At 45.6% G+C, this 144,179-nt stretch overlaps 1 protein-coding gene across 4 annotated transcripts; it reads right to left on the reverse strand.

Annotated features, from left to right (window-relative positions):
* Positions 1 to 59,231: 59,231 nt before the first annotated feature.
* On the reverse strand, positions 59,232 to 102,001 carry PATZ1 (POZ/BTB and AT hook containing zinc finger 1). 4 transcript variants are annotated; one of them, XM_078667715.1, is made up of 5 exons: positions 99,156 to 101,663; positions 88,066 to 88,129; positions 79,966 to 80,137; positions 65,794 to 65,931; positions 59,232 to 60,433 (listed from the first exon to the last, which is right to left on the reverse strand). In XM_078667715.1, the coding sequence occupies exons 1-5, from the start codon at positions 100,385 to 100,387 to the stop codon at positions 59,904 to 59,906; spliced, it is 2,136 nt and encodes a 711-aa protein (XP_078523841.1). In that variant the 5' UTR covers positions 100,388 to 101,663; the 3' UTR covers positions 59,232 to 59,903. The 4 variants fall into 4 exon arrangements, with proteins under 4 accessions (XP_078523841.1, XP_078523844.1, XP_078523843.1 ...); XM_078667716.1 differs by having other exon boundaries at positions 59,759 to 60,433; positions 88,099 to 88,129; positions 99,156 to 100,520; XM_078667718.1 differs by lacking the exon at positions 65,794 to 65,931 and having other exon boundaries at positions 88,099 to 88,129; positions 99,156 to 102,001.
* Between the last annotated feature and the right edge of the window lie 42,178 nt (positions 102,002 to 144,179).

The raw sequence follows: 144,179 nt of genomic DNA on the forward strand, positions 1-144,179 counted from the left end.
TAATGGGGTATAGAGTAGCTATTCATGGTATACAGTGTATTCATTTATTTCTATGTTTTAATTTGTTTTCGCTTACTTTTCATGTACCGCGATATTGAGGGTCTGATGGGGACACTCGAGAATCCATATTGAAATGCTTTTCTGCGCGTGACAGTCTTCGGCCGGTGACATTGAATGGCTGCCAACCAGAGGTCGCGGCCAAAACGTGCCTGGGAAGATGCACCTTCACCCAGCCGAAGAAGCTGAAATGTTCTGCATTTCCAACATTTGTAATGTTTTCCATTGTATTCTGTAGAATAGGTCATGGGAACCCCAAAATCACTAGGCGGTCCCAGAGTATTCAAAACTAGGCTTGTAGAAATCAAATGTGATTGGTGTGTTGACCTATCCTACTTGGGGACCAATCAAAATTTGGGGATTCTGACACTTGCAACATTTGGGGGTGGTACACTGACCCGAAAACAGTATAACTAGCCTAGGTTTAGCTAGAGAAATTGTCCGACTTGTCCGAATAGCTGACCTGTCACTGACCCAACGCACTCAATAGGTGACTGATACAGAGCGCTGCGGAGCACTCTGTCCGAAATATACCATAGACTCAAGAGGTTTTACTAAACCTTAAGTGCTGGCGGAGCACTTTGCCGGAGAATTCGCTAACCAAATCGGGGTTCTGACTGATAGCTGCAGAGAGGGTGGAGCGCAGGCGTTGCTTCCGAACTGCGGGTGCTGGTCGGTCCTTGGTGGTCCTGTCCTGATCCTAATCTGGGTTTCCTGTCCTGTCCTGGGGTGTCCATTCTGCACCTGCTGTCCTGTCGATGTCTGTCCTTTCTTGGGGTTTATCCTGTCCTTAACTGACCCGTGGCCAGGGTTGGTCTTCACACCAGTCTAGGTAATTATAGTGCTGAAATGTCTATTCTGCACCTTCTAATTTTCTGTCTTTGCTTCAATAAAGACATATCTTTGCATATGTTAATTTTCCATGCTTTTCGCAATCTACTATATAAAAGTCATACATTATTTCTCTTAGCATGTTCCTATGTTACCCGTCCTTTATGCATCTTTCTCCATACTGTTTATGACATATAGATGTGGGTTATAAATTTCTCCTGCAAGTTGATTTGAAGAAATGTTGCTATAACTATAGCGTGTTCCCTTTTTCCCCTTCCTGTAGATGTATAGGATTTCCAAACTTTCATCCAACCTTTGAAGTATTTTCCCAGTAGTGAAACTCTAGTTTGTGTCTAAGATTGCCCCATCTATAGTTATTCACTCTCAAGTTCCATCCCTGCAAAGTATGATTAGCAGGTTCACTGTTCTTATCTCCCTTTAGACTCATAAATGATTGCCCTGATTTATTTTATATATGGTTATGTGCTCTTCGTTATCTTGATCATTGATTGCCTATTAGTTATAAACTGTATGCTTGCTGAATCTGAATTCTAGATAAAATCTTTAAAACTTCCCAGTAGTCTGTGGTCTTTATAAAAATACAGAAGAATATAAAGTTGGTATTTGTATTTTGTCTGCCTTTCTTTTACAGCTAGCTCCCTGATCCATTGTGATCATAGGTACCCGTAACGGTGGATTGGTAAGTCGGGTACAGTAGAAATAAATAGGAAGGAACCAGGGTTACTGGTAGTAGAGTGTAAGGTCACCTGATCAATGTGTATGATAAATTGAAGTTTATGGGCCCGATACGTATATGGTAAAATTGTTGGTTGGGTGACCTGCGCGCTCTATCAGTAATTTTCTGGTAGCAGAGCTATGGTTAGGGACTAGTTAAAAGTTAGGTAGGACTAGTTAAGAAAGCTAGGTAGGTCGGATGCTGCTATAAAGATTTGCTGCTAAAACTGTGAATATTATATTGATGAAAATTTGATCGATCACGTGAAATTTTTTTTTTTTTTTTTTTTGCTTTGAAAAATTATGAAATGTTTTAAATTGTTTTTCTTATTGTTATATTGATATATGTACTAATCCACTCATTAGTAATTGTTTAATGTTTGTCTGGAATCCCCGGGGAATTGAATAGCGGGTGGTGAAGAGAATCCACGCCGTAGTGAGGTCACTTACTCTAGGAAAATTGGTGCAGGTTAGGCAGAACTGGAAGCACTAATTAGGGTTTTCTGAATATATGCTTGAATAAATGATAGCAACGAGTTCGCTGGCAAAACTTCTATTGTGACATAACCTAGTAAGGGTCACACACGGAAGGAATAGCAGGTTCATCGGAGCTAGGGTGACAGCAAAGGGGTTCGCTGGTGAAACTTTAGACTTAGTATATATCCCGGAAAGAAGTGGATGAGTCAAAGAAGTAGCAGGTTCCCTAATGCTTGAGTGAAGGGTAGGCAGAAGAGAGCTATCCGTAGTGTGTGAAAAGTAGACAGAAGAGGTTTACTTGCAGTAAAACGTATCTTTCCTTTCTAGACACTCGAGTACAGTGGCGAATGTGTTTACGTTGTTAAATAACTAAAGCACTTGCACTTTAAAAGAGAAATCAAGTTTCCGTTACCTTGTAAAGGAGGGAGTCAGTTGCGAAGCTGCTCTGACGTCACTCCGTGCCGCGCTGGTATTGGTTGAAACAGCGGGTGTGTAGCGGAGCTGGAATTGTAAAGGAGGGGTGAGTGCCGAAGCGTGAGAACTGTCTCGCGAAAAGGCCGCGCACCCATTGGTCGAGATTATTTGAAACCGTGCACTTCATTGGTCGCACGAAAATAAAAGACGCACTTGGATTGGAAGTGATTTTGTAAACAAAGTCGCTCGCAGAAATCGTATGTGACACACGTATAGACCGAATACTAGACCTGATCCACGACATTTAGGGTTTGAAAACGATCAGTGGAAAGGACATAACACCAGCATTATGTACGGAAATAAGAGAAAATTGTCCCTTGTAAACAAAGTGAAGAATTATTTCAAAAAGGACAAACCTATTAAAACTAGAGAAGGGGTTGTCATACCGCCACCTAATACTCCCGCCTCTTTCATGATGTTCGATAAAGGGTACCATTCATGTGTATGGTTGGAAAATTGGGCGGAATACACAAAGGATGACGGAATTTTGGCTTTTCCGTTAGAGGGTACATTTAATGGCAGGATTTTATTTAATTTGAGAACCCGAATGAATGATTTACATCCCAGACCCAGATTGACACAGTACGAAGCATTAGAGGAGTGGGAGATAGAGGCTTTTGAAAGAGATTAGCCCCGCATGGATAAAGGTTTAACCAAACGGTATCCAAAATTGAAGCAAGAAACCCGAGATAAAAAAATGAAACAGTGGAGACAGAATATGATTGTAGAAGGACTGTACCCCATGATGGCAATGGGCGGTCCTGCGGGAGAGAAAAAGACAGAAAAGACCAAGCATTGGGTGTCCAGTGGGGATTCAGATGACGATTTATTGGATGATATGTTTATGAAAAATCCAACTCCTTATAATGAAGGACTCAGATCCTCTAGTGTAGGGGATACTTCCCAATGACCTCCGTGTCAGGAAGGGAATAGATCTGTAAACACAAGAGACAGTTGTCAAATGCCTTCCTATAATGAGGGCCTAGGACCCATAGGTGCCAGAGACACCTGTCTAAGACCACCATTTAGTGGAGAATCAAGATATTCAGGTGAAAGAGATTTTTGTCCAAGACCTCCTTATGAGGAAGAACCGAAATCCTTTAACACAGGAAGCCTGTTCCCAAAACCTAATTATGGTGAAGGACCAATTATAACACATCCAACTGCCCCAACATTGTCTCTTCAAATAGTACCTGAAATAAACCTGGAAAGAATACTGCAGGAAAGAGAGCGAGAGGCCTTAGCCAAACAAAGAACCGAAATAATTCAGAAAATCTCCCAGTTAAATACAAGCCCCGAAGCCCTGACAATCCCAGTAACTATTGGACCAGTTGTTCCTTTGTATGGGGATAGACAGGGGAGTCCAAAGACTCCGATCATTACCCCAACTGTAGTGCAGACAAGAAAAGAACCCTTAATTGTGGATGATCAGACGAGTGAATGCGAATCGGAAGTTTCTTTAATGGATTTACGAATTAGGGACCCAGGAAGGAGCTTGCAGACAAGACATAATCCTTTCAATACTAGAGAGATTCAAATGGAATCGACTTCAGGTACCAAAAGTGTCACATTGGTGACTCCTGAAGAAATTGAGAGATGGAGTTGAGAACTAGAAAGGCAAACTCCTCAGACAAAACCATTAGATATTTACAAATTGAGAATAGAAATGGAAGAACTGAGGGCTGGAAATGTGGGGTTAGACAGATTAAATACTTATTCTGAAGAAGAGCTGCTGTTCATCTGCAAGAGTCTTACCCGTAATGCCAGAGTGCTCCATGAGAAATTAACAGACACTGCAGCTAGTATGGGAATAGATATTTCAAAATCAAAGCCATTACAAAAACCCTATAGAGCTGAGTTCTCAGACAAAGATCTGGAAAACATGAATGTGTCAGGGAAAAAGGCGCAGATCAAAGAATTGTTGACTGTGTTGCAGAAATGGGGAGACGTAGACAAATGGAAAGCCAGGTGGACAAAGAAAAAGGAAGAGGTTAGGTCCAAACAAACGACTTCTGAGTTTGTATTAAAAGAAGCAGACAAGCCAGAACAGTTATACCCCATGCGAGAAGTGCCAGGTGGGAAGTATGTGCACGTTCCATGGTCCAGACAGGATATTGTGTCCTTTACCAATGACTTTCCAAAATTGCGAGAAAAGCCTGTGGACTGGTACAGGCAGGTGGAGAGGTTTGTAAAGGTGCAAAAATGCGTATGGAAAGACCTGGATGGGTTTTTCGACATAGTGGTTCCCGTAGATTTATGGACTGATTGTAAGATTGCCGTTGATTGGCCTAATAAGGAATACACGAGGGACCCTGCTACAGGAGCTCCTTCTGATGAGGTAATGAGAAAATACGATCAGGTAATGTTACACCTGAAGAAAAAGGTGCCAGCAAAGGAAACTGATTGGACCAAAATAGATAGAACTACACAGGAAAGAGATGAGACTGTGCATTCCTTCTATGAAAGACTGTTACAGGTGTTTAAAACATACAGCGGTATAGATAACATCGAGATGAAGGATATGACCCACTTCATTTACAGGTTTGTAAACGGTTTAAGACCCGAAATTTGCCAATGGATCAAAGACAATAAAATCTGTTGGCAGTCTAAGAAAATGGATGAGGTCTTACGGTACGCAAAGTACTGTGAAGACGAGATGGCTGATAAGCGAAAGGCTCTGAAGGAAAAGGTTATGTGGGCACAAGTAAAACTAGCGGAACAGCAGGAAAAGCAATTAGGTAAATTGAATAAGAATTCCCAAAATCAAGGTTCAGGGGGTGGAGGTAAGCCCAGAGTGAAAATGAGTCGAGAGGAAGCCAAAAAGAAATTTCCCTGTCACCAGTGCGGAGAAATAGGGCACTGGAGAGACGAGTGTCCATACGCACAGCATAATAACCCTCAAACCCCTGATTTAAATCCACAGACGCAGAATGAAAGGCCAAGAAAGACCCAGCAACAGGTAAAGGCAAGTCAGTTGCCCCATGCACCTAAACCGAATTATAAAGGAAAAACACCGCAGGGTGATGACATAGAGATCTGGGGAGGAAACGGGGCTAGAAATGCAGCAACTTCGCAATTTTTGTTGAATGATACTTTTCTCTGTGACGATCAATACTGACGGGGCCTGAGAGGGGAGGACGAGGAGTGCGTGCTTGGCGCCTCCTTGCCGGTAGACCAGTCAGGGCCATACATTGAAGGAAAGGTTGAAGGCAATGATGTCACCTTTCTGTTGGACACTGGTGCTACCCGTTCTACTGTGAGAACAGCAGACGTTCCAAACCTACCCCTCTCGAGAGAAGCAATCCAAGTAGTGGGTGTATCTAATCAATTGATTAGTACCCCAGTTACTGAGCCCATGGAGATCACAATAGGGAATTTCAAAGAAATGCATAGATTTGTAGTTTGTGATACCAGTCCAGTAAACTTACTGGGACGTGATTTGTTGTGCAAAATGAACTGTACCATCTTTTGCACACCAAAAGGCGTCGAAATTCAGACCCCCGACGAAGATGGCATATACAAATTAATGTTAATCAGACCTGACTCAGAAATTAAACCATTGACTATACAAGACTTACCTGAAGAACTCCAACAGGCAGTGAAACCAGAAGTATGGGACTTTACTGGAAAGGATGTAGGCTTGATAGCAAACGTAGACCCAATTAAAATAGCTATGAAAGAAAATGCTGTTTATCCCAATACCAAGCCTTACAAAATGAGTGCAGAAGTGAGAGCAGGAGTTGCCATTGAAATAAAAAGATTGCTAGAAGCGAACATCATACAAGAAGTAATGAGTAGCCCATGTAACTCACCCATAATTGGAATCAAGAAACCTAGTGGCAAGTACAGGGTAGTGCAGGACCTGAGAAAGGTAAACAAAATTGTTGTCCCTTGCTGTCCTATTGTTCCGAACCCAGCAGTGATCCTGTATCAGATCCCCTGGGATGCTGAATGGTTCACTGTGATTGACTTATGTCACGCATTTTTTTCGATCCCATTGCATCCAGACAGCAAATTTCTTTTCTCATTTGCATTCGACAGTCACGTGTTCGTTTGGAATCGCGTCCCTCAAGGGTATACAGAAAGCCCCTCTATCTTTAATCAGATTCTGAAAAAGTGCCTTGAATCTTTAGTCTTACCTGGAAAATCAGTTTTAGTGCAATATATAGACGACCTCTTGGTGGCGTCTAAGAGTCAGAAAGACTGTGTTGTTGACACCATTGCCTTACTGAACCATCTAGGTGAAGGAGGGCACAAGGTATCGCCTGACAAACTGCAATTCTGTACTAAGTCAGTAAAATATCTGGCGCACCAGATAGAAAAAGGTATCAGAAAAGTTACTTCAGAGAGAATCAGGATAATTCGAAACATGCAGTTACCCAATACTCAGAAAGAAGTCAGAATGTTCCTTGGAGTCGTAGGTTACTGCAGGCAATGGATTGTGGGATTTGCAGTCCTAGCAAAGCCTTTGATAAAGATGACCAAGAAAGGAGCAAAGGACCCAGTGGAATGGGATGAGGAAAGCTTGACAGCATTCACGAAATTACGAGAATGCCTGTGTACAGCCCCTGCTTTGGGAATGCCTGATTATTCTACGGAATTTTCACTGTTTTGTGACACACGAGACAATTGTGCATTGTCAGTCCTAACCCAAGCCCATGGTTTGACTAGACGTCCAGTGGCATATTTCTCTGCTACTCTGGATCCAGTGGCTGCTGGATTACCCGGATGTCTGAAAGCAGTAGCTGCAACTTGCATGAGCCTAGAACAGAGTGAATCCATTGTTATGGGACATCCTGTAACTGTGTATGTTCCACATGCAGTTGTAATCTTGCTGACAAGAACTAAAACTCAGTAACTCACACCTAGTCGGCTGACTAAGTATGAGAGGATTCTCATAGGTGCTGCAAATGTAGTCATTACTCGGTGTAACATACTGAACCCAGCTACCCTATTACCAGACTCAATAATTGCAGAAGCAAAAGGAGAGGTCGAGCATGACTGCATTGACCTGACAGAATTCAGTACTAAACCACGCCCAGATATCAAGGAAATGCCCCTGCCTGTAGAAGATAGCGAGCTGTTTGTGGATGGCTCATGTCTGAGACACGAACTTGTAGGCCTAAGTGCTGCTTATGCTGTAGTCACGGTAAAATGCACTGTAGAAGCATCCTGTCTATTTGGAGTGAAGTCTGCACAAGTAGCCGAATTAGTTGCATTGACAAGAGCCTGTAAAATTGGAAAAAATAAAAGAATAACAGTATATACTGACAGTCAATACTGTTATGGGGTTGTGCATGACTTCGGCCAATTGTGGCTACAAAGAGAGTTTCTGACTTCTTCAGGTACTCCTATCAGAAATGGAAAAGTTGTACAAGAATTACTGGATGCAATCCAGTTACCAAAAGAATTGGCAGTGGTCAAGTGTGCTGCTCACAAATCTGGCACTGATCATGTGACAGTAGGAAATCGATATGCTGACGAAGTGGCCCAACATTGTGCCAGACATCGAATGTCTGTAAATATCAAATTGGGGGGATATGGAAACAGCTACCAACTTATGGTGTTTGAGGATGTGCCTACATGGGAGGAATTGAGAGATTGGCAGCATGCTGCGACACCAAAGGAAAAAGAAAAATGGAGGAAACTTGGTTGTCGACAGAGAAGTGAGGATGGTATCATTGTCAGGGCCGGACTGGGAACCGAAACCGGCCCTGGCAAAGTGCTCGGCCGGCCCCCCCTTCCCCTGGAGGGGTTAGGGGGTGCGACCGCGCTCTTTGCTAGGGCCGGTTTTCGGCCGATTTTGTTACAGTGCCGTTTTTGCAGCTATGCTGCAAAAAACGACCCTGTAACAAAACCGGCCCCCACCCTCGCAGCCGACCGGGGAATTGCCCGGTGCCTGCCAAGGCAAGTCCGGGCCTGATCATTGTGGGCCCTGATGGTATGCCTGTGTTGCCTAGACGCCTGCTTGCTTCTATGGCCAGACTTATACATGGAGATGCACATGTTGGTAGGGATGTCATGATCCGTGTCTTTCAGCAGACATGGTACAACCCGAAGTTCAGGAAGGTAGCAGAGTCACTCTGCCAGAGGTGCTTAACATGTCAGCAGTTCAACGCTGGAAAGAGAACAGTAGTTGAAATGGGTAAAATCGGGTAGTCAGGAGGCCCTTTTGTAAGATTGCAGATTGACTTCATTCAGTTGCCCCTTTGTAAAGGAATGAGATACGTCCTTGTCATTGTCTGCCTGTTTTCAAAATGGGTGGAAGCTTACCCAGCCAAAAAGAATGACGCCATCACTGTAGCCAAGTTGTTACTGCGAGAACTAATACCTAGGTACGGGGTTCCAGTCACAATTGAATCAGATAGAGGTGGGCATTTCCAGAATGAGGTAATCGATCAGCTCTGTAAAGCATTTAAGATCACACAAAAGCTGCACTGTGCATATCGTCCAGAGGCTTTTGGAGTAGTGGAACAAGTAAATGGCACTATAAAGTAAAGATTAGGGAAAATGTGTGAATCTACTGGCATGAACTGGATAGAGGCTTTACCTCTTGTTCTGATGGCAATCCGAAGTATTCCAGACCGAAAAACAGGCCTGAGCCCCCATGAAATCCTGATGGGAAGAGTGATGAGACAAGCATGGGTACCAGGATACAAACTGATAAGCATTTCTGATGATTTGGTACTTGAGTACTGCAAGCAACTGGGTGACCAAGTGCGTTCTATCTCTCGCCAGATTGGGGAAGACGCCGTCGCCAGCCCAACAACTCCAGTCCATAAATTGGTTCCAGGCGATTGGGTTGTACTCAAGAAGCATACTCGTTCAAATTGCCTTGCACCGAAGTGGGGAAAACAACGCCAAGTGATACTGGTGACCACGACAGCGGTGAAGTGTGCCGGCGTTCCAAAGTGGATTCATGCCAGCCATACCAAGAAGGTGATCAGAGACGAGAAAACTGACGCTGAAGGTTGTCCAGCTGAGGGGTCTCCAGACGATGGTCCTGAAGTAGCTGATGACGAACAACCGAGCACCAGTCAAGATGAGTGGATACCCATAATCGACCTAACTGATGACCCAATCAGAACAAGAAGTCCAACCTACGCAGACAGAGAGTGGAATAGTGAGGAAGAGACAGGAATAGGAGAAGACAATCAGATTATCGAAATCCATGTCAAATCTGAAGGAGAAGAAGATCAGATAGGGAGAGAACAGGTGATTGACACACCTCCAAGAACTCCTGAGATTGAAAAAGGACAGACAGAAATTAGGGCGAAAGTTCAAGCGGAAGAAAATCAAAGGTTCGAAGTGCTTGAACAGGATCAGATAGAAATAGACGAACGTGTTCAGGACACAGAAATTGAAACGCCCAAAAGTCAAATCCAGTATACACCTGAACAAGGCCAGCTTAGCGACCAGGCAGAAGAAACTGAAGTAAGACCTGGGACTAGTCAGACAGGAAGGGAAGAAGTGGAAACAGAAGTGCCACAAACAAACGTGCCAGCTAAAACACTCAAGAAAAAGAAAAATATCGAACCAAGATATATTAAGAGACTGAGACTGAGACTAAAAACAGTAGAAGAAAAACTTGAGCAAAGAAGGAAAAGTTCCCGTATAGCAGAACAAGCTGGAGAAAGCTCCAAAAGAAGGAGTGATCGAATAAAAAGACTGAACGAAAAATATCAGGATCCTGAATGGACTTATTTGATATTGGAGGAATTTGAGGATCTTGATATAACTGACGAAAGTGACAAAGAACAGACAGCTGATCAGTCTGCTGAAGAAGACGAACCAACCTGAAGATTTCTCAGTGTAAGCTACCTGTGCATAGTTACAAAGAGGGATTGAGAACTTCTTCTAAGCGAAAATGTCTGATTCAAATGTGAATGGAAGGCCTAGACGTTATTGCTGTAAAACATGCTGCAAAGTATGTATATGTAGTGTAGCCTTAGTGTTAATATTATGGATAGGACTAACTTTTACCATTCCTTAGATGATGAGCAAAAGTACTAATATTGACCCTACACAGGCTGTGACAAAAGACACTGAAGAACTGACAACACAAAGTGTAGAAAGACGTGAGAGAGCCCTTAGCATTAAACAAACTAAATCAAACTTAGAAGCATCAGATGAGGAAGGACTACATTACCACGGACTCAAGAACAGAACTCATTTAAATGTATTCGCTAATCTTTTAGTGCATTATGTAGAAACCATGGAAATAGAAGACTGTTACGTATGCATGAAACTACCTACTTCTGTAGCTGAGGGAGTGACATACCATCACTTACCACTAACATATGGAATTTCCTGTAGTATTTTAGCTAGCTTATTCTACAAAAGAGGACCGTTACAGTACTATTACTCGAACTCAGACGTGATATTTTCTGAACTTCCCATTCGTGGAAATCTGAATCCTGTACATACTAAAAGTGACGTTACACGTTATATGGGAGAATACTTTCTGACTATAGGTACCATAGATTTAGGTGAAGCACACAGAGATAATTTGACCTGTTCATTACATGAACAAGAGAAAATGTTTCTAAACATGGCAGAGAAAAGAAGAGAAAGTTTCCAAAGAAAGGCAAATGATAAAAGGCAGAGAACTCCTAAATGGGCTGAGAACATGGAAAGCACCTCAAATGGTGAGGCGGGTCCTGCTTTGTTGCTGGATTTCGAGAGAAAAGGGACACTTTGTCTTCACCGTGAAAAGACTAGTTATTATAATAACATTTTCATTGGTTCCAGTCAATGTGAACACAATTACAAGGTAATTGGAGGTTGGGGTTTCAAAAATGGGTCAGAACCTGTGTTTCCCAGAATTTATTATATATGTGGAAACAAGGCTTATTTCAAATTGCCGGATCACTGGTATGGAAGCTGCTACTTTGGCATTGTCTTCCCGAAAATATACCATGTGAATGAAATTGCTGGAAGCAGTAAAAACACTAATGGCTTAGTGCGTAGTAAAAGAGAAAGCATAGGTGAAATAGTAGGTAGTATTTTTAGTGCATTGATACCTGCAGTGGGAGTGGTTCTGAACACACACAGAATTTGAAAATTGTCAACAATAGTGGATCTGTTGTCTACTGACACAGCTCATGGATTTCTGTTGGTCAATACCGAAATGGTTGCGATCAGATCTATGGTTTTACAGAACAGACCTGCTCTTGACACCTTATTAGCAAAAGAGGGCGGAGTCTGCCGGATGTTGAAGGCGCAACATTGTTGCACTTACATACCGGACAAAAGTGTGCAGATCAAAAAGTATGTAAGGAACATTACAAATTTGGAAAAGGAACTCAAACCACTGGAGGTTGATAGTGCCTGGAAGAGACTCACTGATGGTCTCTCCGCTGTAGGTCATTGGTTTTCTAATTTACGTAAAGGGTTTTTGTTAAAGGTACTGATGCCAATTGCAGTAATAGGTCTCATCATATTCCTCATATTTGTCTGTTGCAAATGTCGCAAACACCAAAAGAAGTATACTGTGAATAAGGGAGGTGTGAAACGGAATGTGGATGAACTTGAATTAGAGGAACTGAATAATCGGATTTATAAAAGGGTGAAGAATTGTCACCCTAATAAAGAAACGAAATAAAAGCTGAATAGAATGTTGGAAGAGATTGAATTGGGAAAAGTCTGAAAGTTGGCATCTGATTCCATTGGTTTAGTGATGATAGTAAATATCATCAAAGAGGGGATTGATGGAGCAAGGATTCGCATATTACGCGACTTGCTTGGATTCATGAACCTCGAATAACTTGTAACAATGTAATTCAACCTGTTTGTCTTACTAATTTCCCTTTATTCTGACATTTGGGGTGTCCTAGAGACGCTTGCCTATGTGTTTACTAACTCAATAACGTTTGTATCTAAAATGGCCGCTGCTTGGCGGGTTTTCTTTCTGCGCATGCGTTAGTCACACTCACGTGACGTGACGTACTTGCAGTCCTGGTGGGAATCTTTGCGCTTGCACATTGGCTTTTAAAATGGCTGTTTGTGTCCTCACATGGTGAAGCTTGCGCTGATGTTTTCATGTTATTGTCTGTTGCACTAATCTCTCACGCCGTAGTATATTTCAAGTAAAGGGGTATAGAGTAGCTATTCATGGTATACAGTGTATTCATTTATTTCTATGTTTTAATTTGTTTTCGCTTACTTTTCATGTACCGCGATATTGAGGGTCTGATGGGGACACTCGAGAATCCATATTGAAATGCTTTTCTGCGCATGACAGTCTTCGGCCGGTGACATTGAATGGCTGCCAACCAGAGGTCGCGGCCAAAACGTGCCTGGGAAGATGCACCTTCACCCAGCCGAAGAAGCTGAAATGTTCTGCATTTGCAACATTTGTAATGTTTTCCATTGTATTTTGTAGAATAGGTCATGGGAACCCCAAAATCACTAGGCGGTCCCAGAGTATGCAAAACTAGGCTTGTAGAAATCAAATGTGATTGGTGTGTTGACCTATCCTACTTGGGGACCAATCAAAATTTGGGGATTCTGACACTTGCAACATTTGGGGGTGGTACACTGACCCGAAAACAGTATAACTAGCCTAGGTTTAGCTAGAGAAATTGTCCGACTTGTCCGAATAGCTGACCTGTCACTGACCCAACGCACTCAATAGGTGACTGATACAGAGCGCTGCGGAGCACTCTGTCGGAAATATACCATAGACTCAAGAGGTTTTACTAAACCTTAAGTGCTGGCGGAGCACTTTGCCGGAGAATTCGCTTACCCAATCGGGGTTCTGACTGATAGCTGCAGAGAGGGTGGAGCGCAGGCGTTGCTTCCGAACTGCGGGTGCTGGTCGGTCCTTGGTGGTCCTGTCCTGATCCTAATCTGGGTTTCCTGTCCTGTCCTGGGGTGTCCATTCTGCACCTGCTGTCCTGTCGATGTCTGTCCTTTCTTGGGGTTTATCCTGTCCTTAACTGACCCGTGGCCAGGGTTGGTCTTCACACCAGTCTAGGTAATTATAGTGCTGAAAAGTCTATTCTGCACCGTCTATTTTTCTGTCTTTGCTTCAATAAAGACATATCTTTGCATATGTTAATTTTCCATGCTTTTCGCAATCTACTATATAAAAGTCATACATTATTTCTCTTAGCATGTTCCTATGTTACCCGTCCTTTATGCACCTTTCTCCATACTGTTTATGACATATACATGTGGGTTATACATTTCTCCTGCAAGTTGATTTGAAGAAATGTTGCTATAACTATAGCGTGTTCCCTTTTTCCCCTTCCTGTAGATGTATAGGATTTCCAAACTTTCATCCAACCTTTGAAGTATTTTCCCAGTAGTGAAATTCTAGTTTGTGTCTAAGATTGCCCCATCTATAGTAATTCACTCTCAAGTCCCATCCCTGCAAAGTATGATTAGCAGGTTCACTGTTCTTATCTCCCTTTAGACTCATAAATGATTGCCCTGATTTATTTTATATATGGTTATGTGCTCTTCGTTATCTTGATCATTGATTGCCTATTAGTTATAAACTGTATGCTTGCTGAATCTGAATTCTAGATAAAATCTTTAAAACTTCCCAGTAGTCTGTGGTCTTTATACAAATACAGAAGAATATAAAGTTGGTATTTGTATTTTGTCTGCCTTTATTTTACAGCTAGCTCCCTGATCCATTGTGATCATAGGTACCCGTAACAGTGGATTGGTAAGTCGAGTACAGTAGAAATAAATAGGAAGGAACCAGGGTTACTGGTAGTAGAGTGTAAGGTCACCTGATTAATGTGTATGATAAATTGAAGTTTATGGGCCCGATACGTATATGGTAAAATTGTTGGTTGGGTGACCTGCGCGCTCTATCACTCGCACTATAACGTTGACTCATTAAGGGGCTTTTCAAAGTTACGTCAAAAAGTTCCACTACTTAATGTGTTGAAAAAGACTGAAGCGCCTTCTTCCAAGGGTCAAACATTAAGTAGCTAACTGAGGCGGATTCTTATCATTTTTATATGCAGTCTGGCTTTATTGGCCACATCTCATGTAAAGCCTCTGGGCCACCCATTCAGACCATTTTATTCTCTTCAAAGTCAACCTAATTCAACCCTTGTCAACCCAACTTGAGTCAAATCAATGTTCACGGAAGCTGTTGCAAAGAATGTCTCCCAAGTTTAATACAAAGGGCCATAACATGTTATCGCTCTCTGTACTGTGATGATTCTAATCTCCATAAATATACAAAAACATGCTCCTGTAATAAACAAATAATCTAAGATGATTGAACATGCCATAGAGTGATGAGTAAAACAGACGTGTACGTCTGTTGGAGTCCATCCATTCAAACACGTATGCATTCCTTGAAGAAGATTTATGTGTCCTTAAAGTGAGTCCGCTGCAACTGAGCTGTTGGTTTTACGTTAAACAAAGCCCAATAGATTTAGGCAAATGTACCAATGTTTGACTTAAGATTTAATTTAAAGTCACCAGTTATCACTGTGTCACAGACTGTTTGGTTCAACATAATACTCTGTGGTTCACTGAAAAATATGTTGATTCCTTGTTGCGATCTCACAGTAGAAGGAGGATAAACATTGATTAGATAATATGGCGATAGGAATGTGAAGGTTATTGCTAATCCAAGACAAACGTCTCCCTTTCTAGGGTGGATTTTTTGACATACAATTCAAAACCTGATAGCGCTACATTTAACACCAACCAAGTCTCCTGTGGACATATTAATTCCGCGTTTTTAAACCTTGACAAATATTCAATTACCCAATTCCAGTCCCTCAAGAGAGTCATCAATGGGAAGGGAAAATTGATGATCAAATTAAGGTGGGTTAGAATCAGGCAAACCCGTTAAGGTGAAAATTATGTGAATAAGAAGCAGTAGACGTGAATTCTTCTTTTTCTGTGTTTATTAGCCACAGCCTGAACAGTCCACAGGTAACTGACAAATTTCGAATGCTGTACAACCAATACACATATTAACATTCTACATTCCAGAGAAGTAATACTGGAATGCAGGAGAAAGGAGATCACATCAATATCTCCCTTTTTACACCATAAACAAAAAGCAGAAACATGTTAAAAGTGCAGCGAGAAATACAAAACATACCCAGCATAAAAACATTAAAGAAAAGAAATAGAGAGAGAAAAAGTAGGACCAGTCACAACTAGTATACTAAAGGAAAAATAAAGAACATAGCAAGACTAACAAGGTTATATGAAAAATCGTAATCATGAAACCTTAGAAGCTTAACGATATTTCTACCACTGCTCCTTCATTCAGAAACAGGAACAGGATAAGAAGTAGAACTTGACTCAGAAACGTCAAGAGAAGTTGATGGTGCCTGAAACACGTGAGGATGCATACAAGAATTAAATGGAGTAGGAAAATCGCAAGGATGCACCTCGCGAGGAGGCACCGTCACAACTCTTCCCTTGTTCCACCATTCATTCCTGCTTCGTCGCACTGCATTCCTGGTCACAACTTCAATTCTGGCTGGAGGTTTGAATTTCGACATGCCTTTGGCAACATAATTAGGATCTTTAACACGGACCCAATCACCCACATGGAAAACTCTTTCTGTAGATTTGACTCTATGTACTGTATCATAGTGACGTTTTATTTTAGCTTGGAATCTTTCAACACTAGGCCTTACAATTTTATCCACACTTAACATGCGATCACTCTTGGTCTGACACTCCGGCAACCAAGCGGGACATAACCTGGAAGCAGGATCTACTACACTGTACACCCTTGCTCTACACTCACCAAACAACCAAGGAAATGGGAGAACACTAGCACAGCAGGTAGGCCTGAGACCCATTTATGTGGCTACTCAGTAGAACAGGCCTTCCAGTCGACCGCATTCGAGCATCTTGTCCTGACTTTAATCTGTTGCTTTTTAGCTAGTCAGGATTGCTGTTGACTCAATGGGTGCGACAATGACTCCGGGCGAAGGGCAGCTGAAGGGAAAAAAGTACAAAAAACACCTGTTATCAAGATCATATTGTGATCAGGAAAATGCCTATTGAGATAAATGCACAAAGTAATGCTGGTGGCAGGTTTAAAGCCATGATAAAATACCATCATGTGGCTTGGGCATTCGTAATTGATAAACTGGTTACTGCCCTGTAGGAGTAGTTTTGCAGCTTCACATGCTGTGCCTTATTCTGCCATCTAGTGGTTAGGTCTGGATTGTCCCATCGCAATCTCTTCTCTTTTATTTTTATTTCTCGCCTAGGCAGCGCTTGCGCTGGCTCTTCAAGACACGCTGTATCTAGGATATGGGCTTGAAAAAAAGTCCATCTTTTTCATTGGTTTCTGTCCTTTCGAAATGCTGGCTTTTTATTGGTGAATACCCTTAGTAGTTCCTCCTTTCGGAATTGTGTATCCTCCCATGAGGACTGCCCCTCTTACATATGTTCTTTCTGTTCAGGTCATTTATACTTAGAGAAAACTCTTTTTTTATTTGGCCTGCCTCTTTGCTCGATAACTGTGACCCTCCCTCATCTCTCCCATAAAACTGTTGCTTCATATCCCTTAATCTCCCTGTGCCGCCTCCTCCTCACCACTCCCATAACACTGCTCAAAAGGCCCCCACCACCCCTTGTAGGCCACTTCTGTTTTACTCTTTTTTTTAGTTATATTACAAACGCTTTTATTTATATAGCACACATAGCCATGGGCTTCGGGAAATTAAACAATCAGCCCATTATCACAGGATGTTGAGCCTGGCAGCAGACTCAAACCGGGATCCCCAGCTCACCATTTGGCAGCTCTCACCACTGTGCAATATCCTTTGCCTAGTTTTTACTAGGATTGACGAACAGTTAGGAAAAGTCACCCAGCGTCTGAATTCATACTGTGGTGTCTGCATTCCACACATGCTTATCACCAACAATACATGGTTTCGACCTCGACTCCTCCTCGTTTTGAGATGGCTCATCATATGTAATTTTAACATGCCTCCTGAATAGAGCTACAGGCGACAGAGCCCACGTTGTGTCTGTGACCACCCCGCGTGATAATGTGTCTGTCTGGAGTGTTTCTTAAAATTGCTCCATCAAGTGCCTCTTCCGTAATTGGGACCCCCCTTGAGTTTTATTTTAGAGAGTATGGCTGCAGCAGGTTTGTTTTTCTTTCTGTAAAGCACGACTCAAGAGTAGTGCCACGCCTGAGCAGCGTGGTTTAAAATAAACAAATGGCCGCTGATTGTCCCTCAGGCTACCTTCATAGCACACCACAAGAAGTAAACAGAGTTTATAGTACTGCCATGGCCAACGTTGGATTGGTAAAGCGGGCACTCGGTCAATGCCCGAGGGGCCGTTATCCGAATTCCTGCTGTGGGCTGCTTTTTTTTAGCAGCCTGGGGGACCAATATGGGCGGTTTCTGTATTGTTCGATGCTGCCAGCGGCCCAGTGGGTGCCTGAGTGGCCTTTCTGGAGGTAGATGATCATCCATTACCTCCCTTTTATCAACAGCAGAGGCATCACTCCCTTTTTCTCGCTGGGCCGGCCCATTAATGTATGCATATGGAGTGGGGCATATTGAGCGGGGCAGAGGGGCCTGAGCAGAAGTGGTCTCACTTCAGGACGGGGCATGTTTATTGGAGCCAACACCCGAGCTAATATGTGAGTACTAGAACCCCACTGATGACGAAGGAGAACCTTGTTAGAAGTAAGTTTATGCAACCCGAACACTGTGCCTTATATGTTGCTCAACTGCGCTTCCCTGCATTGTCCCATTACTCTCTCAACAGCCCGGTAAGGTGCGGGTACCCTATGCCACTAGCCTATGGGGCACTTCCCTCCCACTAATTTGGTAAGGACTCCAGCAAATAATAGCCGCATACACCTCCGTATGCAATACCCTCTTAACCTATGGTTGCTCGAATGCACTCGATGGGCTAATCTAAGTCATCACCACTCATACCTCCCGTGCAGCGTTTGGTGTCAGCTTTTACTTTAGCAGGCCATCTTTGTCTCCTGACCAGTACCATCACGGGACACCAGTCGGGGGACCGCTGTTGCTTGCGGGCACCCTTGCCAACGCTGACACTCTAGTCTAGGGGTATACTGGATGGGGAGCCACCCAGGCCGCTGCTGAATATTGGGCGGCCAGTTCTCGGCACCCCGTCTTCAGCACTTGGCTGTGTCATTACACAGGGTGCCTGTAGCAGGAGGGCTTGTGTCTAATTGGTCATGTCTTGCTCTGCAATCATTTACGTAATATGCGTCTCCGGGATATGTTGTCCACGGAGGCATATCTGAGAGCCTCCCTTACTTACTTGAGGCTTGTCTCTCTCCGTCTTTTTTCTTTTATTCTCTTTTTTCTAGGTTATGGTCAAGAGTGGAATCGACCACTGAGTCGCAGCCTCTACTAAAATAGCCTTAGTTTATGGCCCCCACCGATCGTCTAGAGGGCTAATGATACCCCTCACTTAGTAAAATTTTCTTTGTGCACCACAACATTTTCTCAGTTCTTTTTTGGTCTTGATGAAACGCCAGGGATCGTTACAACCATGGAGGCATGAAACATGTCGACCTAATAGTTACCTGGGCACATTACGCCTACTGTGGTAACTCTCAACCTACAGGTTTTTTACTCTGCCAAGGGTACCGCTCCATTAAAACCTCTCTTTTGGTAACCCTTAGACAGTTTTAATGTTTTTCACGCACTTTATCACCCTCCACTTAGGACTCTCTTCACATACCCACATGCACCAAATGGCAGTTCTCAAATTAGAGTTTGTGGTCGTGCACAGCCTCTGTATGTTTTCCTGAATGTAATACGTCTTTACCGTGCATACCAAGGTATCGCTCCTCGCCTGGAGCGTAATCAATGATTGGTTGGTAGCAGTTATATACCAATATACAACTGTCCCCCTGGGCACAGGTATTATGCTGACAAAAAATCCAGCTCTTTTAAAAAATAATATGATTATTCACAATCGTTGGTAGATATTCAATTTTATTTCATTGAATTTCCGAATCAATTATTTGTTCATTTCATCAAAGTTCGAGTTTCTTTCAAAAAATGATATACATCCAATGCATTTCGGTGATAAATCCACCTTCATCAGGAATCCATCTGCAAGTAACAAACGACAAGTGCTAAGCATACTGTTTACTCACCGTTCTACTAACAACTGAATTAAAGTAAAGAATACTTATGTGAAATACAACCCATGCCTATACTTTAGGAAACCAAACACAGTTCATTATCCAACATCTATGACAATTATAATTACTCTATGTATGATGCCATTTCACTCATAATGCCGAAATTCACCTAAAAAGCTATGTTTCTGTACTCTCTTTCTACGAGATGTAACCTAACTCTCTGACCAACAAGTAATACCCAGCTTTTACCGGCATGGTAATGTGAACTACACTATCTGCCGTCAACTTTTCCATGGATTTAATTCGCTATGGGGTGTATCTTAACGGTTCTTAATCACCGTTATACAAAACGTTTGTACGTTAGCGCTATGATCTTACCTGTTCTCGCTTTACTCTTATCTTCTAGATGCTGCTGCGGTTACGCGCTGCTGACGGTACCAGATTTGAGTTGAAGTGAAAAGTTCCACGCATGCGTGTTCTTACGTATGACGTATCAAGGGTACGCGCTGGTGTGTTTTTTTGCACTGTCTGCCGATAACTTTATGAACTGCTTCGCTGGTGTTCTAGTGTGTGTTAATAACAGGGTTGCTCTGTGTGTCATAAAATAAATAATAAAAAATAAATGTCTCAATCCTCACTGACTATTCGTCCTCGATCTGGAAAATTAAGAGCAACAATATAAACCTTCTGGTGCTACATGACGTGTCCACGGAATTAACCGCCCTTAAGGCTTCTATTGGCGTTATATTGTAATTTCACAATAAACATGTACAATGCACAGATATTATGTTACATTTATAAATAGCACAAAAATTCAGTCCTGTCGTTTAACCCATGAGGTTTCAGGCTGTTCAAATGAAAAATCCAATGATTCTCCCGTTTTAACAAGTTGTTTTTGTTGGTGACTCCTTCTTTTCTGTCCACTTGCTCTAAAATGCAGGCCCTTTGTTGACTGATGTGGTGTTTTTTCTCCAAAAAATGTGTTGCTACTGTGGATTTCAATGAGCCTGTCCTTATATTACTCTTGTGCTCAGTCAATCTTGTTTTAAGTTTCCTTTCTGTGTGGCCCACATACACTTTGCCACATGGGCATTTCAGCAAATATATTATGTTCGTTGAATCACATGTTGCATTGACCTTGAGGTATATATTGTTCCCTTTCATGGGATGGGTGATGACATTTCCCTTCATTACATTATGGCGATTGCTGCAATTTAGGCACGGGACTGTGCCGCGATAAATTGTTACTCCCGCGGGTGTGGCTGGATTTTTCAAAAAATCTGACACGTATTTCGCTCTTGTGTACGCAAACATTGGTTCACTAGAAAATATTCCTTTAAAATCTGGTTCAACCGTTAACATTGGCTAATGTCTTTTAATGATGGCTTTGTACTGTTGACTTACATTGGAATATTTGCTCACACATGTTAGCCGTTGCTGTTCTATTTTTGGATTGCTTGACAAGAGCTCCTCTCGGGTTTTAGACAGTGTCCTTTGTTGTGCTTGTTGCATGATTGTTTCCGGATATCCCCTATCCAAAAATCTTTTGTTCCTGATGGATAACTGTTGTTTCTGTTGTTCTTCATCAGAGACCACTCTCTTCACCCTGAGAAATTGAGAATAAGGTAAATGCCTCTTAAGTGCTGGGGGGTGGTGGCTGTCAAATCTAACTAAGTTATTCCTATCTGTTTCCTTCTTGTACAGATTTGTGGTGAAGTGACCTTCTACTTGGGTGATTTCTACGTCCAAATACTGAATGCTCCTTTCGTTTATTTTCCATGTGAATTTTATCCTGTCATCTTTGTCGTCCAACGTTTCTATATGTTGTTGTAAATTTTGGTTAGTGTCCTTCCATACTAGAAATATGTCGTCTATGAAACGTACGTATAAGTTTATATGTTCCATCCAAATCTCATTCTTGTACACATGCTCATCTTCAAATGCTGCCATATAAAGATTAGCATATGCCGGAGCGGCACAGTTACCCATGGAAGTTCCACTCTTCTGGATAAACCATCTGTTGTCGTAATGGAAATATCTATGCATCAAGGTAAATTCCATGAGTTCCATCAGGAATACTTGTAGTTCTTGTGGGTAATCACTGTTAACTAATGCTCTTTCAACCGCTTCCAGGCCTTGTTGGTGGGGAATAGACGTATATAAGGCTCTTACATCTATGGTTGCCATGGTTAGTTGACCTTCACATTTCATAGCTTTTAACTTCACCAAAAAGTCTGTGGTGTCCTTTATGTAGGATGGAGTTTTTACTACCAGTGGTTGAAGATGTTTGTCTATAAACGTCCCAATGGGCTCATGCAGGCTGTTTTTAGTGGATACTATAGGACGGCAAGGTGGTTTCACAGGATCCTTATGGACTTTGGGAACCATGTATAAAACAGGGCTGTTTGGATTATCCTGTGTTAAAAAAAAATTTGTACGTTCATTGATCACTCCTTTTTCCTGGGCTTTACATAAAATAGTATGTAGTGTTCTTTTTATGTCTTCTGTTGGGTCAAAATCAATCTCAATGTAGGTTTGTTCATCAGCTAGATGTTCCTCTACCACTTCTTGATAGTATGACTTATTCAAAATCACCAAAGCTCCCCCTTTATCCACTTTTTGACAAATTATATCTTTATTATCTGATATAGATTTCAATGTCCCAAATTCTTTGTTGGTCATGTTTATCCGTTTGGTTTTCTTTTTTGTGTTCAGTTTGCTTATATCCTGCTTGCATAATTGTTCAAAAAGGTCAATAGTCTTGTGGCTTATAGGAGCCATGTATGTACTACGTGTTTTTAAACCTCTTAGTTCATCCGGTTCTGAAGGTCTAGTATCCGTGACTACATTCTCAAAAAAATTTCGTAATCTCATTTTTCTGGTTAACTTAAATAGACTAACTTCCAGCTCTAACTGGTTGGTATGTGCCGTAGGAACGAATGATAATCCCTTTTGTAATGTGTTAGTTTGTGATTGACTCAGTCTGTAATCTGAAATGTTTAACACCAAGTTGTTATCATTCATTAGTGCTTCTTCGTTTTCTTTGTTGTGTTCCTGGTTTGGGGTTGACCCTTTTCTTTTTCTTTGGCCGTGGCCCCTCCGTGGTCTCCGTTGTCTCCTGTACCCCTGTCTAAAAAAGGCGCCGTTGTAGATGTGCTTGCTAATACTGGACGACTAGAGTCCTTTGATACATTGGGTCTTCCTGTGGCTGTTCTTTCACTGTCAGTAGAAGAAGTGTCTGTTTGAGATGTTTACTGTTTAGTTTGTCTTTTACGTGCATAGACTTCAGCCCACATATAAACTTCTTGTAATTTGTAATCTAGCGTGTCACGCTTGTATTTTCTTAATTTGCGTTCATTGACCTCTTATGTGTGTTTTGTCAGCTGCTCATTGATATTTTCTAAGATCTTAGCCAATTCTTCCTCCGTGATCAGCTTGCTTAGTTCTTCTTTGGTTTTATCGATGTCTGTTTTTAACTCTTCTAGGATTTTCGATAATTCTTCTATTATAAGAAGAATCAGATCTAGACTGCATTTATTTAAAATTGCAAACCCCTTATCAACAAACGGTTTAGAATTTTTACATAGCGATGGTCTCAGGGATATGCGAAGGCCTCTGGGGATCCTCTGCGCCTTATGATTTTTAACCATGGTGCTGGCATGTAGCCGTTGGTTTATTTCTTTCCGGGTGAGGTATAGGAGATGTTTAATGTGTTGTTCCTTGTTTTTCATGAAGGTATGCTCAGTAGTTTCACAAACAAACAAACGGAAACTACTGAGCATACCTTCATGAAAAACAAGGAACAACACATTAAACATCTCCTATACCTCATCCGGAAAGAAATAAACCAACGGCTACATGCCAGCACCATGGTTAAACATCATAAGGCGCAGAGGATCCCCAGTGGCCTTCGCATATCCCTGAGACCATCGCTATGTAAAAATTCTAAACCGTTTGTTGATAAGTGGTTTGCAATTTTAAATAAATGCAGTCTAGATCTGATTCTTCTTATAATAGAAGAATTATCGAAAATCCTAAAAGAGTTAAAAACAGACATCGATAAAGCCAAAGAAGAACTAAGCAAGCTGATCACGGAGGAAGAATTGGCTAAGATCTTAGAAAATATCAATGAGCAGCTGACAAAACACCCACAAGAGGTCAATGAACGCAAATTAAGAAAATACAAGCGTGACACGCTAGATTACAAATTACAAGAAGTTTATACCAGAAAAATGATATTACGACATTTTTTTGAGAATGTAGTCACGGATACTAGACCTTCAGAACCGGATGAACTAAGAGGTTTAAAAACACGTAGTACATACATGGCTCCTATAAGCCACAAGACTATTGACCTTTTTGAACAATTATGCAAGCAGGATAAAAGCAAACTGAACACAAAAAAGAAAACCAAACGGATGAACATGACCAACAAAGAATTTGGGACATTGAAATCTATATCAGATAATAAAGATATAATTTGTCAAAAAGTGGATAAAGGGGGAGCTTTGGTGATTTTGAATAAGTCATACTATCAAGAAGTGGTAGAGGAACATCTAGCTGATGAACAAACCTACATTGAGATTGATTTTGACCCAACAGAAGACATAAAAAGAACACTACATACTATTTTATGTAAAGCCCAGGAAAAAGGAGTGATCAATGAACGTACAAATTTTTTTTTAACACAGGATAATCCAAACAGCCCTGTTTTATACATGGTTCCCAAAGTCCATAAGGATCCTGTGAAACCACCTTGCCGTCCTATAGTATCCACTAAAAACAGCCTGCATGAGCCCATTGGGAAGTTTATAGACAAACATCTTCAATCACTGGTAGTAAAAACTCCATCCTACATAAAGGACACCACAGACTTTTTGGTGAAGTTAAAAGCTATGAAATGTGAAGGTCAACTAACCATGGCAACCATAGATGTAAGAGCCTTATATACGTCTATTCCCCACCAACAAGGCCTGGAAGCGGTTGAAAGAGCATTAGTTAACAGTGATTACCCACAACAACTACAAGTATTCCTGATGGAACTCATGGAATTTACCTTGATGCATAGCTATTTCCATTACGACAACAGATGGTTTATCCAGAGGAGTGGAACTTCCATGGGTAACTGTGCCGCTCCGGCATATGCTAATCTTTATATGGCAGCATTTGAAGATGAGCATGTGTACAAGAATGAGATTTGGATGGAACATATAAACTTATACGTACGTTTCATAGACGACATATTTGTAGTATGGAAGGACACTAACCAAAGTTTACAACAACAAATAGAAACGTTGGACGACAAAGATGACAGGATAAAATTCACATGGAAAATAAACGAAAGGAGCATTCAGTATTTGGACGTAGAAATCACCCAAGTAAAAGGTCACTTCACCACAAATCTGTACAGGAAGGAAACAGATAGGAATAACTTACTTAGATTTGACAGCCACCACCCCCCAGCACTTAAGAGGCATTTACCTTATTCTCAATTTCTCATGGTGAAGAGAGTGGTCTCTGATGAAGAACAACAGAAACAACAGTTATCCATCATGAACAAAAGATTTTTGGATAGGGGATATCCGGAAACAGTCATGCAACAAGCACAACAAAGGACACTGTCTAAAACCCAAGAGGAGCTCTTATCAAGCAATCCAAAAATAGAACAGCAACGGCTAACATGTGCGAGCAAATATTCCAATGTAAGTCAACAGTACAAAGCCATCATTAAAAGACATTGGCCAATGTTAACGGTTGAACCAGATTTTAAAGGAATATTTTCTAGTGAACCAATGTTTGCGTACACAAGAGCGAAAAACGTGTCAGATTTTTTGAAAAATCCAACCACACCCGAGGGAGTAACAATTTATCGCGGCACAGTCCCGTGCCTATATTGCAGCAATCGCCATAATGTAATGAAGGGAAATGTCATCACCCATCCCATGAAAGGGAACAATAAATACCTCAAGGTCAATGCAACATGTGATTCAACGAACATAATATATTTGCTGAAATGCCCATGTGGCAAAGTGTATGTGGGCCACACAGAAAGGAAACTTAAAACAAGATTGACTGAGCACAAGAGTAATATAAGGACAGGCTCATTGAAATCCACAGTGGCAACACATTTTTTGGAGAAAAAACACCACATCAGTCAACTAAGGGCATGCATTTTAGAGCAAGTGGACAGAAAAGAAGGAGTCACCAACAAAAACAACTTGTTAAAACGGGAGAATCATTGGATTTTTCATTTGAACAGCCTGAAACCTCATGGGTTAAACAACAGGACAGAATTTTTGTGCTATTTATAAATGTGACATAATATCTGTGCATTGTACATGTTTATTGTGAAATTACAATATAACGCCAATAGAAGCCTTAAGGGTGGTTAATTCCGTGGACACGTCATGTAGCACCAGAAGGTTTATATTGTTCCTCTTAATTTTCCAGATCGAGGACGAATAGTCAGTGAGGATTGAGACATTTATTTTTTATTATTTATTTATTATGACACACAGAGCAACCCTGTTATTAACACACACTAGAACACCAGCGAAGCAGTTCATAAAGTTATCGGCAGACAGTGCAAAAAAACACACCAGCGCGTACCCTTGATACGTCATACGTAAGAACAGGCATGCGTTGAACTTTTCACTTCAACTCAAATCTGGTACCGTCAGCAGCGCGTAACCGCAGCAGCATCTAGAAGATAAGAGTAAAGCGAGAACAGGTAAGAGCATAGTGCTAACGTACAAACGTTTTGTATAACGGTGATTGAGAACCGTTAAGATACACCCCATAGCGAATTAAAACCATGGAAAAGTTGACGACAGATAGTGTAGTTCACATTACCATGCCGGTAAAAGCTGGGTATTACTTGTTGGTCAGAGAGTTAGGTAACATCTCGTAGAAAGAGAGTTCCGAAACATAGCTTTTTAGGTGAATTTCGGCATTATGAGTGAAATGGCATCATACATAGAGTAATTATAATTGTCATAGACGCTGGATAATGAACTGTGTTTGGTTTCCTAAAGTATAGGCATGGGTTGTATTTCACATAAGTATTCTTTACTTTAATTCAGTTGTTAGTAGAACGGTCAGTAAACAGTATGCTTAGCACTTGTCGTTTGTTACTTGCAGATTAGTCCCTGATGAAGGAGGATTTATCACCGACATGCATTGGATGTATATCATTTTTTGAAAGAAACTCGAACTTTGATGAAATGAACAAATAATTGATTCGGAAATTCAATGAAATAAAATTGAATATCTACCAACGATTGTGAATAATCATATTATTTTTGAAAAGAGCTGGATTTTTTGTCAGCATAATACCTGTGCCCAGGGGGACAGTTTTATATTGGTATATAACTGCTACCAACCAGTTCTCAAAAGATCTCCGCTAAAGTGACACTTCCGGGGACCCGTACGGCACTGCAGCGCTGGCCCGACGAGGAGCAACTGCCCGATTATGAAGCAAGACATCCTTCGGGGTGTGTGAGGGCTGCAAGAGACAAGACTTGTTCTTCCTCACTGAGTCCTAAACCTAGAGAGTTTTCCTTTGGAATTTTCCCTTTGTATTCTGTTTCCTATCGCTTCCTCCTTGCAGTGAGCGAGTGACTGTTTGCACCACTCACCCTGGAAAAGTAACAGTGCCCCCCCCTCCTTGTTGTCTTCATGGTTAGTTTGGAGCACAGGCACTGGACCATCAACTAGCTCCAGGTCCCCCCTATTCTTTGACATTGCACAAGATGAACCATTCATAGCCCAAATTCAACTAATTTAAAATGTCCTTTGAGGGCAACAACGTCTGTGTCATAATGGGACTCATTCTCTGTGTTTGGCAGGTTCTACGTTAGCCTAAATATTTTTGGGATAGTGTGTGATTGATTTCTCTCATGAGGTATTTGGTTCGCTGTTGCAGGAGAAGATAGTTTGCTGAATGGTGGTAGCTGGCATGCCATGGAAACCATGTAAATGCTTGGAAGGTCAGAACAGTTCCTCTCTCAGGGCAGACATGAGCTCACGAGGCTGTGGATTGTTGTCTTCTTGTAGCCCACCATCCATTTTGCCAGCTTTCCAGTTGTGTATTTAAATACGACCACTATCACCCACCTCCCTGTATTATTTATGAGTAGCCTTTGGTTGCATGGTCTATTTCAACTTCAAAGGGGCCTCTGCGAGAGCAGACAGAATACAGATTCCAATCATATTGTCAACCTCTACTGTCCTGCAGGTGGTGATTTCCACCTGGTACACATGTCTCTGTAGAACATGGTCACCTCACTTTTAGAGTTAGATTTACGAAATGCAGTTTTAGACGTGTGACATCACGCCCGTGCCACTCTTGCAAATAGTCACATTGGCCACCAGGTGCTGAGTGTAGCACGAGGAGGAGCAAGGCAGTTATAAATGACTGGGCATCTTTCTAGGCTGTGGAATGAGCAGTGCACACTCTTGCATTGATAATGGAGCACTCCGGGTTCTTAGCCTCATCCACGCTGTGGGGATTGAGGAGCCGCTCTGCAAACAGCTGACACAGTCATAGGACTTTCATGTTAGGCACTGAGCTGAGCTGGTGCACACAGAGTCCCTTTTTTGGTCTTACCTAAGCAGCGCACGCGCTGTCTCAGAGACATGTGGTATTCAGTCTATGGGCTTTAAACACGGCCAGCACTTTTCATTGGTTCTTTCTTCTGCCTTTACAAATTCCTTTCTTTTCGTTGGTCAATAGCATACATTTGTCCTGCCTTTGGGCTGGTTTGTTCCGCCCTGGAGACAGCCCCTGCTACATGAATCCTTTCACTATGGGCAATATATTTTTCTTCAGTGCACTTTCTTTCTGCTCCTTCCTTTCTGCTGCTCCCAGTTGACTTAATCTCCTGTGCCGTTCCCACAACACCACCTCCCACCCCTCGCAGCTTGTTTTTACTCAGAACAGCTGCTCTTCACTCCCTCTCTTAGGCTGCAGCTGCCTCCTCCTCCCTGCCCCACCATTGATGCTTTAATATGTGACGAGAAAGCTACTAATTTATTTGTATCAACTCCATTCCCGTTGCTTATGGTCAGCACGGTGCCTGCCTCATTACGTGGTAATTTTTTGCTCATGCTCGACTTTTTATGCAATACGCTTTTTTACATGTTGAAACATTTTTAACTGCATAAAGGAAAAATCTAATCATCAGAGATTGCTGTTGAAAATTGTACATGCTTTTCTTTTTTTTATGTCTGAGTCATTTCTCATGAGATGTCCCTCTCAAATGTGTTTTTCCCTTTGCACTATGTGCCCTCCCCCCCACAAATGCTGTGTTTCCCTTAAGCAGACGGCAAGGCTTCCTCCCAGCTAGAGACCAAGCCATGCCACTGCGAGTGCCAGGAGCTCATCGCCAAGGCTGCTGCCAGTGCAAGCCAATTGAGTTGCAAGTTTGAGGGGCCAAAGTACAATCATTTACATGTCATCCTACCGCCATCTCGTCGTTGAGCATACCAGTTTTTTTATTTCTTTTGCCCAACCCCTTGTTCATTGAAGCATCTGTATCAAATTTGAGTATATCATTAGGGTTTAAGGTGCTTTCCGAACCCTCTGTTAAGATGGCTGCGTCCTTATTTGTAATGTTTATCCTGGGGCGAAGAGGGCATGACCTCTGATCCTTGATTAGCTGACTCTACTTCAGGGCACACAATTTTCACGTCATCTGTTAGCATCTGCTGTTGTATCAGCTGATTTTGACAGAGAGATCAGTCAGAAGGGAGGATCAGGCATTGTTTTCTTATTTGTTTTTGTTGCCTAGCATTTACACAGGGGGTTTACTGTCGATTGCATAGTATGGCGGTCTGTTTTTAAATTGTTTTTTCAATACTGGTACCTCCGTAATGCTACACTAGAACACCCCTATCCATCCCTCACACACACCCTGCTGAAATTTGGTTCAAGCCCTAGCAGAAATACATGTAAATGTCTCCAAGAAATGCGTTTGTGATTCCACACAGGCACAGAGGTCCCCAAGCACACAGTATCCTTCTGTTACTGGGCCCTTCCATCACCCAGGACTTTGCAAGGATCAAGCAGGCGAGCACTATCAATGAACTAGTCATGCCCTCCACTCCCCCAGGCACAGTCGCTGCTGGCACAAGAGAGCGCTGCCGTATATTCTTCATGCCAACGCTCATTGAGGCAGGCAAGAGTCCCAAGAGCACCTGCGTGTCCTTTGGGTTACTCATTCTGTGCCCTCACACAGACAACCACATACATCTTATGCATACATGCTGTACAGCTTCAGTACCATTTATATATCTCTTGTCATTCGCCACTGTGTGCCCCCTGCGCACTCTTCCCACAGTCATTGGCACAGATCGTCCTCCAACTGGCACCGTTCACCATCCTCCTGCAAACACTGGTTCAGGTTCAGCGGCACAACTATGCTCCTGTATTCACAGTGCCACAATTGACCACGCTCATGCAGACACGTTGGCAGGCGCGCTACGGTCATTGGGCTCAAAGGGCTTCAGCCCCCTGTCGTGTGTGTCAGCCCGGGCTGAGACAGCTTCCCGGGCACACACACACAGTTTTTGAGCTGCTGTAGGCTGGCTGGTCTGGCGTCCGTCTTATTGCAGCCGGGTCACAGGTCTATAAAAGACCATTTACCTGTTAACGAGGCTTTGTTGTTTTTCACCCCTTCTTAGAGCCCCTGCATCTCCACTCTGCCTATTGCTGGAAGTATTAGCCCCCCCCCCCCCAAAAAATGTGTAGTAGTGCCCCCCCACACCACTGAAATATGGCTCTAGTTGCACCTCTGCTCATTGGCAAATCTTACCTTCCTCACGCAAAGTGGTACAGCTCACCACGCCCTCGCGGACACAGTGACATGTCTAACACTCCTGCCTAGACCCCGCTAAAGAAAGGCCTGATCCTATGCCCAAGAGGTGGTCCCAGCCAGCTTGATGTTACAACAACTCCTACTTTTTAGCAGTTAGGTTGCTCTGCTCTTCCGTGTACACAAGGAGATTTTCACCCAATCCTCACATATAAACACAGCAGCCCATGTGTTACAGATATGAAGATTTTTGGAGCATACCTACAATCCCAAATCAAATGCAGTATGGGTAGACACATCTGACTTTTAACGAAGCATAAAGATGGCTGTACCACCTGACTCACAACAAGAGACTAGCCAAAAAGACGAACTCCCGATGCACCCTGGCACAGCCTCGCATACCTACCCTCTACATCAATATTGGTCTTATGCCTTCGCTTTTCACTGCTTATTCTCTTGCAAGCATGTGAACCTTTGGGGGGTTTTCTCAGCTTCTCTTAGCTTGTCACAGCCAATAAGCTGGATGCCGGAACAAAATCCTTTAGTAGGCTGCATTAAGGGTGGTAACAGAGTTCCCTTTAGAACTTCAGAGGGACACCTCGTAACAGCCTATGGTACGGTCCCCTTTCCTTGCTTTGTGGATTTTCTTTTATTGTTTATGCATCGTCTTTACTCCTTCTTTGAAAAGCACTACTCGCACCACCTCTATTTTCTACTATTTCTTCTCCATTCTTTCCTTCCTATCTCTTTAGATAGGTCAAATGATCACTCCACTGCAAACAAAAAAAACATTACCAAGAAACGTTGTCATTCGCAACGCCAATGGCTCTAACTTTCACTACTGCGAGACTGATTGCATTGCAAATGCTTGTTATTGATTGCGTGGGCATCATAGACCATTTGAACTTATGCCCCTTCTAGTATGACATCAGACTTGTGCCCTGGAAATCCTTACACGTAGTCACCATCTTGAGATTCTTTTGTAGTAATTATCTTTATAAATCCAGTATGTAAAGGAGCTTCTCTGCCTGTGTCTTCAGATGGTCACAAAAGGGTGGTAAGTGGGTGGCCCGATTGACATGGAATTTTGGTATCACCTTTGGTATGAACCTTGGCTTTGCTCTCATCAATACATTGTCCTTGTGTATTTGAATACACAAGGTGTGTGGTGAAGGTATGGATCTCACTAACCCTTCTTAAAGGTAATGGTGATTAAAAAGGCTCTTTTTAGAGTTAAGAACTTGAGCTGTGCATTTGCATTGGTTCAAAAGGTGATGCCACTGGTTGTGTAAGCACCACATTCAGGTTTCTGGATTGCATGGGCATTCTTCTTGGGGGCGATACCTCTCTTGTTCCCTCGTTTGATCACTGGTATGGTGAAGAATTATCTCCCCAGTAACCCTCTTGTGTATGTTTCAAAGGCTGCTAGGTGGACCTTGAGTGAGGCATGGAGCAAGAGCAAAAGCACTCCTAGCTGGTGCTCTATGCTCTTCAGCTGGAGTGCTTACCTTCTTGTGGTTTATGATTGCATTTTATGGGCTGAAAATGTTAAAGTGAAAGACTCGGAGAGCCAAAACCATCTTTAAAAGAAATCAAGCAAGAGGACTTAATTTGCAATCACCCATCAGCACAGAAAGTGACATCACTGGATCTCCCATCATCCACCTGCACAGGATGCGACATCACTGAATTTCCCATCATCCATCTGGTCAGGAAGTGAGATTACTGGTTTCCTGCCAAAACCGATTCGAAAAGAAGAAGCAAAGCACAACCACTTAATTTTCCATCTGCAGAGAAAATAATATCCTAACATTCTGCACTCCCCTTCCACCCAGAACCTATCTAATGGCAGCTGCAACATAGATGCACATCAGGTGTGCCAAAAGCTAGCCCATCTGTGCCCAGCACCAGGAACCCTGGTCCGATAACCACCCAGCGATACTCCGTAGCATTCCTTAAATCGCTAGACCCAGGCGCCATTGCTCCAACTGTAGCCACGCCGCTCCTCACACTACAGTAGGAGTTTTCACATGCAACCACTGCCGGTTCTGCAGCAGTCACCCACCCACACCCCCCACATAAATACTAACAATGACCTCAACACCCCTTCCCAACACATATACCACACACGCACCAACACCCCACCCTACACCACAGCAAACTCATACATCAACACCCACTTTCATGCATGCTTCTCAACACACAATCACTCACCAAAACACGCAACCAAAATATGGGACCTGCGGAGCAGCAACGCACCCAGCATTCTCTTCACCACATAGAATTGGCTCGACCCCTCATCAGCTCCAACATCGCCACAGCAATCCTAGCGGACTACAAAATCGCTCGACAGGATTGCCTTCACAAGCCAAAAGGGGGGGGCTCACTGTTATCTACAAGGGATCTATCAAATGCACAACATCCACAGAGAACACCACCCCATTCATGGAACACCTGCAGTTCAAGCTGCAAATCTCCAAAAACTTCACCTTGAATGGAACCATTGCCTACCAACCACCCGGACCACGAGCCACCTTTATCAACCTCATCATCGACTCCAGAGCCTACATTCTTCTCAGCTACCTCAACCTTCACCTGAAAGACAGAAACAAACCCTGTATTACAGAAACCTTGAGCAACAACTGACTCACCCAGCTCATCTTAGAACCAACACACACCACAGGGCACACACTGGACCCCAACTGCACCACAAGCAACAGCATCAAATACAACTCTACCATGCCACTCACATTGACCAACCACTCCTTCATCCACTTCCACATCAACACATTTCTAGTCAACAGCCCTACCAGGTTCAGCATTCCCTGCTTCCAAGCCACAACTGGGGTAAAGTCACGGAAACAGACTACCTCAGCACGCATCAACCTAGCCCCACAGACCTCAAGAAAGAACTGTGCAGTCACACTTGCACCCATCAAATCAAACAAGCATAGCAGCTCAAACAAGCTGGCCAGCTGGTACACAAAAGACCTCAGACACATGAAATGACATTGTAAACTGCTAGAAAGGAAATGGCGAGTCAGTCATGACACCACCGACAGAACTACCCACAAGACTGCACTCAAAAGCTATCACCAGCAAATAAGAGACACTAGGAAAAAAGCTCTAGCGGACCACACTGAAGGAAGCTCCAACAGCTGCAAGGAGATCTTCTCGATCATCAAGGATTTCATCTCGCCCTCAGCCACTGTCAACAACATCACTGCCTCCCAACAACTTGGTGACAACTTATCCAACCTCTCCCACAGCAAAATCACAAACTTATACAGCAAAATCACCCACCAGCCCAACCCTAGAGAACTCATCGCTAACGTACCCACCACCAATCAAGACGGCCACCTGACCGGATGCACAACACTTACCAGAAACAACACAGCGGCAATCGTGCTGACTATCCACTCAAGGGTCCAAACGCACCCATGCCCCCACCACATTTACAACCTGGAAACATCACAAATCAGTACCACGATGACCCACATCATCAACACCCCCATCACGTCCCCAACTTTCTTCAATGAATGAAAACTTGCAGAAATCAACACCCTCCTCAATCAAATCAATTGAGCAACTACCAACCCATCTCCCTGCTTCCGTATCCAGCCAAAGTTATTGAGAAGCCCATCAACAAGCAACTCACAATCCACCTCGAGCTGCACCATCTTCTAGACAACACTCAATCAGAATACAGAAAGGACCACAGCATTGAAACAGCACTCATCATGGCCATCGATAACCTTTAAACCATCCTGGACAGAGGAGAAAAAGCAGTCCTCATCCTGCTCGACATCTCGGCGCCCATTCGACACTGTCTCCCACAACACCCTCATTAGAAGACTACACAAGATTGGCATACAAGGATCTGGTCTCAAATTGATCTATACCTACCTCACAGGAAGAACCCCAAGGGTCAGGATGTCTCTCTTCACATCAAAGACCAAGAAACTAATATGTGGAGTCCCACAGGGATCGTCCCTCAGCCCCACCCTTTTCAACATATACAAGACACCACTAGCCAACATCATCCCATCACAAGACATCACCGTCATCTCCTACTCTGATGACACTCAACCCATCCTCTCCCTGACGTACAAGACAACCAGAACCAACTTCACCAACTGTATGACCATGGCAGCATACTGGATGCGAACCAACTGCCTGAAGCTCAACTACAACAAAACGGATGTACTGGTCTTCGGCAACAAGACCTCCCCATGGTACTCTACCTGGTGGTTGTCGGAGCTAGGACCAACACCCAAACCCACAGACCACGCAAGAAATCTAGGGATGACAAGCTCAACATGATGGCTCAAGTCAACGCAGCGTGCACCTCCTGCTTCCACATCCTATGCATGCTCCAAAAGATCTTCAAATGGTTCCAACAGAACATCAGACTGACTATCACACAAGCACTTATCACCACCAGGCTGGACTACAGCAACACTCTCCACTGGAATCTCCAAACAACTCTTACACAGACTCCAGACCATCCAGAACAACTCCAGAAGACGTATACTCGACCTTCCACACCGCACCCAGATCACACTGCACCTCAGGAAGCTTCACTAGCTCCTAATTCATAAGCGCAGCCGATTTAGACTTCTTATGCACATATACAACGCCCTAAACACAGGATCAGAACACCTGAACAGCCATATACACTTTCACCAACCCTCCAGACACCTACTCTCTGCCTCACTCTCACTTGCACACACTTGCCGTATCTGCAAAAGCAAAACAGAAAGCCTCTTGTTCTCCTACATCGCACCCAAGACATGGAACAACCTCCCTCAATGCATCAGAGCCTCCCCCTCACTTCTCACGTTCAGCAAAAAGCTGAAGACCTGGCTCTTCATATAAACACTATGGGGACCACACAAGTGCCCAAGAGCCTGGATACCCTTTCGAGTGATTAGTGTGCTCTACAAATCGACATACCGTGATATAACACATTTGATGATCAAGGTGACATCATGTGCCCAATCCCTGCAGTCTCCCTCATTGCACCAGTGTAAAAATCTCTTCCACTTGTTACTGTAACATCTTGTTGTCGGTCACCTTGCTTCTTCCAGGATTTGCATTGCTCTCTTTAATAGGTAAAGGTGACCTAACTCTCTGTCCTCAGGAGCCATGCTGTCAAAGTGAGGGTGTCTAGTTCTGGGTGCCATACTTGACCTTCCTATGATGCATTGGGAGTATTATGAATTGTTCCGGAGATATCTCTATTAGATCTGAGAACCATGTCTGTTGGGCCCCTTATGGTGCTATCAAGAATAAGGTGAAGAGTTGGGATTGGGAGGAGAGTGTCGGCAAATCACCCATACTATTTTTTTGACAGGGCACAACATACCAGTTTTGGATGGTAAAATCTGGATACGAAGCTTTGGCATTTCACGTTCTTATATGTTGTACATAGATCTACCTGTGTTGCTCCCCACCTCTGGAAGATTTTTAACAGTACTTCTGCTTTAGTTCCCACTCATGTCTGGTGTTTCTTTGCGTGCTTAGTCTTTCCACTTCTGTATTTAGTTTACCAGGTAGGTGTATAGCTACCAACGATATCGCCCTCTCCATATCTCTTGGCCTACTTTCGATAGTTGGTGTGACTTTGCTCCCCCCCGCTTGTTCAAATAGCAGATTGTTGTTGTATTGTCCATTTAACTAGTACTATCCTTCCCATTAGATGTTTCTGGGAAGCTTTCAGTGCTAGGAAGACAGTCTTCAGTCACAACACTTGTGTGTACGGCTTCTTCAGTGTTGCAGCGACCCATGTTTATTTTGTTCATGTGAACGCTGCACCTTATGTGGAAGGCACCCATTGTGATGTTCATTGAGGGATTGAATAATTTTCCTACTATGATGTCCTGTAAGTTCCACCATTACATTGCATTTCCCTCAAAACCTTTTCTGTAACATTCAATAGATCATCTCAAATCCTGCGTGACCCTTATTGTGGTAGACATTCTTCTATTGGTCTAATGTGTGCATGGTCCTTACATTGGCCTAGCATTAGCAGCAACTCGGCTCTATCATCACCATGACCCTCTTGTTGTCTGAATGTAGCACCACCCCTAGAAAAGTCTTCTTTCTTTCTGGTTTTAATGCCGAGTTTTTGTAGTTGACTGGTAATCACAGTTTTTGTGATGTCCTTCTGTCTTTGCTGATATTGTCCTTGCATTGGTTAAACGTACTTGCCTTCAGTAGCCAGTCATCGAGATATGGGTAGACATGCATTTCCCTTTGTCTGATGCGCACTGCTACAGCAGCTAGGCATTTTGTAAATACCGACGGTGCTAATTTTATCCCGAGAGGGGATATCTTGAATGGGTATTGTATCTTGCCCACTCTGAACCTTAGAAAGTGTCTGTGTCACATATATTGGTATGTGGAGGTAAGCCTCCTTGCGGTCTTTGGTTCCATTGTAGTCCTGTTTCCCTAGATGGGGAAAGGCTTCTTGAAGGGTTGTCATATTGAATTTTTGTTCTAACTAATGCTGTAGCTTGCTTGCTTAACAGGGCTTCAACTTTCTGTTGTAACTGATGTTGTTCCTTTTGGTTTTCGTCTTTTTCTATGGCACTGTTGGAGGTGAATTTGTTAACTCTATTATGAGCATGTTTTATAGTATTTAGTATCCATTTGTCGGAAGTGATCTTTCTCCGTCTAGAAATCCCCAGATCCTTCCACCTATCGTAGTGTACTTTGTGTGCAGTCACTTGTTTGTATGGGTTCCCATGAAGGATCCCTCCTCTTCCACGTGTACCCAAAAGGGCTGTCTTGTACTTGCATTGTACTGCCATTGTGGTGGGATTATTGTTGCATTGCTATGTTGTTGCTGTAGGCCATATTTGTGGTGTGCAGCTGAATGGTTCCACTTGTGGGTGCTCTTCTCTTTGTGCCATTCCTCCTCTGCATGGTCCCTAGTATTGTAGTGCTCATGTGGCCTTGGCAGCCTATTAATCCTCCTTCATGCACTGCAGAGCTTCTTCAACTGTGTCTCCAAAAAGGCTGCCCTCTGTGAAGGGCATATTTATAATAGCTTACTCAACCTCCTGCTTGAATCCTGTGATCCTTAGCCAAGCCTGTATGTGTGGAGTGGTAGAAATGCATAATTTCCTACTGGTTGAAAATGCTGCATCCAGTGCAGATTTGAGTCATTTGTTGGCGATCATCTTTACTTCCTGCAGCACATTAATTCTTGGACTTGCCTGACAAGTGTTTCATTATTTCTTCCATTCTCAATAGGTGGAGGTACCTATTACGCAGGGCATTTGAATTGGCTATACATCACTGAGCTGTAGTAGACCTCTCCATCTTTCTTCCTACCATGTCTACCTTCTTGCTTTTCTTGTCAGGAGGAAGGCCTGTTGTTGTTAGAGAGTTAGCTCTCTTGAATGCTGTAGCCACAATGAGAGTGTCATCCCACACATTTCCACTGATGTAGGGTGGATCCTTTGAGGAAAACTTTACTTTCTTTCCACCCTAGGTGGAATAACCTTTCCTGCTATGGGCTCCTTGAAAGCTTCACTGCCCTGGTCCAGACCAATGGGTAACATTGGGAGGAATTGGTTCCTCTTCTGGTCCATCAGCAGTGTCTCCAGAAGGAAGCATGCTTCAGTCTGTTTCTCTGCTAGTTGCACCTCATATGTAGTTGTAGGTCTCTCAATAACTGCATTGTATGCAGTGGTGTCACCTGGTGGTGATGGTTTAGATGGGTAAGAATCTGGAGAGTCAGCTTAGATGTCCTGACACTCGACTGTGGGTTCTCCCATCTAGGAGTATTCCTGCTCCTATGGATGCTGTTCTTCTTCAGATTTTAAGATGTTTTCTTCCATCTGCTCTGGGGTCATGTGATTTTCTGATTGCTCTAGTTCCTGCTGGCTTCTCAGGGGCATTTTTAGAGGAATTTGATTCCCGTTCAGAGTTGCCGAACTCTCTCTCTCCTTTCTCAACAGGCCTCTAGTTCTACCTCCTGGAATCTTCTCTCAACCTTAACTGATTTTGGTTTGCCATGGAGCTCTGCATCCTCATTGAGCTTTTTTGACGTAGAAGTCAAAACACTCTTTTGCTCCAATGCAGAGCTATTCAGTACCTGGGCCAGTCACCCTTTGGGGTCGGTGTCAGGCCGGCCGTAGGATTTGGAGTCAAGATACTTTTCCCCCCATAGAGCTGTTATCCCTCCCAAGCTCTTGATCCTCCCGTGGTTGAGGTAGATATTGATGGTTTGCCTCCAGTGGTGTCCCTTGTCTTGGACTCGTGTGGCTCTTTGGACCTGATCTTGCCCTCCGGTATTGAGGTTTTCGATGTTGCTTCTGGTTATTGGTATTTAGAGTATGACAATTTCAGTTTGATCGCCAATCAGTCCTGAGGGGTTGCCTTCTGTTTGATGTCCTCTCTTAGCGTCTTCTTGTGCCCTTTACCTGTTGGTGCCTCTACTACGTCGTCAACTCCGTTCCTCCCCTTGGGCCTCCACTGTATCCTCGAGAGTATCTTTCACCTCACTCAACAATCGGAGGTCTTTACAGACTACTGTTCTCCTTGTGGCGAGGCCATGGCGTAGTCTGCCCAAATTCTGCTTTTACCTCACCCTTATGAATTTTTGTCAAGAACTCTGCGCAAGCCATGCAGTCCTCCGAGCTGTGGTCCATCTGCAGGCAAAGGTTGCACATCTTGAGATTGTCCTTCTGTGCGTATTTGAGATGGCACTTCAGGCAACATTTAAATGGGGTATGCTCCATGCTCATTTTTCATTCTCCAACCACACAGTTTCATTGTGTGACTGTTTTCTCACCTCCTGTGTTCTTCAGTGATTTTCCTCTCTCGACCATCAACATCTCCCTTCCTTGACAGTGACTTTTGACAAAAAATGTACTTGCTTCATGCAGTTTCTTCTTCCTAAACTCAGGAGCTCTTTCATTAGCTTCCAGACCCAATGGCCGAAAAAACATTCTGAACATTGAGACTACGTTAAAGGGTTACCGGGGGGGCATGTCTAACGTCGCACAAGAAAGGCCATAAGCCCAAATGGTCGATGCCCACGAACAAAAAGAGAAGAAAGACTAGACGGGACAATTCCAGACTCAACCACATGATGGTGGATAATACACAGCATGATTACAGAAAAAATGTATGATGAAAAACATTTATTCCATGTGCATCACAATAGAAGACATGCGTGCTGTGTCCCGGAATGAATTAATGAAAAGTATATTGACAGTGCGGCGAGGGGTACAGCTGTAGGGTACGAGGAGGTTGGGGCTGGTAAGCTGTGATTAGATTTTACTACATACAAAATAACTATATCTCGCAGGCAAGTAATGTTCTCCGACGAGGCAAATCTTCAGTCAGATCCTTATCTGGATTACCACTGGCGTAACGAAAAGTGAGGGGGCCTCCCTGCACGGTACATAGGGGGGCCCCCTCCGGGCTCAATCAGGAGCTCTCCAGGCCAGAGTTTAGTGCCGAGGGGGCCCCTTGGAGCTCTAGTACACTGCAGAAGACAGATCCTAGAGCTTTGAGATTCCCTTTTGATTGAACAAGTTGGGAAGGGGTTGTTGAGGTCGGAGAAGCCCATGCACATTTCCAGCCGGTGGATCAATGCTTGGTGGTCAACTGTATAAATGGTTGCGAAAGAGTGAGTAGGATCAAGAGGAAGGATTATGTTACTTACCCTGCAAGCCTCTGTTCGTGGCATGTAGTGCTGTAGATTCATATGCTCTGCATTCTCATGCCATCTAGTGTTGGGTTCGGAGCTGTGCAAGTAGTTTTTCTTCGAAGAAGTCTTTCGAGTCACAAGGGAGAGACTCCTCTGTGATATTGTGGATGGGCATCAACTCCTTTGTTATATTGTTTTCCCACAGGTGGCTGAGAAAGGAGTGCAAGAATGTGTTAGAAATGGGATTTCCATGCTAAATGTAAATATAACTACAATGGCCACAGGCAACCGGGGAGGAGGGTGGACGCATGTGAATCTACAGCACTACATACCACCAACAGATGCTTACAGGTTAAGTTACATAATCCATTCCATGGCATGTGTGGCAGTGGATACACATGCACTGCATAGAAAGTAAAGCAGTCCCTCCTGAAAAGCAGTGGCTAGCCTGTGGGAGTTGCGGTAGTTTGAAAAAGGGTATGTAGCACTGTTTGACCAACATTGGCTTGTTGGCGTGCTGAAACATCCACACAGTAGTGCTTGGTGAATATATATAGTGTAGACCATGTAGCTGCCTTATACTTATAGATGTCAGCTAAATAAATTTTTCAGAGAAAGGCTATAGTGTCTCCCTTTTCATGAGTGGAGTGCTCTGGGAGTAACAGGTAAAGGTCTTTTGGCTTTAATGTAGCAAGCTTGAATACATTTGAGTATCCATCTGGCTGTGCCCGATTTTGATATTGGATTGCCTTTATGAGGTGGAGAAAAAGCTACTAAGAGTTGCTTTGTTTTCCTGAAAGCTTTAGTTCTATCGATGTAGAACATGAGTGCTCTTTTAACATCTAGGGAATGAAGATCCATTTCTGCAACTGAATCTGGGTGAGGGGAAAAACTGGGAACTTAAAGGATTGATTGGGGGTGAAAATGTGAAATTGCCTTAGGTAGGAATTTAAGACTGGTATGAAGAATCAGTTTGTCTCTATGTATTTGGAAAAATGGTTCTTCTAAGATTATAGCCTGGAGCTCACGAACACGCCTAAGTGAGGTATGGCAACTAAGAACGCCACTTTCCAGGAATGAAATTGAAGGGGGCATGAGTGAAGAGGCTTAAAAGGGGACCCATGAGGCTAGTAAGAACAATGTTAAAGTTCTAAGACGCTGCTGGAGGAACCCAAGGAGAAATGACTTCTTTAAGACCTTCCATGAACACCTTAATGACTGGGATTTTGAAAAGTGAGAGATGGTGTCCATTTTGAGGTAGGCAGCCATTGCAGTGAGGTGTAACCTAATTGCAGTGTAGGGCAAATTGGCCTTTTACAAAAGGCATAGGTAGCAGATAATGTCGTGCACGGTGGCTTTCATAGGATCAATTTGTTTAGGTTGGCAGAAGCAAACAACATGTTTCCATTTTGCAGCATAACAGGCTCTAGTTGTGGGCCTATGTGCTTGCTTGAGAATGTTCATACATTCTTGTGGCAAGTTAAGATAACCAAACTATGACTTCAGAAGTGAAAGTGCTAGGTTGGAAGTTTGGGGGTCTGATTTGTCCTTGATCCGGAGTGAAAAGGTCCAGCCTATTGGGGAGCTTCTCGTGTGGAACTACTGGGAGATCTAGTTGAGTTGTAAACCAAGGCTGAGTTGCCGAAGTGGAAGCTATAAGGATCATGGTGAGAGACGTTTGTCTGAGCTTCCAAACCTGAAATGGAATGAGAGGGAGAGGTGAAAAATATCCCTGACCAACTCATTGATAGTGCGTTGCCTTTGGATAGTGGGTGTGGATACCTGGAGGTGAAGTTTGTGCATTTTGTATCTTCGGTTGTGGCGAAAAGGTCGATTTCAGGAAGCCTCCACTTTTGAAAGTAGGGAACAAGGACTTGTGGGTGGAGTTCCCATTTGTGGGTCTGTTGCTGCATCCTGCTGAGCAGGTCTGAAAATAGTTAGCCATCCCCGGCAAATATTCCGCCACCAGATGACTGTGGTGGTGACAAGCCCAGTTCCATTATGTCTGATACAGGTTGACAGCTGCAAAGACCGTGTCCTCCCCTGTTTTTGTAAAAAAAAAAATTTAAGACCATGTCCTCCCCTGTTTTGTACATAATACATGGCTGTCATATTGTCTGGCTGGACTAGTACAACCTTGTGTGATAGGTGAGGAAGGAAAGCTTTTATTTTTATAGGGTTTTTTTGGAGAGTTTTATATAGCGAGAACTAGACCCAAGACATCAGGTATCAGAGCGCTTTACACGAGCACCAGTTACGTTACAGACGGACACATTCATTTTTGTAAGGCTCAGGAGATGAAGTGATTCGCGCAGAATCACAGGATGTTGAGCATCATTGCTGAGGCTCAAACCTGGTTCCCCGGATTTGAGATCGACCGTCCTAGCCGTAAGGCTACATCCTCTCCCAGTGCTAGGAAGATTGCCTGACGCTCTAAATAGTTTATATGTAGGGATTGAGGTCTGGCATCCCACAGTCCTTTTACTGTGAAGTCTTGTAGATGGCCCCACAAACTGTCTCTCAGGAGTCTGTGGTGAGAGTGAGGCGAAGAACAGGGTCCAGAAAAGGCCACCCCTTTAAATGGCTGTTGGTGTTCCACCACTGCAGAGAACAGTGAGTGCGGCAGTCTATCAACACTCGATCTGCTAGGTGACCCTATGATGGAGACCACTGGCAAGCTATACATTGCTGTAAAGGATGCATGTGTAACCTCACATGGGAACTATGACATTGCAAGAGGCCATTATTCCTAGCAGATGCATGACAGTTTGTACTGCAAGTGTTTTGTTGGGCTGGAACTGTGGTATAGTTATCTGAAAGTTCTGAACTCAAGCAGGATTGGGTTATACTAAACCTAATTGTGTGTTGAGGATTGCTCCTAGGTAAGGTTGAAGCTAGAGAGGTTGAAAGTGAGACTTGGGGAAATTTACAGTAAACCCTAGTCTGTGAAGTAGATCGAAAGGCAATTGAGTGTACTATTGGCACTGTAGGAGGTACTGGCTTTGATGAGCCGATCGTCCAGTTATGGGAATACCTGGGTAATTTTGTCTTCTCACTTGCGCTGTCCCCTCGAACGGGAGAACTTTGAATTGATAATGTTTGCCTGCTATGAAAAATCTGAGGTATTTGCGGTGAGCGGGGCATATTTGTCATAAAGTTGGCCTGTTAGAGAAGTGGAATAACATCCTGTAGAGTGACCATATGGATATTTTCTGATAGTATGTAGTGGCTGAGAGGTCTGAGATCATCTTTTTTAGGAATAAGAAAGTATAGAGAGGGGGCGCAAGAGAGCCCGGAGCAAGATGGCCGCAATTTAGTGCCGCTCTGCTGGTGGAGATCATCATCCGCCTAATATCCTGCCATATCGGCACCATCCGAGGCTCCACTGCATGAATCTGGACTCTCTAGTCCTTCAGGAACACTTTGATGCCGCTCATCTCTAGATCAAAGGCCTGCAGCTGCTGATTTACTCCGTGATGTTTGGGCGCAAAATGGCGGCTCCAATATGAAATTCCCAGCTGCCCGCTACCTGTATTGCCACTATGCCGGAGCCGCGTGGTAAGAAACTGAAGCTGAGAGGGTGCGGGTGATCCGGAGAGCTGCGGCTGTGTCACCTGGCCGCTGGGTTCGGCGCTGACTCCTGCCGTGCTGGTGAAATCTTCGGCAGCTGCGGGCCTGAGGCGCGGAGGTGGGACTCTAGATTTGCGGCCTCTCGCCCGGCCGGCTGCAGTGTAGAAGTGCGGCCCCTGGTGGGAAGCCGGATAGCCGCGGCGGAGATCGGAGGGCCTGTCCTGCTGACTGTGGTGACGCTGCGCGGCCCCGGCTGCAGAATTGAATCTCCTCGGCTGAGACTGCCTCCCATGCTCCTCCGGGCCTGCTGCATGGTGACGGGTGAGTGGCTGTCTCATCTCCGCATGGTGTGCTGCGCACTGCCATCTGCAACTCTACCGGTCCCTTGGCCTGGCGTCTGCTGCTTTGAAGTCCTAACTAACTGGCTTTCTTGATAGTGGGCCTGGAGGCTGTTAATCTGGGTGGCGCATACACGTCTGGATCCCATCACACCAGCCCCTGTACACCATGTTTGCTCTGACGGACTACGATCCCTGCGCCTGCACATTAATGGACTCCTGACCCAGGGCCTCAATCATATCTGCGCATATAAGCAGGCTCTGCGCTGGACGCCATACAATAGCTCAAATAACATTCTGCCTGATATTTAAATATAGTGGAGGTCTGTCAAGAAGCGGTGTGAGTAGTTCTTGAGTTTCGTGTGTACCCTCCATGACATTGCGTGTCACAGTATGGTGCATATGACTTTCTTAGGGGTGCCCCTGCACGCGTGAAGCCCCAACGCCCATAACGTGCTGCTATTCCTTTGACGTCATCGGAGCTATAGAGGCTATATGGGGCTCAGCTCTAAGCACTTCGCACTAGTATACCGGGAGCCCTGGGGCTGATATGCTGTGAGAGTGCAACGCATACGGTGACAGTGCATCAAACATCTCCAACCGCTACATCTCCCCAGTGTCGCTGGACTCTGCCTGAACAGCTATTCCCTCTGGTGCTCCCTTTGGTTGCTGCTTGGCTTCTTCCACCTTCACTGTGTGTACCCGCCTGACTATGGGGCGAACAGATAAACAGCAGGGTAAATTGAACTTTGAAGCTAAGAAGAACTCCAAGTCTCATACTCCGAATGCCTCCGATACTGAGACAGATCCTGAAGTTGGGTCAGGCTCAAAATTGGAGCGTTTGATGATGACTATGCAGCAGAGTCTTCACATCATCAACGCCAAGATCGACCACCTGAACCTGCGCATAGACAACATGGCGACGAAGCTAGAAAAGAATGGCACTCAGCTCGCTGAGGCTGAGCAGCGCATCTCTACCACCGAGGAGCGGGTTGAGGCAGTCAGCACATCCTGTGCAAGCATGGAGAAGCTATTGGAGGTTATAAAAGCCAAAAATGAGGATATTGAAGCCCGGTCCCGTAGAAACAACCTGCGAATAACTGTCATTGCGGAAACTACCAATACTGGGCCTATAGAACTGTATGTGGAGACGCTGCTCACAACTCTTTTGGGGGCTGATAATTTTTCGAAAGGGCTAATTGTTGAAAGAGCTTACCGATCATCGGCTGCTCAACCTGTTTCCTGGAGCACCGCCCGTCCCATTATAATCAGGCTGCTGAACTATCGGGATCGGGACACTGCGCTTCGCCTGGCTAGAGAGAAAGGCAGCCTGAACTATCAGGGAATGAATGTGGAGCGGTTTCCTGATTTCAGGGTGGAGGTGCAGCAGGCGCGCAGGGAGTTCCACTCTGTTAAGATAAAAATGCAATCCCTGCACATCCAATACGCCATGCTCTACCCTGCCCGTCTGCCAATCCAACATGACGGGAAGGCTTGTATATTTTCGACGCCCAAAGAAGCACTGCAATACATTTGCCAGTTTGAGCGACGCTCACCGAGACAGTAGAGAGGTGGAGACTCCGACTCAGATGGTTGATTAAGTGAGCTTGATATTCTTTTGTATTCAGTATCGTTGTGTACCTCACTGTTGACAGCTACATCACCTGTGCGCCTCACTCTGTGGTACTCATCTCTTTATGTTATGGGACTCATACATCGCAGCGAGTCCTACTGCGGATCTTTTATCCGTTCTGTGGGTCATTTTATTCTCTCTGTTATCTTATGTTTTTTGAAAGATTGGGCTACCTGTCATGTTACAAGGGTAGTAACTGACATTCAAGGTCTAGAGCCACATTATTGAACTCTTGCTCGTGTTTGAGCAGCCTGCCATTTAGTATCTTGACCCACCCTGTTCCACGGGGTGCCACTGGCTCCTAGCGCTTCACTGTATGGAAATTCCCCACAATATTGTTATTTCTGTTAGAAAACATCTTTGTGCCTTGGTTGCAATGATTGCTATGTATACATCTTGCTTGCTCATTCATTCAGCTATGCAACGATTCATTTGTTTTTTGGTTTTCTATTATACCGGGGGGTGTCACAGCTGGTTTCCACTGCTGGAGTGGGTGGGAGGGGCTGTTGGGGAACAATAGAATATGGATAGTACATTGGCGGCATTGCACTGGTGTGGTAAGGTTCATACAGGGACACTAGTCAGCCATTATCACAGGCACATACATTCTAAGGGCAGGACATGACTGAATCCAAAGTTCCGACAATATCCTGGCTAAGCTGGAATGTCAGGGGGCTTAACAATCCTGAAAACGTTTGCCAGGTGCTATCCTATCTGGATCATCATCACATCCAGATAGCCCTCTTACAAGAAACTCACCTCAGTAAGCAAGTGGTGTTTACTGTAGCCACACGATGGGCGGGGTTAGACTGGCTGCGTCCTACTCCTCTTATGCAGGGGGTGTAATGATTCTGATTAAGAAAGGGACCCCCTTTGTTCCGATCTCCATAGATGAAGACGATGGTGGAAGATATATTATAGTACAATGGACTTTATATGGTACGTTGATGGCGATAGTAAATGTGTATGGCCCGAATCCTGATTTTTATGATGTGTTATGGGGTAAACTTTATACTTCACCTCCTTCCACTGTTATCTGTGGGGGTGACTTCAATGTGACTCTGGACCCCGCCGAAGACAGGCTGTCTATGTCAGACCCTACTCTTAAAAGGGCTGCTGCTTCGCTACATGATGGTATATTAACCTTGGGGCTTACAGACATTTGGAGGTTACGTCACCCTGGTGCTAAAGAGGGCACATGTTAGTCATATGCAGGACAAGCTTGGTCTCGCATAGACACACGGGACACTAATGATTGGATAGTACAGATAATGCACTTGCCCAGAACGCTGTCAGACCACTTCCCTGTGCTCATTCGTATGGCGTTACTATTTCATATCACCCCTCCATTCCAATGACGGTTGCAGTCTTTTTTTCTATTGGACCTAGTGTTCTGTGAGGGTATCCGTGAGGCCATCACTGACTATTTCTCACTTAATACCGGCTCGGTTGAGTCGGTGGGGACATTATGGGAGGCTTTTAAAGTGACCATACGTGGGGCTTGTATCGGCCTACAGGCTGGTTTTCTGAAATCACTCCGTGGTACCATGTCTTTGCTTGAACGCAAATTGAAAGGGCTAGAGCGACAATATGAAATTACGGCTGACCCCGCCGTGCTTGCATTTATAAAAGAAAAAAATTACAGAATATAATGAAGTTGCCGACCAAGAGATACGACATATGTCCCGTAGGAGTAGGGCTAGATACTATGAGGAAGGTGGTAGACTTAGTAGAGCGCTTGCTGCCCATATAACAGAACCCAGAGACAAAACGTATAGTTAACGCAGCCATTGCTGATGACGTAACACATTATGACACACCTAATATACTACAAACCTTCGTAAAATATTATACTGATATGTACGCTTATCAACAAGCTGCAGACGAAACTGAGCTGCAGAAGTATTTAGATGATATAGCGCTGGTGTGGCTCACTAGGGGGACAACAAGGGTTTTTAATGCATCCAATTACTTTAGATGAAATACGGGACGCAATTACAGCACTTCCTAATGGTAAATCGGCTGACACCACCCGATTGCCGGCAGAATTCTAGAAGACCTAGATAGATATCCTCGTCCCCGGTCTACACCAGGTGTACGAGGAAGCGTATGAGAACCAGTACCTACCTCAGACACTGTGTGAGGCACTGGTGGTCACTCTACTCAAGCCCGACAAGCCGTCGGACGGGTGCGAGTCCTATCGACCACTTTCCTTAATTAATACTGATGTAAAAATGTTAGCAAAAGTTCTGGCGACCAGGTTGAAGCTGCTATTTCCGGTTATGGTACTGCCAGATCAATCTGGGTTTGTCCCCATTCGCTCAACCTCCCAAAATCTGCGGACGCTATTTGCGGCTATGCATGTATTGGAACCCACTCTGCCGGCTGTGGCGGTGCTCCTCGGCGCCACTAAGGCATTCGATTCTATCTCCTGGTCTTACATGTTTGCAATTCTGCATCGCATGCGGGTACCCTTTATTTTTACTAATTGGATAAAACTGCTCTACACACGCCCTACTGCACGGGTGAGGGTCAATGGCTACTTGTCTGAGATAGTCCATTTCATCGCGGCACGTGACTGGGATGTCCGTTGTCCCCCTAACTATTTACACTCCTCCCAGAACCGCTGGCAAACATCCTGCAGCAGCGCTATGCTCAAGCAGCTCTGTGTTTCTTGCAACACCCTCTGGCAGTCTCCATGTACGCAGACGACATGGTGCTGTACGTGCGTGAGCCTGCCCTGCACCTAGCACCCCTCATCAGGGAATATATCTGTTTTGAGTGGTTCTCGGGCCTTGGTATAAATTGGTCCAAGTCAATTATCCTACCCCTCACGTATTGCACACCCCCTCTGGACCTGGACTATCCCTTGGTATGGTGTACTGATGCAGTAAAGTATTTAGGTATATGGCTCCATAGAGATCCACAAGTTGTGATACAATCTAATTACGGCACAGCCATTGCACGGCTTGAAGGGCAAATAACCCGCTGGATCAAGCTACCCCTATCCTTTGCAGACCGCATAGCGTTAATGAAAATGGTAATATTCCTGCGTTTTCTGTATCTATTTTTAAATATTCCTGTCCCGCGGACACATCACTTTTTAACACACTCCGTTCCCTCCTGATTACGCTAGCATGGGGGGTAAGAAACCTCGCCTTCAATGGGAGACACTCATGTTCGCTTATGAGCAGGGTGGTTTTACAGCACCTGATTTTCATCAATACTATCTGTGCGCGCATGCCCACTATGCATACTACTGGCAGCAGGATCTAGCTTACATCCCCCATCTTGCAGTGGAGGCGGAAGCTGCTCGCCCAATACTTCTCAAGTCCATGATAGTGAATACACATACCGTTTTCAAAAAGGGGGGGGGAATCGATACAGTTCGAACCACAGCCAAGCATGGAACGACCTGGGTAAGCGAGCGCAGAAATTGACACTATATGCACCCAATATGCCTCTACTATACCATACAGATCTCTCTGTCACTACTAAGCCAGGTGCCCTAAAGACCCTTAAAGACATGAATATGGTGAAAATGGAGGATGTGTTTCCTAGTGGCCAATTCATTGCCTCGGTGCCTGTGGCTGCAGGTAGCGGCGTCACTGCTATGCATCTTTTTATCTATACTAGACTGCGGTCTGCAGTCCGTGCGCTGTACCCACAATTTCCTGCAAAACCATCCACGCTCGACGCACTGCAACTTTTATATAGAGCCACTTCCCGAGTGAAACTGGTCACTAGATTATATCAGGTATCGCAGGAGGTGGCCATATTAGGTGCATCAGCATTAAATAAATGGAACGCAACACTGCCACATCCCATATCTGAGGATGAATGGGCGGAATGCTGCCGCCTGACGGGGCACTTAACAGCGAACTGTAATTTGAGGTTGGTCCACTTTAAGTATTTACACCAGCTGTATTATGCACCAGCCCAGATGTATAAGTATGGTCTGCGGGACTCCGATACTTGTAGGCGATGTGGAGCGCCTAATGCAGATTTCTATCACTTATCCTGGTAGTGCCCCAGGGTGTATTCATATTGGGGATCTGTTGTACAGATTGTGCACTTGATGATTGGACTGCCTCTGGCCTGTACTCCCCAGCTGTGTCTTTTGGGCCTGGTTGCTCACATCAAGGCCTCACACAGGAGATTTGTGGCTATTGCATTACTGTTAGCCAAGCGAAGAGTCTCTATATGTTGGGAGAGTAGTCATGCACCTACCACTAAACTATGGCTGCAGGACTTGACCTATTGTCGTAATCAGTTTACGTGCTAGGTAGAGGAATTGCCTACGTCATCCAAACCACCGGACATTTGGACTCCTCTTACAACTTATTTGATGTCTGGAGTCACTATCTGATGTATTGTTCTTTTACGGAGGGGGGGGGAATGTATATGCTCTGCATTCCAATGTACTGCACGTATCCCTTTTGTTTTTCTCCTATGTGTACAATGTCATGAGAGGCACCTTTTTCTCTAATGAAGTATTTTCCTTGTGATTGTATATGTAGCCCTGTCATGTGTTAATTAGAATTATCAGCTTCATTGTAATGTACCAATGCCGAGCCAATTGCCATGTACTGTATGACTTTTTGTTGCTTCTTGTTACTTTTGAAAATGAAAAGAAAAAAAGAAAGTATAGAGAACATACTCCGTATACTTGTTGTTTAAGGGGGACAGGTTCTATGGCCCCTTTGAGAACAAGAGCTCCGACCTATTGTTTGAGAAGTGTTAAATGATCTGGAGATAAAAGGTGAGTGCGAGGGGTGATGTTGGTTGGCATGGTAATGAGTTTCAGACAATAGCCATGTTGGATAATGGCCAGTACCCACTGGTCTGTGGTGAAGGACTCCCAGACTGGATGGAAAAACTGAATGCTGCCCCAACAGGTGTTGTGTGGTCTGGTGGATGGATTGGGTAGTCACTGATTTGCAGTGGGTGCTGGTCCACGTGCGGAGGTCCCTTCCCTTTATGTTTCCACCACTGAAGGACCCTCTAAAATAGCCCTTACTGTAGGCGAACTGGATTTGTTTTTGTTGGCAAATGGAGGAGTCTGCGGTGGTGCATTTATATGCCCCCCTGTAGCCTGTGCGATTAAAGGACCCGTAAGAGTGGTTGTTTGTAATGCTCACCTGGCCTTAGCTTTGTGTCTTTTTTCATCTTGTTATGGGTAGTATCTACCTGTCGACCGAAAAGATGTTCCCTGTCAAAAGGCATATTTAGTACTGCATGCTGGACTTCCAGTTTGAACGCAGAACATCTAAGCCGTTCATGTTCTCTAAGAAGCACGCTGGTTTTTTTAACACCCCTAGCCGCTAGATCTGCTGCGACTAGCACGCATCATATAGAATTATTGGTAATAGCCTGAACCTCTGTGACAAATTGTTGTCCTCTTTTGGGGTGTTGTTCCAGGGGTTACTGTACGAATTCCTCCACCTTATCCCAATGGGCTCTATCATAGTGGACTAGAAGGGCTTGTGAAATGGCAATACGCCAAATATTAGCAGCCTGTGCTGAGACTCTTTTACCAGCTGCATCTATCCGCTTACTTTCCGTCTCAGGAGATGGAGTTTCCCCAGAAGCCTGGCGGTTTGCCCTCTTACGAGCAGCAGTTGCAACAGTGGAGTCCGGTAGAACTTGACTCCTAGTAAAGAGTGGGGCTGAGTGAGCCGCCATATATTTTTTGCCCAAATACTGAGTGTCCGTGTGTGTTGGAGAAAGGGTTGTCAAAGAAAAATATTTTGTTCTAGGGACTCTGTGCAGCTTAACGCTATGGAATACTGCTGTCCTAGCAATAATTTGCTGCGAAGAAGTGGCATCCTCTGGAGGGGAGGGACGAGCGAGCTATAGATCCGGATCATTGGGGGTAATGGGATCAGTGTTTGTATCCCATGGGTCAGGATTCCCAAACAGCCTGTGTAACCCCCCTCCATAGTCTCTACCTGGTGAACCTGGAGGTGAAGCATTAAGTGGGTGAGGTGGTGCAGATGTAGGAGGACGACACTGGCGTGTAGGACTGGAGGCTTTATCTTTTGTCTTCTTCTTCTGAGGAACAGGAATGTCAAGTTCCTCCTGGAAGGTTAGCTTCCTCTTTGGTGGCGGAGAAGCAAGTATCCACCCAGTAACTTCTTGGATTAGGATTTTCCTTTGTTGAATGTCTATTTGTTTGAGAATGGGCTCGACCGGAGACATGGAAGCCAAAGGGTTGAAGGATTTCGGCTCCGTAATTTTCGGTACAGAGTATTTCATTGTGGAAATTTGTTTTTTTGCTCAGTACCGAGGTAGAGGAGGTTGGTGGCCGTGTCGATGCTGAAGGTCGGTCTGATACTGAAGCATGCTCTCAGTCCGGAGAGGTCAATGCCAAATGCTTGCCCTGGGTATCAATTTTCGGTGCCAAGCCTGAGGGTGGGGCACTCAAAACCTGGTCAGAACCGGTCGCACCACTCGCAGCTCGTCCCTCCCTGCCTGGTATCGATCGTGGTATCCCCTGCATCCTGTTGCTGCCTGGTATCGTTGTATCGCCGTGCATTGCTTTGATTAGTGCCAGCCATTTGTGCCATTGATATCGCTGCATCTCCTGCATTGCTTTGATTAGTGCCAGCCATTTGCGCCACTGTTTGTTTCTGTGCCCGCGACCTCCTTTGTGCCTGTGTCTTCCCTTATTGAGCCTGATCTCGCCGAGCATTGTTTAGCCATTATTGTTGTGCCCTTAGCCCGTCCCTGCCGCTGCTCCCCCGCGGCCCCACTCCCGCTCCCTCCAGCTTCGACCGAGTCTCCCCACTCGCCACCCCGCTCCCGCCTCCCAGCTGCTCCTCCCTCCCACAAACAAACTCTAAACTGGTCCCGCGAGTCAAGGAGCTGTGACCGTCCTGACCTGGTCAGAACCGGTCGCTCCACTCGCAGCTCGTCCCTCCCTGCCTGGTATCGATCGTGGTATCCCCTGCATCCTGTTGCTGCCTGGTATCGTTGTATCGCCGTGCATTGCTTTGATTAGTGCCAGCCATTTGTGCCATTGATATCGCTGCATCTCCTGCATTGCTTTGATTAGTGCCAGCCATTTGCCCCACTGTTTGTTTCTGTGCCCGCAACCTCCTTTGTGCCTGTGTCTTCCCTTATTGAGCCTGATCTCGCCCAGCATTGTTTAGCCATTTTTGTTGTGCCCTTAGCCCGTCCCTGCCGCTGCTCCCCCGCGGCCCCACCCCCGCTCCCTCCAGCTTCGACCGAGCCTCCCCACTCGCAACCCCGCTCCCGCCTCCCAGCTGCTCCTCCCTCGCTCCGCCCCCCTCCACTCTCCACTTATGGCAGAGACACATACGCGCAGCGGACGCGCCCCATGCGTGCCGAAGCGCGCCAAAGGTAAGCCCGTCTACGCCCGTCCGCGCCTGGACCGCGCCTAGGGCCAGACCCCCTGGCCCCCGCAAATGCCATCCCTGCCGTCGAACCTACGACGCCTCAACCCTCACTGCCCTCAACACCGGCCAAGACTGCCACCAAGCCACCCCAGGACGTACCCATGGACCCTTCACCTGCCAATCCTGCAAGTTCTCCTGCATCAAGACCCTCATTACACCCACAAACGCCAAACAGAGTTCCGACAATAACCACCTGAAGTGCATCCTGCTCAACACCCGCTCGGTCCACAGACACGCCATTGAACTATGGAACTTACTCGACACCACATCGCCGGACGTCGCCTTTCTTACGGAAACATGGATGAACGCCTCTTCAGCGCCCGACATCGCCATAGCCATCCCGGATGGTTACAAGATCATCCGAAGAGACCACATCAACCAAACAGGAGGAGGCATCACCATTGTCCACAAGAACACCATTCGCATCTCAACCAGCTCCGAAGACACCCTCATAGCCACCGAACACCTCCACTTCCAGATACACATCGACCTCAAGACCACACTCAGAGGCACCCTCATTTACAGACCCCGCACACAATTCAGCGAAGACATCGCTGACTTTATCAGCCCTCCCCTCCGACGACTACATTCTCCTAGGGGACCTCAACTTCCACCTAGAGAATAACAACGACAACAACACCACCACCCTGCTGGACAACCTCGCCAATCTCGTACTCAAACAACTGGCGAGTACCCCCACCCACTACGCCGGACACACGCTCGACCCAATCTTCTCCTCCAGCAAGCACATCTTTTTCAATCACGCCACGGGACTCCACTGGACAGACCACAGCTGCGTCCACTTCAGCTTCAGAAAGACCATGACCCACCACCACCCGCAACAAGTTCCCCGCAGAAACTGGAACAAAGTTACCACCGACCAGCTCATCACATCTCTGAACCAAAACCCTCCCGCCATATCAACGGACCCAAATCAAGCAGCCATCAATCTTGCACAGTGGATCACCCACTGCGCTGACGAATTAGCACCCTTGAAAAACCATCACAACAAACCAGGGAACAAAAAAGCCTCCTGGTTCAACGACGACCTCAAGAACTCCAAAAAGAACTGCCGCGCCCTCGAGAAAGCCGGGCGAAGAAACCCAACCACAGACAACATGACCGCCCTCAAGGACGCCACCCGCAAACACCACCAGCTGATCCGCTCCACCAAGAAATCAGCATTCAAGGATCGACTAGACAATAACGCCCACAACAGCAAGGAACTCTTTAGCATTGTCAAAGAGCTCACCAATCCCAGCGCCGGCACCAATGACATCACTCCCTCTCAAGACCTCTGCGACTCTCTAGCCTCGTTCTTCCACAGGAAGATCGCGGACATACATAACAGCTTCGGCGACCAGTCCACTCCCCTCACCACCGAACTGAAGCCCCCCTCCACCACCCTTCGCGCCTGGACCCCGATTAGCACCGAAGACACCATCCGCTTGATGAACTCCATCCACTCCGGATCACCAACCCACCCATGCCCCCACCACATCTTCAACAAGGCCGACTCCATCATCGCACCCTAACTCCGGGACATCATCAACTGCTCCCTCAACACCGCTACCTTCCCGGAAAGCTGGAAACACGCCGAACTCAGTGCCCTCCTGAAGAAACCTACTGCAGACCCCACCGAACTTAAAAACTACCGCCCCGGGGGAGGAGCTACGCTAGCAACCAAGATGGCCGCGTAAGCTCCCGGCTCCGCCGACCTCCGCCAGCAGCTCGAATATCCTGCCTTCAATCCTGACTTCACACCTGATCCCCTTGTTTATGAAGTTTTGCTGCTTCTACCGGTGCAATCCTGAGTTTTCTACCTCATCGGTCGACGAAGATATGCCGTGTCTCCATTTTCGGCCTGACATCGTGTGGAAGCCGGGACCTCGATTTGTAACCTATCCGGTCTGGAAGTGATCAACAACGGCCGTGATGACCTGGACTGAGCCCGGACTCCCGAAGTGTGCCGTGAATTGCTGCTTTTTGGTGCCGGTCCTGTGATTGATCTACACCGAGGACACACCAACGTGTTCCACCGGATGCCGTGGTGGGGGTCTGGTGCCCGAAGACCTTGCTGACCTCCCGGGGCCGACGGGACGGGGCCCTCGCTGACGGCAAAGGTGTGTTCTGCTATACGAGGAGCGCCCTCTGTTTGACATTGGACTTGCGTGGCCTGTTGCCCCGGAGTAGCCGGCCTCCGGGGTTCAGATCCGGCTCTGCCGCCTACTGAGAGGGGACGGAGCGGATGGAAGGCACGCCATCGCTGCGGGCCATCATGGCCGCCATTGAGGCGCTCCATTTACGTACTAGCGCTGTGTTCCGGACACTGATCATGAAAGTGGACGGTATCCTGGAACCGGAGGTCGACCCTCTGCTGAGTTCTCCGCGGGCTGTAGTGCCAGCGGGGCATCGAATGTCTGGACTCGAGGTCCCTGTGCCGATACCGGCTTTCCTGAGCCCTGGCGGTTCCGAATCACCGACCCTCAAGCCTGTGTTTAATGCCAGCGTCTCCTGTTCGATTCTGTTTCCTCATGCTACATCTATGGACGCTCTCCAGTGTGATAACAAGTTCCTCAGTGACTTTTTGGGACATGTGCTGTTCCTGGAGGCATTTCATTGTCTTCTTCGTGAACATTTATCCTGTACTCGACTCTACTGCATTGCCGAGAACTCTCATGGACGCTTTGCCTTTTTTCTCAAGATGGCGGCTCGAGGGAAGGAGACTCTTAAGGAAGATCGTACTGGCCAGGGCTGAATTTTACTGCTTCGATGCGATATTATAGTTTTCAGCAATGCCGGGGTTGTGCCTATAGTGTAACGGGAGTTGGGTGGCCATTGACTATACTCCCCCGACTGGTTTGAATATTTTGCTGATATGTTGGCTTTATTGCGTCTGGGGTGGTCGCTGTTGGCGGGGGGCACGGGAGACCGGGAGTGGGTTTGGTTTCTCCTCCTCCACTTTCTCTCTTTCCCTTCTTTTAGGGTAGCTCTTGGGTGACAGACACGCTGCTAGTGGGTTAGGCCGTAGCCACTGCAGGGGTGTAGGGTGGGGGGTTAGGGGAGGGGTTTTTTGTTTTTCCTTTGTTTTGTTCTATGGCCCTTTTGTCTTTCCTTTTTTTCCTTTTACGAGAAGTGGGCTGTTTATTCTTCACGGATCCTTTCTTGCCCGGGTGTCTATACTAGCCTTAATTATCCCGTATCGTTGCGTATGGGGAAGGATGTGGCGGGGTTGTTTTCGATCGTATCTTAGACTGTTTATTTCTCCTAATTGTTGTGTATAGCCGTGATTCAACGTGGGTTCCTTATGATGATTCATATATGCATAATCCCCTGCCTGTCTCTTTCCCGCATTGTATTGTTTGATGCCTGATGTTTGTAATGCCTATTCTTGTCTTACTGTTAAAATAAAAAAATATATATAAAAAAAACTACCGCCCCATCTCCCTCCTCCCATTCCCCGCCAAAGTCATAGAGAAGACCGTCAACAGTCAGCTCGCCGCCTTCCTCGAGTCTAACGGCTCCCTCGATCCCTCACAGGCTTCCGAGCCAACCACAGCACCGAGACCGCCCTCATCACAGCCACAGACGACATCCGGACACTATTCGACAACGGGGAAACAGCTGCCCTCATTCTCCTGGACCTCTCCGCAGCGGTTGACGCGGTCTGCCACCGCACCCTTGTACAACGCCTCAGCAACGTCGGGTTACAAGAAAAAGCATTGGATTGGATCATCTCGTTCCTCGCCGGAAGAACCCAAAGAGTCCGCTTCCCCCCTTTCAGATCAGAGGCCACCGAAGTCATCTGCGGCGTACCACAAGGATCATCGCTCAGCCCCACCCTCTTCAACGTCTACATGAGTCCCCTCGCATCCATCGCACGCCAGCACAACCTCAACATCATCTCATACGCTGACGACATACAGCTGATCCTCTCCCTCACCAAAGACCCAAACACCGCCAAAACCAACCTACACGAAGGAATGAAAGACGTAGCCGAGTGGATGAAGAACAGCCGCCTAAAACTGAATTCAGACAAGCCGGAAGTCCTCATCCTAGGATCATCCACCTCGGCATGGGACGACTCATGGTGGCCACTGGCCCTAGGAAGTGCACCCAAACCAACAGACCATGCTTGCAACCTGGGATTCATTATAGACTCCTCCCTTTCGATGACCAGACAAGTCAACGCCGTCTCATCGTCACGTTTTAACACCCTACGCATGCTCCGAAAAATCTTCAGATGGATCCCAACCGAAACAAGGAAGACGGTCACCCAAACACTTGTCACAAGCCGACTGGACTACGGAAACACCCTCTACGCCGGAACCACAGCCAAATTGCAGAAAAGACTTCAACGCATTCAGAACGCCTCCGCTCGACTCATCCTAGACATACACCGCCACAATCACATATCCGGCCACCTGAGAGACCTTCACTGGCTCCCCGTCAACAAGAGAATCACGTTCCGTCTCCTCACTCACGCACACAAGGCCCTCCACGACCTAGGACCCAGTTACCTCAACACTCGCCTGACCTTTTACACCCCCACCCGCCAACTACGATCGTCCAACCAAGCCCTTGCCGCGATTCCACGCATCCGAAGAACCCCCATGGGAGGAAGATCTTTCTCCTACTTACCCGCCAAAACCTGGAACTCCCTCCCCACCCAACTCCGTCTTACACAGAACCACCTCTCCTTCAGAAAACAACTAAAAACTTGGCTGTTTGATAAGTAGCGAACCCCTCTCCCTCAAGCGCCTTGAGACCCTCTGGGTGAGTAGTGCGCTATACAAATTCTTGACTTGACTCTTTTGGATCCGACCATGGCAAAAGAGGCAGTCCAGTGACCTCTAAAAGCAGGATGGGCCAATGTTTTGAGGTCTGCTTGGATTCTGGAGCCACAGTACTCATGCACTGGCCAGATGGAAGGCTATGCATCTCCATATGCATCTCCAAGTCGGAGCAGAAGCTTTCATGAATGGTTAAAGCCCCCTCTTCATCTCCTGTGGCTGGTGTGTACTTCGATGAAGAGGTCGGGAGTATCATCTCCACTTCTGCGAGACATTTACAACTAACGGAGTCTTCGATCCCGTAGAGTTTTCTTGGAGCGGAAAGGACTTGCACGCGTCGCATACGGATTCTTGATGATCGGGCGAAATGCACAAGTTGCACACGAGATGTTCTCTGCCAATGGTGACATGAAATGGGGACAGTAGCCGAGGATTCCCAAAGAATCTTTTCTTCCTATTTAATATAGTCGGTTAAGAAAACACAGCCCTCTGTAAAAGAACAAAACACTGGTTATGTGTCAGCTACTATGAAAATGTGCTGACACATATGAAATGTGCACATAAAGTTGCAATTCATAGTGATGGTGTAGATTGAGAAACCTGCAGTAAGGGAAAAAAAAAGTCAACATCATGAAGTGTTCTCACTGCCCCACACAGTATCATTTGAGTAGGCTACAAGTAAGTTACTACACACCCACAACTGAATAGTGTGGAATCTCATAGACTAGGACTACATGGTGACACTTTCATGATTATCTGGAGAGAGAACCATCCTCAGATAATTCGGGTAAAAAGGCACCATCACAGGAGATGCAAAGAATGGAAAACAAAAATGTGGCACTGACTAAACTCTACATCTCCGCAGATCAGTGCTCTAAAGTATTATTGGCTCACAGGCTGCACACCAAGGTCACCTCTCACAGACAATTTGGTGGACTAAAAGGCTAGATCATCTGGCACAGCAAGGAACAACCCTTCAGGTGGATCCCACCATGTGATGTCGAGGACTCAGTCTGCATGTGCCATACACCCAAATCGAACAAGGAAGCATGAAGCAAAGTGCAGGGAATGCATGGATGATAACATATGCATAAATAATGTCCTTTTATATTTTTTTGGGTGAGGCTCCAGTTTGCGTTCTCTGCCAAAAATAAAAATTGTTTTTTTACAAAGTTATCATTATACAACTAAAATAAACCAAAGCCTTGTTCTTCGAAGGGAACTTCGCACTGCTTGTGCAGACATTGCTTTGGTCCTACTCTGCATAGTAATTATACACCAATGCATTGTACCAAGACAAGAATTAATATAGCCAGGTAAGAGATTTAAAAATCGGCAGCAAATTTAATTCTTTGAAAATAATAATAATAATAAAAAAAGTTCCTATAAACCAATGACACTGTCCGATTCTTGTTTCTCTTTGAGATCCTCGCTTCTGGGCAAAAGTCACAAAAAAGTCCAAACTGCATGTCATCAAAGGAGAGGGCAGAGGGTAGCCTCCCGCCATGTTAAGGGAAAGGTAGGAGAGAAAAGGGACCTGCCCATTCCAGGGAGGCGTAGGAGCTGAATGGCAGCACCTTCCACACCTGATGACCCAGCGTACCATCAACTTTTATGAGAACTGGTGCAGCTTTGCGTTTGTTGATTGGGGAGGCACATAACAACGTTGTGGAAACAAGAGAAATAGTCACAACAGAAATCAAGTCCCAAGGACCAACCTTGTCCCCAGCACACAGCTCTGATAACAGGAGTCTGCAACCGTGGAAGGTCGTCCTGCCATCCGATAGTCCGATCCCTTGGGTTCTCACAGTACAGCCGCTGCTTCCCATGACTGGCCCTGTAATCCGTTTGGGATGCTAGGGTTTTGTGGATCTTCTTGAGTGTAACAGAAAAAATACAAAGAACACTACAAGGGCAGGACTGCGAAAGACTTCGCAGTCCCCACTTCTGATTTTGTCTATTGCAGTATCCTCATTGCCTCCAGGCCCATCCTCACTTCCCATCTTGGCTCATGGACTGATGGCCCCCATCAGCGTCCCCCACAAGCGACGATGCAAACGCGGACTGCACAATCTGAAACCCAAAGGACTCCAGTAGAGACATGTTATGATGAGGCGAAAAGGGGGCTCCCAAAGCAGGCCCCAAGGCAGGGCCCAGAGTGGGTCCCAGAGCTGGGCCCAATGTGGGTCCAAGTGCCGGGCCCAAGGCAGGACCAAGAGCTGGGCCGAGGGCGGGTCCAAGAGCTGGGCCAAGGTCTGCCATATTGCCTCCCAGAGACGGCATGTGAACCTTCTGGATGTGTTTGTTGAGATAAGACTTGGAACGGAACAGGCTGCCACATTCCTGGCACGGGTACTTCTTCTCGGCCTCAGACTCCAGCTTGGTCTTCGCAGCAATGATTTCACAGGCGGTAAACGAGCCATTGGTGTTCTGCTTTTCAGGTGTCTTCAGGTCGCTGGCATCTGAGAGCTCCCCGTAGGAGTCGGAGCTCTCCATTGGTTCTTGATGTGGGCACTTCCCCTCTGCAGGGAAGAAGGCAGGGAAAATACATTAGAAACCACACATTGTGAAATGGCACTGTGTAACATTTACCCAAGCACACAGCAATATGGCAACATATGCTCATTCTGGGCAGGTCACCAATTCAACATAGGGACTCCATCAAGAAATATTCCTTGAACACCATATACAGTCAATTCAAGCCAAGTAATATCACTCTTAACAAATAAACCCATTAACAAGCTGCTAGGATGCCTCTCAGACATTTCCCATGACACTCCCTTGTATTCCAAGCAGCATTCACTCTATAATCTACATAAACAACCAGTCACAGGGATGTCCATCTTACGTTCAGGAAGGATCGATATGTGCCACAATTTCCCCAATAACGACTGGCAACATGTGCCTTTCCAATTTAGATAAATTGTACAACATATGGATAGCCTGAATATCCCATATGAATTGGACCCTATTAGTCCCTTGGCAGACACCCCTGGGCTCTTTGTTGAATATCAATGATTGCAGCATCACAGTTTAAAGTACTAGATTTGGGCCATGCAAGAGGGTTTGAATTTTTTATAGATCTGGGACATCTGCTTTCAGCCGGTGAACCCTTCGTGCTATAATCAGCCTTCCAAAAACCCCGCCAATAAGACACCATTTTCACCAAATCCATGACTCATACCAACATACAGACACAATTCACTTAATGAGCTGGGAAAGAAAAAAATAGACAGATGTGATGCAGGCAAGTGAAAAGAATTTGTGATGAGAAGCGCCCCTACTTACTTTGAAACAACCACGTTTCCCTACTTTCGGATTTAGTTTGTGAATGCTCACTAATTTGAATACGAGCTAAATTGATAGCACTGTGAGCACAAACCCATACCTTTATCTTCACTACAGATAGAAAAAAAGCTCATCTGCCTGCCCTGCTACCACATCAAGGTGTTCATCGATAATATTCAATGATCTATTGGTGAACGATTTTCAACAATAGGTGTCTAGTTATTTTCGAACAGACCTTTTCACTCATGATGACACCATCCCTACATTAAACCTCGAATATATTCATGAAGAGTGTCCGTTCCTTCTATTTGTACAGTCCACAGGCCCACTTACCTAGCACAACACGCGACTACAAGTGATTGAACATACTTTGATTGTGAAACAACTGGATGGACCCCTGTCAGGTTTATCTGCCATGGTCCTACCACCAATGCATAAATGCCAGTGAAGAACTCACTAGGCCAGGCTCCATGGCTACTCTACTGGGCAGATTTCCTAAACACCCTAGGTAAATGACCCTTGTGTTTAAAAAATACATTTGGCAGAACCCGAGGTGGACAAAAATTAAGGAAACGTACTATCAAAATAACTTACAATTTGCTGTGCATCAAATAGAAGAGAATTTATATACTTTGCTCTACCATCTCTGCTTTGCACCTTATTAAGAAACCATCTCTTTGATTTTTGCACAGTCGAAGACGGGAAAGTTGCCTATCACTGGTGGATCAAGTGCATAGCTTATCAGATCTTTGGACTTGCTCTCTGAAGTGACTGTATTTGTATTGTTGGATGAGAATTCAGTGTCAATGTATTTGGGGCTGTGCTCAGTCAAGACATTGCAATATGGATTGGACATTACTCTCAACAATTAATGCACCCTGTAGCTTGCTGTTGTAAAGAACTGCATTTATAGACGGGAGAACAGTAGATACATTTATTTTATCTCTGGCCCTGATCTCTCAAGGGATTGCACATGGAAGGAAGGCCACTATCAATAATTTTATATCCATGAGCTTGCTCTCAAGGGATTGCATTAATGGAAGAGAGACTAGCATCAATCATTAAATTACATGCTTGGCTTTGTTCTCTTTAGCGATTGCATTAATGGATGACCACTATCAATCATTATTACATCTCTGGCCTGGCTCTCTCAACAAATTGCGTCAATTGATGGTAGATCAACTTCATTGTCACGTGGATTTGCTTTGAGGGTTGACAGGAATGACTGTTCTCCATTTCTGAAACTGTAAGCCTCATTACCTTAAGTCACTGTACTCGGAAATTAATTGTATGCCTGTTCGCTTTAATTACAAAATCCTTGGCTTCGCTCAAAGTAGGATTATCATTTCTGGAGGAAGTTCTGTATACTCAATCTACAGTTCAGCCACAAGGAAGTGGTTTTCAGGGACTTACCGGAAATCAAAAATGCAATGATGCCAGATGTGCTGTATCATGATTTGATTTTCTAACAAGTCAGCTGCACTGTAGATGCAAGAGTGTTAGAATCAACCTAGTTGCCCAAGTTCTCTGTAGAACTAGGTTCACCAAGATTTACTAGACCTACATTTGCTCATTCTCTCCCAGATCCCTAGCAAATGGAGACAGCTGTTACAACTTTAATACCTGGCCATCCCAAACCTTTGCTCTCTGGTCTGCCCTGCCCTGCCCCCTGATTGTTCTCAATTCAACAATGCCTATCTCCGCAGTACATGCTCTTCGAGGAAAATGGGTAACTCCAGATACATGCATTGTGTTTTCTCCTAATGAATAGAGACGAGAAGAGCGGAGTCCCATATGCCTTAGTTTCTTAACTTCTATGGAAGGGCCCCACAACGAGGTGAAAAGCAACTAATTTTAGTGTTCAATGAATAGTTACTTTCCCAATAAATGTATCGCTTGGAGAGCTCACCCAATGCACATTAAGAACTTGGTCTTTCTCTAGATGAGCGACCTCATCATATGAGGTGTCGTCTTTCTTGTGCATGCATCATAACCAACTTCTGACCTTTGCGTGGATCAATAAATGAAAAGCATGAATAAGTAAATTATAAGAATGGCATTTGTAAGACCTGCTCATTCAAGCAACAACCACTCTGGATGGACAACTTTCGGGGGGAAGATGAATGACCATTTTCTGCCTTGCAATCACAAATTCCTTTCTGAAAACAAATATCACCAAAGATAAATAAGGAATTTAGTGTCCATTCATAATGAATCAACTACATATCTTCTGAAGAATAATTTGTAAGGCGACAATGGAGAATGATTTTTGATATTATAAAAGAACGGAGTCAGCTCTTTTTCTGGACAAGTGGGCACCTCTTGAACATGGGGATTGGAGGGGGGATCTTCATCTCATGTTTCAGGTAGTCCTCCCCCTCCTTTATACACATTTCCACTATGCTGAAATGGGAGCGTGGAGAAGACTATCAAAATATAGTAGATGTTAATTTTTGTATTCTAGTGGTCTCTTTTTACAGATTAACGAGATCCATATATTAGTTTTAAAAAACTGGGAGCTTTTAAAAAGACGTAGACTTAGCAACAAGGGCCTTGAATGCTTTATTTAATCATGGTCTCCACTGAAAAACGATCAGCTCTTGGAGAGAAAGACCTTTAAATCCCTAGCCTAGTTCTAGCGGTGTTTCCTGTGGAATTTCGGTGAGTGGGGCGATTTATTTATTATGACTCTTTCAGAGGGTTTATCACATACTAACACAAGGTAGTCCCCATAGCATACCTTCCACGAACCATCACATATAAGAGTGTGTATGTGAGGTGAATCAATGTTCTCATTCAGACTCTGGACACTTATTAAGGTGTCACTTCTTTGGCTGAGATGCAGTCTGACCACTTATCACTACCTCTTTAAGGGACACTTTTTTGGGGGAGGTGGTGTGAGCCATCTTCCAATTCTTCGTATTTCCTTGGACAGCCCAAGGTTCTGAGTTGAGGACAAGTTTCCATTGGAGTGGAGTCTGTTGGATTCCTTTTTGGAGGGAGGGGTGTAAGGGGTTGATTGGTTTTCATTCATTTCTCAGTGGCTTGGAATATGATCTCCGAATCTAATGAATCATTTTCTTCTCTTTACCGGTTTCAGAATGAAGAACAGATTTTTTGCCCACTGAAACCGCATTCTTTCGTCTGTCTAGAAAAGACTGACTCTAAGGAAGAGGAGATATCCATCTGCCGGAGGGAAATGATACAGTTCAAGGTTGGGAGAATAGGAGCAAGTAATAACTCAACAAATAAAAAAAACATTAGTAACTTGATGTAAAAAAAAAAATAGGATTATAACAATCTTCCTGGCAGACCTGAGGCAGCCTACATTTAATCAGTGGTAAGCTCAAGAGTAAAACAGCAGGTTAGGAGTGCACCGAGACTCCATTTCATTCAGCTCTCCCATCTCTTATAGAGATAGCCTGCCTCGAAAGCACACATTCCGGGTTACAACTGACTGCATGGTGGAGTGGAAAGGTTACCTGTCTATACTTGTTCAGCGAATGCCCCCTTTCTCCCTAGATATTATTGGTCTTAGAGGTAAAAATCACAGCCATCTTAGTGTTTGATCATCCTTTAGCCTCTGAATGAAATATTTTTATCCTTGAATGAGAGATCTGACCACGTATGGTTTCATTTGCTGTTTGGGAGTTTACAATGGTAAGAGGGGAGTTCTGTCTCCATCTATGCCCATTCAGCTATTCTACCTCCACATTGATAATTTCAAGGGTTGTGAGAGAAATTGATTATTCTGGGTGTTAAAGCAATGGCCTCCTATCACTGAAGTTGGTGTTCTCCTTGGGCAAGAGAATAGGTCTACCCCGCTGATGGGATTGCTATTTTTGCATTAGCTTCATCAAGGCCAAGGGAAGTGTTGTCGGCATGCTCTTTCATTTATTTGAACCACGGTCACTCATGTTAGCATTGTGGAAGTGAGCCAGAAGAATTGCATCCTGATGTACTTACAACCCAACCTAAGCTTACAAACCAGACTGTAGCTGGTGAATTCGGTAAACAGTGGTCCTGCAATGACTTTCCTTCTCTTTGGTTTGAAGGAACACTAGTATGCTTCTTTCTATGCCCATGAGTTTGGAGAATGTGAAACTTGAGAATTAAAAGTGATCATTTCAAGTTGCACCGGCATGTATGAATGGACAGAAAATCTGAGAAATGGTCAAACTTGTTACCATCTCTTTCTCACCAGTCAATGAAGTAAAAGGGTGCCAAAAGATTATAGAAATGTAATTTTGCGGCTACTCCAATGCAGTAGACCTATCACTGGAACAAAGGACTTTGCTCGAGTGCCTCTTAATTTTTGGGGGGAAATCCAACAAATGTGATTATAAGCTTGTTCTTACAAGCAGAGAATACATTAGATTCCAAAGAGAGCAAAACTCAATAGATGGACATTTTTTGACCTTGCAGTGACTGGTGTGGGATGGTCACCGAACATTATGTCTGGCCAAATCTGCTAATATAAAAAAAATGATGCAGTCATCCCCCTGGCTGACCCCATCCTCTCAAGCCCAGTCCCACCTCCCACATAACAAAGTTTGGTGAAGAGAAGCAAAGTGCAGAGCTGGGTGTTGCTTGCCTTTGACGTCACATGTCCTGACGCAGTGGAACGCCGCTCCCCCGTTCGAGATGGACTCCAGGTGTTGAGAGGCCTGGGGAAGCGGGGCGCCATGGTGGGTTTTAACATGGACCTTTAAGTAGGAGGCAGAGGAGAAACCTAAACAAGATAAAAGGAGATGAGATGCTGTCACTAGCACAGACAGACCTCCTCTTTCTAGCTCCTCATAGGCTTCCTCTTTGAAATAGGAATCAGCACTACTGTTTCTGGGGTGGGCAATGCCCCAGATCCTTAAAAACCCAACATAATGTCCCGCTTTGTGTACAAATATGAATCCTGGCAGTATCAAGGGAGGTAAAGCATGCATCAATTGTGCGCTAGAAAAATGATCCGAACAAATGCAAACGAAAAGTAACTTTTCTCATGGATAAGGAGGAGCATCACAGCCACCACAGAGTATCCCGATTATAGAGCTAGGTTTCCTAAACCAAGACCAGCTACTCCATACATAGGTTTGAAACTTGCTATCTTCCCATATTTCTGTGTCTCAAATTAGTACGGGTACATCCAGCTGCCCATCCTCCAGACTCCTGGTAAGTCTTGAACTGGCAGGCCAGAGAATGGGATCATATATTTGCCCAGCATAAAATGGATTAATGGAAAGTCTGGGTGTACACAGTTCAATAAATTTGGAAACCCACCACTTCTGCTGCTCTTTGGAATGTTTTCTCCATGCAACAGAGCATGGGTACATTTCTGCCCAGGCCTACATTTTCCACATTTTATTTTTGGTTGTCTTCAGTTTTTCTGTAGTTCTGTTCCAAAAGTTTTCTTCTGTAGCTCCAGGGACTCCTGTGCATGCTGCAGGTTGCTGTATTCAGGAGATCAGAGCTGCAGTCTTCTTTAGATGACCAGCAAGTACTATCATTGGAGTGCTTACATTTGTTCACCTATGTGCTTTGCAATTCCTTTTCAACATCAGCTCTGAAGAATTTATATTCAATGGCAACAAAGCGTCAAGCTCTACTCCAGCCAAATAAGGGGTTCTTGTCAATTGTTACAAGGAATAAAAGGTAAATAATAAAGCAATCTACAAACGGACTCTGCAACCCGGGAATCACTCTTGGTAGGTGATATGTGGTAGCTCTGTTGTGTATACCAGCATATTCCGTGAATTGCCCACATGACTGAACGCTTCCCCCGCTCCAGAGGTGGCCAGTTCAGACAACATCAGGATTTCACCCATAGTGGCCATGCTGCCAAACGGAGATGCCTGATCAGCCTAATCCTCCTAGAAGGCTTTCTGAATTGCCACTTACACCTGAAGCCAGTTCTCCGAAATGCCAAACCTGCTTAACACAGCTATGGATCCTGATGATTCCACAAAGCTACTGGAGACAGATCTAAAGTTTCCACTGAGCTCAAAGCCATGGGTGTTACTACAGCACGCTCAGAGGACCTTAAGATACTTGGACGCATCCAGAGATATTTCATAGCAGCTCCAAAGCTGCATAAAAGTGTAAACATAAGTGCAGGTATGGCATCAGTAGAGTTGCTCACACCTTTGAGATATACTTATTGCACCATTCAATAGTACATCCATCTAGGTGTAATCCTGCGCCAGTGGTTTGAGCAGGCTTCAGAACAGGCAATGCTTTCCCCCTCGGGTGTTGAAAGAATCAAAAGGAGTAACTCAGGAGTTACCAGTTGGCTCTTTGCTACAGGATGTCATGGATGAGTAAAGTGTCCCTAACCGGAGTGGATATTAGTCCTGCTCTGGTCCTTGGTGACCCAGAGGTTACGTTGGGCACTTGGAGGCATCCGAATGTCTGTAATTATATTGTGCTGCAGGTCATTCCCCTCAGGAGGCTACCAAGTCTCCAGGAGGATCACATGTTCAGTAGGATCAGCCCTGGCATAACCTGCACCTCCAGGCCCAGCCATAATAAGTATATTTGTTATGGACCCTTACAATTGCTTTCTTAACATTTGTTTATATTTGTCATTGTCTTTCAGACACTTATACATAGTCCCTAATCAAATGCAAAGTGCCTGGGACTTCCATTTTTCTTTGTGTCCATTCTGTCCCATAGGACCTCAGTAATTGCTCTTGAAGTTTCTACGGTGAGAACATCCCAAACTTCATGGCATTTAGACATATTTAGATACAACTGTTCAGGCATCGATGCTACTCCCGGGTCAGGTCGACATCCACTGGCAGTGTTATTGTATCTCCACCATTATCTACACCCACCAGACCTTCAACAACGGCCAGATAATCCACTCCGATGCCTACTAATCCAGCACCCGACACCTCCTACCCACTAAGATCTGAAATTTCACATGGACATCAGTTGAAGGTTCACATGGACATCAGTCCAACCCCAGAGAACCCGGACACATGGTGCTCCTATACATTTTATTGCTTCTTGTTGTGTTTGCTCAAATCTAGTTTTTGCATAAAGCGAGAACCCGTTTTTATTATTTTGAACGTTACTGAGCCAGGCTTGCTGGTGTTGATAGTGTCTTGGGGTGTAAGCAGTAGGCCAGGCATTCCCCTACAAGAGGAATTGATGTTCAAGGCATCCAAGATCTGGAGGAGCCATATTCTGTCAATACCCTGCCCAGAAACAAAAGCAAAGTCAGGTATATCGAGTAGGTGCTCTCACTAGGCTCTCTTGGACAAGAAGGACTACTTGTTGAATAGTGTGGGCAAGAGGTTTTACCAAAATGCCCTCCATCTATTAAGGGTGATGCAGACACTCAGTCAGAGCCAACGGTATGTGAAAGGAGTCCAGCAGTAGGATATGCCCCAGATAGTCCAAAAGAATTGCCACAACAGGAGCTCTGCCTTGAATCATATAGACTCCTCATCAAGAGGCATGCAGTTAGGGGTTTCTGCATGGTCTGGCTCTGTTCCTCCCATCTATCAAAGGAACCCCAGAAAAAATTGCTTGAACCTTCCTTCAAATGCATGAAACGTTGCACTGCCTTCACATACCGCGAGCTAAATAAATGCAAGATGGTTGCCTCAAAATAAGAAAACTCCCTCTTTCCCCCCAAACCTGCATGACATAGGCTCTGGACTACACGGTACATAACATCTGCTCTGGAGAGCATACTTTTACGGTGAGATGCACAGTGCTTCGGCATCTCCAGCATTACAGGCAGAATACGGTCTGTGGTGAAACAAGGCCTCAGTCCCCTAATCCTTTTCCTTGAATCCTACTGCATCAAATATAGCCAGCCTCTCCCCAGCAGGTGCTAGAGTTTTAGAAGGTCAGACAGCTGGAAGAAATACTGCCCAATGAAGTTTTGTACTTTTTCTTTTTTTAGAGCAGAGGCCTCTCCTAGGCCTTTTAACACTTCAACCAATTTTTGGAACGGGAAAAGTGGAAGAGCTAATCCCTACAGATACACTCAACAATGCAAACAGAAGTCTGGTGGTGCTCTGTTAAACTTAAGGGTTTCTCAATTTAATACTCTCATCTAAAAGTCTCATTAGAAAAATACGGTTTATGTCAGACAGACCCACTACCAAAATGGCCTGATATCAGTCCCAATGTTTACCAGGCTGACAAACTTGTTTGACTTTGTCATCCTTAACTAGGTCTTACGCCTACGGTTAGTTCAAAGCCAATAGTACATTTTCTTTGCACATATAGAAATAATATTTTCTTTAAATGTGCAGTTGCTATAGCTGTGCTACGTACACTTGTTAGGAATGACCATTAATCTTCTATTTAAATTAGATGCATTAGTTACTTTAAAGAAAATTTATTTCCACAGCAATAACACTTTTTTAAGCAGCAGCATGATATTTCTTTTTTATGGCATATGATTGGACTACAGAAAAGGTTAATGACACCAGCTTGAGGAGACCGGATCTACAGACTTTGCCACAGTTTGTTTAAATAGATCCTTTGATCTCCTTAGCCCAAATTCAAGCATCAAGGAGTTGTTTAGGACGTATTTAGCCAGAGCTGAGCTTACAGAAAAAGTACATTGAATTCCACATGCAAGCAGTACAGCATCGGCCAATCAGAAGTCTTTTGATACAATGGCTACGAGCGACACTCCGCTGATGTCAAATAAGACTGCATTTCTGCAGGCTGATATTTCTGCCCATCAAAAGGTGAGCTGCTATCAACTTTGGCTGCCCTTTACATCTTTTCACTTTGCCAAAGATTTTCTGGGGCCTACACAGCAATCCTACGAAATGCCCCGTTCAAGTTTCAAGCTAACCAGTCAACTGTGATACATTATTATTTTCTAGGTCCTTCTTTCGATGCAGAGGGACCTCCACAATCTGGATACAAGAAAAGTCCTTGAGATCATACATAGAACCCAGGCTGCAATTCAGAGCGATCCTTTGGTACTTAAGCTTTCCCTAAGGCTTTCAATATCTTTTTATGTTGATTTGTGCAGTAAAATATTCCTACGAGTCTGAAGAAACAGGGCTGGATGTATCACATTACTCAACATAGTAACTACAGAACTGGTAACAAGACATCCCTGCCCCCTAACTTGCATAGATTTACTAAATGGAGCGAAAGAGAAGGAACTGAGAAGGTAGATGAGCAGACAAAGTTTGAATGCATAAGTGGATATGCATATACCCAAGTTTCTCAATGTAACCTATTTATGATGGAAAAATATGCCTTCCTTGTTTCTGCTGAACTTACATAACCCACGTTTCCTAAGGATCGAGGCTCCGCACTGTCATTGATGGAATTCATTTAGAGAATAGCCTGTACTATTTCACAAATCTTTCCACCCAATGATTGATGCACAGTGTCACGAGTGCCTGTTTTCCAAGCGATTTTTAAAACCTATGCAAAGTTATAAATGCTGTCTCCATAACCTAGTAGAAGAAATTCGAAGAAGCTCGCAATAGAAACAGAGCATTGCTAAAGATTTGTAGACAGCAAATATAGGTTTTAAAACTCTACAAGAACTAAAAGGAACTATACATTTTGCAGGAAAGACGGAATCCATATCTGGCACTTGAGGATACGGTTTGTGGGGAAGCTTGCATGTAAACTAAAGTGCAGCGGAAAGCAATTTTGGGGGAAAGCCAAAAATTCTTGAAAAATGAGCTTGGATCAAGTATGCTACATTAGCATGCAATCCAAAAAATATGCTTAAGGACACAATTTATGGGAACAGCTGACAATCCTTGCTGAACCACCATGGAGCCATCAAGTATAAAGGCATGCAATACATGAAACATGCTGGAGGATATAGCTACAGGAAAGGCCCACATCCCTTTCTAAATGCACGTGCTCTCGTTTGCTGTAATGGCATGCATTCATGACAATAACTCAAAGGTGCAATTTGTGAAAAACTGCAACCCTTGATAGATTACAGCACTATTACAAATTGTACTACAGAATCTGCACCTTGTGACAGTTTAAAGTCAGACTAATTGATCTTGAAACCAGCTTGGTGGAAATGCATGCAACCAACGAGAAAAGGTTAAGGATCACAATACTGCCTAAATACATGCGACTCCTGTTTGCTATAATGGCGTCAACTCCTGGAAAAAAACGATGAATACAATTTGTGTAAAAGATCCACAATCCTTATTAAAGACCTACATTGTTGATTTGTTGTAAAGGTATGCAATCCACAGCAGAGGCTTATAGTTACAATTACTTGGAAATACCCAAAATCCTAGTTATTGGCATAAGGATCCAGGTGGCTGTAAACGCACACTCCTTTTGCATGTAGGTGTTGTATGATAGCTGTTGAATCTGCACATGCCTCTCTCGTATAAGCATGTTATTTCACTCATGTATGTACCTGTTACAGCTGATGATAAAGATTCAGGTGGACAAATTCAAAATGAACATCCTGGTTTTGCTTGAAGATTAAGAAGAAAGGGTGAGGATTACTGGACTAGTTGCTGTGTGAACACTGAACTGGTTATTAGATTACTACCCTATGACCTGGGAACCTATTTTCTCTCCCACTTGTTCTGCAGTGCTGCTTTAGTCACACCCGAGGTTCACAGACATTTCTTAGTGCATCCCTGCCTACATATACGGACTAGAGGACACCAACCAAACCCACAGCCTAATCTCTGATGCCTCTTTGCCCTCTCCTGGGGGAACTACTAGGAAATCTTAAGTCACACAACTAGCAAATTCCAGACCCTTTCCTCCTGTGATCGGCCAGTAGTGTACCAAGTAACATTTTGATTTAAGCCATTACCTATTGACATTTGATCACATGATGGATACACACCTGTGCTTACTCTGTAATAGATGAACATTCAACAGCACAATAAAAGAACACTGCACGCAAAGTCAACACTGCTTAAGTTAGGACAGATATATCGCTGAGCACTGCCATGCTCACAGTAGCAGTCATTAAAATGACACAGCAAAACCTGAACTATGACAGCAGTTACTAGAAGTCTCAACACACCTCCAACAATGCCCTGCTACCCCATTAGGCAGCTAGCACTCGAGCCCAAAAGGACACGCTTCCAAGATAAGCCACTAGCTAAACAACAAACAGTAAAACTTACACCGAATACGTTACACTTACCCAACAAGGCACAAGTATGACAAGTAGCTGGATATTCCCACAACAGCTAGCTAAAATGAAAAGCAACACACAAATCTACACCAAAACTCGATTCAGAAGTCTAAACACACAGACTACAGTAGGTTGGGCCATTAGATGGCTCTCATAGTAATAATCCTAACACCAAATGTCTAAGACAGTTCTACATATTGGCATCTCACACCTAGACATTGCAAAGACACTCCAACAAATAAGTCCCTCTCAGAGAAGAGAGGACAGACGAAAGATAACACTGACAACAGATGCTCTCATGCTAAATCTCATACCTTTCGGACACCTGTACCTCCTATATGGCATGGACTCCTACTGCTGCGAGTATACATGTATTTATGATATAGCATTTCTAGAGCACAAACCTAGCCAAAAGGCAGTAGAGCATGCACAGGGTCATACAGGGCATACACACAACGAACGATAAAAGAGGTGGATAAGTTGGGGGACAAATAATGCATTGTGACTGATGTACTGTTCTTTAAATACTAATCTTCAACCCTTTCTTAACATTAGAGCAGCATTAGGGAGGTCCTGATGGATGCAGCAATGTTATTCCAGACCCTGCACATGTTTAGGAAGGACCTCAAGACCTGGCTCTTCGACTAATCCGGAGTACCCCCCTAGCGCCTTGAGACCCTCACGAGTGAGTAGCGCACCTTACAAACCCTGATTGATTGATTGGGTGCACAGATGGAAAATGCCTTGTTTTTTCTTTCTTTTTTAAACTGCTTCATCTGCGATCTTATGGTATCCTGGCTGCGGGTGTGCCAAGAGCCACCAGAGATGCTGAGCTCGTCTGCAAGATAAGCAGGTGTCCTGGTTGTGATGGCTCTGTAAATGATGCAGGTGGTTTTGAAGAGATTGCAGGCCGGAAACGCAGCAAATAACATTTCAGACAGAGGTGATGTGATTGTTGGACCGGGCCCTTCTGGCAGGTCCACCCCTGAAGTTTGGCTTGTTATATGTGACCTGGGAATGGGGATTCCCGCTCTGAGTGCGTGTACATGAGAGAAGCCTGCCCTCCCATAGGAATGCATGGGGCATGTGTGTGTCCCCGATAGTTCCTGGGGCGTGGGGAGTACAGGCCCGAGTCTGGTATGTATGGATTCGTGTGATTGAATGCTTCAAGATGATGTATGCGGCTTGTGTGTGTCTAGAAGAGAAGTGCCACTTCTAGACATCGGTGTGTGTGTGCAGTAAGTATGCTGCGCGTGATTGGCTGAAGTGAGGGAGGGGCTGTGCCTGTATCCTGTATGGGTCTGGGCTGTCCTCCCACAATGCTGGCTCCACCCACCTGGGGTGCGTCTGGTGTCCAAACCTGGCCAGTAAGAAGAAATTCCTGATAACCAGTTCTAGCTGGTTCTCATCCTGCCTGCCCCTTTTTAGACAAAGGGGTCTCATGTATAAAAGGAGGGTGTGCCCTCTTCTCTCTCTCTTTTTCCTGCTTGTCCTGACTGGAACCCTGCCAGGGGCATGCTGCTGCGTGGGCTCAGGGTTGGCTGGCCTCCATGGGCCCTGCCCTGCTCCTGAACTGCTGTTGGCCCTCTTCCCCTTCTGGGAACTGCTGTGCTCCCCCTGAATTCCTGGACTTCCCAGGGACCCTGCTTTCTGTGGTCCTAGCGCCTGGGAGCGCTTTCCTGCTGTCCTCGCGCCTCGGGGCGCTTCCTTCACACTTCTAGCGCTGCGGAGCGCTTCTTGGCTGTCCTAGCGCCTTGTGGCGCTCATGCGTGTTTCCAGCGCTGGGAGCGCTATCCTCTACCAGCCGGAGCCCACCCGGCATGTGCCCCGTTCGTGGGAGGGGGCCCGAGCCCCCAGCGAGTGCCTACCTCGCTTGCCCCGTTGTTGTAACTCTTATCGAGGGAGCCTACTCCTCGTAATCTCCCCCCTGAGTTCACCGCCGCCGCCCGGGATTCTTGGCGAGGCCCGCCCCCGGGCCGCGCTCTGATTGGCTGCCGGCCCGGGCTGGGCTGATGACGTCTCCCCGGGCCGCGCTCTGATTGGCCGGCGGCCCGGGGAGCTGCAGAGGCGGAGGAGAGAAGGCCGAGAGTGCAGGGGGTGGCGGGAGCCTACTCCGCGCCCCCGCGTCCCCCCACGAGTGCTGCCGCTTCCCCCCCGGGGCCCCCAGGAGCTGGAGGGAGCCCCGGAGAGCGAGGAGAATCCCGCGCAGACCCGGTGAGTGCCTCGTAGGGGAGGGGCCGTCGGGGCACATTGCCGGTGCCCGGCCCTCCCCTCCAACGACCCGTCTGTTGTGCTGGTGGCCTCGTGGGGCCCCCAGTGATGCCGGGCCCCCCCCGAGGGGGACCCCGCTTGCCCATACCTTGCCTGAGCCCCGAGAGGCTCTGTCCGTATTTTACCCCCCAGAGCCCCGTGAGGCTCCACCGGCCTTTTAACCCCTCGAGCCCCGAGAGGCTCCATCTGTGTCTTCGCCCCTGAGCCCTGAGAGGCTCCAAAAACCCCCATCCTGCTGCATGAGCCCCGAGAGGCTCCACCATGGTCCTCGAGCCCTGAGAGGCTCCACCTTTGGCCCCTGTCCCTATGAGCCGGGAAGGCTCCGCCCACCATTTTGTCCTCGAGCCCCGAGATGGCTCCCACGTGGCCCTGGCTTCTCGAGCCCAGAGAGGCTCCCCCATTTGGCGCTTTCCTCCTGAGCCCGAGAGGCTCCACCCTAGTCCACTGTTCCGAGTCTGTGAGGCTCCCACGTGTTGGCCCCATCCTGGCCCCTCAGCTGCCCAGCACTTCGTGGGCAGCTGCTACGTGTAGGTGTGCGCTGGGCTGCTTACAGCCTGTCCTGAACATTGAGACTCTGGGCGTCCTAGCCCCGGAAGGTCCGTTGGCCTGTTGAAAGTACTAGCTAAATGTAACTGTACTCCTTAAGAGTTATTCTGTGTTTCCTTCCTACAGGTACGTCTGTGGTGTTATGTGCCGTGCCATTCCTTCCCTCCTGTATAACCTTGCTTCATGTGTGTTGATACTGGTTAGAGTGAGTTCTAGTGCTAGTCCTATGAAACCCCGGGGCGTGACGTATTCTAATGCTAAGCTCCTGGTGATTATGTGTTCTAGTCCTAGTTCGAGGAAACTCCCAGTTGGTATATGTTCTAAATGCCGACTCCATCATGTGCATATCCCTGGCAGTGGTCCCATGGCCCTGTCCTGTATATTGTCCCTTGTAAATCCTGCCCGTGCCTCTGGCACCCTGTAAGGTATGTGTTCCTATGTGTCCCTTTTAATACAAAAGCTATTTTCATATATATCTTGTGTGGAGTCCTTTTGTGGGGGGCCCGGAAGGTTGTTGCTGGGGGTGCGTGCGCAAATGCTTTACACATGACCTCCGAGATAGGCCTGACTGCTCGTGCCAAGCTACCAAGGGGGTGAGCAGGGGTTGTCTTGGCGGGTGACTTCCCTACCCTAACTAGAAGTGGTGATTTCTGCCTGGCCTTGGCCCAAGCCTCGGCCAACCAGGGATCCCATTTCTAACAGTGATCGTATTTCTTAAAGCCAGGATGACACCTGCTGCGCGTTGGATGTCCTTAAGGGGTGCCAGTGTGGAGTCTGGGAGGCCATTCAGAAGGGCATTACCACCATCCATATGCGAAGATACAAGGGCTTGAACAGCAGTTCTGAAGTTACTTTCTGGAACAAAAGGTTTCACTTCCTTTAGAAGAGAGCACGGATACCAGGCTGTCCTTTTTGGGCAATGTGGGCATGGTTGGTGTCCAGGGTGAATCCTAGAGACTTAGCATTCAGTGAAAGATGAGATTTGAAGCCATCGAGGTTCATGTCATTAAATCACGTTTGTACTGTTTCTGGTTTGTTTTTTGGCAAATAACAGGAATTCTGTCTTGGTTGAGTTGAGCTTCGGAGAGGCGCTGGATATCCAGGTCTGGATGGTGTGCATGCGGTGTTTGAGACGTTGAAATCCATATGGGGCACCATGTATACTATACAAATGTATCTAACATGACAAAGGACTTCAAAGGCAAGGTCTAAAATAACCCACACAGAACTCTGCGTCTTCATAGAAATTCTTCTGGGCATTCCTACCTTTAAACCACGAAGGCATGAACTGTTACTTCAAGTTGGGCGGAGAACTGGAAGGTGTTTATCCAAAGAAACATTTTGACTGTTATGAAGGTGGTTGCAAACTAAACATTCAAAACACAGCAGAGTACTAAACCTATTTTATGTCTTCACTCATTTCACAATGTTTAAGATTACCTAGTGCATATCCCCGCACTAATGTAGAGACTGCAAGAAGAGAAGCACTGACAATGCCAAAAGGTCTTGCTTATGCGAGAGCTATTGGCTTTGTCAAATGTGTTTTAGCCATTATGTACACCAGTGTGGCTGCTGTTCTGCATGGCTAACAGTTAGCGGCATCGAATAGGGTGGGGTAGATTGGAGTGGGGTGGGGTGGGGTAGACTAGAGTGGAGTAGATTGGAGTGGGATATATTGGAGTAAAGAGGAGTAGACTGGAGCAGGGTAGATTAGGGTGGAGTAGATTATGGTAGAGTAGATTGGAGTGAGATATATAGGAGTGGGGTCGTTTGCAGTAGGGTAGATTGGAGTTGGATAGAGTGGTATGGGGTAGATTGGAGTGGAGTAGACTGGGGTGGAGTGGGGTAGAGTGGGGTGGAATGGGTTTTTAATCGACAGGAGTGGGGTAGATTTGGGTGAAATGTGATCGATTGGAGTGGCGCGAGGTAGATTGGGTAGAGTGGAATGGAGTGTGGCAGATTGGTGCAGATTAGAGTGGGGTAGATTGAGTGGATTAGAGTGGGTGGAGTAGGGTGGGGTTGGATAGATTTGAGTGGAGTGAGAAAGACTGGGGAAGAGTGGCGTAGGGAAGATGGGAAAGGAGTAGATTGGGTTGATTAGAATAGGGTGGAGTGGATGAAGGAGGGGTAGACTGGAGTAGGGTGCTGTAGGTTGAAGTGGAGTGGGTTAGATCTGGGTGGAGTAGATTTGAGTGGGATGCGGTAGATTTGAGCGGGCCAGATAGGGTAGAGTGGAGTGGGGTAGAGTAGAGTGGGGTAGAGTAGAGTGGGGTAGAGTAGAGTGGGGTAGAGTAGAGTGGGGTAGAGTAGAGTGGGGTAGAGTAGAGTAGAGTAGAGTGGGGTAGAGTAGAGTGGGGAAGATTAAGGTGGGGTGGGGTAGAGTGGATTGGGGTAGATTTCAGTGTAGCGGGGTAGATTTAAGTGGAGTGTGGTAGATTGATGTGGATTGGGGTAGACTGGAGTGCGCTGAAATTGCCTGGGTTAGACTGAGTGGGATAGATTGGAGTAGACTGAAGTGGATTTTGGTAGATTGTATAGTAGTGGATGGAGTGGATTGGAGTAGATTGGGTTAGAGTGGGGAAGATTTGAGTGGGGTGCGTAAACTAGGGTGGTATAGATTGGAGTGGGGTAGATTGTGTGGAGAGGGGTAGACTGAAGTTGAGTAGATTGGAGTGGATAAGATTGGGGTATATTTTACCAAAGTGGAGTGGGGTGTGGTAGATTGAGGTACATTGTAGTGGCGAGGGATAGATTGAAAGGAAATGGGGTAGGTTTGGGTTGGGTAGATTGGAGTGGGGTTAGTGGTGTGGAATTGAGGGAGATTGAGTGGAGTGGCATGTTGTGTCCTGGAGGGAGTGGTGTACATTGGAGTGGCGTGGAGTCAAGTGGCGTGGCATGGCGTATTGTCTTAGAGAAGAGGGGTGTAAGGGGAGTGGCATGTTGAAAAGTAGAGTGGCGTAGAATGGAGTGGCAGAGCATAGAGTGGAAGGGCATTGAGTGGAGTGGTGTAGTGTAGTGTGGAGTATGCATGGTGTGGTAGCACACTGCAATTACAGACAACACTTTTTTCAATTGAAATGACCATTACATTTGCACCGAAATACAGTTGTACTGCACACAAACGATAATGGGTGCAAATGTCATCATCTAGTGTATTGATGTGTTTTAATCGTATTCAAACCAGGTTCCACTACACTTCATAATCACAAAAGAAAAATGTGCCTTGTTTGTTCTAGTTCCAATATATTTGGAAACATCCACTCAGTTCATTTATTTTTGTTTACTAGAAAGAAAAAAAAGACCATCCTACAACCTATCGTCTTACATGGATACTCGGCAGAATTGTCATTTAAATTCTCTCACTTTGAAATGGGAGAAGAAAAGTAAACACCAAGCTTCCTCCGACAGAAGATTTAGATCTGCTCTCAAATAAAGATAGTGCTGACTCTGCACTGCTGAGTAGCTGTGACCTACAATGGCATTTACACGTGGCAGTACCGGATCGGTCACTCAGGAGTGAATTGCGGTTAAAATCTGTGATTTAACTCTGTGAAAAAAGCCACCCGATATAGTATCCCTTGTTTTGTTAGGTTAAAAATAAAAAAGGTGCCCAACAGCAAGAAATTTCTATTGACTTACAGACTTGATAGAAGCTCAAATTAAATTGTTGTTTGAAAGCGAGGTTGAGGAATTTGTAGGAGTAGTGGACTTAGCGTATTTAATTTTGGAAACTATCATGGTAACTATTAGGCAATAATAGCCTACAAACCAACTAACAACGCAGACTATACAGCTCAAGTTCCCAGTATTTGCCGCTAACACAATCAAGTGCAAGGCATCACAGGCAGGGGTACAAATGACATTAACTCTGGTTTGGGCATAAAAACGCACAGCGCAAAGTGGAAACGAGAGTGATGATGACAGAAAAACAAGGTGGATGGTACAAGAAATTAGAGTCTGGTACAAGAAATTAGAGTCTGGTGATCAGAGTTACAGCCCAAAAACGTAACCTTGAAGTCGACTGGAAGAAAAATGAAACACTACCTGCTTAAACCAGATTTAAAAATAAAAAAATACTGCCTTAGTAAGCCTGTTTTGAAGCGGATTACATAGCTGCCTCCAAACCACTTGTGAACTTCTTCGCAAAGTTACATTTTAACCATGTGTAAACGAGCAGACAGTTTTCAATGCATACTTGTAAGTAGAATGGCAAAGTCAATGTGAATTGGCGGCTTACTGGAAAAGAATTTTGCTAGTATTAATGACCATCTAGCAAAAAGTTATTGATGACTATCTAGCGAAAAGTGATCCTAGTTAAAATGACAAAAACACTCACCCCACAATTAATCTGGCAACCACCTAGGATTACACATGTCCTACATACTACCGCCTTTGGACATCTGGTCACATAAGCGATAATAAGACAAGCATATTTTAGCAGGGACTGAAAAAAATATATTCATCGATGTATTTAGCTTTAAATATGCAATTTGTTGCATTAAATTGCCTGATTTCCTAATCTAACGTTGGAACTGTGCCATGTCAGATACATGAGTTGAACCAGAGTTGTAATGACGCAGGCACCATGATTTTCAGATAAAATTGGACTTTATTGGGGCTTGCGATTCTTGTCTTTTTCACCAGAGCTCTTTTCACTCTCCTGCATCAGAGACATTAGTGTACTGACACAGCACAGGTTTCAATACTCGAGCCCCTGAGAACAACGCTAAAATTGTGGTGCATACGACACAAACATGGCAGAGCCCTTCTTGTAAGCGGTACATTGCACAGAAACCAAGTTAAGTGGAACAAAAACAAACAATGCTTTACCTCGGTTGCAGATGGAGCAGAAATTGCTGGGACCTTCACTGTGCTTCTTCAGGTGATCGGCCATATAGGCTGCCCGCAGGTACTTCCCACACACTTGGCATGGCACTTTGTCTTCGTGGCAGGCCAGGTGTGAGCGCAATCTATCTCGAGTGGCAAAGGAGGCATTGCAGGTCTATGGAGCAATGGGAACAAGAAGAAACAGAGCAAGAGTAATAGAGATGAGGAAAAAACAAAGGCACCATAGGCCTGACAGAGCAAGATCCGGGCCTAGCCTTCTTGATATGCTAAGCATCTACAAAAGTTCTTGCCTGCTCGGGTGAAGAAAATCCTTATTCTAACTGCTGGAGCCAGTGGTACTTGCCCACCCAAAGATTGCCCGCAGACCCATGTACAGTCTCATTCTTTTCAATGTACTTCTACACAATGCTCTCAGACAACATAACTTTACCTACAGGTGAATGCCTTAAGTCTAGAATTAAGGTCAAAAATCAGTCTACTGAATTGCTCATACATTCTTCATCTTAGAAATATCCTCTGGTGCCAAAATTATATTCAGAGTTGCCAAAGGTTTCCCCAGGTGTGCCTTCCATCCCCAAAAGTGTCACACCCATGGTAAAAAATGTCATTATCCACAGTTCTCTTGCTCTTTTTTTTGTAAATTGGCTGCTGGACTTCACAACCACAGTATGCAAATATTGGAACATAATTTTTTTGCCTAAAACTAGCTATCATGAATCCCTTTGAGAAAATAATTTTGCACAGATTCCATTTATATGAACCTTCTGCGCTTTAAACATGAGATGCATCCTCCAAAAGGGGCTTATTGCATCCTTTCTTCTAGGATCAGCCAGGATCAGAAAGTGAACGTTTTTCAAGTGGATTTGTTGTTGAAAAGTTGCACACAATTGCATGAAGAAAATGTTGCCTAGCGGGGCGAGCTGCCGCCTTGGGAACCTGGAGGCCTAGGTTTGAACCCCAGCTTCGCCACTCGATTCAACATTGTGTGATTCTGGGTAAATCACTTAATCCCCCTGTCCTCAAATGTATGTAAAATGTATTTGTGTAATCCTGTGATGTACACGATCTTGCAGATCATCTCCTGACCCGTAATGTAGAGCACTCTATATGCTTCATAGCAAGGTTTGGGCCATAAAATTATACCAATATATACATGAATCTCATGCCTAAGACTGAAAGTCCAGATCAGTGGATAGTCAGTGGCACAGAGAGCACGCAACCCATGTCTAGGTATAACCATGGTCACTTAGGGTGTTACATCAAGCACACAAAAGGTTATGTTATAGAAAGTTGTATAGCGTGGTCCTTTATGAAGGCAAGGAGGGTGGGTATGTTCCTGAGATGCGACGGAAGGGAGTTTCACAGCCTGGCTATGCTGTTAATGAAACTCCTTCCTCCCCAGCTCGCTTTCCTGACTCTTTTAGTGGTAAACAATCTAGGGCTAGATTGTTTACCACTAAAAGAGTCAGGAAAGCAAGCTGGATTCTAGCCGTAGCCGATCAAAGTCGTCTACTTGGAGTGTACCAGCTAAAAAACTTCCATAGAAATTTCGGTCCCTTTCTGTGCAAGGCCTCATGAGCCACACAGAGCACCATGAATTTAATTTGCTGTCGCACCAGGAACCAATTAAGTTCCCGAATGCCTGCGGATATCTGCTGAGATTTGGGAGTATCCAGAATCAATCTGGCGGCTGCATTTTGCACCACCTGCAGTTTCCCAAGTAATTTAACCTGGAGATTCATATACAAGCTGTTACAATAATCCAGCTTTGACATGATTAGCGAGGAAACAACAGTCTTCCTGGTATTTCTAGGGATAAAAGGGAGGATTTTCCTTAAGGTTCTAATGGTATAAAGAGGAGGACACTACCTTAGACACCTGGGCCTCGTATCTGAGCTTATCATCCATGATAAAGCCAAGATTTTTGGCTTTGATCACCGGAAGGGGAGGTGAGCCTAGGCTGTCAGGCCACCAGGCAGGAGACCATGCTGGAGAGAGATTACCAAATAACAGAACCTCTGTTTTACTTGAGTATGGGGGTCTCTCAATTTTAGACAATGTTTATTCATCTAGCTACTCAGCGGAGTCATGCACTTATGTAATCTTAAAGAGTAGTTGACATCATTGTCCACAGCTGATAACAACCAATAGGATGTTGGATTTGGATTGAAACTTTTGATTAAAGAGGCAAGTTCTGAGACGTAAATATTAAAAAGCGTGGGGCTCAACAAGGAGCCCTGAGGAACCCTGCATGGCAGAGTAAAGGGTGAGGATGTAAACTGACCGAGATTCAGGGTTTGAGATCTCTGATAGAAAGGATGTTCATGTAAGAGCTTTACCTTTAACTCCTATAGCATTCAGACGGTGGACCATTAAACCATGGTCCACCGCGTCAAACACTGCGGACAGGGCCAATAAAATAGAATAATGCCCTTCTTCTTTCTTCTGTGGTTTTTATCAGTGCAGTCTCTGTGCTAGGATTTGCTCTAAACCCAAACTGATTGAGGTCTAAAAGCGGATTCTCAAAAATAAAATTGAAAAGTTCTGCATTGATTATTTTTCTACAATTTTAGCTGGCAAAGGAAGTCTTGAGATAGGACGATAATTAGCAGGATCGCCAATATCAAGATTTGTTTTTTTAATAAGAGGAAGGATACAGTCTTGTTTCCAAAGTATGGAAAATTACCCTTGCAAAAACATTTGATTAAACACTGATGATAGATGGGAAGCGGTGTGCTGATTTGCAAGCTTTAACATCTTAGCGGGACATGGGTCATCAGGAGAGCCAGATTTGTCAGCTAAAAGAAGAGTGGCTACTTAATTTGGAGATGTTGGAATAAAATTCTGTAAGTGAAGAGTCATTAGTCACTTCCTGATCTTTTAAATTTATGTTAGCGTTAGATTTGTCGAATAGGTCAAAGTCGATCAACCTTATTTCTAAACGTCAGAGTGAGCGTATCACAGAAATCTTGATTGTGCATAGTAGAGTAACTGAAGTATGTTTTTTTAAGACCTGAAACAACTCTTTTTTGGAGTTACCAGCTTTTTCAATTTGTTGTGTATAATAATGGTATTTTTCGTCAATGACCATCTTTTTATATTTTGCAAGAATAGCTTTATATCGTTGTTTTTCGGTTTTATCCTAATGTTTACGCCAGTTCCTCCCTTGCCTCCTCCATGCTTGATTTTCAAGTCTTAAAGCCAAGGAGCCGGAGGTACCGCTCTGTGCTTATTTGCAGAGATAGTGGGAGCTAGTTTTGGAATCATGGATTCAAGCCATGAGGTATAGCTTATGGCTGAGGAGTTAGCTTCCACTATGACACTCTAAACAAAGACCTGCCTTATGCAAATCAGTACTTGCTCTGCTCCTCATGGGAAGTCTATCTCATACTGCCAGACGAGGTCCCCTCCAAAAGGGAACATAAGCAACCACAACAATGGGGTGGATGCTACCCAGAGCAATTGCCAGAGGCTTGAGCAATTTGCTAGCATTCCTCTGGTCCCCCATTGGGTTTTTGATAGTAGCCTGGAGTACCAGCTCGATCCCATCTTCGAGGTGTCATGACAAGTTGAACCCTCAGCGGTCACAAGCTCTGGATCAGCATCCAAGGATTACTGGTCATGCTCCTTCTCAGGTTTCCTTGGATGCTTTTTCAAATGAGAACAAAAAGAGGAAATGCCAGTCCATATGCACTAAATACAGAAGGTTCAGAAGCTACTAGAATACAGCATGAGAGTATTCAGATATGTTCTCATCCACAAAACCAGGGATAAAGAGAGGTTCACTAGGATCTCCTGTTTGCAATTCATTCAGCCTTCAGGATGAGAAATGATTAGCCTTTAATGTAGAAAATACATTCGACCACATTCTGAATCTATGCTATTTGTACCTCTTATTCATAGTGAGTAGACAACACTGGCAGTTTGCTGCTGTTCCACTTCTACCAACCTCACTGCCAGCAATCTTTTCGAAACACGTTTCATCAGTAACACCAACCTCTGAGAGAGTTCATGTCTCTTAGATACGATCTCCGATTGAATGGTTGATCGAAAGCTTCATGAGTAAGGGGTCTCTCAACAGCTTGAAATTGTTGGAAGTTTTACTTTCTCACACTTAACCACATCTACAGAACGTGGAAGAAAACATGCATCATCTAATATGAAACCTTGTTCAAGTCCTGAAGTTAATCAGTCTACCGGGACTTGAAGTTTCATTGTTCCTCAAGAAAGATCCAGGGGATGGGGGCAATTCCTGTGGGCACAGGAAGCCAATGTATTTAACATTTATTCAGACACTGTGATGCTAGTCCGTTGTCACTCCTGCTTTGCTAGGATTTATTGTGCTGCTGCTCAGGGAGCAGCCTCTTTGGGAGGCACCTTCTAAACCCTCTCAGGAAGTTATAGAATGGGGGAGATGCTCATCTGTAGAATGGGGCATTGTGTCATCAAGAAAATGCTTGATTTGAAAACACTGTACAAGTGATTAAACATTTCAAGAGAGGGGAAAGTATTTCCTCTCTGTATAAAGTCTAACGGCCCTAGGTGTAAGTGGTCCCAAAGAGGAGTCTCGATAAATGCCCCTCCACCCAGTTCTATAAAGCAGGCATTCTTAGCAACAGATAGATTACATTTTTTAAACAAACTCCTTGAGGATTCTCCAACAAGGGTGTTTCTGAACTTGGATGATTTGCTTCAACTGGGATGCAATACAGGGCTTATTGAAAAGAGCTTGAAACTGAGTCTTTGTTTAGTTCTTTTTTTTTGTTTATCATCGGTGTATCTCCTTACTCAGTCTGAAGCTATTCGGAGCAACGCCTCACAACTGGGACTCATGACTCTCAGGTGCTAGAGATTGGAACAGCTCTCCGGAAGAAAAAAAAGACAACAAATATGGATATAGATCACATGGAAAATAATTCTGGTCCTTTTTCTGTCTCTTAAGAGACACAAAATATGAACTGCAGGTCTACTTGGGAGAAGAATATCATGGTGGTGGCTGATCGTGAGCTGTACTCACACCATACCCTGACACTTCAGACACACAGTCTCCTCTCGAAAATGAGACTGTTGCTGGCAATGATACCCTTGTTAGCCATCACCTAGAAATAATCTGAAATTCCGAACTACTAAATCCTTGACAATCTTCAGGCTTACAGATTCTCTATTTCATCTAGTCCTGCAAATTCTGAGCGGTGGCAGTGTTTGATTGCCTCAACTAAGTGTTTTACAACAGACTTCAGACTTGTTAGTCCTTGAGTTTTAATAGCAGTGATCTCTTATGTATTTTTTTACTTTATCATACAATCGCACAGCAATAAAACCAGTGGACCATAATAGAGTTGAACGTTGGCATTTGCAAATCAAGCAAAGGTAAAACCTTTGGATATGTTTTGCACCAAGTAAAATGTCCTTAAATGATGTTCAGTACACTTGTGAAACAGATCAATGTCAATATGTATAATACCTGTTGGACCTTGATGCTGCCTTTAGTTGAGCAATTTTAAGGCAGATCGGAAAATTGGCCCTTCAAAAATATCCTCAGTTTCTACTTGCAGTAGACTTTTTCGTGGTCTTTACTACAGCTGTAAGGTTGGCGAGTACTGCCAACAGACTAGCCATTCACACGCCTTGAGGTTTAAGATAGTACATGCACTACATTAAAACATGTCCTAGATAAGGAAACCTCTAGGTGCTTGGCAAGAGCAGGAAAGATCGTCAATCTTTCATGGTGTATAATGACATTTCTAAAAGACAGCCAGTGTACCATACAGATGGTTCTGCATGATCATTTACTGCACTGCACTTCTTTGCTGCAAGGTAATGCCAAAGAGATTGGTTGGCCATTTTTAAATCCTCTTAGTCATGCAGCAAAGACTGTAACATATATCAGTAAAATAGACTTCCTATGCTAGATTCTGCAAAGCAGTTCAATGATACTGGAGCAGAGTCCCAATTTGGCTGTTCAACACTAGATCATAATTTGGGTGAATGGATACATTCTGGGATTCTAACGTCCTCACACTACTTCTATTACTACAAGACATTGTGTGGTGACCCTACAGTGGAGAATTTGCATACTAAAATTATCCAGATACTCTTTTATCCCTTCAAAGGCATCATAAGCATTATCGTCTGCCCCGGTCTCACAATAACCGAAAAATTTGCATCATTCTACTGACACTTCTGAAATGATAGCCCATACAGGACTGGAGTGTCGATTATCTACACGTGTTATCATTGAACATGGATTCAGCCCAGCCAATGCGTTTCGTCCTAGACGGACTATATCAGGGTTGTGAGTAAATGCTCAAAACCAGATGTATCATCTCTAGTTAAGCTTTGCGTTGTAATTGAGTGGTTCCCAGACGATAGTATCAAAGATGAGTCATCAAATATTCTATGTTCAACTCCTGGACGGAATTCATGTTTACATCTACAAAAAGAATATAAATAAATCAATATTTTTTCAATAAGATTCTGTGACTCCTGTGTATTACTAATGTACACTCCCGTAATTACGGGTTGGATAATTTATATATTTGGTTTATATTAATTAGGATGTCTGGGCATCATCAATGAAGGAAATGTGAAGTTTAAAAAAAAAAAGATTAATTATATTATCAAATTATAACATGTGTACATAATAGACATTCCTGACCTGTATGTGCTAAGTAGTTTTGAGTAGTGATTTGTTGGCGGTAGAATCACAAACAGTGGAGTTTCTGGGTCTAATTAATATGGAGTACTTTTAGTGTGACTGTCCTATAGCCCTACTGCCTTTCTTGGTCTTATAAACTTCTGAAATGATGAGAATACACCTTTAGGTATTTCACCAGTAACTGGTTGTTTTTGCTAGCATATAGAATTGTCTGAATTCTCAGTCGAGGGATATTTCAAAGATGAAAACCGTGCAGAGGAACACAGTAACCAAAAGAAGCAGCTGTACTATATTAATTACTACCAAGTAGAACTCAGTGCCAACATGTCCTACCATCAGCATAAATGGTACAGAAAATGATGTGGTAATCTGCATATTCCAGTACTCCTAGCTGCTGTCCTTAACATCATCACCAAAAGATATAGCGCTATAGTGGGTTCTGCTCTTATAACAAATGCTGCAAACCTTGATGTTGTAACATATTTCCTCTAATAAGCACACTCCCCACAAAAAGGAATAATGCCACACACCCAACTTTGCTCAGTTCTGCCCTAATGCTCCAACTCCAACATAAAAAAGATTTGACACCAACATCTCTACATTTCACACCTATAACTTAAAACTGGCTTAAATGTAGTACTCTTCAATAACAACAGCATCGATACCAAAGATCAGTTGGTACCCACCCAATTCCCATACACACACCAATGCCATTTCAGAAACTACCCTATAACATTAAGTCGTTTTCATAAGTTATAACAAATATACTTTGAAGTGTAAATATCGCTAAGTGTGCCCCAATGCTTTTTTGCTACAGAGCTTTAAAAGCCACACATCTATCCACACTTGCCTCCATACCCAGCTATTCAAAGTCCGACAAAGAGAGCCATCCAAGTCCTCTGATCGTATGAACAAAGCATCATGGTTTCAGCATCCACTCGATCACTTCAGTCATCACAAAACCAATGTCCAGTTACAGAGTTCCTCTATATGCAGCATTATTCCAGACACTAATCTGATCACCTGCCAGTGCATGATCCTAAAGGCCACCACAAGTTTCAACACCGGTGCCTCACAGGCCTATTAGTAACACCCACCTGCAATCAGATACTCATTGTTCTAATGCTGTGATAAATCACACCCTCTAATAACAAAAAGCTGATACATGCCTTAGAATCTGTTCTTTGAAGGCACTCATGTTCCTGCCTTGGTAGTCTTTGCAGCATTTTTCCAATGTCACGGGCCCAGATGTACCAGCCCACCAACTTCACTACTCACAGATCCTACAGACAAAGCATCATTGCGACAGACCTATCTGTACTCACCGGCCTGCTCTGGTCCCAATAGGGCCTACACTCAGAGGGTACTGTTGCCACAGTCCTACTCTCACCCTGCCCATCTGCTCTTGTACCCGCGGTTCCTACCTCACATTTATGAGGTCTTTCTGAGGTATGCACCTGTTTGATGTGCCCGTTCAAGTGGTCCGGTCTAAAGAAAAACAAAACAAATGATAGGACAAGTTAGACATGGCAGTATTGACTCCAACTACCCACACCACTGCCCGACATGCATCCCAAAAACTCGACCAGAGTCAGGGCCGCGGTCCGTGGCCCGTCATACTCCATGGGAGTCTTACTCAGGCTCACAATGCACGCTGGGCCCTGTACTACTGGTTGCAAGCTTCTAAAGCCAGGGTTCTACAAAGGTAATTATAACTTCACATCCTGCTACTCATAATGGAATAATACATAGTTTATGAAGGTTAGGTAGACTACTTATGCCAGGATGTACTAATATATGTAGCTAAAGCAAAACTAGTACTAGCTGCCAAAAACAAATACATAACCCACAATTCCCTGCAATATTTATTGAGAATAGCAATGAGAAATACATTTTCTACAACACACTAGCATAGACAATAATATATTAGTCAATACTAAACAAAACTATATATGAATAATTACTGACAGGGTACGCCAGGGTATGTGTGAAGACAGTAATAAACAGAACTGTATACAGTATATTTGGTCTCTTTCTTAATATCAACAAAGACTACATTCCCCTGGATGCATTTTAAAACATGATTTCAAGATTACTGTATAGCACTATGAATTTCATAATGGCTTGGGTTATGGGAATCCTGCAACACTTACCAAAACTACTTTTCGCAGAAAGCGCTATGATTTTGAGAGCAGACAATGCTAAGAAAGAGTACGTACCCCACTGATGCATCATGATAGTAGGTAAAATATAAAATAAGGACGAAGTACATATGATATATAAACATCTCAAGACACAAAAATATTCATTGGAAGCATATATTCTAGTATGTGGCTGGGACAGAACTCTGCTGGCATACTGTATTTTTCAAGACAGTCAGTCCTAAAATGCACAGTGATGATGGGATAGGTGTGTTGGAAATCGAAAACCTCTCACGCCAAAAATCAACAGACTGGAAAATATAAATCAGAACAGTGACGATTAAATAGTGAAAGAGACCCAATAACTGCATTGCTCGTTGGGTACAGTGTGGAACTGCATGGACAATGCGCTCAATGACCACAAAGCCCAAATACAGCACAATCCCCCCATGAAAACAGGTTTGGGACTTCTGGTCTAAGGGGTCATCTAAAAATTACTTGTCCGGATGAGAAGCTTAAAACAAAATGATACAGACATTGATAACCGCAAGCCTAAAGCATTTGGGATTTGTTTTAAAATGTCATTACAGCAAGTGCCGTGTTTGATGCTTTCAGGCTTATAAAGAAGAGATTTGCGTTCCGGAAGATTTTGTCCGGCACTTGAATTAGGAAAGAAAAACGGCAAATCACAGAATTCAAAAGGTAACAAGCATTGGAATAGCCAATATGTCTCGCATTTGTGACCTTAGGTGTTTAGTCTTATAAGCGGACTGGTCCATGACAGGCCCTGAGGAGAGCATACCCATTTTATAAGTCCTTTGAAGACTGTGTCTTTAAATTTCCAATTAGGTGTTTTAACCAAAATGAGTTTAAAGAACACTGGGGACTGAAAAAGTGTGTTCAAGGACACATGGTCAACTACAAATCCAGGTGTGGGTTGGATCGGGATGGTGCCGGGGAAAAGAGGGTGGCACTTTTGCTAAGTTCAATTACTATTCTTTTAATGGTGTTTGTTCTTACTGTAATGATTTTAATTAATCGAACAGTTAATAAATAAATACACCGCAATACATTGCAATAGTTTTATAATCATCAAAGAGGCAGAGAGAAGAAGTTGTAATTCATTCGGCTTCCGGAAGTGTGAAATATAAATCAATGGAGAATGAATCACTTGTCCTGTGTGGTACCAGAGTCAGGGTTCTTGTTCGTCTAAAAAAAAAACGAATTCACAAATTAACCATGGGTTCGGTGTATCTTGCTTCTCCGCAAGGTTGGTTACAGGACAAGCATCAGCATTGGGCTTTAGTTATGCTTTCCTCCACCTGGAGGAGGACTAACTGGTATTGGCAGTAGTGATTAGGGAAAGTGAATTGTGGAGTGCAGTGAAGCTAAAATTGCCTACATCTGATGACCCAGTGTTTATTTGTCGTAGATGGGACAAGGGTTAAAATTAAGTGATGGTGCGGTGCTAGAAGAGTTACTGTTCTATCACACCTGTGGTTAGGGTGTTGACACGTTTCAGCCCTTCTACGCCCATTCGGGACTGTGGGCTTTCTTCAGGACCAAGGAACGGAACATTAGGAAGAGATCAAATGCTAGGGCAAGTAGTGCACTTACCCTTCTTTTTAAGAGAACATATTTTGACACGTGTTGTAGATGTTACTCGGTCTACAACTTATCAAGGGGGGAATTCGCCTCCATCGGGGGACGAGCGACTCGACTCACTTTTCTGAGTCTCAGGAACAACTTGTTCTGGCGCCGTCTGCCGTTCCCCGGTGTTTTTTTTAGACAAACAAGAACCCTGACCCTGGTAACACAGGACAAGTGATTCATTCTCCATTGATTAAACTAAGTGTTTAGCCAGAGCTATTAGTTTTGCTAATGTTTGTAAGCTATGTTGTAGAGTATTGTGCAATAGTGGCAACTTCTTTCTGCCTGTTGTAATGCTTGTTTGTTATTTGGGGGGGTGGGGGGTTGGTATGGGGGTGACAAATAATGAGAGGATGGAGTTTGGGAAATAGTTCCTAAATTACAATGCTAGCAGACAGAATGAATAGATGCTATATTCCAAGGCCAGATTGAGGTGCTGCTTAGGTGCTAAACCTAAATACCAGTCTTATAATACTAAACCCTTTGCTGCAATCAACAAAGACTGTATAACCTTGCAAAAATACAAACACTAAAGAAAACAGGAATTATGGGCATTCACCCATGCGCACTGGAGTTCTTTAAATATCGCCATGCACTTTAAAGTGTGAGGCCGAAGGAACGTAGGCTCGATAAAGATATAACAACTCCATGTAAAGCAGTCACCCCAGAGCGGGCTGTTTGTGTTTATAGGGACACTGCAGGTGCCTCACCCGGTCAATAGGTCTCCAAAGGGTACAAAGTGCAGGATGCAGAGGTTAGATGTTCAGGGGGAAGGTGGAGTACTTTAGACTGTTGCACATGCCGCATAAGTTGTTGGCCCACCAAAGGATTCTCTTGTGCGAGAATGGTGCCAAGCCGTGAGAAACTACCATCCACTGCCCGTTGGATCTTTCCTGGTAGACGAAAATATGCCATGATGGTGTCTGCCAACAAAGCATCTGGATTGTCTGATGTACAGCTTGGAGTCTGGAGGTCCAGTTTGACCGATTGTGTCCTCAAATGGTCTCCGATCCCCAAACCTAGGGGCACAGACCTCCGGCTCTTTTATCTTTTTTGTGTGCACCTCTCCATAAGGTTGGTGGAGATCGCCACACACATAGGTCTACGCTTTAGTAGTAACTGTGGGAGGAACAAGGTGGATCAGTTGGAAAATGGGGAATGCTTACTACTAAATGGAAGGTGTTTAGGGAAACTTAAGGAGGGATTCTGGACGGGCATGCTAATACAAATACATACCCACAAAACAGTATGCCCATTTCTATTCACAAACTACGCTTCTCGTGTTACTATCACCCCCAACCCCTTAAAAGTGCAAAAACAGGTGTAAATGTCTAGGAAGCAAATCAAGCACAGGGTTTGCAACACATTCCCATGGAAAATAGTGGAGGCAGGGAACTAAAATAACACCCCCCCATGGAACTAATGATGAACTCATTAAATTATTTCAACATTCAAAGTATATATAGATTTATTTTAACGTTAAAATTAAATATACTTATAAAATAAGTATTTTATCATTTTAAAAGTGAATTATTAATACATGTTATTAATAATTAGGAACAAATATTTACTATTACTGTATTATACCTTAAGGGTGTACCTATTGTATTGTATCTAGAAATTAAAGCCCAAATAAGCACATGAACTGGAAGGCCGCTTTTACCACACCAGCTTCCATACCTTCCTGCTTCCTTTACAACCTAGTGCAACTGGGCACTTTAGTGTGATTGTCTCACCTGTCATGACCAAAGACTACAACTCCCAGAATACAGCAGAATATAATGAGCACACTAGGGACTGGAAACGCCTCCATGATATCCAGCCACCTGGTAACTCTGCAGCTTTATGAAGCCTGTGCACCTTCCTTTAAAAAGGTACCAGGTGACTCCATGTCGCCATGACCATAATACTACAGACATGCTGCTTTCTTTTACAGATTTTTTCAGATGTGTTGGTTTAAATGCATCAATTTAAGTGAACCAGGATTACAAGAGTCAAAATGCAATGAATGGTTAAGCCAACCCCCAGACCACCAGCTCCCAGTCCTTGTTGGAAACAAGCATTTGCAATGCAATAGGTCTCGCATTATTAAAGTTAGAGCTATTGGCATTGTAAATGGCAATGCCTTTTATTTATGTTTTTGTTTTTAAACATCTACAATGCTAATAGCTTAGCCCCTTCGCTGCGGGGGTAATTCCCCCGCTGTGCTGGGGGAGAGGGAGGCGCGCACAGCGCTCCCATGCTCATGACGAGCTGATCACCGTCACCCCACCCATCTGCTCGCGTGTCCACCGTCTAGGGGGGGAATACTGTGTCACAAACAAAAGATTTTTCGGTCGGCCAACTCATGATCAGAGCTCTTGCTAATATTAATGCAGCAAGTGCAGTGGCACCGGGGCTATGATGTTGATAGGGCCCTCTGCACCCCAATTATCGCTCTCGTTTACTGCCCAATGCAGGGGCTGCCAACTACTCTCCTGAGTTGTATTTTATTTCTGCAGTTTTATATAGCGGGAACTCGACCGGACGGTAGTCTGTGCCAGGTTAAGAATTTTGGGGGCCCTGGGCAAACATTTGTTTGGGGGCCCCTATATGGAACAAATTTGTTCTTTATTAACCATTTCCTACTAATTCAAGTCCACATTCTAAACAATATAAAATTATGTTACATTTTTACCAAAGTTCAGTTTCTCAGGGGGGCCTTGAACTGCGGGGGCCCTGGGCAATTGCACACTTTGCCCTTCCCTTAAAACGTCTCGTCGGTAGTGGAGCGCTTTACATGAGCACCGGTTACCTTACGCGAGGACACGTTCATTTTCGGTGGGCACAGGGAGATGAAGTGATTTGCCCAGAATCACAGGAAGTTTGTTGAGCCGAAGCCATGACTCGAACCTGGTTTCCAGCGCCAGGGTCGGCAGCTCTGGCAGTTATGCCACATCCGCTGCCTTTGCTTCGTATCCATGGTGTACACCTGTGACCCCGGCGGCCGGTGAGTGACCCTAGGTGGGCGCTAAACTGCCGGAGACGAGGCTCTAGTCTCCGGCCCCGCGGTAGCAGCATGGGGGCGTCCGCAGCACCGCCCCCCGAGAGAGGCGGCTTAGATTACCGCCGGATTATCCCCGCCAAGCGCCGGTGCGGTGGCAGCGCCGCCAGGCCGCGGGCCGCGCATTCATGTGTCACACTCGGACAAAGAGGGAAGGGAGATAAAAAGGAGGCCGTCGCCACGAGGGCTTCTTACCCCTCCACGACTGCCCCCCTACCCTGCCCCGGCTCCGGCCGACCTCCAGAGCGCCTCGAGGCTTCTTTTCAAAGAGCCCCGGACTGGACAGGCCCATTGTGCACCGGTGTCTGCAGCGAGCTGAGCGCTCCCGGCGACAGCACCTGCTCCGGGCTGCAGGGGGCGGGCCTCGTCCCGCCCCGGCAGCTCAGGAGGTGCAGCGCCTGCTGCGGAGATCTGTGTTTACCATGGAGGCCTGGAGGGGAGGGGGTCACTTGGAGGGTATTGGGGAAGCATATCCAGATTGCCACCTCGCATAAACTCGTACTAATATTATTAAATAAAAACGTAGACGTTATCTAAGCACTCACCACCAATTCGATTTGTGGCATTCGCCGAATATACGAATGAGAGGTAGTGCAGCCGCCTCCCAGGAATAACAGTGGCAGAGACTCGAAGAGAGATAGAACCACGGCGCTGCCTGTCAAAGCCCCGCATGACTTCATTTATTTAGGGAAAACTCTGCATATAATATCAGCGCACTGGTCGCAGCAACCAGCATGCACCATCATTTCTCCAGCTGGAAACATATTTATGCATTTAATTATTTAAGGGACCGTGCAATGCTGGAAATGGAACAGAGGGCCAAACAAGCTCGGTATCCGGCCTGGGAGGAGTGGGAGGGCGGGGGCTGCCTGCGCATGAGCAACATTTCCAAGTTTCGTTTTCAGCTCGGAGTGCGAGCCCGGCCCCGGAGCGACAGCGAAGTGCCGTTCCTGAAGTCCCGGGACCCAGGAGGGGGCCCGGGTGAAGACCAGCGGGGAGACTGCGGGGCCCCCATGCCTAAGGGGAGAGCCCCGCATCTTGCAGGCATGGCAGAGCAGCTCGAGTGCTCTGCGAGGCTCCCGAGAAGCCCGAAGCCCAGTTAGGTAAGAGAAAGGAGGGGAGAGGGGGTTGCCTGTCGGGGGGTGTGTGTGTGTGTGTGTGTGTGTGTGTGTGTGTGTAAGTAAGTGCGTGTGCGCGCGTGTGTGTGTCTGTGTGCATGCATGCGCGTTAGGCTGACTTGCTGGGAGTATGGGAGGGAAGTGCACAGCGCGGGACGGAACGTGCGCGTTCGCGCACACAAATCCGGCTTTCAAGCTCGTAACACCCTCTTGTCCTTCCTTCCCCCGAGACAGGCAACATTAGGTCTCCAGCTGGACGCATCCTTTGGATGCTAACTCCAGCTCGACCTAAAAAGGTCTAATCTTCAACTCTGGACTACGGTGTAAACAAGGAGGGGGCTGCGGTCTGTATTCTGGCCCTTCTCTCATCCCTTCCTGTCAGTGACGCGGGTGACGCCTAGCCGTGCACTTGAACCCCAGTCCTGTTCCTCCAATGGCAGGGGCCCCAGGGTCGCCGATCACTGCGACTGCGCAGTACAAGCGCCAACTGCCACATTCCTGTCATGGAACCTTCCTTTTGACAGTATCTGCTTCCCTCGAGGCTGCCAGACATGACTGGCAAAGGGACAGTTGTGTAAAACGGGGACAGCTTCTCCTGCGCGAATCAACTACTGCTTGATGTATTGGCGACGGAGTACTGGTAACTGATCGGTGGTTTACGAGTTCACAGTCCCAAACCATTGATAACGTCATCTGAATGAGTATTTCAGTCATAGACATATGTAAGTCTGTCAGTAATACAGTGCATATCAACACCAACCCTGTTTAATTGACACTCTGTTCAGTATAGTTGCTCTTGTAACAACACTGCACACGTTTCAGCAGTGTGTATCTCAGGCAGACACTGCACAACCGTGCTCAGGACCGTCTCTCAACCTACTTTTTGATGCAAACTTTGTGAAGGCTACCATAGAGCCGGAGGTGCCAATTACAACTCCTTGGAGGCGAAAGTATGGGACGTTACACCCGACACATAGGGAGGTTCTGAATCTTATTATGTGAGCCTGGTGGAGAGTCATTATTTAATAATTCGCACTGTAAAGATTTTGTGAACTTTGTCCAAATACAAATATTCAATAAAGCTTTTGTATTTTTATTGTATTTCTACAGAGTGTTATTTCGCAAGACTGAAATTAACTACACATCCGGGAAAAGTTCTTGTGCATGCACTTTATCTTTACTGATTCAAGACCACACTAAACTTGGGTTAACGGCTGTGGATGTGTGTGTGCGGGGGATTAATTATGGTAATCCTAGTATCCTCATACCCAATGCTAAAATACAAAAGTCTGGTAGTAGTACAAAAGCAGGGTCCTTCAGTAACCAGACAGGTGATATGTAACAAATGTCTTGATGTCCTCTTCTCGCCCTTCCAAGTGTTGTGTGTGGCCTAACTCACCTGCCAAGCAGGATTTGACAGTGTGCTCTCATAGGATGCCCACAGCCCCAACTCCGAATATGTGGTGAAGTTCAGAGGATTCCCTCTGCCTACTCAGGTCAGCCTATCGTTTGCTTCTTGGGGCATTTCACACCTGCCTTAAGCTGAATACAGACTGACAGACTGCAGGAGCTTATGCTAATTAGCCATTTGACAGTTTAGACAGGTAAAGGGTAACTTTCTAAAAGTTACTTCCCCATAATATTTATTAAGAATCCGACCATCAATAAATTGGATTCTAATACTATTAAAAATAATAGCTTGATTATTTTTCTAGCTGATCCCTTACCCGAGTTAGTTGTATTACTATTTTAATCTGCACTCTGGTTTTCTACATATGACAGCTAGGCATGCCACAGTAAAAATAGATTTTAGGACCATGTAACTATAGCAACATAAATTGTCTACATTTCCTACTTTTAAATATTGTGCACCCTGCTTTGTGGGCTACAAGACCTAAACAGGAGTGAATAGTATTTAATGGGGAGGTTTTTACCTCTCAAAAATGGTTGTTGAACAGGTCTCACTGCAGGTTTACACTGCAACAATCTAGTTGCACAGGGTAGGCCTCAAGTCAAGTTTACTTTGCCACTGTAGTGGACGGCACAATAGATGCTACTTCTCACTGATGGCATTTAACTTCCAGGTCCTGGGCTCACTTTCAACACCAAATACTAGGGACTTAAAGGCAAGTTAAATGTGCTGACTAAGAATAAGCCAATTCAACCATGTTTGGGTCCAGCAAAAGGTGAAAAATCAGTGGCGACGATGCAGTAAGGGCAGATTTGCTACATTCACTTTCCCCAGCTCCCCAGAATTAATTGCATAAGGCATGGGGTAGGCTTCAAGAGAGAAAGAAAGAGAGGAAGGGGGTGGAAGATAACGACACAAGGATCAGAGAGGGAAAAGAGAGAGGAGAAGGAGATAGGAGGGAGAATGGGTGGGTGGAAAGAGAGCGAGCGTGAGGTGTGGAAGTGAACAGGGTGCTTTCAGCATTTTTTTCAGGGTTCCTTTTAGTTCCTAGTCATGTGTCGGAAAGCATTAACGTAGTAACCTTTAGAGACGGTTTGCATCTTTTTTCATCTTACCTATTTGAGGTGCTATCTTTTTAAACATGCACAGGTTGTTATTGTAAAGTAGATTACACAGTACACCTGTATCAGCTCTGCATGCCTCAGTACCCCCACATTAGCACTGTGCATTTTAGTCAAAGACTACACACATCCTGCCCACAGCTGTGAATATTATATTGCACAACCTCTTCAGCACTTTGTGGGTACGTAACACACATGACGTTCATCTCTGCAACCACATCCGTGACATACTGCACCCTAGTCACGGGATAATAATGAATACAACATCCTAATGTCCTAACATCGTCTCCGCAACGACGTTGTGGCAAATATCACCAATACATTACCGCCCGGGACTTAGTAAACGGGCGTTAATAGCGCACGGAGTGATTAGGCGCGGTATTTGTGCATGCGCAGCAAGTTAATAAAAATACAGCGGAACAAGAGGTCAATTACACTTGCACCCAGACTTGCTACGAGAAAGGTACAACGTACATGCTTTGTTCTCCTGGGTTACTGCATCACAATTGTGACGTGGTGTAGTTGAGCGCATGGTGACAGCCAATGTGAATGATAAAAATGGCACGTGATCAAACACTACAACCCACGCTCGAAAGCACCTGTACTGCTATGCATGTTGTTGTTTCTTGTTTAGACCCTCCAGTTGAAACCTGTTGGAGTGGCAAGGGGATACCACCTGTTTTTTTCAGAGCAGGTGTATTGTTATGCAGTTATGCGTTTTGCTTTATGTGTGATTGGCGACATTAAAGATTAATTGCTTTAAATCTGTCGGATTGGGAGCAAATTGTATTAACATACACATTAAAAGAAAAGGATGTGATAGATCGAAATTGCTCAATTCTTGGAATTATGGTCATGCTGATCAAGTGCACAAATTAAAACCAGTAAAGTGTATCCTAGTCATCTACATCGCCCACACAGTGCACAATCTGTTATGAATCACACGCTGCAGACAGGGGGGCTCCATCAAACATCACACACTACTAATTGTACGTCAGACACATCAGAGCACGCCCAATGGATATTAAAACGAGTTTACTATCAGAATATATAGATTTAAATATTACCCCAACAAAATATCGACTACCAAAGTATCGTGACGAGAATTATATACATAGTGAGGTACAGATGTTTTATTCTGAATTCTACATCTGTGTACCTTGAAGATAAACTCCAACTACCACAACATCATGAAGGTTAGTATATACAGATATGTATATATTTAACAAACTGGACTCCACAGCTGTGCCTTGATATGTATATCTTCAAGGTACATACATGTGGAGTTAAGAATAGTAACAGCTATACTATCCTATCTATATGGATATCTTCACAACACAAATTCGAAGCTCAATGATAGTAGATATACATGTACTTCCTTCCCAATATTCTGGTATCCCATATGGCCATTGACTCATCACTAAGAATCATTATTATTGAATCGCAACATCTCATTGGACAGTGTGTTCGTAGATTACGCTCCCACTGGCCTTTTCATAGCACAATCAATTCCAGTAGCTGCTGGGACAAGGCGGGTTATTTTAAAGAAAGTCTCTTCCAGCATGTCCTGGGACAGGTGTGTTTTCAAGGTATTGTCAGAGTCAGTTGGTGGAAGAATGCTTCTCTTGCAAAACCACACCCAGAATTTTCTGGGACAGTAGTCACAGTCCCCCAAAGGGCAGCAGCCTTCACAAAACTGGAGAAAATGTTCGTTGATTCTATTTGCAGCTTGAAATTCGTTTCTAGTGTTATTTTTTTTATATTGATGTCTATTTTTTTTCCACTAAACTAGTTGAATTTAGGTGGTTTGTTAACTTAATTACACACAGTCCAATATACAAAAACACACATGCAAAAACTGGAAACAGTAGAAGATATTTACAAATGGTCAAATGAAATGTCTACCACGGAGACTGTAGTCATGTCAATAATTCTCTCCAATATTAGCTACTTCCCATAATATGCTATTAAACTAATATCAACCATACATCCAAATTCCAATGCAGAAGACAATAGTACCAGAGCCTTACCTGGAGAAGCCTTTGCCGCAGCTCTGGCAGATGTAAGGCTTGCCCACAGAGCCATCATGGGATCGTACGTGGTAGGACATGCGGTCTTTCCTCTTGAACCTCAGCCCACACACTGGGCAGGAGTACGGTTTCTCGCCGGAGTGTGACAGCTTATGTCGGTTAAGGTGGTAGACATCCCGAAATATCTTGCCACACAGTTCACAAGCCACCTGCTTCCTGCTGCGGTTTCTTTTCTGCGATGAGTCAGGATTGTCTTGGCTGAGAAGTCCATTCTCGCTGACCCGTGATGGTGAGGCCAGGTCTCCATAGCCTAGCTGGAGGCTGGTCACACCATGCTGAGCCTCATGTTGGCGAAGGCGGCTGGCATCAGTGAAGACTTTACCACATAGGCCGCAGGGGAGAATGCCAGCATCCCTCAAACTTCCAGGACCTCCAAACAACACAGAATCAAGCATGCTGGCTTTCCTGGGACGACCCCTACCCCGCTTACTATTACTGCTTAAACCTTGGAGACTTTGGCTGATGTTTTGAAATGGGGAAGAAAGTAGCTGGGGAGAAACTTGGCCTGCCACCATTGATAACCGGTCCACACCCTGCATGAGTGGCAGAGAGGATTGGCTACCAATAGCAACCCCAGGGCGGACGCTATCCTCATCTTGCATACTTCCAGCAATTCCATTTGAAGCCATTCCCTGGCTATGAGTCATGTCCAAAGGAAAGCCCAGGTCGCCCCCTGGGCGGAAGAGCATAATGTCTGCACGCGAAGGGGGCACTAGGATCTGGACATTAGACTGCTTGATTACTTCCTGGCAGATATCAATTACCGACCTCATCACAAGGAACTTGGCAGCAGTCATGAGCTCAGGAAAACTCTCTAATCGCACCACAATGCGCGAGGTATAGGCGAAATCCAGGATATCCCCAAAAACCTTGGGACTGATGGTGTGCATCTCTAGTTCACGGCACCCTGAGCCACCTCCCTCTGAGCTACCACTGTCTCTTCCATTCCCTATGTTGGACTGGCCACTGAAGACAGACTCAAAATACTCACTGCAAGCAGCCAACACGGCCCTGTGTGCAGGAAAGCTGTCGTCGCCAACTCGCAGAAGGACATCACAAAAGCGCCCCCCGTTCTTGCGCTGCTGGTTGAGGCCATGCAGCATATCAGTACTGTGCCGGCTAACCTGGTAAGTGTAGTGAGAAGGCCCACACGCCTCATTTATGCGCTCCATGGCCAGCAACAAGTGGGTTGGGAGCTACACAAAGTGCTTAGGAGGATGTTTCCCGAAGCAACTTCAGAACATAAATTATACAGACCATAAACCCGGAAGAGTCAAGGGAGGTGGGGTGGGGTTTGAGATGTTGGTAAAGAGTAGTCAAGGAGATTCAACCTTGCGATGCAATAAGGTAGGCATAAATTCTTTAGAGACTGGCGGGTGGCAGAGGATGTACATTTATTTATTTTTTACGTGGAAACCTTGTTGTCAATTTTATGAAGAGTGCAGGTGCTTTCAAGTCTATATCTACTAAATCAAAGTACCATGCAGGGAACGAGTAGACGGGACGCACTCTTAGTGTTATCTCTATTATTAAATTACGAAAAAGGCAAGGTACTCTGAGCTTTTTTAGAGTTATGCGAGATTTTCAAGTCTAGATCTGGGATTTCTGACTAAATTGGTGGGGGTACTATCCGTTTTATTGGATAGGGCTTCTTTCTGTCCCTTAAAGGCCCGGATGTGTTAACATTCAGCAAACACTGGAGGGTTACAGGGAATGTACTCAAACACCTGTTGAATCGCGAGACCAGATATAATGGGTGAATGTATTTAAACACCTGTTGAAACGTCAGACCAGTTATAATGGATGTTGAGCAAAATAACAGTTTGCAAAATCTTCAAAATCAAAATCGTGTGGCCATTTGGGAGACAAGTTTTACTGGTGGAAGGACTAAAGTTGAGCCCGATTTTGTGAGGACTTTTAGGATGGGATGATTTACAAAGTGTTCAGCTAGCCACGAGTTTCTTGCAATGCGGGTCCCTGGTGGGGTAGTTTCAAGCACAGCCAGGTAGGGTTTTCTAGGGACGTGGGTGGGTGGAGTGCGCGCGGGGTCGGTCAGTGCTGGGAGGGTCACCGTGCCGCGCGCGCGCGCTCCCGCGGGGCTGCACCACAGCCCGCCCGGGGCACGAGTCCCGCCCGCGCGCGCCCTCCCTCCCTGCCAGGCGCGCCTGCGCTCGGGCGCGCGCTCGCCGCAGAGAGCCGCCGCTGCCGTTGAAGGGGTATTGTGTGTGAGAAAGCGAGCCAGGCGCATTGGCCGTGCCCCTCCCGTCCTTCCCCCCGGGGCCCCCTCGCTCCTTGCCCGTCCGGGGTGTGTGCCAGAGACCGCCGGCTGCGGACTTCCCCTTTCTCTCAACCACGCGGCCCAGCGCGCCACGCGAATCCCCGGGATCGAGTAGATACGCTGCCGGGCTCCCTGCGCTCCGCCGCCGGTCCCGCGTTCACCGCCTCCCCGCTTCGTGTCTCTTCAGCTCGGGAGGAGGAAAAATGGCAGCAGCGGCACTTCCTCTTGCACTTTCACCCCTGGGGGGGGGGAGAGGAGGAGGGGGGAGAACTGACTCCCCCCACCCCCAAGGGGGAGAGGCAACCCGGGAGGGGGGAGTCAGGGAGGGGGCTTTGGGTACACTGGTGGGAGTCCTGATAAACTCCCTCCCCCCGTGTATTTTTTATCAAATTATTTGGTCTGTTGTTTGCCCCCCACCCCCCCCGTGCTAATATCCCCCGGAGGAAGAAGGCCTGCCCCCACTGCACTGATCAAACCCAGCCCCCTCCGGCCAAGGATGACTAGACCCTCCCACCCCCACCGTCAGAAGCCTCACCCCCCCACAATGCCCGCCCGCCCCCTAGCATCGCCCTCCCCACTCAGTAAGCCAGGAAGTGGGAAAGCGCCAAGCCCCCCCCCTCCCCCGAACTGCCGTAGCTCTGCCCCCGCCATGCACAGCGCTCAGGTCTGCTGCCAGTAGCCCCCACCATGCACACCACTCAGCACCAACCCCCGCCATGAGCTGATCTGGCATTGCATCAACAGTGCACAACGCTCACAGATCGCCCCCAGCAGACTTAAATCTGCATTCTACAACCCCTCATGAGTTTACACACCAGAAGCAACAGCTATCCGTGCCAATCCCCCGTGAGATGCCCTCAACTGTCTGTGCCAGCTCACAAGCACTCCATCAATTGTGAGCAACAGCTATCGTTGGCATCCCATATGAAATGGCATTCGTCTGCTAGTCCACAAGCAGCTCATATCACCGTCATAGCTCGTGAGGTGCGATTGACTGCCACATCATTAGCAGCAGATGTCGCACCCTGTGCCAGCCTCAGCAATGCTGCCACCATAAGCAAGCGCTATCACTGTCATCCCGTGGGATTCTATTCAAAGCCCATCATAAGCAACAGCTATCATCCCGTGGGATGCTATTCAAAGCTCATCTTAAGCAACAGCTAACACTACCAGTTGTAACACTTTTCCCTCAATGAACAACATCGATCACTGCCAGCTCCCCACTCTTTGAACTTGGAATTGTCGCCATGAGAAGCAACTGGTGCTAATCCTCCTATTTGACATGTTTCAGCATTCCTCGGACCAAGAGTATCTGATCTCAAAATCTGTCCATTTGGATGCCCTGTTTTCCTAGCATACACAAAACAAAATGCCAACTCCTTCCTCCATGTTAAACAGCTCGGTAAGGGTCCCCCACATGTAATGTCAGTGACCTATAAGCAGTTTTTGCATCACTCTATGTGCTTATTCAATGGTAACCCCGAAACCCTGTATTATTTTATTTCGAGGTCTGCAGTTATAGTGTATATAGGCAATAGTACCAAGCAGTAATTCAGTCCATACTCCCTGGTAGCAAAATTTCTCAAAGGGAAATTGTCAAATATTAATCTGCAGCCAAAGTGGAGCACTTCTCCCCCACCCATGACTGAAGATCGCCGTTGAATAGAAGTGCAATAGTTGCAATGGAATCATAGCCTCTATTTAAAACAATTATGTTTTTTTTTAACTCCCAGGTGTTCAAAATGAACTCTTCCCTGTATGATGACTGCTTCATTAATGACTACGCCTTTGAGCTGAAAGAATAGATTTTGTGAAATTTTTGTTCATTTAATCCAAAAACGCTCGAATTGACAGCACATCTGATGTGTGGTCCTTTAGGACACAGTAGCCCATCATCACTTGTTTTGTACTTTCACCTTGTTGTCTTTTCGCACAGTCACTATGGTCTCTGGAAATAGTCTAGAATTCACCTTTATATTAACTGTCTGATTAAACTCAGTGCATAGTAGTTATTGTTTATTTTGTTGATTACATTTCAAGAACTGCCTCTTGTCAAACGTGCTGTGTTCAAAAGTTTAGTTTCAAATCCAGTCAGCTAGCATTTTCTTGTCAATAAAAAGATTCTCCTCTAACCTGTTCAAGAGAAACCTGGACTAATTTTGTCAGTCAAGTTTCAAGTTTATTTTTATTTTGTTTGATTAATTAAAATCTTACAAAAATAGCTAAAACATCAACCAATCTTAAAATTATAAAAACAATCCATCATTCCAATTTTTAACCAGACACTTGATTATATATCGTACACATTAGGTTATAAGGCAATTGATCATTTATCATTGTGTGCAAAGACTTAATTATATTTTATACCTGTTAGCTCACTCGATAAAATATGTAAAATAAAAGCCCCTAGCTTATTTTTTTAACATGTAAAAATTTCAAAAATGCTGAATTAATTTCTAAATCTTCAAGGTTTAAACATGCAATCAGGGCTTGCCTCCATGTCCTTACACCATGTATATTAAACCGTCTCTTAAGCGTAGTTTTCTTTTTACTTTCAAAATTCGGGCAGAGACACAGTAGGTGAATAATTTTGTCAGTCACTCGCTGAATCGCATTGCTGATTAACCACATCGATGCTATGCATTTTCCCGCTGTGTGCTGGAAGCAACAAAAACACATGTTACATGACGAGCTGGGCTCGTCATCAGCGTAGCAGGAGGCTACCTCATGATGAGCCCAGCTCGTCATGAGTGTGGAAGGGGTTAACCATTGGATTTAGTTTTTTTGTTGCTAAATGAACTCTTAGGAAAATCTTAGGGCAATTTCTCCTTGGGGACTTTTGTTACATGTTGTTGCTTTATTGATTTGTACTCAGTGGGTTATGGGCCGCTGTTAGAACTGGAGGTCTCTAGTTGGCAGAGGTAGGTACCACTGTCCAAATAGGGACCCTTGCTTCTAGTCAGGGTAAGGAGGAAACCCTCTGAGATAACCTCTGCTCACCTCCTTGGTAGCTTGGCACGACCAACACACACAGTAACACAGTGAAAACACCACAAACTGACTCCACAACAGTTTAGAAAAATAAAGGTATTTAATCTAAACTACACAAGACCAAAACAACAAAAATCCAACATACACAGTTCAAGATTATGGTTTCAAAAGAGTTATTAAAGTTGCGATAAAATAATCCACAGTTGCGTGAAAAGTTCACAGTTGCGTCACGCTTAGCCAACAGTATCTTTAAATGCAACAAAGTTCCAAAACAGAGACTGGTGCAGTGGTAAACAAGCGATGCGTCACTCCTGAGACCTTGGGGAGGCGATGCGACAGCCCCGCTGGATGTAGCGGGCGTGATGCGGTGAATCCGGTCTGTATGGGGAGAGATGCAATACCTTGTATGGATTCCGGTGCAGAGGTTCTGTAGTAAAAGAAGCTTGCAAAGGCACGCTGCGATGATCTTTGGAGTTGCGACGATTTCCGGGGCGATGATGCGCGGACCAGCGGGGATCTTCCTCTCGGAGCTCCTCGATGCAATGGCTCTGCGACGACACTCGCAGCGACGTGATGCGGTCCGCAAGCGTTGCAACAATTTCACCCAGCGACGCCAGGCTCTGCGACGATACTCGCAGCGATGGTAATCTTCCCGCACCGGGCTGGTGCGTCCCGCGCAAACGAAGGATGCGATGACTCTGGCAGCGGCAACAGACGCTGCGACGATCTCGGCCTTTGTAGCGGCGGGATTTCCTCGCACTGTCGGGGATGCGCTCCGCAAGCGAGCGATGCGACAAAACTTGCAGAAAGTGTTTAAAAACTTGGTTTCCAGTTTCCCAACGCAGGTACAACTTCCAGAGGCACCACAACTGGCCCAAGCACCCAAGGAAGGACAGAACACTCTCAGCAGAGTTCAGGGAAGCTGGGGGTGAAGTCCTTTTGTTCCTGGGACTTCTTAACAGGGAGCCAGCTCTTCTCAGGCCCTTGGAGATTCTTTCAAGCAAGGGGACACAGCACCAAAAGAAAAGTCCTTCCCCTCTCCTTGGCAGCAAAGCAACAGCAGGTCAGTCCAGCAGAGCAACAGCAGGACTGTCTTCCTTCTTCAGTGTCATATTTCTCCTTGGCAGAGGTTCTTTTTTGATTCCATGATGATCTAATTTCCTGTAGTTAGGGGTCCTGTACTTATACCCCTAATAGTCTTTGATCCCTTTGTGCAGGAGGGCTCTGAGCCCGGTCTGAACGAGTTCTGGGTGTTCCTTGAGCACGTTGTTTTCCTCTTTGTTTTCCTGGCCTCTCCTTTCCTTTCAGGGAAAGGGTCAGGGTCGTCAGCCGCACAGCAGGAGGTGGAGCCAGCATTGTGGAAGGCAGGCACAGCCCTATTCAGGCCCAGGTGCTATCCCCTCCCACCACTCCAGATGCAGATGCAGTCATTCAGCCTAGGGCTGACTCAGCCAGCCTCCTGGGGGCTTCCAGCCCCTGTCACTCTCAAACCAGACAGTCAATTCACAAACAGGCCAAGGCACACAGAAGGGTCAGACAAGAGAACAGCAACTTTCTAAAATTGCTGTTCTCAAACACAGGATTTAAAAATAACCTTTCATGAAAGATGTGTTATTAAATTCTGAGTTCAGGGATACCAGACTTTTATGTCCTATCTTGCTCCTATGGGAAGATATGCTGGTAGCCACTGCAGCCAGCATCCCCCATGATAGCCTATGGGGCAAGATAGCCTTACAATAGTGAAAAATGAAATTGGCTGTAATTCACTACCAGAGCATGTCACCTGCACAAGTACATGCTCTACCTTTCACATACACTGCACCCTGCCCAAGGGGGTACATTGGACCTTCTATAGGGGTGACCAATGTGTACAGAAAGGGATGGCTTAGGCCTGGCCAGTGGGGACACTGACCAGGAGGACATGGCAGTTCACAGACTACACACAGGCACTGCGGTGGCAGGCCTGAGACACCATTTTAGGGCTACTCATGTGGGTGGCACAATCAGTGCTGCAGGCCCACTAGTAGCATTTGTTATCACCAACCCTGGCACACTCAGTGCACTTTACTAGGGACTTCTTGGTGACACAAATATGCCAATCATGGATAACCAATCTCAATAACAATTTACACAGGGAGCACTTGCACTTTGACACTGAACAGCAGTGGCAAAGTGCCCAAAACATCTAAACCAGCAAAAACGAAATCCAGCCCAGCATAAAAAATACAGGAGGTAGAGGCATAAAGATAGGGGGAAACCACGCCAAAGATGCCAGGTCTAACAGCCACTCTATGACTGGATATACTTAGTTATAAAGCAAATACAAGGAGATGATGGACAGAGAGCTGAAACTTTTTAGACACTCACCTCCAGTCACAGATCTGGGTTGAATCCATCATCATTACTTGTGAGGTCTCCTGAACGCCACGCTCTCTTGCCTCGCTCTCCCCCGCCGCCGCACCTGCCACCGCGGCCGCCGAGAGGGGGAGCACTCACCAAACCAAGCCTTGCCTACATTTCCCAGCGTCCCCTGCTTGGACCCGGGGACGCCGCCTGCAGCGTCACTTTCCTGCGCCCGGAGGCGCATAAAGACGCGCCGCTCCTGCTGGGAGCGGGGCCCAAAAACGACTGGGGGCATTGACGTACCAGCATTACCTGTGAGGTCTCCTGAACGCCACGCTCTCTTGCCTCGCTCTCCCCCGCCGCTGCACCTGCCACCGCGGCCGCCGAGAGGGGGGAGCACTCACCAAACCAAGCCTTGCCTACATTTCCCAGTGTCCCCTGCTTGGACCCGGGGACGCCGCCTGCAGCGTCACTTTCCCGCGCCCGGAGGGGACGGGACGGGCCAGCCCCCTTGGACCTGCCCTAAGGTATTTTCCGTGACATTTGTTTCTTGACTGAAAAACTACCTGCTGGAGGACCTGGGCATTTAACAATATTGGAATAAGCACACTGAAATACATGAGGCATTAACGTTGAAACATCAGTGTAAATTGATCCAATTGTCTAGGTTAATTATAAACATCATTGGTTCGAGCTCATCGGGAGGAAGGGGGTAATAGTCCCAATCACGGTTCGTAAATTATGGCTACTAAACCTAAAACTCGCTCCACTAAGGGCAAATTAGGAACCCCCCTCAAATCGAAAAACCCAGGGACAGAGACAAGTGATGTAGTAGCCCACAAAGCCACTCCGACAGTTATCAACCTAATGCTAAGGAAGGTTGCAGGGGACATAGAGCGCGCGGAGAGGTGCATATCTATGACCTTAACATCTTTGCCTGTGACTCCCACACAAACCGGGGATTTAAACCCTAATGATACATTAGATAAAGGCAGCCGGGACAAATCATTCAATGCTGTCCCCTGTGCCCAACTAGTATTAGAGGACGAAGAACTCACAAATAGAGGGGTAAACGGAACACCTAGGCAAAGAAGTAAAAAGCGTAGAAATAAGAATACACAAATAAAGTCCTGGAAAAAGCCTATTAAGGGTAATAAGCCAAAAGATACAGAGGATGAGGTTTTAATAATAGAACCTAAAGTCCCCCCAATCTCCCCGTGGTGGCTTGATCCTGTAATTCTAGACCTGCAAAAGCACTTGGAGGCTTTTATAGCCAGTCAAATTAAACCACTAGTTAGCAAACTAGATAAAATAGCCAATGAATTGCAGAGACAGGGTAAGGCCAGAGAAACGTTAACTCCTAATCAACTAGATAAGACTTTGCCAGTAGTCAATCTACCAGCTCAACAACCCCTAGTACCTAATAATTGTGAAAGCAATGAGCAATGTATCATTGCACAGGTGCATGCAGTGCCCAAAGGGGTAAAAGAGGGGGGGGATAGAAGAATACAATCACATGGAAGTGTGGACAGAAATAAAACAGTAGGACACGGACACGCAACACAAATGCAGTCAGAGATAACTGCTATCCCTAATCAAATAGATACCCCCCAATTAAGTAGGGAGCAAAATGATAGATATCAAGGACCCCTCCCATGTGTAAATCTACCCCCAGAAGCAAGCCCCTTTGTTGTCATTTTTGCCGGGGTACCTGAGCTCAGACGGGGGCAGGGAGAATCCCATATAGAACTCAAAAACAAGATCACCAATTGGCTAAACATCCACAGACCTCTGCAGGGGGGATGGGGGGGGGGGGAAATTTTACACGTAAGGAGGGCAAATTGGGTCGGCAGCAGAAGGAAAGATATAGAAGGGAACTGTATCATTGCCAACTTCAAGGACCCGAACCTAGTGGATTACATATTGGCTAATTACAACAGAAATATAACCAGTACGATAAGGACCATGCCACTAGGGTACTTCTACCCTAGGAAATCGGTTACATATCCGCCAAACTTCCAACAGATTAGAAGGGGTAGATTTACAGATGGACACTGGGCAAGGCCCATGGAGTATGGCATCCAGCCCTTACCATACCAGGGTGGATCACAGTGGACAAACAGATTTAGCCCCTTACAGTCCCTGGATGAGAATGAATGACTAGGGATAGAATGTGAGAAGAAGGACGAAAGGGGGATAACGGTTGACAGGGAAGCTGTAGCTCAAGGTAGCGAACAAAGGAAAAAACTTGTAGAACACCCACACAGCCAAGTTAAAGAAAAAGAGAAGGCTAGGCTAGAGAGGACAGTTGACTTGAGGCTAAGCGAGCGGGGCATAAAAGATGGGGAAGAGCGAGTAGGAAAGTTGAACATTATGTCGTGGAATATAGCGGGTCTAGCCGGAAAACTTGAAAATCCAGATTGGAGGAATCAACTCCAGGGTTTTCATATTCTAGCCTTCCAGGAGACATGGGCAGTTAACTCCACCCCCTACCAAATAGAGGGCTATAAGTGCTTCTTTGTGCCGGCACAAGAAAGCAGAGCAGGAAGAGCGAGAGGAAGGCTGGCACTCTATGTCGACCTAACCCTAGAAGGTAGGTGGTCAGTACCAACCTGGACGTCACATACCCTGCAAGCTGTAACGTTCCAGAGCAGAGGGTTGAGTTTACAGTTGTTCAACGTTTATAACCCAGGGCCAATAAATGGGAAGAATGCCGCCCTATGTGAGATAGATAAAAGACTCACACAAGAGGCGGAACAGAGGAAAGGGGGGGGGCCAATTATATTATTAATGGGCGACCTTAATTGCCACCTCTGTCCAAATTTGCCCCCCATATCATTAGACTGGGACACCTGCCCACTTAACCCCTTCCACACTCATGACGAGCTGGGCTCGTCATGAAGTAGCCTCCTCACACGCTCATGACGAGCCCAGCTCGTCATCTTGTGTGGGATTTCAGATTTCTCAGCACAGCAGGGGAATATGCTGAGCAGCCATGGGGTTAAAGATAGGCCGCATTTTGAACATAACCATGAAGGTACAATACTAACTACACTAACAGAAACCCACTCATTAGCACATACTATTGACTTAATAGTCCCGGAGGTAGAGGGCACATATGTCCCAACGTTTAAAGGAAGATGGTGCTCCACCATTATAGACTACATAATCATATCTACCTTCGCTAAAAATAGAATTACAAAGGTTAGAACGAAATGGAGCACCTTTAGTGATCATAACCCCCTAGTTATGGAAATTATACACACTAGCGGGGGGGGGGTAAGTTCAATCATGGGGACACTAGCCTGCAGCCCATAGATCAGGGGAGGCGAATAAGGTGGGCAAAAATAAATTCTCAGGAGTTTTATAAAACACTAATCCAAAAAGGAGGAAAACAGGTTGAAGACTGTCTGGACCCCCTAATAGAAGGACCAGAGTTAGTTGCATCATTTGGATCCTTGACAAAACTAGTTGATAAATTATTGGAAGCAAGAGGCCTAAGTAAGGGCCCCAAGCAACCAAGGTGGTTCGATAAAAGTTGCTCTAAAGCATTAAGGAACCTAAAAGCATGCCTCAAAGCTAACCCAAGGGACAAGGCAGAAGTGTCTAACTGTAGACAAGTCTATAAAACTAAAGTAAAGGAGAGGAAGACCACCCTACAAGTAGAAGTATGGGCTGATTTGAGAGAGGCGGGAGAAAACAGGGATTTTGCAGAATTTTGGAGAATTGTAAATAGGCCCTGTTTCCAAGATAACTCCGCCCCGGTGATTAGCACCAATATCCTGTCAGAGCAATGGGTTGCTCACTTCCAGGGTCTTTACAATAATTCAAAACTAGCAATTCAAGAAGGGGGTTGGAAGGGTACCCGGAGTGCTGAAATAGACCTCGCAGTAGAGGAGATAACAAAGGCGATCTGAGGTTTGACCCCGAACAAAGCCCCAGGCCCAGATGGTACCCCACCAGATCTATATAGAAGTATTATAGACCTATGGGCCCCAATCCTAACCAGGGTCTTAAACGCGGCTATTAAATCAGGGCTACCATGCTCCTGGTCCACTGCATTGATCGTACCCATTTTCAAGAAAGGGAGTAGGGATGATCCAAAATGCTACAGGCCGATTTCGCTCATTGATGTCTCGGCCAAAATATTAGGTCGAGTGATCTTGAATCGGCTTATGGAGTGGACAGAGGAGCACCGAACTATAGTTGACATACAGTACGGGTTTAGAGCCGGCAAATCAACTAGTGACCAGTGTCTGAATCTGTACCTGCTAACTGCCAAATACACAAAAGCCAGCAAGGGCACGGTTTACATGGGATCCATGGACCTGGCTGCGGCCTTTGACAATGTGAATAGGAACAAACTGTGGGCCATGATGCACAAGATAGGCATGGATGCGGAGCTGATAAACATCTTAAAAGAGTTGCACTGGAACACCACTGCCAGGGTCCGTTTTAGCCCAGAGGGGGGGCTTACTGACCCATTTCTATGCTCAGGAGGAGTAAGGCAAGGGTGCATTCTCGCCCCTTTTCTTTTTTCACTCTACATCAATGCCTTAGAGAGTGCCCTCATCTCCCTAGCTTTGGACTGCCCCAAAGTAGGACCGCGTCAAATCCCAGTACTATTGTACGCGGATGACGTGGTCTTGCTTGCTCGAACACCGAGGGCTCTACAACAACTGGTGGATGGATTTGTCAAGTTCATGGCCGACCTAGATCTATCTGTAAATCTAAATAAATCCTTTGTTATGGTGGCTGGCAAAAAAAACGCAAATAAGTTTCTGTTTAAAATAGGGACACATACCTTGGATAAAGTAAACACTTTTCCCTATCTGGGCCTTCTATTTGGTGGTGAAATCCAATTTAGCCAATTGGTCGAGGAACATTGTACCAAGCTAGTCTCTTCGAATGGTGCAATATTAAGCTTTGCTCGTAGGCTGGGACGATGGTGCCCCGAACAAGTAATGACTCTATATGGTTCAATTAGGATGGCAAAGGCCTTGTATGGTGCGGAGGTGTGGGGCTTCAGGGTCTGCAAACAACTACAAGTAGAGGAAGACAAATTTCTCCGTAGAATCCTGAAAATCCCACACTCCATCTCTGCCGAAATTGCTCATGCAGAACTTGGGATGCCATATATTTCAGATTATGTCAAATTGAGGCCAATTATAGCATGGATCAGAATTTGGACCAATCCGGAGGCATCATTGAGCAGGGAAATTGTCTTAGACTGTCTGCAAGGGGATAAGGGGTTACAAATTCCTTAGTTAAAATATGTTAAAGACTCCTTAGAGAATATAGACCAGTATCACCTCTTTAGTGACCCGTCCTTGATTTCTAGCAGCTGTAAACTAAGGGTCAAAAAGTTGCTTCTAGAAAAATTTGAATCTCCTAGACGTGGTCTTGGTCCCGTAAAGAGATCAATAGCAGCTCATGGCTTAGTGAGAAACGGGGTGGGAATGGAACCCTATATGTTTCTGATGTATAGCCAGCATGATAGATTTTTAATGTGCCGTTTTAGGTTCAATCTGTTACCTAATATTTTAGCTTATCCCTCTGGTTTTACTGTAACGATTGAGCAGAAGGGTGCCTGCGGCTGCGACAATAGGTCTCCGCAGGACACCCTTCATTTTGTACTTTTATGTTCATTTTATCGAAATCCTAGGCGTTTATTTTTGGTTGACATCCTTAGGAAACAGAAATTTCGTCATGCAAGAGCTGCACTGTTTTTCTTACAGGTAGCTAGTGATACCCACACCTTATGCTCTATTTCAAGTTTTTTAAAAGTAGCTGTAAGACTGAGAAACACAAGAAATTAACCAACCTTTGTAGATAATAATTATTTCTCCTTATGAATTGTATCCTCTCCTCCCTACAGTTTTTAATTTGCTAAAAGTTCAGAAATGTAATTTAATGAAATTTTTACTGTGTAATGTATTTTTATGATGATTTTTAATCGTCGAAATAAAGATTTACTGAACTGAACCATCATCATTCTTTGCTCACTTCGCCATCTCAGTTCAGACTCAGCTATATGCAAATCAGTCTTGACCATGTGCCTCATGGGAACAGTCCAGCCCGAACTGCCAAGCTAGGTCTGCCCTGAACAGGAAACAAGCTTCATGGGACTGCCAAGCCAGGTCTTCCCTGAACAGGAAACAAGCATCCTGAGACCGGATTCTGGGTAACACCCTTCATCAGCCAGGTTAGCTTGCATCGAGTGGCAAAGTGAGCAAGGTACCCACGTCTGGGCATACCCTGCCAACTTCGGGGGAACAAAGCAAACACAAGGAGGTGGACAGAGCGCTGAAACTTTTCAGACACTCACCCCCAGTCAAAGATCTGGGTTGAATCCATCATCATTCTTTAGCTCACTTCACCACCTCAGTTCAGACCCAGCTATTTACAAATCAGTCTTGAACCTGTGCTTCATGGGAACAGTCCAGCCCGAACTGCCAAGCCAGGTCTTCCCTGAACAGGAAACAAGCATCATAGGACTGCCAAGCCAGGTCTTCCCTGAACTGGAAACAAGCATCCTGGGACTGGTAACTGGGCAACACCCTTCATCAGCCATTCTAGCTTGAGTCCAGTGGCAAAGTGAGCAAGGGACCCATGTCTGGGCACACCCTGCCAACTTAGGTCGAACAAAGCAAACACAAGGAGATGATGGACGGAGCACTGAAAATTTTCAGACACCCCATGAGGCACAGGGTCAAGACTGATTTGCATATAGCTGGATCTGAACTGAGGTGGCGAAGTGAGCTAAAGAATGATGATGGAGTCAACCCATATCTGTGACTGGGGGTGAGTGTCTGAAAAGTTTCAGCGCTCCGTCCATCATCTCCTTGTGTTTGCTTTGTTCGCCCTACGTTTGCAGGGTATGCCCAGACGTGGGTCTCTTGCTCACTTTGCTACTGGATTCAAGCTAGTCTGGCTGATGAAGTGTTTCCCATAAACCGGTCCCAGGATGCTTGTTTCCGGTTCAGGGAAGACCTGGCTTGGCAGTTCAGGCTGGACTGTTCCCATGAAGCACAGGGTCAAGACTGATTTGCATATAGCTGTGTCTGAACTGGCGAAGTGAGCTCAAGAATGATGATGGATTCAACCCAGATCTGTGACTGGGGGTGAGTGTCTGAAAAGTTTCTGCGCTCCGTCCATCATCTCCTTGTGTTTGCTATACTCAGTTATACACTTCGCTCTGATACTGCCCCCATGAATGGATCACACTCTCTTAGAACGTAGACCCAGCAACCACCACTCGGACAACAACCAGCTCCACCGCTGTAAGTACTACCTTTAAGTTTTTTGGCCCCTACCATAAAAGACCTAGCAGTGCCCCTGACATGCAGAGCCTAGATTGGAGGGCTCTTTACAGTTCCAGAACAGCTGTGTTAATACCTTACAACATTCAGTTAAAGCACTACGACCAGGCGCAATACTTAAAAAATACTTTGCTGTATTTAACTTCATAGATATTTTATGCAAGAGTGCTACATTGCATACCTTTCTCATGTAGTTTAATGACTTCACCCTATACTAAACGTTGCCTCTCTGTCCCCACCCTTGTCCACAACACTGCATCTTTAATGCATGCCAAGTGCTCTACTAAATGCTACACCCACCTTCTAGATACTCTTCAGCCATATTTACCCCATTATAAGCACTGCATATCTGCTCAATAATACACTATCTTTTTGTCAAATTCTGATTGTATAAGGGGGTGGCCTGGGCAGAGACCCAACACCGAGTGTCTGCTGAGTGCCCTGCCCAAAGTCTTGTCTTTTTAAGCATTTTTTTAAATCACTATTTCCACATATCTGCAATTGAGAACATCTTTGCGGTGGTCAAATGAGGTCTTAATTCCATTCAGAGACTATGAAGCACTGATATTTGTTCACAAAGAGAGGAGAGGAGATGGACTGGAATTTCCAAGATGGCACCTCCTGACACAGTGTTTCACCAAGATTGTCTGATCTGCACTGGCCCTGTGGTGTGCAGACTCAGCAGGGCTATTACCGAGCCACGACAGGAGGCTGTAGTAGAAGCTGAGACCCTTTCTGTACCTCACCTGTACATTTTACTCCAGCGGCACATCTCAACTCGAATGGTGTTGTCGGGCAGGTCCAGCAAGTGGCCCAGCCTGCAATGCATGGAATGCTTGAATTAATCTCAGCACCTGTTAATTACTTGGGCTGCATTCCAGTATATCATTATTTTGCACACCATTCCACCTCAGTTTTGACCGAGGAATATCCAAATCAGTCTTTACCCTGCTCCAGTAAGAACTATCCAGTAGGAACTGCCAGTCCAGGTCTTCCTGAACCAGAACACAAGCAACGCAGGACCTGTTTAACCCTAGTTAGGGTCCATCAGCCAGTTATAGCTCGGTTCCAATGACAGTGGGTGCACAGGACCCACGTCTGGTCATAACTGTGCCACTTAGGGAAACACACCAAAGTAAATAAAAAAAGAATAGATGGAATTAATTAATCTCAGCCACTATTAATTACTCAGGCCGCATCCCTATTCATCATTATTTTGCAAACCATGCCACCTCAGTCTTGGCCCGCTCCGTTTGGAACATGCCACCCTGAACTGAAAGGCCTGGTCCTCTCTGAACCAGAACATAAGCACCCAGGACCAGTTTTGCCCTAGTTCGGGCTAATCAGACAAGTATAGCTTGGTTCCAATGATACCGTGCACATGACCCACATCTGGGCATACCTGTCTCATTTAGGCTGACACAATAAAGCATAAAAACAAGTGAGGAATGGATTTTTTGAATTATTCTCAGCCCCTGACCAAGTATCTTTCGGTATCCTTAGTCTAATCTTAGGCTCAGTTCTGGTTGACATGACCCAAGCTGTACACCTCCCCCTATCCGCAGGCCATGGTTCGATGCAATGCAAAACTTTGTCAGGACAAATAGCTTTCTCTTTTGGCTAAATATATTCATGCATTAAAGTTAGTTTAAAATGAAGACATGCAACTTTTCTCTGCAGTACATGGTCTTTTGAACGCCTTTTAATTAATCAACACCGACTAAACCCTTTCATGTCACAATGTCTTTGGCACGCAAACTCCTATATACTACACACTGGGGCTTTGGAGTGTGCTATCTATATAAAAACAAGCACTGTCCTCCAATGACTGCTATGATCCAGGGCTGTTAAGCTACTTCTGTATTACCTCAATTACAAAAGAGGGGAGGTTCATTTAACCATTTCTCTAAAGATACCTTCTCTTTGGTGCAGTGTCTCTATTGTGGAGCCTGGGTGTCACAAGGGGTCTTGTATCCTTGAGAGCCGCGTTCTGTGATTCTTGGTAAGTCAGAAGTGGCCCGAGCTACAACCACTGTTGTGTGTCATTGTGGTTTTCCCTATGTTAGCCTAATTGTGCACTTTGTAAGCCCTACTTTCTTATGCACACGTTATTATATATTCACACTTGCTTTTGTGCCACACTGTACTTCCACTCAGAACATGCATGTTTTTTTATTTATTTTTTTCTTTTCCTGGGATTTTGTCTGATCACCACAGACAAGGTAAAACAACAATGCCGCTTGTTATTCTATCTGGTCAGGCACTAGCACCTAGACACAATATGAGAACACAGCTGCTGTTTTTGAACACGTATTTCTGGCCATATAACTGAATACAAGAGTTTAAGCACACACACAGAGCGAGGGTTCTGAAACAAGAGTGCTATGTCAGCTGAGATGTAGAACGTCCATCTGTGTATGTTAAGGTGCGGGGTCTACCACTGATCCCAGATATCCTTGATATATAATCAAATAACTTTAGTAGAAGGGAGGGGGTTTAGGGTATTCTGTCATATAACATGAAAGAGCTTTTTATGATATATGGTTTACTCACCATGCTAATAGTATTTTTAGTTTGCATTTGTTTTCTAATTGTGGCACGAATACTGCATTTTAGGACACAATAGTTTGATAAAATATTCTAAACTTCCTTCATGTCTCTTGTTTATTAAGTACGAGTGAGAAAGTGAAAGGGTGTGTACTGTTACCGTGATCTCTGAGAAGATCGAGTGTTGTGTTCTGGGGTGGCAGTTTACTTGTTTCTCTGCTAAGGTTAGGAGAGCAAGTGAGGCACTGTAGCTAGTTGGACTCAGGCTCATAGATATTGAGGTGGTATGATGATTTAGGGCCAAATGTATGACTTTTTTTTGCACTCGCAAATGGGAGATCAGCCCGTTTGCGCCTGCAAAAAAGGGTCCTGGCATGTATAAATGCTATTTTGCGAGTCACTGACTCGCAAAATAGCGTTTGCGACTCTTGCTATTAGGAAGGGTCGTCCCTTCCTCATAGTGAGACTCAATTCCATTTACTATTGTTTTGCGACCGCATTTGCAGTAGCAAAACACTCGCAGTTTCCCACCTTCGTTAAGTAGGTGGTAAACCACTCGCAAACGGGAAGGGGTCCCCAGGGGATCCCTTTCCATTTATGAGTGTGCAAAAATATTTTTTAAGAGCAGGCAGTGGTCCCAGGGGCCACTGCCTGCCCTTAAAAAATGAAACTGAGGGGGCGTGGCTAAAATGGCGGCGTGGGAAGATGTACTGCTCCGGAGCTCCCGCCGACGGCCTGAATTAGCACTGGCTTTTTGTCCATTCCTGCAACTCTAGGCCAAAATCTCCAGGGTGGAGTGGTCCTGGACAAGCAGAGTGGCATTTTGAGGCGGTGGCGGCCGTTGGTGGGGCGTTTCGGCTCGGACAGAGGGCCGACTGCTTCCGCGGCTACCGATGAGAAGGAGAGGCCGGGGGCCGCGATCGAGTGATGAGAGGCCCGTGAAACTACTGGACCGGTGAGCCTAGGAGCTGGGCGGTGAACCTGAGAGCCGGCGCCGGAGTTGTGGGCTGCGCTGCGGCAGTCCCAACTGTGGCGGTCTGGTGATCCCTCCGCGATTGAGGCTTGGAGTGGTGCGGGGGAACCGGGCCTGGGTCGCCATTTTGTGGAGGCCCGAGGTGCCGAGGTCGGCCGAGTGAGGAAAGGCCTGAAGAGCGTCACGCTGTCCACGATGGGCCGAAGAGCACAGGAGTTAGCAACTGAGCTTTTCTGCTTGGTGGCGGCTGAGGTCCGTGGAGGAGCCCGCTGGCTGGAGCTAGTTTACACCGCCACTGAGTGGGCTGCGGAAGACCTGGCGGTGCTGGAGGAGAGGTGGAGGTTGGTGTGCCTTGTGGAGCGGCCTGGCGGGCCTTCTCAGTGATTTGCGGGGGCAGGCCGGCGGCTGGGACACTACTGGACTGTCTACAGGGCATGGCTCCTGGCAGAGTGACAAAGTGGGAACTTGTGAGCACATAGCCGGGTGCCGGAAGGCGGACTGGCGGACTGGAGCGCTCCTCTGTGGGGGTGCCACCCTGGGGGCCTGGATTCTGGAGTTGGAGGATACGGCTTGCGGCGCTGGTGGGGGAAGCAGTGACAGCGCAATCCTGGGGCCCCCACCGCGATTCGAGGAGCGGCTGGGTGCCGCGAGGTCAGAGACTCGCAGCTTGCGGCCAGAGGAGTGGAGGTAGGGGAGTGCTGCACTGGTGCAGGAGGCTGGGGGTGCTGGACGGTGGAGAGTCTGGACGGGCTGGAGCGAGGTCGGCGCAGCGGAGGACAGGAGGTCCGATATTTGGTTGTGAAGGGAGAGTACATTGGGAAGAACACGATGACCTGCTCTTGGCGAGGTGAGAGCCACCTGTGAGCTTCCTTTCTACAGGCCTCTGCTGAGGGATGCCTGCAAGGTTCGGCGGACTCCTTCGGAGAGGGGGACTGTCCTGCATAGCTCGGAGGACCCCTCGTGGGACACAGGGTGGTGGCGGCAGGGGGCTTACAGTGTATGCTGCAGGGACTCTGGGGAAACCTGAAGCGCCCTCCAGAAAGGAATTTGAACAAGGTGTAGTTGGGTGCTTTGGAGGGGCATCAAGAGGTGAAGAGCGGGGTGCTGGTTGGATGCTACTTCGGGGCCCCGGGAGAACTGGGTGGCAAGAACTGCGCTTGAGACATTGAGGTTGGTGAAGGTCCCAACAGAGAGCCTGTGGATGGGCGCGCCGCATCAACGGGGGAGTCTGGAGTGTACTAGCACGGAGACAGGTGGCTCAGGGCATTGGTGGGGTGTGTGAGAGGCGGCAGCGGAGGTCCTCACCCTGACTGACGCAGCGGCCCTGGGCCTTCCAGTCCTGCGGACTGCCGGGCCCACTCATTCCCTAACGCGGAATAAAACGCAACTGACAGACGCTGTAGCCCTGTTGTGCATTGGGGGCACATCAGCCTATCTGTTTGGAAGTGCGTGTGTAGCTAATAGGTCCTGTGGGGTCTGGAGTGCGACATGTCCACATCCAGAGGACGTAAGGACAGAACATTGAAAGATCTATTTGCAAAGGCCCAAGCGAATCAACAATCAGCGGGCATGGCCTCAGGCACAGCTCAGCCCGTCTCTGGAAGGGAGGAAGGAGCAGAACCGATCACCAAGGCCTTCTTGGAGTCGATGTTTGTCGCGCTGAGGAAAGACATTCACACCTTTAAGAAAAAATATACTGAAGAAATAAAAGAAGTTCGCAGGGATGTGGATAACATAGGTGAGCGAGTGCGGAGCTCGAGGACAAAAGCGATAGCAAAGATACTGAAATAGCTGCACTGCAACAGGAAATCATCCGGATCCACGACCAACAAGTTGATCTCCAGACCGATTTGGAGGACCTGGAAAATCATTCCCGGCGATATACGGATTCGAGGGGTGAAACTCCAGGAAGATATGAAGGAACTCTTCAATCACATTTTAGGGAAGCCTCTGGAGTTGAAACTTCATCTGGATAGAGCACACAGGGTGGGCCCGCCTCTTGCCCCCTCCGCTCCCCCGCCGGACATCCTAGTCTGTATACAGGACTTTGGCACTAAGGAAGAAATCCTCCAAAACGCCCGTCAGATGCATCCACTGGCATTCCGGGACCAATCACCGCTCCTGTACCAGGATTTGTCAGCCCTCACCCTGCAGAAGCGCAGAACCTTTAAGCCCGTCACTGCCCACCTCCAAGAGCGCAACATCGCATACAGCTGGGGTCATCCGTTTCGATAGGTGTTCCGAATGGATAATAAACTTTATCAGCTCTGATCCCTGACTGAGGCCTGTCGATTGTTGGGCATAGATCCTCCTATCAAAGAGTCTGAAGTGGCTAACCCCTCGGCGGAAGTGGATGACTCTAAATCCCGATGGCGTCAATAGGGTCGGCGGCGGCGTACTCGGAAGCCTCCGGCAGCAGAAACCTTGAAGGGGAAGCAAGCCGCAGTGGAAGCTGTGTCCACTGAATTATCTACGTCCCAACCTGGCTGAACGCACGACAGCATTGGGCCAATTGCTTCTTTGGTTATTCCTGGGCCGTTGGCAGGAGGGGGCTTGTCAGATCTTGATGGACTGCCCCAACTTACTGTTTTCCCGATCATCTACGGATGGTGGACAATGTGTCTTTGTTCTTCCTTTTTTCCTATGGTGGGGTTTTTTGGGGGGGTTCGAAGGTTCCTTGTCCACCTTCCCTTTAGGGCTGCAAGGGGTCTGTGCCTTAGGGGCTCTCTGGAGATACTTTGTTCTTATGCCTTGATGGTACCAGCTGTGGTGTTGTACTACTGCTTTTACTGTACTCCCTTGTTTGAATGTCGAACACTGAGCTTAAAGTAGTCACGTTGAATGTCAGGGGTCTTAAGAACCTAGTGAAGCACAAGGCGATCCTGTTGTGTTTAGAGCACTCTCAAGCAGATATTTGTCTCCTACAGGAGACACACCTTTTGACGAAGGACTGTCACCGACTCTGGTCCAGAAAGTTCCCCCTTCAGTTTTTTTCTTCAAGCCATACTAAAACTGCGGGATTTGCTATCCTGGTGGCTCAGAAGTTTAAGGGTAGAATCCTTCACAAGGATGCTGAGATAAAAGGCAGACTGCTGACCTATAGATTTGCCCTTGGCGACTTGCGGATCACTATTGGGTCAGTGTATGCCCCCAATGACGGCCATGAGCGCTTCTTCCAATCTGCTCTTACAGAGGCGACCACTATTCTTTTAGGGGGAGATTTAAACCTGGTCCTAGACAACACCGTAGACAGATCATGTCAGCGCACACATCAAACAGGCACGCTCTCCTCTGAGGGACTGACCTGGTTACAGGATTTGGGATTTAGCGACTTATAGTTTTCACCCTCAAGAGCGTATATACTCTTATTATTCTAATGCACACAAAACATATGCGCAGTTAGATTATCTGCTGGTGACTGTACCCTTACGAGCGCTGACGACGGAGGTGGACATAGGAGTCGCCTCCCTCTCTGATCATGCCCCAGTGATGTTGTTTTATCACTTCCACCACTCCATCACCCCATTAGGACGTGGCGCCTTAGAGAGACATTACTTCACCGCAAAGATGTGGTCACACGGTTACAGCAGGTCATTACTGACTATATCGCTCACAACAGCAACACTGACACCACGCTCGCTACACAATGGGCTGCGCTGAAGGCAGTGGTAAGGGGAGAGTTAATAGCTATCTCGGCCGCAGATAACATTGAGTGCAGACGGAAAAGAGAGGAACTCACCCAACAGACTAGAGAATTGGAGCAGATGCACCAGAGGACAGGGCCCTTTGACCAGGATAGGGCAGAATTTGCAGCCTTGTGGCTAAAACATGCTTATTACACCGGGGGGGGATAGATGCGGGCGCTTGCTGGCACATAAGTTGCGCGAGTCTAGACAGCGGCAACAAATTCAAGAGATTCTCCGAAAGGACGGTAGATGAGTCACGGAGGACGGGGACATTGCGGCCGCATTTCGGGACTTTTATGCTGACCTGTACACTAGCTCTCCAATAGAGAGCGTGGATAGAGAGGTCTTCCTCGACTCTGTCCCTCTTCCGGTGCTAACTAAAGATCAAGCCGAATATCTCGACAGAGTCTTTCGTCCAGAAGAGGTTATCTCTGCCATCTCGCGTCTTAAGCTGGTGAAAACGCTGGGGCCGGATGGCTTTTCCGCGGTCTTTTACAAGACATTTTGTGCACAACTCGTCCCTATTCTCACCCGCCATTTTATCACCTTCTCGGAGCCGGGTATGATTCCATGGGATCTGTTGGAGGCCTCTATAGCAGTGATTCCCAAACCAGAGAAGGACAAATCGAAGTGTGGGGCATACTGCCATATCTCTCGCCTTAATGTGGATCTCAAATTATATACTGGGATTCTGGCTTCCCGCCTTGCGCCCCACATGACTGGGCTTGTTGACCCGGAACAGGCGGGTTTTATCCCGGATCGCCAAACTTCTGACAACACTAAACGCGCCTTGCATCTTATCGAGTAAGCCACACGCACTCAGGGGGAGTACATGATGTTGGCTATCAAGCCAAAAAGGCGTTTGATAGGGTCCACTGGCCTTACCTAGAACTAGTCCTAGAGAGAATGGGGATGGGCGTGAAATTTCCCACATAAGTGCTAAATTGCTACAAGTTCTCGAGGGCCACGGTTCGAGACAATGGGGTTACATCGCCCAGATTCGCCATTGAGAGAGGCACTAGGCAGGGGTGCCCCTTGTCACCCCTGCTGTTCGCTCTTTACATGGAGCCATTGGTGCAGAGGTTGAGACTCAACCCACGGGTTACAGGGATCAAATTTGGTGGATATGTCCATACGATTAGCCTCTACGCGGATGACATCTTGATTTAGTTATCTAACCCACGAGAAGCATTGCCTGCATGCCTGGAGGTGTGCGGGGGGGGGGGGGGGAGAATCGGGCTCCCAGACCTATTGCTCTACTTCCAAGCTGCTCAATTGCGTCATTTGGTTGAGTGGAGCTGGTGGGAGTCAGAGAAACATTGGTTATTCCAGGACCAGGCAGTGGCGGGTAGACCCCTGCAGGATATTCTGTTTCTGTGCAAACAACATAGACCCCCTAACTTATACGCTTCACATATCACAAGGTGTCCCATGGAGATTTGGGAACAAACCAATGTTAAACACAAACTCACCACATTCCCATCCCCGCTTACCCCACTGATGGACAATCCAGACTTCACTCCCGATATAGATACGCAGCTTTTGAAAGGTGGCGGCCCTCGGGGTGCCGCTTCCTATATCACATGTATTCAGCTGAGGGAATCATCCCCTTCTCCCAATTCAAGCAGGACTACGGCATGCCAAAGTCGGAGAGACTGCGTTATCTACAAGTACGACACTGGACGCTCAATGACCAGGTCCGTCCCGAGACGGATAGACACCTCCTTCCCTATGAGCGCTGGCTTATCACTGGTAAGGCAGACAAAAAGCTGATATCAGACTTATATAAGATGCTACAGGTCAGATTTGCTCACACCTACAGCTCCGGGAGAGCGCGCTGGGTGAAGGAATTGGGCCGGTCACTCAGCCATAAGGAATGGGAGGGCATCTATTATAGGGCACGACACTCTGCATACCACATGGGTCTCACGGACACCCTTACTAAAATTGTAACCTATTGGTATTACACTCCTGAGCATATCCATCCCATGGACCACATTAGGGATGCAGGGCGTTGGAGGGGCTGTAAGCAAGTGGGCACCTTGGTACACCTCCTTTGGGACTGCTTTCACCTTCAAGCTTATTGGAAGCAGATATTAGACGAAGTGGACAGGCATTTCGTTACAGAGATTCCGAGATTTCCCTCATATGTTCTCCTGGGACTCCCGAACCGTCTGACTTACCCACTGCCCTCCCACAGAGGCCGCCTGATAGCTATAGCGCTGGGTTCAGCAATGCAAAATATACTTTCGCACTGGTGGACGACCCTCGTTCCAACCTTCAATGGCTGGCTCCACCGTCTGTGGCAGGTCCTGGGTATGAAAAAGCTTACGTTGACCATGGCAGGGGAGGGAGCTAAGTATGTTGAGCTGTGGCAGCCCTTCTTGTCCCTGTTGGCCTCTGAATTCAGGGAGGTTACTTGTCCTCGGTACCTCCGCTTGCTGCATCTCTGCAAGACCAGAATGTATGAATGGCTTAGATGGTATGGAGGTGTAGCACGGTTACAACGAATTTTTTACAACGCACTACCATTACATCGCAACTTTTACCACGCAAACCATTACAACGCAATGCGCTGGGGGGCGCTCTAGGATAGGGAATGTATTTAATATACTATCCAACACCTTCCCTGCTATCCACGGGGACTGGAGTTGGAATAGTAAATTAAATAATTCACTATCCAGCGCCTAAAAGCATTATGCGTTGTAATGGACTGCGTGGTAAAAACCGCGTTGTAAAGGCATGCGTGGTAAAAGCATGCGTTGTAGTGACACCAATCCGGTATGGAAGGTGGACTTGGAACATGGGTGGGGGGTGGGAGGGTTGGGGGGGTTTCTTAGAGTTATTGTTTTGTCTAGCTTTTTCTTGCACATACAATACCCTTTTGCAATGGCACAATCTGTTCTCATGTGGATGAACTTAGCCTGTCTTTCAAGACCTGAACTTAGCTTTGGTAAGCGATACGATGACCAAGTCTCCATGTAAGTTTGTCATGTGTGCTGTAAACTCTTTCAATAAAAAGATATAATACTAAAAAGTGAAACTGAAACGTTTCATTGTTCTTTTTTAAATGCATCCCGTTTTCCTTTAAGGAAAATGGGCTGCATTTAAAAAAAGAAAACTTCTTTATTTAAAAAGCAGTCACAGACATGGTGTCCTGCTGACCCCAGCAGGGCACCATCCCTTGGAGTAGTAGCCATTCCCAAAGAAGTCGCAAATTGCGCTTGTCTCATGAATATTGATGAGGCATGAAATTTGCGACCCCATTGGGAATCGCAAACAGTGTCTGAGATACTGTTGTCAATTCACTTTTGCCAGTCGAAAATTGCGAGCCACAATTTGAAGCAATTTGCTATTCACAAAAGTCAATGGTCGTACATCTGGCCCTTAGTCCCTACATTCTGATTGTCTATGATCTGTTCCTGAGCAGAATCCCTGTAATCATTTTGGTCAGGTACTTGTGGGAACCTTGAGTAGTGCTTGTGCTTGTCCACAATACCCTCGCCCCTTTTATCAGAGACGTCTGTGGTTTTAGGGATTTGTCCTCCACTGTTGTTAGGGGACACCTAATTCTGTAGGTTTTTCAAGCTTGAATATTAAAAGGATAATACCCTGTTTGTGCTGTGCTCTGGAACCTTCATACATTAGTTATGGGGCAACTCAGCGGAAACTCAACATTTGACAGAACATGGAGTCCCCGCAGCAGGGGCTCTTGTGATTTTTGTTGTAGAAGCGGACTCAGCGTTCTGCCTTGAAGTTTTATATTCCTTGGTCACATTTCCGGCTATGACCCTAATGATGATAATTTTCATAAATACACAATGCCACAGGCACCTGCTGCATATCATCCATATACACCTTTTGAAATTCCTCTTACTGTCTGGGAGCCCCAGACTTGACTTAATGGCACCCTTCTTAAGGTGACTGGGACTGTTCAAATGGGCCCTCTTAGTAACGAAGGGCCACATGGATGGCCTAGATGAATGTACTTGTTTTCTAAAATCGCCAATCTGGTATAATTAACGTATTAAACTTAAAAACGGGACTCTTTTCTCGAAGGATTGGTTAGATTTTGGACTTAAATAGACTCATCAACTCTTTCAATATGGTGTATGTATCCCCTTTTCCGTAATTCAATCCTGTTTTTCTCTTCCTCCCTCTTATTACTCAAAATATATGGCTTTGATTACAGCTGCTCAAGCTTCTTATAATGCTTTTATACCCTCTCACACACTTAATGTTTCCTCCCATATTACGATATCATTTTTACACACCCTGCCTTCAGCATCTCAAATATATAAGAACGTAATGGCTATCCCTAACACTCGTGATAAATCCAAGGTAGAAGTTAGTTGGGAATCTGACTTGGTGAATCTTTTCCTATTCTAATATGGAACAAAATCTGGAATAAAATAAGGAAGACTTCTAGAGCAGCAAATACTACCCAATCTTTATTTTTCATATATAATAGACTTCTGATTACTCCGGCTAAATTACACAATATAGATCCTACCATCCCCTCTAACTTTTGGTCTTGCCCTGCCCCATCAGCAGATCTTAAACATATGCTGTTTGATTGCCCATCTATTCACACTTTCTGGATCAGAGTGTTGCAACAAATCAATACTATTTTCCATACTCATATCCAATGTTTCCTCTAATATTTTTCTTCTGTGTGCGGCAGTATAAGGTCTCTGTGCGCTGCAGCCAAGGCTATGTGTGCCAAGAACCCAACCACTTGTGTGAGTGCAGCGACAAATATCAGTGCAAATATCACTCAAACATTTGCTTAATAAACAGAAAATACAGTGTATTTCTACACATAAAGCACCATATGAAGGGTCTTAAGACAGGTTTCCAACTTACAACGAACATAACAAGCATTTGCAATGTAAAAGCTCTCGCATTTGCTAGAGTTTAAGCTATTGGAATTATAAATGACAATGCCTTTTATTTATTTGTTTTTAAAACCAACACATACATAAAAGGTATTGTCATTTATAATGCCAATAGCTCAAAGTCTTGCAAATGCGAGACCTATTGCATTGCAAATGCTTGTTGTAAAAGAGAGGGGTCGGGATACCTTCAGGTTTCATCCGTAGAAGTGCACTATTTGTCAATTTCATTCAACCCCACTGAATTCACCCTGGCCAGCCTTCATCCTCACAAGGTCGATAAGCCAAGTTGATGTTACCAGCTGCTGCCTCTTGGCCAGGGAGGGATCTGTACAACGTGCTTTTCCGCGGTGCAATGAAGACACTTGAATTCCAATCTAGCCTTCCCACAAGCACTTGCTGCTTTAGAACTTGGGCAGTCACTTTAATGGTGATTAAACTGAATTAGTAGAATAATGAAAACAGTTTAAGAAGATATAAATACATTGAAAATTAAAGAAAATATTTGAAAGTACAGATACATTTAAGAAACCAAACAACATTATATTGAACTTGGGTAGAGTTTAGGAGTAGTGAAGGGTTTTTTGGTTCAGTGATGGTTGATATGTAGTGTGAATGAGGTTTTAGGGGTCAGGGATGGGTGGAGTTTAGGCATAAAAAGGGGTGTCTAGGGTTCAGGATGGGTGGAGTTTAGGGATGGTGAGGGCCTATAGAATTGTTGGTGATTGGAGTTGTGAAGGGTTAAGGGTGGGTGGTGTCAGGGGTGGTGCGCAGTCAGCAAATGTAAGAATTCAAAGTCATTGTTTGACAATGTCAAAGATATAAATACAAAATAATGTCTGCTGCAGTAAAGCGCTGAAATTAATAACACCGTCAAAGATGTTACTGACAGTTGTAAGGGCTGCAATCATTGTATTTACGCCTTGGAAATAAGCATGCAAACGCCAGTATTGAGCAAAAACCTTTCTAGGGATCGGTTTCTGTGAAATGGTAAATGCCATTCATTCTGCAAATGTTCATTAAAAAGTTTAGGTGAAATGGTTTCCCAGCAATGGTATTCCATTAAATTATTTTTCTTTGAAATCACTTACAAGCCTTTATTGCCCATAGCATCGAAATTCTCAGGCACCAGGAACAGGTTGAACAGCTGTGCTAAGAACAAACTATATATACACCTGTAAACTAAGGTAACAGAACAGGACTATTCATGTCTATGGTGGTAAATGTATATGGTGGAGAGATCTGTGTTTTTGTCGAGGCACAGTTTTAACGCGTGCAGATCAAAGATTTGTATTTATTATAGTTATCTTAGTGGATTACTGAATTTGTCGCAAAGATCATTTTGTTACTTGCAGTTTATAACTTCCCTTCCTTTTAATAGAGCACTGTGAGCTAGGAACTGGTATCAAAGAGCTGCGAGCAAGTTGCAAGCCATCATTTTATAACCTTATTCTTTTTTTCTCATTCTATAGTTATTCTAAGTTTGCTAAGTGGGGTTACTTTAGGTAGTAAAGTAATGCATTCTGATTAGTATAGACAACCACTGCATTATGTTTGAAATTCTGAGTTAGAGTTTTTCCAGACCTAGCACTCGTAACATATAACGGCTAACAGTGTGGCTACAACTTGTAGATTTCATTGTTATTTGTAACATTTCCTCTACATCCTTTTACACAATTGTCTGGTTCGTTTTCTCTATATGATATGTGTGTGGGATGTAAAGTGCTCTGACACCCGACATTGGGATGAGAAGTGCTATAAAAGAAAGAGAGGTAGTGTGTGGCGCCAACATTGACTGTAGCAGTGGGGTTCACCAATACTACACCCATGCTGGGCAGCCCTGTGGGTATGCAAGTATACCAGCTCACTGGCACCCATTGTCCCACTCCCTGCCATCGGAACTCCCAACTTTCATGGACAGGGTATCTGGCGATAGGTACTTGGCAGGTGGGTAAAGTAAAACTTGACCTTCTACGAAGTCTGAAAATCTTTGCTGTTTTTGCAAAGGGCCTTTGAAGGTGAAGTGAAATCTTCTCTCTCATCTCTCCTTCAGATTACTAATCTAAAAATAGATCTTCAGTTTCAAGACTGGGTTGTTGATCTCCGATGTGATTGACAAGCTTTGACTGAATTACCTAATTTAGGGGCCGATTATGATGGCGGACGGACCTGAGTCCGTCCGCCACCATAGAGTAGGAGGGACCGTCCGCAGGGGCAGCAGCGGTCCCTCCGTGCAAATTAGGATGTGACCGCCACCTGGCGGTCACATCCTGTATTTTTAACATTGCGGCGGGTGCTGCTTGAAGCAGCACCCGCCGCAATGTTAAAAATGAAAGTTGTGCATTTACATGCACAAAGCGGCAGGCACCGCGCGGTGCCTGCCGCTTTGTGCACGCAAATGCAGGGGGGTACCATAGGTACCCCCCATGTGCACCCCCACCCTCCCCTTCACCCAGGGGGCCCGCAACGGGCCCCCGAGGTGAAGGTCCGTATGCTTTTCCACGGCAGAAAAGCCGCAGCGGAAAAGCATACATCTTACGCCATCCTAATATGGCTGGCGATGTCTGATAGACACTGGCAGCCATGTTAAAGCTTTTCCGCCGCGGTCGGAAGGCGACCGCGGCGGAAAAGCTGCGGACAGATTTCAAGACCCACCGCCATCTTAATATGGCGGTGGATCTTTTGAGGCTCCGCAGAGGATTATCCGCATCCTCCGGGCCGGCGGTGACTTCCGCCGGCCCGGAGGATGCGGAAAATCCTTCATCATAATCTGCCCCTAAGTTCCCAAAGGCACCAAAGTCCAAATGAAAACAAAAAACGAATGTCACCAGTAGTCTTCAAATAGGTTTTATAAGGGGTTAGGGGCATCTGGCAATGAGACCTCGCCAAACCAGGGGTGTGTTAACCACAGCTCTGTTTTTTTCCCCCTTTTGTGTGTGCAAGCTTTCTACCCACACACACAGGGCGCGTGGAGGATGGTGGGCAGCTCTGTAAGCTCTGTTTACATTGTGAACATGCACAGCATAGGAAGCAGGAAGTCCCTTGATAAGGTGGGACCTTGGAAACCCTATGCCCACGTCTTAAAAGCACTTAGATTTTAAGTGTGGCTTGACAGGGAAGCTGCTTTTTCTTTGCAGAACACTTCTCTCACCTCGTGCTATTGCCTGTTTGGTGAATCCAGTGCTGGAAAGTAGGGGGTTCCCTGTGAATCCTGTTTCTGACAATTATTACTGTGCCAGATCTGGAAACCAGCTTGTTGGACCCGGAGTCACCGGTCCACCTAGGGTAGCCTGGCACAAAGTGGGAAGTCCTAACTTCAAGGCAACTTGTCGTACTTGCGCCACCTCCACCAAAAATGACACCACACCGATTTAGAAAAGGTAGAACAGGTTTATCTTTACTTTCAATTGGGTTTGCAGTTGCAACACAATTTAATAAATCGACATTTTAGGCATTGCCATCAGATCACCTACATTTGTAAACACATGTCATGGCATAAGATTGCATTTCGTAAGCGAACCTCACTTAGTCATAGCACTAGAAAGCAGATTAAATGTAAAGGTACATTTAAAAGGAATCAAGCAGCTGAGTGCCTAGAATGACGAAGGCAGGTTAATACATTACATCATAAAACATTGAATTAGCAATACTTTCACTTAAGGAAGGCAGGTCAATACATTAAATTATACAAGCATTGAATTGTCTGCGTGTTACGTCCACCAAAAGTAGGATGGTCTTAATTCCAGCAATGTAACGGTGTTCCTACTTCCAGTCAGGCATGGCTTACCATTACTTTAGCAGGTAAACATGCCCTCAGTTTGTTATTTGCAAAGCGCTGTTTACAGGGCCCACCTATCACTTTCTTTCACTAGGGCCAGGGATGTTGATCAAAGTTAGGGCCCAGCAAAGGTCACTGCGCACTGTGCCTCCCCTCCTTCCAGCCCCAGAACCCGGCTTACTTTTGGGTAAAACAATTCTGTCAGGTGGTCCGGAAGAGCCCGGGGCTTCCTAAAGAGGACTCCCGGACTCCCGCTGCTGTCTTCAATCAATGCCGGCAGGCCCCGGAGGCGGGTCCCACACCGGAGACCTGTCGGGGGTTTAATCGGGCCTCCCCCGTCTCTTCCGCGTCTCTCCTCCCTCCGCACACCACACAGGTGGAAACTTCACTCGGGCCCGGCCTCCTCTAAACCCGCCCTTCACCTTCCGTCGCCTCCTGTCAACACCAGGCGGGGCTGCACCGGCCTCCGTTGCCCAGCAACCAACTCCGAGGCGGCCCCCTCTCCACGCCAATGCCGGTTCCCAGGAACTCCACCACTGGGGAACCGGCGGACAGATGTCCCCTGCAGCGGGCTGGGGGGTCCAACAGTAAGATGGCGACCTCAGCGAAGGCACGAACCAGGCCAGCGGAGGTGAGACGGCATAAGCTCAAAGAGTGCGGAATGGCCCCAGGGTCCGCGGCGGTGAAGTAGGACAATGCCCCACACGAGAGGAGGCTTAGGGGGGATGTCAGGACAGCCAGTCATTGGTCCCACTAGGGTTCCGGGTGGCAGCAGGGGTGAGGAGGTTAGTGACAGAAGTCTTGGCCCTTGACAGAAGGCAGCAACACTCGCCCCCAACTACCAGATCAAATGCTCTCAATCCACCAATGTCAGACCAGGGCTTCCCACTCAAAGGAGGCACAGGGGGGGGGGGGGTGATGAAGACCCCGGAGTGAGGTGATGATGGCAGGGCTAGGTCAACGTGCAGGGGGTAGTGTCAACAGAGAGGGGTAGCAGGCCCAAAGGACAGTCAGATCCCCCCTCAGTGCACCAACCTCCCCACTTAGTAGCCTTCACTCCTGACCAGACTCTCCACACAAAATGGCCGTCCAATATCACCCCTATATATAGCCTGGGCCCTGAATGACTAGAGTGGACCAGAAGGTTCCGGAACCCCTCATGTCATCCTATGGCCCAAGACTCTGAGGCGACAGTTGACAGGCCACCATTTTGTAGAAGAGCACCTACTCTTCCTCCATTTTAAAAGAGCACCTGCGCCTCATTACTAATTGGTAATAATGAGGCGCCCAGAGACCTAAGGTCAACACCCAAAAACCACAGTGGACGCAAAAATAGAGGGCAAAAACAAAGGAGAAAAATAAGGAGGAACCACCTAAAGGGCTGACAGGTCTAACACAGCTGACCTAGAGAAATACACTGAATTTGTCTTGGTGTCATTTTCCAACACAGAGACATACTTCAGCAGCACTGCACAGTGTCTGCAATCCGGTTGGGGCAGTAACCTGCAGGAAGTGAGGAGGCGTTCTTATATTCACCTCCTGCTGAGCCCCAGAATAATACCTAAATTAGAAGACCATCAGCCCCTCTACTGTTCAAGGGTCATCTCGGCTGGGAGCCACCTGTAGCCTAACGCATAGATGCCAAGGAAATCGAAGGAAACAGGTACATAGATATTTTCTCGAGTAGTTTACACATAACATGACCTGGAAGCACGTTTTTTACTTCTTTCAACATCACCCCATAACCCTCCCCAGCCTGAAACCTCCCATGTAAAAGATGTGCATGCACTGTAAAAGGCAAGATGTATCTGTGTGTTTGAGTTACACAATAACGATTCACATGTCACATACTAATTTAGTTGTTATGTAATTACTTTATAGCGCTGCACATCCCAGTGTAGGGAGTCAGAGTACTTTTCATCATAAACGGAGACACATTAAAACATACAACTATGTAAATCAATGTACAAGAAATGTTACATACGACAATGAGGGTTATAGAGTGTGGGAATCACATATCATCCATACTTGTACACATTATAGGTTAAGAGTGAATGATCAGGAGAAACAAGTCAGGATATAAATGTATAGCAGTGATTGGGGCTATCTGTACTTACAAAAGTGTATTACTTCCCAAAGGAGCTCTTTTTGCAATCTTTGAATAACAAAACATTGAGAAAAACACAAAAATGATCTAAATCCATGACTCACAGTTTGTATGCAGCGCACTGATGGAAGTAAATAACTCACTGTGCAATGTCCGAAGGACTGTCACTTATGAACTTGAAGTAGCAAACTGAGCTCACTGTCAAAAGTAGCAGCCCACCTACCTATCTACATAAAATACAAATATGTGATCTGCATGTTAAGCGATGTGCTTTGCAACAGGCACATTAATCTCCTTTCCTATGCCACATATTGACCCTCAAATTATTTGTTCCTGGAGTAATTTACTTTGAAATTCCAACACTTGATGTATCCATTCCACTGCCAAGGAGCTTGCGTTACAATGACTATTTTACATCTTAGAAGTACATTGACTACTGAGACTTTACATTCTTTATTTCAAAGATACATTGTAAGCAGGAAAAAACAATGTTGTTGTTGTTTTTCTTTGAAACGAGCTCTTTAAAATGTTTTGGTAAATTGCTCAAAATGGAAGCCAGACTTATCTGTTTTGTAAATGCTGCTAGTTTCTGTCTGTGCGGGTTTTTCTTTTTTCTGAAATGATCTAATACAGAAGCTCCAAACTCAATCTGTGCAACCCTATCGCTGGTCATAATTTTGCAACGAAACATCAAACTAGTCAAATAGATACGAACTCTAGCAAGCAAAGTCGGTCAGCGTCTTTAACTCCAACCCAGATGTCGCTACGGCTATCCCGCCTGATTATAACATCTTCAGGAAGGATAGAGCTAAGGGAAGGGGTGGTGGAGTGGCACTGGTGGTGAAGAAGGGCATGCCCTGTGCTATTTTGTCAGTGGAGGATATCCGCGGCTCGGAGTCCCTTGCTTTTTCTATCACTCTGTCTCCGCATCAATCAGTTAAGGGATTGTTGATATACAGACCGCCTGGTCCACCCGGAATGTTCTTTGAAGATCTTGATTCCGTGTTGCTGGGGCTGGCCTTGAAAGCGGATCACTGCATCGTGGCGGGGGATTTCAACTTCCGGATGGATGACCCATCGGACCCTGCCGCTATTAAACTTTCTGAGGTTATGGCCCCGCTGGGACTGCTCCCGCATTTGCACGGGCCTACGCATGACAAGGGGCACACTCTTGACCAGGTATTCTCATCATCCCCTCTTGAGGTGATTGAGATCATCCCGGTACTATGGTCAGACCACTTGCTTGCCAAATTCTCGATCAAAGGCATAGTTAAACCGGCTGCTGCTTTTTCACAGCAGCAGGGTCGTGTCCGTAGGGCATACCATCGAGTGACCCCAGCGATGCTGGCCCAGGCTGCCGTGGATCACCCCTGCTCCCTCTCAGGCGACCTAGAGAGGGATCTGGAGGCCTTGCAGGCGTGGCTTTTAGACAGGCTAAATGATCTTGCCCCGGAAGTGACACCTCGCCTGACACCGAAACGGGTCTCCGCGCCTTGGTTCACCGCAGCACTGTTGGCTATGCGGCAGCAGTGTAAGGTGGCCGAAAGAGCGTGGCGGGCACAATACGATACTGCAGCCAAACTGACCTATAAGACGGCGGTTAAGGCCTATCACCGGGACATTCGCCTGGGAAAAAAAGCCTACTTGGCAGGGAGAATAGAAGCCGCCTCCAACTCCTGCAAGGAGATTTTCTCCATTGTGAGGGAATTTATTTCCCCACGGTCCAATACCTCGGATGAAAGACCATCTGATTCGTGGGCTTCGGACCTTGCTGATTTTTTTACGAGCAAGATCCAACTTATACAGGATTCCTTTCCAGTGGCTGTATCTACGGGCCAGATTAATTCTGAGGCCATCTTGTTCCCGCGGGCTTCGCCAGGTCTGACGCTGGATGTGTTTCCTCCGATCTCTGCCCCTGCTTCTTTAGCTCTCATGGGCAATCTTAAATCGGGCTCGCCTTTGGACCCTTGCCCTGCTAAATGTCTGGCGAAAGTTGCAGAGGTGATCAATCCGCTGGCGAATCCGCTGTTGAATCTTTCGCTGAGCCAGGGAGTGGTCCCGCAGGCCTGGAAGCAGGCGATGGTGATTCCGCTGCTCAAGAAGCCAGGCATGGACCCGAAGGCCCCTGCCAGCTATAGGCCTATTTCGCTGCTGCCGGCTCTCACGAAGATTGTGGAAAAGCACGTTCAGGTGGTGCTCTCCAATTTTCTTGAGACCAATGAGATCCTGCACGCCACCCAGTCGGGCTTTCGTCCCCATCTCAGCACAGAGACTGCGCTCCTTGAGGTCTCAGAAACCATTAAAGGAGTTTGGGACTCGGGGGGCAAAGCCATGCTGGTGATGTTGGACTTGTCGGCGGCTTTCGACACCGTCCCCCATGATGGCCTGCTCGCTAGACTCTATGAGATAGGTCTGCGGGGGACGGTGCTCGGCTGGTTTTCCTCCTTTCTAGCTGGCCGCCGGCAAACGGTCTGGGCCTCGCCAGATTCCGCCGCGATGCCGCCTTTGGGAGTCGGGGTCCCACAGGGCTCTATTTTGAGCCCGACCCTTTTTAACATCTTCATGACTCCTTTGGCGGCGTTGGCGGAGTCGTATGGGGCCCTATCGTATCCTACGCCGACGACACCCAGCTCCTCTTCTCGTGCAAGAGAGGAGGAGACTTTGACGGGGAGAGTATCCGGGATTGCCTTGGGGCTGTTTTCCAATCGTTCCAACTGAACAGCCTCAAGTGCAATCCCGATAAGTCAGAGGTACTCTTCTTTGGGTGTGATACAGAGCCAGACTGGCAGGCTTGGTGGCCCCTCAATATGTTCCCTCCGTCTTGTTCTTCCAAAGTTGCTAAGAATTTGGGGGTCAAGATGGATAAGGAACTAACGTTGAAATCCCAGATCCTCGGGGTGTCGGGCATGTGCTTTGGCCTCCTGAGGATGCTGCGGAGGTTCCTTCTCCTGTTGTCTGAGGATCATAGGAATCTGACGGTGCAGGCTCTAATCGGGTCCAGGTTAGATTATGCCAACATTCTTTACCTGGGCCTGCCAGAGTATCTGCTGCAGCGGCTCCAAGTGGTGCAAAATGCTACCGCGAGAGCTATCTTTGGTTTTAACAGACGGACCAGTGCAGTGGGTCTGTTGAAGACCCTGCACTGGCTTCCAATCCGGAAGCGGATTGCCTTTAAGGCTTTGACTCTGGCCTATAAGGCCCTCCACGCGGTGGGAGCAAAGTATCTCCAAAAGAGACTGGCCTTTTATCATCCGACTCACTCTTTGAGGTCGGAATCTCTGTTCTTGGCGGTTGTCCCGCGAGTAAAGAGAGCTCGCCTGGGTGGCCGCTCTTTCGGACTAATAGCGCCACAGTTGTGGAACTCTCTGCCGCTCACTCTGCGGGGTGCTACCAGCCTTCTTGCCTTTAGAAAAGGCCTTAAAACCTGGCTGTTCTCCCAGTAGCCCGCTTTTTGTGTGTTCGCTCGGCCTTCTGTCTTTTATCTATTTTAACTGAGTTATGTTATTATGATGCAGCCCTTCTTACTAAAAGCGCCGGGACACTCTTTTTGAGTAGCCGTGCGCTATACAAAAGATAAATAACATAACATAACATAACATAACTACTCATTAATTCCACCAGGTAGCGCCCTTGCACCAGAAAACAAGAGATGGGCATGCGCAATAGACTGACTGGAAATGAGCCCTACGCACGTGAACATCTCCTGTTCACGCGCGCGTCCACATGTCCAGTCCATCTCTTGCGCGTGCCCACCTCTTATCTCGCATAAGAGGCAACTCCGTAACAATAGTTCTCGCTGGCGACAGCGCTTTGCGCTGCGTCGCCAGCCGATATGTGGTAAATAAATAAATAATACCCTATTTTTGACTAGGCATATATCATAACAGATAGCTCAATAAATAAGAGTCAAGATTCGAGGTAGTAGGAGTTTCTGCAGGTTTATTACAGCATAAGGACAGGATCAGGACAACCTGCATAGGAACAGAATGGCAGGGCTAGAGTGGCCCGGCAGCTGCCGGGGCTGGGTCTGGGATGAGCGCGCTAACTTTTAATAACAATACACGGGCATATATACATAGCGCGAACACATAGCATTACATTGCAGTAGGCGTAGCAGTGGGTGGAGCAGAAGGTGTGACGCGTAGCAGTCGCGAAAGATAACAGTAAAAGTAGGTGTAACTGGGCGTATACATAGACATGTGGTGCAGACGTAACAGAATATGTCATGAATGGGGCGGAAACATTGGAGGGGGCTACCTAAGGAGCCGGGACCTCTAACCTGGTGGTGCGCGTAAACTGGCAATGACGTATCACTAGGAGAAGCTGGGGGCTATGAACTCTGTGCTAGGAGCAGAGACTAAAGTCTGGAGGGTCGGAGCGACATGTACCTAAACTCTATCTGGTATCTGATGTTTAGGGAACATGTTGATATAAACTAGAAGTCACGAGGGGAAAAGCTAACTTGACTCTAAGACTGGACCATGCATTATTCTACATGTAGTGCGTGATGAAGAATATTAAATGACCAGTAAATACAGTATTTTTCTAACATGGAGACGTGAAGGCTAGACAATGACGGAAACTATTGATGCAGTTCAGTAGCTTAGGAATGCAGAGAAGGAGGACTAAACTGATAGCTGGAATCATAACATACTCTTGGCAGACTTAGAGGCAGAGCCAGGCTGCACCGGGCACTGCGAGGCAGGAAGTAAGTGAAAGGTCGAGGATACAGGTGGGGGCTGTATCGCTCCTCAGCGAGGCTCAGGAGACAGGAGCTGAATCTGATGTCCGGGCCCTTTTGAGGCCTAGAAACGGGGACTTTATAATGGAATAACGTGCACACTGAGAAACGTGGCAACATAGCTTTACATAGGCCTGATATTCGTAGTATTCACGAGAACTGGAAACTGGCATACTAGAGGTGGACACAACTATAATTGCGTCATTAATCGGACATGGGGAATAACATATGCATATTGGTCATGCACACATAACATATGATGGATGAGGCGTAGGGACACAGAACATGGCAAAATTTACTTTTCCACATTCCCTCCTTGTCACTACGTTTCCATCAGGAAACATCAATATTCATGATACCATCTATCATTTCATATAGTATCATTTGCTCGTCTCGAATTGTCTTGGAACGGGATTTAGAACGGGGCTTGGGACTAGGAATACAAGAGGTAGCACAAATGCCGCAAATCGCAGGGCCACATTGTATACAGAGGCAGCAGCTGAATATGATCGCTACTGCAATACCTAGAAAGGACAGGACTTTCCATCCCCAGGCGGAAATTATATTCCAGAACCAACCGGACCATGTCCAGGTGCCTGGATCTTGGTGTAACAGATGGGCAATTTTATGAAGTCTGGTTATAGCTGAATAAACAGACGGCGCGTTATTTGGAATGAAAATGCAACAACTGGATCCGAGAACTCTACAGGCCCCGCCCCTATCGGCCAGTATGACGTCAAGGACGAGACGATTCTGTAAAACGACAATTCTCATAAAGGATTGCTCTTCGGTTAAGTTACCTAGAGCGGAGGCAGTCTCTTCTACTACTGCTTCAAGGGTTCTTGTTAACCTACGGATTAGCTTACTGTTTACAACTGTACCTAAATAAGGGAACACACCTTTATCTATATCAATGAATTGCTCTGCAGCGGTTTCAGTATAATCGACAATCGGGAGGTTTCTCTTGTGTCTAGTATGTACTAGATGTGTGTTTCTATGATAGTCAGGTGGGGCTAGAAAAACTGGTGGTAGTAGGAAGGCAATGTAACAGGTTCCCTCCCAATCGAGGGGCAGATGAACATATGCAGTTTGACCACAAACAAAATAAGAATGACGTGAAGCTTTGAAAATAGATTTCCCACTGTCACTATACTTGACAATAGTAGTACAATCACTATGTCCTACGTGTACAGAACCATGACTACGGACACATAATTCGCCTTTGACTGGTAGTACTGAAATAGCAGGTGAGTCTGGAGTAGTATCAGACTGAACATTCAGGACCATAAAATTCGACGAATAATTACCTAAATTATACACTTCATTTTCTAGATCTAAACCTGTTCTGTGGGGAAGACCTTGCTTGTCTGGGAAACATGTACTGTTAAAAAAAGACATATCTGTTGAGGATGACGTTAACGTGGACCATGCTCCACACGAACCATTATGTGAGAATGGATAAGGAAAGAGTGGCAGAACTCCCTTCGGGGTCTGGAAAGGGGGGAGTCGACCACACACCCAACAATTAGTGGCATTGCTGGTCTGGTGTGAGTAATGTAACATACGGATAAATGAATTGTTACGCATAGCGAGGCGGTAAGCATATTCGTGAGGAGGCAGATCACTAAACATGTGCTCTCCTGTAACATTAGAGGACTTATTTACATGAGAAACTGAAAAATACAGGAAAAATGCATAGCTGATGCAAGAAATCATAATGCTGATGAATAATATGAAGCTTAGAAAAATGATACATTGAATTGAGTTTTGACTGACTCTCTCACTATGGGGGTCTATTTTATACATGTCAGAAACAGCCTAACCGTTTCACCTAGGGGAGGACTTATACAATCAAACTGACTGACTTATTTTACTAGACCGGAGCTTTAACTTATACTCCTGCTGCGGAGTTTTCTCTAACAGGGAAGGGGTTGTGTCAATGTCTTTTGCGGGACAGTCCTTAGGAACAATATTTCGGCAGTCCTTAAAATCCTGGGAATCCTTGGAAATGTTTTTAGAAACGGGTTTTAATCCATTGAAAAGTTTTACATGAGAAAGATGTATCCATCCTTTTCGGCCTTCCAACTTCACGGCTGTACGGGTGGTGAGGAGGACCTGACGGGGCTCCTTCCAACGAGGTTCCAGCGGACTTGATCTGTCAAAGTTTCGGATCATCACCAGCGAACCTGGAACGATTTCATGCGGTGCCACCTCGGTATTGTCTGGAAATGCGGCGGCAACCTGTGAACGACATGAGTTGAGGGCAGACATCAAGGAAGCTAGGTAATCTGTCAGCATATTACATGAAACATCGGTAATACTTCGGGGTCTAGGAGTACCCCACATGTTAGGGGGGCGGCCGAAAACGACCTCATACGGGGACAGACCTGATCTGGAATGTGCGACCATGCGCATATAAAACAAAGCGACTGGCAGAGCTACTAGCCAGTCCACACCCTTTTCTTTACAAACTTTGGCAATACGGATTTTCAGAGTTTGATTATGTCTCTCGACTAGACCGGCTGCTTCAGGATGGCGTACACAATGGAACTTCCACTGGTACCCTAACAAAAGGGAAACGTGCTTCATGAGTTCGCATGAGAATGGCTGACCGTTATCAGAATATACGACTCTAGGGAGTCCATATCTAGGGAAGAATTCACGAACCAACTGCTTGGCAGTGGTCGCGGCTGTGTAATCTGGGACTGGATATGCTTCTGTCCATCTGGACAAAGCGCATACAACTACAAGGACATACTTGAAACCTCAACATCGCTCCATCTGAATATAATCCATCTGGAGGACTTCAAAAGGGTGGTCAGGGGGCTGGAAACCACCTTGTTCCACCGGGACACTTTTACCTGGATTAAACTGACAACATATCATACAGGTACGGACTTTCTGCTTGGCTGCAGCTCGTAAATGCTTGTTGAACCAAATGTTCTGGATACTGTCTAACATAGCTTTTTCTCCTAAATGTGCTGGACTATGTGCGGTATTAACAATGACTTGAACCATAGAGTCGGGGAGAAACCATGTGGCTCTACCCTTCGTTAACCATCCTTGATCTGTCTGGACCCCTCCTTGTTCAGACCATTTCTTGATTTCATCGGGAGTAGCATGTAACTGGATATCTATGACATCTTGTGTAGGGTCCTTAACTGTCATACATGTAATCGGATCTGGAGTATGTGTCTGTGTCGGATTAACTTGAATGTCTGGAGTCTGTGCTGTAAGCTTGGCTGTGCGATCTGCTAGATCATTACCTTGAGAAATAATGTCAGTAACTTTCGTATGTGCTTTGCACTTCATGATAGCAATAGATGTCGGTAAATGTATGGCATCTAACAGAGCTTGAATAAGGAGACCATGCTGAATCTTGGTTCCATGAGAAGTCATGAAACCTCTCTCTTGCCAGAGCACTCCAAAGTCGTGTACGACTCCAAATGCGTAACGTGAATCTGTGTAAACATTAACTTTCAGGTTCTTGGCGTGTATACAGGCTTGTGTCAGAGCAACTAGCTCTGCTGCTTGAGCGGACAGGGTATCAATACGGTGTGTCTTAATAACTTCAGTGTCAGTAGTCACTGCATATGCGGCGACTAGTTCTCCTGTACTAGTTCTCATACATGAACCATCCACATAAAGTGTCAGGTCGGGATCTGGTAATGGAATATCTGTCAGGTCTTGTCTTGGCTTTGTCGTAATGTTAACTACTTCCACGCAGTCATGTGTGGCAGAATCTGAATTAACTGATGGTAACAGTGTAGCAGGATTCAGGATATTGCAGCGTCTAATATCTATGTGTGGCTGGAACAGTGTCAATTCATAACCTGTTAAACGTGCAATTGTCAAGTGCTGTGTTTGTGTTCGGTTTAAAAGAACTTCTACGGAGTGTGGAACTTGTACTGTCAGGGAATGTCCTAAAACTATGGAATCACTTTGTCTGATAGCTAGTGCTGTGGCTGCAACTGACTTGAGGCACGCAGGCAACGCCTGGGCGACTGGATCTAATGTGCTCGAAAAATAAGCACAGGGCTTGTATTGACCTGCTTGATCTTGTGTGAGAACAGATAATGCTGTACCTTCACGTTCTGTGACGAAAAGTGTAAAAGGCTTACTGTAGTTCGGTGTAGCTAGAACTGGAGCTTGGCATAAAGCTGTCTTTAACTCATTGAAACTAAGTGTATGTTCAGATGTCCAAGGGAGGACAGTCGATACGGCTGCCTCCTGTGTCGTTAACTGTATCAGTGGCTTGGCTAGAAATGCATACTGGGGAATCCATTGTCTGCAATAAGAAGTAAGGCCGATAAAGGCACGCACCTCCTTCTGGGTTCTGGGCTGGGGAAGACTCGCTATTAACTGGATACGGTCGGGTGTCAACTGCCTACCCCTCTTGGACAGCAAGTGTCCTAAGTATACCACTTGCTGGACACAGAATTGAAGCTTCGAAGGGGACACCCTGTGCCCCATCTCGGCTAGGAAATACAGAACCGTCAGTGACGCTCGCTCGCAATCACGTTCAGAACGGGCTGTGATCAGTAGATCATCGACATACTGGAGCAGGGCAGTGTCAGTTGGCATGTGAATATTGTCTAGTTGTCTCTTGAGTGCTTGACTGTAAATACTAGGGCTTTCTGTGAAACCTTGAGGAGCGCGTGTGAACATATAGCTCCTTCCATTTAAACAAAATCCGAAAAGAAACTGGCTGTCTGGATGAATGGGAACACTAAAAAATGCATTCTTGAGGTCGATGACAGTAAAGAACGTGGCTTCGGAATCAATAGCAGTTAACAGGGAAGAGATATCTGGGACAACTGGGTACTGCGGAATAATACATTTGTTAAGTTCTCGTAAATCAATCACTAATCGATATACTGGGGGTGCATTTGGATCAGTGCGTTTCATGACTGGAATGATCGGAGAATTACATACATTGGAGTCAGTTTCTACAACTACTCCTTGAGCGATGAGCTCGTCTATAATTTTGGATAAGGCTGCTACAGCCTCGGGTGGCAATCTATACTGTCTGATTCGTGGTAACACTACACCTGGTTTGAGAGTCACACGATGAGGTGTGATTTGCATGTAACCTACATCAGTTGGACCTTGCGCCCATAAATGCTGCGGAACATTAGACAGTCTTGAATCAAAATCTCGTAATACATAGTGACCCTTAAAGTCACGTAGGAACAGTCGTATTCCCTCTGGGGAACAGCATATGACTGCACCCAACTCTTTCAGTGTCTTAATGCCTAATAGATTTTCTGGACATGACTTAGTAAGTAACAGATCAGTAGTGCGGGACAATGGGCCTACTTCTAGAGTGACTGGCTTAGATATCTCGTTAACGATAGGTTTTCCTGAAAATCCAAGGGAAACATTTCTTGAGCCTGAGAGCGGAGCCCCTGGAACTTCGGCATGACTAATTGTGGTCCTACTTGCCCCTGTATCAATCAGAAACTTTCTGTCTTTCCCTAATACTTGACTGTGAACATAGGGACCTTCTTGATCTACAGGTATCTCGATGAGAGGCAAGCCTACCTCCCTCTCTAGGCTGTTTCATGAATATGGCTGATACTCTGGATACTCAGACTGTGCATACTGGTACATCTGCGATGTGACATGCTGCGTTGCAGCAATAGGCTGCGGTACTGTAACTGTCTGTTGTGCATTCTGTGGCTGAGGAATCTGTGAAACTTGTTCTTGTCTAGGCGGACGTGGTCTTTCTTTAGTCTTACCAGTAGCTATGTTGTGTTTCAGAACTGCACACTCATTTATAAAATGACCTGGCTGTTTACAATAATTGCAGTTCCCTTTAACGGGAGCTGCAGGGTGACTGGCTTGATTCGGACCCCTCTTCTGACTGTCTTGAGGAACAGATTGTGCAACTAGCACTTTCATTTTCGTGTCTTTCATACGTTTTCTCTCGTGTTCTTGCTCTTCCCTGATTCTATTCTGGTGATACTGAAGCATCTGGAGCATCTGGGACGGAGTATTTGCTTGCCAGGTGCTTTCGACTTTCAAAACTCGGTTTTTGATTTGTGGACTTGAATTCTCGACTAATTTAGTAACGAAAAGGTGAGGGTATGACTCACTACTTGTCTTGAGACCACTGTTAATACTGAAACATTTTTCAAACCTAGAATAAAAATCACTAATATCTTCATCTTGTTTCTGTTTACAGGCTGAGATTGCATCCCAGTCTTCTTTTCTCGTTGTTAATAATCTGGGTAAAACTTGAATTAATAATTCTGGTAATTCTTTACATTTATCTCCAAGACCGGTACCTGGTACTCGTGCCTTGTCTTCAGCTTCTAGAGCTGTCCAATCGATCTTTTTCTCTCCCACCTCCCATTCTTTTTCCTTTAGCTTTTCATACACCCCTGCGGGCAGCAGAACTTTTAACATTTTAATGATATCTGGGTATGTGTATTCTCCCATACGGAGCATGTCTTTTAATTCTCGATGGAACCCTGCTGGATCTTTGTCATGACAGGGAATTAATTTCTTCATCTCGAGAAGTTCCATCTTTGTAATCGGAGTGTATACAAACACTCGCTGCATTTCGCCACCCGTTCCTTTAACTGGGTGGACTTCTCGTAACGGATTCTGTCTGTCTATGTAGAATGGTTTACTTTCTGGGGGTGAGACATGAACAAAATGCGGGTTCAAGAACGTTCTATATTTGTGACGCTGTTCTAGAATGACACTAATTAAATCGGTACCTAGACCTCTCCATTTGTACTGGAGTAACTCATTCAGGATATCATGTAACGGACCTGGATCAGAGTGCTGACCCTCATACAGAGTAATGAGGTGCTGGATCATATACATACCCACCAGTCGTTGTTCGGCTGGGGGCAATTTCAGAAACATTTGTGCCACTATTTCGTCTGGAAAAGTGGTAGAATCAGTAATCCATCGGACTGCTGATCGAACTAGTTCTTGTTCATGCATAGTACTTAATTCACTGTAACCGATTCGTGATCTCAGAATGTGATCGGTAGCTTGGAACACTTGTTCTAGGGAACCTTGTTCTGGTACTGAATGATGGAAAATAGACTTGGGTTCTAGACGTAAATGGCGATCTGGAAATCTAGATTTTCCTACATACGCTATTCTGGCGGTATTCTCGTCGTCTTCCTCTTCAGGATCAGAGGTACTTTCTTTCTCGCTTACTTGTGCTGCTTTACGCTGTTCGTGTATCTTTATTATTTCTTTACGGATTTTCTTGTACATACTTTCCATGGCACCGACGGTCTTGTGCTTACCCTCGGCTATATTATCACTCCACCTTGTC

Source organism: Lissotriton helveticus, chromosome 11, assembly GCF_964261635.1.
Source record: "Lissotriton helveticus chromosome 11, aLisHel1.1, whole genome shotgun sequence".
Classification (NCBI taxonomy): Eukaryota; Metazoa; Chordata; class Amphibia; order Caudata; family Salamandridae; genus Lissotriton; species Lissotriton helveticus.

Coding starts and splice junctions, on each gene's coding strand:
- PATZ1 (XM_078667715.1), bottom strand. CDS start 100,387: ATGGAGCGCATAAATGAGGCGTGTGGGCCTTCTCACTACACTTACCAG. Junction 80,138..88,065: donor AAAGACCTCATAAATGTGAG/GTAGGAACCGCG, acceptor ATTGCTCCATAG/ACCTGCAATGCCTCCTTTGC. Junction 65,932..79,965: donor CTGCTCCATCTGCAACCGAG/GTAAAGCATTGT, acceptor TATCTTGTTTAG/GTTTCTCCTCTGCCTCCTAC.